At 25.4% G+C, this 122,237-nt stretch overlaps 3 protein-coding genes across 7 annotated transcripts; 2 read left to right on the forward strand and 1 right to left on the reverse strand.

Moving 5' to 3' along the window:
- Positions 1 to 25,528: 25,528 nt before the first annotated feature.
- On the reverse strand, positions 25,529 to 59,141 carry LOC145837767 (uncharacterized). Of its 2 annotated transcripts, XM_082945209.1 has the most exons (34): positions 59,039 to 59,141; positions 58,573 to 58,655; positions 55,260 to 55,368; positions 54,796 to 54,924; positions 54,511 to 54,594; positions 52,671 to 52,808; positions 50,176 to 50,336; positions 49,867 to 49,948; positions 49,626 to 49,804; positions 47,393 to 47,519; positions 47,154 to 47,286; positions 46,678 to 46,746; positions 44,410 to 44,546; positions 42,846 to 42,923; positions 39,684 to 39,764; positions 39,491 to 39,628; positions 39,265 to 39,390; positions 38,909 to 39,030; positions 37,566 to 37,674; positions 37,350 to 37,466; positions 36,980 to 37,099; positions 36,022 to 36,174; positions 35,360 to 35,559; positions 34,893 to 34,959; positions 33,783 to 33,914; positions 32,661 to 32,822; positions 32,163 to 32,420; positions 31,995 to 32,095; positions 31,528 to 31,660; positions 28,116 to 28,315; positions 27,812 to 27,918; positions 27,468 to 27,695; positions 27,296 to 27,384; positions 25,529 to 27,240 (listed from the first exon to the last, which is right to left on the reverse strand). In XM_082945209.1, exons 1-34 carry the CDS (start codon positions 59,075 to 59,077, stop codon positions 26,761 to 26,763), a joined length of 4,671 nt encoding a protein of 1,556 aa, XP_082801335.1. In that variant the 5' UTR covers positions 59,078 to 59,141; the 3' UTR covers positions 25,529 to 26,760. The 2 variants fall into 2 exon arrangements, with proteins under 2 accessions (XP_082801335.1, XP_082801336.1); XM_082945210.1 differs by lacking the exon at positions 46,678 to 46,746.
- Positions 59,142 to 75,201: 16,060 nt separating this feature from the next.
- On the forward strand, positions 75,202 to 75,618 carry LOC145838906 (protein FAM200A-like). The gene has a single exon (XM_082946526.1). The coding sequence runs from the start codon at positions 75,202 to 75,204 to the stop codon at positions 75,616 to 75,618; it is 417 nt and encodes a 138-aa protein (XP_082802652.1).
- Positions 75,619 to 86,991: 11,373 nt separating this feature from the next.
- Positions 86,992 to 117,134, forward strand: LOC145837797 (ras GTPase-activating-like protein IQGAP1). 4 transcript variants are annotated; one of them, XM_082945247.1, is made up of 41 exons: positions 86,992 to 87,080; positions 87,825 to 87,924; positions 88,132 to 88,366; positions 89,570 to 89,714; positions 89,920 to 90,033; positions 93,410 to 93,588; positions 97,608 to 97,704; positions 97,876 to 98,042; positions 98,418 to 98,517; positions 99,215 to 99,390; positions 99,553 to 99,717; positions 101,028 to 101,139; positions 102,418 to 102,547; positions 103,013 to 103,128; positions 103,771 to 103,938; positions 104,079 to 104,221; positions 104,340 to 104,486; positions 104,661 to 104,768; positions 104,888 to 104,959; positions 105,059 to 105,128; positions 105,279 to 105,365; positions 105,461 to 105,582; positions 106,057 to 106,209; positions 106,420 to 106,583; positions 106,894 to 106,917; positions 107,833 to 107,953; positions 108,756 to 108,856; positions 109,162 to 109,302; positions 109,469 to 109,553; positions 110,171 to 110,338; positions 110,468 to 110,535; positions 110,719 to 110,851; positions 110,973 to 111,075; positions 111,282 to 111,335; positions 112,253 to 112,379; positions 113,440 to 113,527; positions 114,252 to 114,482; positions 114,585 to 114,751; positions 115,520 to 115,627; positions 115,980 to 116,091; positions 116,325 to 117,134. In XM_082945247.1, the coding sequence occupies exons 1-41, from the start codon at positions 87,053 to 87,055 to the stop codon at positions 116,439 to 116,441; spliced, it is 5,046 nt and encodes a 1,681-aa protein (XP_082801373.1). In that variant the 5' UTR covers positions 86,992 to 87,052; the 3' UTR covers positions 116,442 to 117,134. The 4 variants fall into 4 exon arrangements, with proteins under 4 accessions (XP_082801373.1, XP_082801371.1, XP_082801374.1 ...); XM_082945245.1 differs by lacking the exon at positions 86,992 to 87,080 and adding an exon at positions 87,638 to 87,753; XM_082945248.1 differs by lacking the exons at positions 86,992 to 87,080; positions 111,282 to 111,335 and adding an exon at positions 87,638 to 87,753.
- Positions 117,135 to 122,237: the final 5,103 nt, after the last annotated feature.

Genomic DNA, 122,237 nt, shown 5'->3' on the forward strand with positions numbered 1-122,237 from the left:
ATTTATTATTAACTATAATGATTGTAAAAAGTGTTTTTTTTTTATACTTATATATAGTTTAAAATACTTCCAAAGAAACTAAATTAAAATAAGAAAAGTAAACAGACAAATATATTGGTATTAAAACCAGATAATTAAAAAAAATACCTTGAGTGTCTAACATGGGTACGCAGCAAATTTTTTTAATAGATCCATCAATAAGTCCAGAGAACGGTGTATGATTAGAATAAACAACGCGTAGTTGGTCACGTGAGACTAACTTTAATTGCTGCTCTACATCATAAGCTATGACAAAATTTCCATCAGGACTCCAGCAAGCAACTTGACAATTACAACTCAAGTCAACTACCTCACCTACAAAAAATATCTAGTATTCTTTTGGTAATATATTTAAAATTTAAAATTAAACTTTTAGTCATCAACTAAGCATAGAAAGTTTTTAATTTATAAAGACAAAAACAGACAAGCTTTTCAAGATTTTACTTAACCGCACTTTTATTACAATACATTCTATTGTCGAAAGGAATTTTATTGTATTTAAATACCATTTGCAACTTAATATAACAATATTTTTATTATATTAAATTCATATACTTTAAGATTTTCAATCGTATCTTCGACTCTTTGTCAAAAGTTAAGGAATTGTAAAACAGTTTTGAAGATTGTTTATTTTTTAAATTGAAATAAGTTAAGCCGTAATTATTTAACCAAATAGGATATTTACTTACAAGTAGCTCAAAATAGTTACAAACTTATTCCTAGGTTATGAATAAAACAAACTTTGAATAAATGCAATTAAATTTATTTTCAATAATAATTCTTAGTTCTGAAGAAAGAAACTATTAAGGGCATAGGGGGGGGTAAACACCCTTTTTTGGTTTTTGATCTTATTTTATATATTTTTTACTACAAGCTTTTATTTATTTTATTCAATATTTTTTCCTAAAGCTACAAGATGCTTTTTACAGATTTAAAATATTCAAAATAATTTTTGAGATATAGACGGTCAAAGTCGGAGCCAACAATAGGTTCCTTATGGGAGGCGCAAACTAAAACGGCAAAAATAGACTATTTTACTAAAAATCTATCTTCTCCTACGTTTTTTGAGCTAACTACCTCAAACTTTCAGGAAATGTTCCTTGATATATTTAGAAAATTCTGTCAGAAGGAATTTTGAAAAAAAAAAAAATAAAAATTTTATATAAAAAATAAACAAAAAAAAACAGTTTTTTTTTGTTTTTTTGTTATAAAATTTTTATTTTATAATTTTTTTAAATTCTGTTCCGACAGAATTTTCTAAATACTGCAAGGAACATTTCCTGAAAAATTGAGGTAGTTATCTCAAAAAACGTAGGAGGAGATAGATTTTTAGTTATTTGCCGTTTTAGTTTGGACCTCCCATAAGGAACCTATTGTTGGCTTTGACTTTGACCGTCTATATCTCAAAAAATATTTTGAATTTTTTAAATCTGTAAAAAGCATCTTGTAGCTTAGTAAAAACTATATAAAATAAGATCAAAAACAAAAAAAGGGTGTTTACCCCCCCCCCCCTATGCCCTTAAATCATGACACAAATAAAATCTGTAAAAATTATTAACAATCGTAAAGTTATATAAAATACTAACATCAACTCCGCTATGTAGACGTTTTCTTGATTCTCGAAACTAGTAAATAAACATCTTCAAGTAAATAAAACAACTAACTTTTTACCAATTAAGCGCGTATTTGAAATACAAACGCAAATACATACGCATTGAAATGAATATTAATTCCTAAGAATAAAAAAATGTTTGTTTTTTTATAAAAAACGGTTTATTTTTTTAATACTGGAAGTACGTTATGAAAACTGCGTAAAACAGTTTACAACTACCCCTTTAAATAAATTTATTGCTTGAATACTGCGACAATTATGCAAGTTGTAAGAAAAACAAGCTATTCAAACAAAAATTAATATGAGAAATAAGCTAATATATTGTTAATGGGGTTACCTTTCCATTTGAAAATACTTGCATGTTTAATTGTGGTTTTTCTTTATTCGATGAGAATTGATTTTAAACTTAACCCTCACCTCAAGCACACCTGTTAAGGACTTCAAAATTGTTATGAATAACAATGGATGTAGGAGCTATGATACTGTATGCAATGAAGCAAGTGATTAATAAATCAAAAAAAGGTCTTTGTGGAAAAGATGAACGCAGTTTTATTTTCGATCACTTGCATCATTGTATACAATATCAAAACTCCAATATCAATAACAACTTCAAAGTCCATAAAAGATGTGCTCGAGATGAGCTTTTTCAGAATCAATGCTCATTGAAAGAGAAAAAACAAAATTAACATGTAAGTGTCTGCAAATGGAAATATAGTCTATTAACAGTTTTATTTATCAACTCATTTACATAATCAAACTTAGTTTGAATATGTGCCACTCTCGTGGTAATTGTCTCTTATTTACTTTCTTTTTTTTCCTTTAAGCGCAGTATAAATTAAGAATATTGCGCGTAATTTGGACTTTTAGTTGTGCTGCGTAGCAGCAGCTTTAAGTCCGTGCAGCTTTTTGCTGCACTTAGTTGTGAATGGTTTCAATCTGGTTTAAGCAAATTTAGTTCGCTTCTTTATTGCTTTATGGATTTTAGTTTAAACGAACGTTTAGTTTTCAGCTTCTTTGATTCAGGATTTTCGTCTTTTTAAAGAATTGATAATTCGATTTATTAGTTTATGTTGTGCAGTATTTTGTCACCTTTTCGTTTTGCAATTTCATTGTAAATATAATCATTATCACAGATTCGAACTAAGTTTAAATTAGCATAAGTAACTGATTTATTTAAACCTTTAATAAATAGTAAGTAAGTCATATTAGTTTATTTAAGTCAACTATAATTTAAGCATTATCTTGGGGAATCTACTATACAAGTTAAAGCGCACGTTGCGTTATAAATCAGGCCCCTAAAGGGTATAAGTAGAACCTCGGTGATAGCGACAAATAGCCTGTTTTTATAGTCTTGTGTAAAAACACCATAATTTATTTAAATTCAAAACTTTAACAATCTTCAAAACAGTTTTACAATTTATTTAAGGCCGTAGGGGTACCCCACCTCTTTTTAAAAAACTAACACTAGCTCATATTTTGAAAGTTTAGACTTTAGAGTAATTACTGTAAGATACTTTTTATAGAATAAAAAAAATATTTAATTTTGAGATATAACCAGTTTTGTAAAAAAAGTCGATAGAACCGCATGAAATAAAAAAGTTTAAAAGCAAATATTATCTGAATTTTCATAAGTTCATAAAAACCTACCACATTCTTCAGTTTTAAAGCAATTTACTTCAACTTTATAGAAAATGTTCTTATTAGTATTTAGATCTTGTAGGGAAAGAATTTTTGATTGAAAAAAAATAAATAAATTTATGACCAACTTTGAATTAAAAAGATTTTTGTTTTATTCTTATAACAAAAAAACTAAGAAAAAAAAATAAAATAAGTTTCGAACAAGTTGTTCATAATTTGTTTAAGATTAGACTGAGAAAATTTTTAACAATTGCTCAAAAACTAAAGAAGGATATAGATTTTTGGTGAAATAGTCTATTTTCGCCTTTTTAGTTTGAGTCTCCCATAAAGAATCTTTTGAACTTTCTATATTTGATCGCTTATTTCTCATATACTATTTTGAAATTTTAAAAACAATAAAAAACAACTAGTAGCTTAGCTTTTTTTGTAAAAATAGGACTACATTTGAAAAAAAAAAAGTGATATAGCCCCGGTTATGGTCTTAACTTCTGACAAAGAATTTAAAACATAATTGGAAAAGCTTTAAATACATAAAATTATTAAAATTAAAAATATAGTTATATTAAGTAGGGGTAAGGGAGTACAGCAGATTTTTTTGGTCATATTGTAATATCATATGAGTACTAGTAATCAAATACTACTAGTAACAAGTTTCGTTTTACTTTAGTTTTTGATACAACATATCCTTCACCAAACTTTCCTATTAATATCTTTAACATTTGTTGTACACTAAAATCGAAAAAAAATGCAAGACTGTATTTCTGCATATTCAAAAGCCCTCAATTTACATTGGACCAAAGCATTCGGTGAAGGATATGTTGTATCAACAACCAAAGTAAAACGAAACTTGTTACTAGTAGTAATTGATTTACTTTAAAAAAGTGAATTTGGACCAATTCCGAGAGAAATCAAAAAAAAGGGGGTTCAAGAATCAATATGATACAATTTTAACGAAAAGATTAAATCACATCTACTTTCAACTCAGATTTCTTATAATATTTTTCTACTATGAATATACTCGAGGTTAATATTTTTTTATAAATTAACAATAAACTAAATAATAGTTAATATCAACTCAATACCTAGTAAAATGGAATTTTACTATGTGTATAAAGGTGCTCTTAGCAAGGTGTAAGCTTTTATTTATTATATAGCTAAAAGTTTGTACCTTGCTAAGTGCTCAGTCTTGTAAGACTATATAATTACTTATATATTTATATAAGTAAACACAATGGTAATAAACTGCTAGAGTTTAAAAATAAAAAGGATTTGATATATAGAGTTAACTTAGAGAATTAAAACATTTAAACAAACTAACAAGTTATTTTTTATAAATTTAAATGTATAATAGTTTATAAACTTAAACCAATAGAAATATGAAAACAATAACATACTTACAGCTAAAAAAAGGTAATACAGATAATTCTTGTTTAATTAAATAAAAACTCTGTATACTTAAACAACAAAATTACACTAACTTAAACAAATTTACATGCAGTTTCTATGATATATAGGTCTAGATTTTTTACTCTCATAAAGGTACTTTCAATAATCATAATTCATAATAACCGAAAATTATTTAAATTGTATTTTATATCTATATCAGCATGCAATTGAATTGACATTACATCAGTAATATCTTTCTGGCTAGCTGACTCCACACATTTTACATTCAAAAACAAAAAAATAATAAAAGTAAAAACAGCAGAAGAATTTGCTTTTTATATTTGAAAAAAAGTACAATTTTAAAGACAAAATTTGCATATGTTGTGTAATAATGACGTCATATTACATCAAAGGCAGTTGGAATGTCTATAAATGTATTCTTATAATTATAAGCTTTCATTTAAGATATAAATTTTAAGTCTAGAACAAGTATAAAAAAAGTTATTACTGTTTAAGTCAAAAAAGCGAAAAATATTTGACTTTTGGGGATTAATTTAGTTTTTTGGGCAGCATTTTTTTTGCAACCTTCTAAATGAAGCAAAAACACATCCGAATCATATGTACTCTTAAGTCCAGCAAACATCACCCAAGTACTCCTTACAACTATATTAAGTTGCAAATGGTATTTGAATATTACAATACAATTATGCTAACTGGTTAAAAACAATATAAAAAAGTATTTTTTAATTACTAATACTAAAGACACTAAAAACTAATATAAATTTTAACTGCATATTATAGTTAATAATATAAAGTTACATGAATAATACCAAAGTTATAATATAAAATCACACAAAAAAAGTTTACTAACACAAAAAAAAAACAAGCAAATAAATAACTACTAATATATCAACCTATAACTGCTGTATTTATGTCCCCTGAGTAACAAAGTACTAATTCAAAAGTTAATTACTAAGCAACTATGACCACTACAAAAACAAAATGATATTAGATTTACTGGTTTTGAAACTGCCTGTAATACTTAGAAAAGTTAAAGGTACCGCCACATCAATAGCTTTAAGTTTTGAAAAGAAAACATTTAAAAAAATCTGCTAAATGATTTTTTCTTTTACCAAGTTTTTTTTTCTATATATATTGACGGATTTTTCTAAATAATGCAAGAAACATTTCCTGAAAGTTTAAGAAATTTCTATAGAAAACATAGTAGTTGTTAGATTTTTAGCAATTTTTATTTATTTGCAGTTTAGTTTTCCCCTCCCAATAGAAACCTAATGTGCACTCTAACTTTAACAGGCTCAAAGATTTGAATATACTAAAAAGATGTAAAAATCAAATTATAGCTTAGTTAAAACTCTACAAATCAAGATCAAGTTGTAAAATAAGTAGTTTACCTCTTTGTAGCCTTAACGGGATTGCCACTTGTTGAAGTAATTAGCCAGCCTAAGTGACCAAAAACTATCCTGAAGCTTTATCAAGCTGGCCTGAGTTTATGACCAAATTTTAAAAGATAATTACTTTTATGAGCCCAAAAATTAAAAATATAATGTTAATCAAGTTCAAATACCTTAAACTACCAAAATAGTAACAACAAGACTTATTCAAAAAATACTAAAAACACATTTTGAAACAAAATATAAGTCAAAAAATTGCTTGAGAGTCACGAAATATATTTAAACTAGCCTGAAGGATATACGACTAACGAAATTCAGACAACTCAAAGTACAATAATTCACACTCGGACAATTCTAATTCCGGCAACTCAATCTTGCCAACTCACATCCGGACAACTCGAATTTCAACAATTCAAATTCAGAAAACTCAAATTTGGACAACTCAAATGCAACAATTCAAATTTTTAAATACAACAATTTAAATTCCAACAATATAACTATAACAATTCAAATTCCGACAACTTAAATTCCTACAACTTAAGTTTCAACAACTCGAATTTTGAATTCTGAAGATTCAAATTACAAAAATTCAAATTCTTTCAATTAATATTGAAAAAAATGACGTTAAAAAATCTCAAAATTTACATTTTTGTTGTAAAAAATTGGTTTTTAGATTTGTTATATTAAAATTTTGACAAAAAAAATTCAATTATTTTAAGAAAATAAATTATGCTTAGAAAGTAAAATTTATTTGTTAGAAGTAAAACCATGTTAAAAAAATAAATTATTATTAAGAAAATAAAAATAAGTTTTCTTAATATTTTTAAATAAAAAAAGAAGTTGTCATATCAGTTTATACTTATAGAAAGAATTTTAATATTAAAACTTTGAGGATTTTCCATAAAAAATCAAACTTATTTTAGCCTTGTTTTAAATTAAACATGTACATAAGATTTAAAGCGCAAAAAATTTTATGATTGTTTTTGTTGGTTAGTGTAAAAACTAAGGACTTTTTCTTAAACTAATTTAAAGACTATTTAGTTTTTGTAATAAGTATAGAAATTATCATTAGCATAAACTGTTATGAGAAATTATATATTTTTATGTGTATTCTTATTATCTCTTATTTATCATTGTAAACTTTTTTTTAAAAATAAACTTGTTTAGATCAACTTGAATAAAAAAGCAATTTATGATAAATATTTTGATCAAATTAAATTTATATTATTTTATTGAATATCATTAACGAACTACTTAAGAAACTACTTAAATGTAAACTTTTATCTATTACACACAGATTATATATATATATATATATAATTTATTTAAATGGCGATTTTAAAAATTCTGGAACATATGTTTCACAAAGCTTTAATTTTTCATAAAGCTTTGATCATCAGCCAGTTAAATTCAAAACAAAAAGCACTGTACCAAACAAAGATACAAAAGTTATGCAAAAAAACAAAAAACAGTATGACGTAATATTGTACATTACAAATATTCAGTACAAAAATCGATCTACCTTCTAACTAATCAAACAACTAAAATTAACGAAAACAACAGTTAATTGACTATAAAATGCTTCAAAATTTGTTGTGTTTTAAGAGAAGCTTTTTTATATGTCGTCAAGACGATATAAATTCGCTCCTCTTATTTAAACAACCTTCCTTTTTTAACGCATACATAACGGCTGTTGATTCTTTTAAGCACAGCCTACAAACAAGGAAACCTGTGGCAAAAGAAGAGAGCAAATAACACCAGCTCTCTTTTTGATGTAGCGCAGGGATCGTTCATGGGTGCAGAGTTATGTGAATTAGTAGGTCTTTTTTTGTTAGATGGGTTGAAGAATATCTTTGGTTTAGAAAGAGTTGGGTTGTACAGGGACGATGGTCTAGCTGTACTGCCCAATTCTTCTGGCTTTATAGTTGAAAGGCTAAAAAAGCAAACACACGCCTTCTTCAAGTCTATGGGGTTAAGAGTCACTATTGAATCACCAATGTTGACGACTGACTACCTGGATGTTAAGCTCAACTTGCATGATCTCTCCTATATGCCTTATAAAAAGCAGACGCAAAAATTATGTATATAAATAAATATTCTAGCCACCCAAAAAATATTATAAACCAAATACCAAAATAATTTTAACGTTTAAATAAAAGATCAAGCAACGAAGAAAACTTGTTAAAGACAAAACAAGATTACAAACTAATAATGAAAAAATGCGGTTACAATGATAAACTTAATTTTGAAACAACGGAGCAAAAAAACAAAACGACCAATAAAAGTAAAAGAAAACGAAATATAATTTGGTATAATCCCCCATTCTGTACTTCAGTTAAAACAAACATCGGCAGAGAATTTATAAATCTAGTAAAAAAACATTTCAACAAAAATAACCCATTATCAAAGATATTTAACAAACATAATATGCGAATCAGTTATTCATGTATGGCGAATTTGGAGAGATTAATCAAGTCACATAATCAAAGGATTTTAAACAAAAGTAATTCGATCAAAAATCAGTGTAATTGCGCCGGTGGCTGTAAATACAATTTGAAGGGGGGCAATTGCCGGTCAGAGAACATTATTTACAAGGCAACAGTTAACTCTGACCTTGAAAAGAAGTTCTACATCGGCTTATGCTCCACTCAATTCAGATTTCGGTATGCCAACCATAAAAAATCCTTTAAAGGTGGTGTATACGAAAATGAAACTGAGCTTTCAAAGTATGTTTGCGGCCTTAAGCGCAAAAACATTGATTTTAAATTAACTTGGGAGGTGATAAAAAGAGCACAGCCAATAGCAGATGGTAACAACCCTGTTTGTAGGCTGTGCTTAAAAGAATCAACAGCCGTTATGTATGCGTTAAAAAAGGAAGGTTGTTTAAATAAGAGGAGCGAATTTATATTGTCTTGTCGACATATAAAAAAGCTTCTTTTAAAACACAACAAATTTTGAAGCATTTTATAGTCAATTAACTGTTGTTTTCGTTAATTTTAGTTGTTTGATTAGTTAGAAGGTAGATCGATTTTTGTACTGAATATTTGTAATGTACAATATTAAGTCATACTGTTTTTTGTTTTTTTGCATAACTTTTGTATCTTTGTTTGGTACAGTGCTTTTTGTTTTGAATTTAACTGGCTGATGATCAAAGCTTTATGAAAAATTAAAGCTTTGTGAAACATATGTTCCAGAATTTTTAAAATCGCCATTTCAAAAAATTATTTAAAAGCCCTTCAAGTGGGCTCAGTTGAAAGTGTTTAAGTTTAAACATTAACCTTATTTTATATATATATATATATATATATATGTATTAAACTGATTACAATTAATGATTTGATAGTCTTATATACCCAATGTAGATACTACCAAGAAGTTAAGGACAGAGTCACGGTGATAGGACTAAGGCCTGAGCTCATAGTGCTTATATGTTATATTTTTGAATTCTCATTTAAGTTTAGTCTTATAAGGATTTTTTTATTAAGCCTAATTGAGCATTAACATTTTGTACTTTTTAGTAACATCAATAATAACTAACAACTGTATACTTCTATGGTTTAATTTATATCTCAAGTATTATAAATAATAAAAATTAAACTTTAACTCATTAGATTTCCAGCTTTTTGTATTTGATTTAGTTTTGTATACTTTTGTTTTACTTTTTTTCTCAAACTTTTAGGCTTAGACTCTATTTTTATTTTTATGATATTAGACAAGTTTTCGAGTACATTTAAATTACAACTTTCTAATTAAATATGTTTATTAGTTAATTATTTTCTTTTTTTTATTGTTTGAGGTTTTATTCTTTAGGTTTTAGAGATTAATTTTTATTAGCTTCTAATAGATTGCAAAAGTATGTGGTAAACAGCTAAATAATTGATAGTTTTTTTTTGTACTCCAGATCCTTTGACTAAACTTTTTGAGTGCTTTACTTTTATAATTCAAAAAACAATATATAATAATTTTGATTTACAATATCTTTCATTTATTAGCTTAAACTCTTTTTACCCATATATTTAACAACTAAAGATCTTTTTCAATTTACAATAGGAGTAAAACATATTGTTTTTAATAATATGCAAAACAACATATAAAAAGGTTTTAACTAAAAGACCAATAAGGTTTAGAGGATGCTAAAAACTTTTTTAGAGTATCTTTAAAGTATTTTTCTTAAACTCTATAAAGTGTACATCCCTACACTAAATTATGAAATTTTTTATCTGAGCATAACAAAAGTATCAGAATAGATACGTCTAAACCAGTTAAGCATGTTGTGTTTTAAAAATTGAACTAGTCCAAGCACACATTGCTGAAAAAACAACAAATATGAAGATGCCTTACAATAAAAATTAGTTATTATTATTCAACTATATATTAAACATCATTTTACTCCCAACAACTTTTGTATTTATTTTTGTGTCAAAACTTGTCCTTTGAGCCAATACTAATAGGAAAAAAATTAAGGCTGTCGAAACTTTGATAGAATCATCCAGGCAATACTTGTTTAAAAATTAATAATCTTGTACTTTTACTTCATATTGTTATATTTAATTTTCAGAATGTATATTTTCGCAGTTTGACTTGTTGGAATTTGAAATGTCCTAATATGAATTATCTTAAGTATTGAATTGTCAGAACTTGAATTGTCAGAAATTAAATTGTCAGAATTTAAATTGTTGGGTTTAAAATCAAATTGATAAGTCAATAACAAAAAATAAAGTTGACATGCTTCTACTAAAAACAGTTTTAAAAATTAATTTATTTTCAAAAGTTTTTCTTGTTTTAGAAAAGTAAAATATTTTATAACAAAGTATTAAAAAAATAATATTGTTTTTTTTTAGTTAAATAAACAACTACTTGTTAATCTTATATGTAAGAGATACAAAATACACTGGAAAATTGTCCTTCTTCATTTTTTGAGCTAGAGACCTCAAACTTTCAGGAAACATTCCTTTTATAGTTTTTAAAACTTTGAATATTAGAATTTTAAAAATATATAAAAATATAAATTTTAGATAAAAAAAAACAGGTGGTTTTTTTTTATTAAAAATTTTATTTTTTTCAAGTAAAAAAATTCCTGCATTCAATCTTTTTAAAATTTAATAATACTTTTTCTATGAAAAATATTATTTCTAAGAAGATTGCTAAAAAATGAAGAAGGAAATTTATTTTTAGTGAAATAGTCTTTTTTTGTGTTTTTAGTTTGCGCCTTCCATTAGGAATCTATTGAGGTCACCGACTTTGATCTCTCATATCTCAAAAAATACTTTGAATTTTTTCAAGCGGTTAAAATTGTCTGATAGCTCAGGTAAAACTGTATAAAATAAGATCAACTTGTAAAAATCAACTTAAAATGTTAAAACTATTAAAAATTCCAGGTTTTTCCAGGTTATTTTAGCCTAAATTGTCAAATTTCAGGTTTTTCCAGGTTTACAGGTAAAGTGGCAACCCTGTATATACTTGTTTTATTTTTTCACATTATGTTTTTTATATTGAGTTACGAAAAGTCATTTGATTCATCACACCAACACAATGAAAAAAACTCGAAATTTGTAGAAATCAAGACTAGTTATACAAAAACACTATTTTTACTTTTTATACTTAAAAATACAAATATTATTACTATTAGTTCTATTGACATTTTTTGATTTGGTTGCAGCCATGTTTAAAAAATATATAAACTAACCTTGTCTGCTATAATTGAGATTAGAAATATTTTATAAGTAGAAAAATAAAATGGACAATGTTTAGGTTTAACTTAACTAAAGCAAAAGTAGTTTGTAAGCTTTAAACTATACCTAGCTAATTTTTTGGAATATATAAATTAGGTAATAAAGAAGTGTATTCAACAACAAATGGCAACACATGTAAAATACTGGTTGTAATAATACAAAGATTGCTTTATACATTTCACTTTTTCAAACTTACCTGCGTTAAAATGTATTTCATATAATGCTATAAAACCAATGAGTAAATTTAACAATAGATTATGATTAGAAAAAAAAAGTTGTTCTAAAAATATAAATCCAATAAACAATTTTAATACCTTTTGAGTTTTCACGCGTGACAATGTAGAGTTTAGATCCATCTGTAATGGCAACATCACCCCCAACAGGTGAGTTATAATACTTTACCTGCTGTTCAGCCTAGAATTAATTTTTTTTTTTAATACAAAAAATTATATTTTGATTTGAAAATAAAACTCAAAAATTTACTTATTACATTTTGTCAATTACGCAAAAAAACTTTATTTTTTATATTATTTAAATCAATTTAAATAAATACATACAAACTTACAACTACAAAGTATACTTATAACTTTTTTAAACAATACAAAAATAAATACCTGGTAATTATCTCCAGAAGCATTTAATGATTTTGTACTTTCAAAACTAAGACTGCAAGCAGTCTTTAGTTCAAATTTGACTGACATGTTAAAGTATTATAATTCTGCAAGTTTATTATTGATTATAGTCCAATCGTCACACTAGTGTACTTTCCTTTAGAAAAGTTTTGAAAATATTTAGTCGAACTTTGAGGTCTTAAAAAATTATATTTCAAATACTTTATTTAAAAACAAACGCAATGTTCACTAACTACAAAGTCTAAGAAACGTATTGATATAAGTTTTAGTTAGTTTGATAAAGTTTATTTTGATTATAGTCTAATCGTCACACTAGTGTACTTTTGATTATAAAATTTATGAAAAACTTAAATCTAACTTTGAGGTCTTAAAAAAGTATGTTTAAATTGTTTTTTTTAACAAACGCAATGATCAGTTACTAAAAAGCATAAGAATCGTATTGGTAAATGTTTTAAGTAGTTTAAATAAAGTTTAATATCGATTATAGTCCCAATTGTCACATGCGTGTATTAGAATGTAGCTTGCAAATTATTAGGATATTTTAGTAGCATAAGTACTCATGCGAAACGTACCTAAGGCACCTAACCTTAAATTCAGGGTATACGTAACTAGACGGTTTTTACGGTTTTTTGTCTTCAAGTGTCAATTATGACGTCAGAAATGTTTTTTAAGGTTTGGTGCCCTAGGGTATACGTAACTAGACGGTTTTTACAGGTTTTTTGTCTTCAAGTGTTGATTATGACGTCAGAAATGTTTTTTTTTTTTTTAATTTCAAGTTAAGGTTTAGACGACTTACAAGAACACAAATATAAAGTATTAAAACTATACAACCTCAATTTAAGGTTTGGTGCCCTAGGGTATAGGTAACTAGACGGTTTTTACGGTTTTTTGTCTTCAAGTGTAGATTATGACGTCAGAAATGTTTTTTTTTTAATTTTAATTTCAAGTTAAGGTTTAGACAACTTACAAGAACACATATATGAAGTATTCAAACTATACAACCTCAATTTAAGGTTTGGTGCCCTAGGGTATAGGTAACTAGACGGTTTTTACGGGTTTTTTGTCTTCAAGTGTCAATTATGACGTCAGAAATGTTTTTTTTTTTTAATTTTAATTTCAAGTTAAGGTTTAGACGACTTACAAGAACACATATATGAAGTATTAAAACTATACAACCTCAATTTAAGGTTTGGTGCCCTAGGGTATACGTAACTAGACGGTTTTGACGGGTTTTTTGTCTTCAAGTGTTGATTATGACGTCAGAAATGCTTTTTTGAAAATTTTAATTAGTAGTTTAGGTTCAGACAACTTACAAGAACACATATATAAAGTATTAAAACTATACAACCTCAATTTAAGGTTTGGTGCCCTAGGATATAAATATGAATATAAGGATGCAAATATTCAGCTAACTATAGAAACATCATTTACAGCAATATTTTTCTTGTTGCCCTTTTTAATGATCAAAAACAAAAATGTAAAAAACAAATCATCATTAAATAAAAATAAAGAAGTGATAATGTCATTAAAAGAATTAAATTGTAAAAACAAAACTTATTTTTAAATAGTGTCAATATACATTTAGTATATGTGCTTTAAAGGAAGTAAAAATTCAAAACATAAAATTAAAAAGAATTTAATATTTTTTTAGAATTATTAATGGTATGTAAATAGTTCAGTTTTGATCTAAAAAAAATTCATACTTACATTTGTTAAAAACTTGTCTCAAGTACATAAAAATTTAAAGTGATCAATAAAGCTCACATATAAACAATTAAATAAATATGAAAGTCTATATAGTGTTCTAACACCTTTTTTCAGGGTCTTTATCTTCTGAAATTATATAATCTAGTAAAATAAAAAACTCAATACACCTAGTTATTAAAGTAGCAACCTAGTATCCTAAAAAATCTTTTTTAAATATATAAATACAGTTTTAAGCATAGTTGTGTTGTAAGCCTTTTTTGTTACATTATTATAAACTAGATATAAAACATTTTTAAGCCACATATGTCCTGGACATGACATTAAAAGGTATCCGTGGTGTGCAACTCAATAACCAAAATGTTCTTTGTGCACCAAGTCCTACGACCAAATACTTTGAGTGTTTTTTTTTGGTATTCAATAAACTATGGTAAATAAATTTCATATAAACTGAATAATGTTTGTGAAAAAAAGTTTTAAATTGAAAAGTGTGTTCACCTAAAAAACAAAAGGATCATCATAAAATTTGAAACAACTAATACCATTAATTTATAATAATTACTATAGATAATTAGCACATTTGACAAAAAGTATAACTATTACACCATTTTCAATAACTAAACATTCATTGAACTAAACAAATAAGTATTCAAATTTACTAACAATCTATATAATAAACAGCTACAACCCAGACTGCTAAAGAATGTTTATTTTTGAATTTAGTGTAGTGTATTTTGTAAAAGATTATCTATTTTAGCTCAACATGCATAGCTAGTTTTGGCTGATTGCATAATTTATATTCAATTATTTATTGTTCAACTTAAAAAATTTTCTTGCCAAAGAAGTTTGGTAGTATTTTGATCAAAAATTTCATACAAATGTTTCATACTTTTTTCTCATAGCTATTTAATTAGAATTTCAAATTAAGCTCTAAATATTTTTAACTATAATGTCTTTCTCTCTTTTTTAACAGTATCAACAAACGGATGCTCCAGGACTGATAAACGTATAATTAATAACAATACGTAACAATAAATAATTTCATTAAACAGTCTAATCTAAATTCAATTTGTGTAAATAAACGTACCAAACTCTATACATATTTTGTCAAAAAAAAAAAGCTAAGCTTAAATTACTAATAAAATATGAATTTGATAATAGGTTGACTTGTTTTATTATTGTTATGTTTTTTACTTTCAAATAAAATTATTTTACTATCAAAAGTGTTCTCTGTACTCGTTTACATTAATTTTTGGTTGTAGTTAAACTCTTAGATTTAGATACTTATGTAAATAAACTAAAAACATTGAACACAAATATCTTTAAACTATAAACATTGATAGTTTAAAAAAAGGATGCGTTAAAATGTGTTTTATTTTTATTTTTATTCTAATTTAAGCATTAATTTTTTTAAGGTTACAGCTTTATCTTGATTTTTATTTTAATTAACTAAGGGCTAGACTTTTTTTTTTTTGATACTATTGAATCAATAGTATTGGTAAATATAAAATTAAAAACATTTCAGACTAAAAGTGAACCTTTTAACATATAATTTAGTATATATTTTATGTGTTTTTAACTTCAGATACAATTTTTCCTCTGGATATTTTTTTTTAATTTGTAAATTTTTACATCCTTATTTTTCATAAATTTGTCCTTTTCACTTAAATTTTGACCATAAAGTTTCTTTCTTTTTTAGCTTATTATAATTTTGATTTAAGTTGGGTGCAGACTTGGTAAAAAACACTTTGTAAAGTGTTAAAAAATCCTTTGTAGTAGGACTTAATATAATTAAGTAATAATTTAAATCCTAAGTTTTTAACACTTAACACAGAGCTTAAACTTTTTTCTTACCAAGTCTGGTTGGGTAAGCGCTCAATGACCAAGAGGTCTTTCAGCACACCCAGCCCCCAGGTCTTTATACCAAAATGTTTTTTTGAATATCTTTATAAACTTACTTTTTGTACTATTAGCTATTTGGTTTAATGAGATTGTATTTTTACCCAACACTGCTAACAAAAACGAATGTCATAATTTTTTTTGCAAAAACTTATGCTGATGATTACACCTATTTTTCAATGCGTTTTGTTTTCAATCCATGATTGAAATAAAGTCCCAATTATGTAGAGTGTAGACGACAGCATGTCGTATTTAGTAGTTACTTGTATACATATAGCACATAATATTTGATTATGAAAGACTTTTTTGATCATAACTGCAAGTCGTAAGTTATGAGCTACCTCTACGTTCCTTGACAGCTAGTAACTTTTTTAATAATTAATGTTACTTTTAGTATTAAAGCTTTTAAACGCTCCAATTATACTAACTCATACGACCTGATGGAGTATGGGTCACAATAACAGCTTTCAAAACCTTCTGAGTATAATGTTACAGCATCGAGACCAATAGTAAACAAATTTACAAAAAAGCCTCTTTTGAATTTTTTTTTCCTTATCATTTACTAACATTAGAAAATATATATGTTTAAAAAAACCTAGAAAGTTTTTAATTTATTTTTTTGCCTGAAGATTTTTAAAGCTGTCCTTAGCAAGTAGTTAAAATGATAACTGTTAATAAAAAATTAATTAAATTGAAAACATAGTATGACGATTTCAAGTTGTTGAATTTTTACTTTAACGCTTTAATGTATTTTGAGATGTATAACTGAAATTTATGTAAAATATAAATTATACTATTAATATATAGTAGATAGATCATCAATAGCACAAAGCTTAAAAACACGGTTTACTATAATTTCTAACTTGCGATAATTTATACTTGATAATATTACACTCAACTATTTTAAACTTTTTATCGTTTTATTAACACGAACTTATAAAAAAGGTCAACAAATATATTAAAAATTTTATATTTTGTTTTTAAAGTGTATTTTAGTATAAAATTAGTACTCACAAACTCTTAACTAATTAGTTAAAGAACTAGTTTTATTTATTGTTATAAATTGTACGTGTAAATAAATCACAAGTATTTAAACAAAAAGTTTTATACTTCTTTTCAGGTTTTTGAGCATTAGGAGTGAAATAAGGGGTAGGTGTCAGAAAAGCACAGCGTCACTTTAGCACGGGGTGACACTTTAGCACGGCGTCACTTAAGCACGGGGTAACACTTTAGCACGGGGTGACACTTTAGCACGGGGTGACACTTTAGCACGGCGTCACTTTAGCACGGAGTGTCACTTTAGCACGGTGTCACTTTAGCACGGTGTGACACTTTAGCACGGAGTGTCACTTTAGCACGGAGTGTAACTTTATAACTGATTGATTCTTTTGCACAAAATGTTACTTAAGCACGGAGTGACACTTAAGCGCCATCGATAGTTTTAAGTAACTTAATCAAATACGTGTAAAGTTTGTATTTGATAAAACGTTTAAAATTAAATTTATATAACCAGCATGCTGTTAATTATGCGATTTAGGCACTTTAAAGTGTGATTTCAAGAAAGAGTGTGTCTTCCAAAATTATTTTTGATAAAAATATTATCTAAGTAAGGAGTAAATTGTAAGACAAAGTTTGGCAGTCTTTTCGAATTATACTTAGAAAAATCATTTGTAGGTAGCAAAACGTTAGAAAATATCTTTAGTGGCCTGTATTTTTTAAGAAAAACTATACTTAATAACAAAATAAGTACTGAAAAACAAGAAGTTGGTAAATGAAATTGTAACTAGTTTTAAAAATCTTAATTATAAAATTGTTCTTATACTGTATTCTTTTTACTTCTGTTAATAAAATAGTAATGCTTTACTTACATTTTTTTAAATTACTTTGCTTGGCTGACATGGTTAAAATAACTTTATTTATGTAAAATAATAATAAAAAATTTATGCATAGCATTAAATTTTATTATAAAAACGAACACAAACGAAATTTACAAATATATACGTTTAATCTATATCAAAATTGTATTGAATACCGCGTAGGTATTCAAGTATATTATTATTTTCATTAAAACTTGACACCAGATAAAACAGACGCTCATCTGCTTGCCTGAACCTTATTCTTTTGGGATCTGGTTTTATTTCTGCCAGAAGGTGTTCTAGTCCCATATCCCGAGTCGTTTTCAGAATATTTATAAAACTCCACAGATTGGGATGGTTTCCATTTAATACTGCGTACAAAGCTCGATGCGCTGCTTCCGCAATATTGTTCGTTCGATCACTTTTTGTAAACACTCGTTCGTACTGACTCCACAAAGGAATTGGAAACGATGGCTCACCTCTAGCACCTTTAAGTTTAATTTTTTTTAACCTAAAGTTTATGTACATTTCAAAATATAAACTCATAATTTAAATTCAAAAATTTACGCTTAAATTTTAAATAAATGTACCAATCAAACATTAACAAATAGAATATTCAATTTTAATATTTACAATTTTATTCTAACAAATTAAAAAACAAATTTAAATAGGCAATAAATTAAAGTGTACTAAACATTAACACAAACATTTAAATGTATTTAACCTTCAATATAGTAGTGTCGAAACCATTCCAGAACTGTCACTAGTTCTTAAGAAATGTTAATAATTAAAGCCTCTAAACCAGGGGTCGGCAGGCAGTTGGTGGTCGCGGGCCAAATTTCAAGTTTCCAAAGTCTTCGCGGGCAGCAGTTTTAGTTTTAGTGACATTTGAATAATATTTTGGTTTTAGTTTTAGTCACAATTAAAGAAAGGTTTTACTTTTTTTCACCTTATTATTTTAAATGACTTTTAGCTATACATGGAATGCCTATTTAAATTAATATCTATTAGAATAGAATTTACATTGGCTAATATACTTTAGTGTTAATTAACTATGTATTTTTATAAGCACTTAATAAGTTAAACTTAATACTTTTGTATTTTTACTTACAACCTAACTATCTATAAAAACCTAACTTTAAAGACAATTTATGGGTTACTTTTATACATTTGTTATATTATCAACCGTTTTTTCATATTTCTAAGAATATTTACTTAAAAAAAGTTTTTGCGTGTTAAATAATTTAAACTCATAAAAAAATTTATTAATTAGTTGACTTAATAAAATTAATACCTGTTTGTATTCCAGAAAGCTAAAACAAACTCTTTAATATAATTTATTCTCGAAAATTTTAATAAAATATCTTATTAGTAATTAGTATTTTACATGGTTGCCACTTAAAAAGCAAAAATGTCTGAGTTGTATCAAACCAGCCTAAGTTTATTAAAAGTTGAAAAAGCTAAAAAATAGTTGTTAATCAAGCTTAAGTACCTAGTTAAAATATCATCATTATCAAAAAGTACACAAAATTTAAGAAAACAAGAAAAAATTACAATTAGTAAACTACACTACAGTCATAAAAATTATTCTGAGAATTGAAAGATTTCTTTAAAGTGTTTGAAATAAAAGTTTCACACACACCTGAGTTTTCAACTTTTAAAATAGCCTGTTTGTGTAGCAACCAAGTTAAAATAAAGTTCACAACATAAAGAAATAACGAAGGTTATTAATAGTATATAAATTACATGCCAAAAATATAAAAGTCAGCTGGAATGGAAAATTAAGATTCTTAAACAAATTTAACAAAAGTATAAAATTCTATTGAGTCATTAGCGAAGTAGAAAAACTTATTTTTTATTAAGCATTTTAGCAATTCTTTATCTGAAATAAGAATATTGCATTTAAAAATAGTAATTGTAAAATATAAGACGAGCTACAAGAATAAAAAAACTTTGTTAGGAGTTATTGCGAGAAACGATAAGAAAAAAAACACCAAAGTCAGTTCTCCAACAAAGCACATGATTATCTTCAGTAAATACAGAATGATCAGAAAAATTGTAAAGGCAAGGTATAAAGTAGCAAAACTTATTACTTAAAATGAGATGCTGTTTATAATTAAAAACTTTTCTAAAGAACTTATGTTGGCGGTAACGAAAAGCTTTTGTTTATTTCTTCAATGACAACTAGAAGTCATGTTTAGGAAATGCGTTAAGGTTATAGCCGCATAAATCAAATTAGTACTTTAATCAATCTGTTAACATGAGACTACTTATAAAAAAAAACTATTGCTCATCTGAGAATTTTTATTAGAGATGTTTTTACTAACTTTGACATTTTAGAAGAGTTTCTTGGTTTAGTTTCAAAGCGATGCACAACAAACGGTAAAATTTTACAAGTAAAGGTGCAATGCCAAAACAAAGTTTTTGGAACTACAATTCCTTCTTTTATTTTTAGTATAAAGTTTAATTCAAGTTGAATAAAATGTCTTAACAAATATATCAATATTAGAAAATACTGTTAAGCTACTTTTATATATTTTATAATAAAAAGATATTTATTTGGTAAGTTTTTTGTGTCAAATCGAAATTTTATTTCTTTACATGTAAAAATTGTTTGAAATTCCAGGTTTTTCAAAAAATCTTAAATTAAAGTTTTTTTTCAGAATTATTAAGCACAAATTTTCAAATTCAAAACTTTTCCTGGATTCAAGTTTTTTGGCTGATTGTTCACACTTAAATGTACACAACAATATAAATATAATTTTGAATTTTATTAGCTGCAAGACTTAAAGTTTAATATACATTATAGCTCAAACTAACACTGTTGATTGAGCAAAACATACACCATAAGTTTAATCTGCACTTTTTCAAGCAAAGAAGCCAGCCTGAGTCAACAAAAACATTCCTGATATTTTTGTATACAAAAAGCAATTATAGCCAAAAACTTAAAAAGTGACTTAGTTGGCCTGAGATTTTAAGTCTTCAAATAGTGATAGTCTGAGTGTTTGGCAATTTTTAGTTGTTTATTTGCTTGAACTTGAACTATTTTGATTAACAATGTACAAACTTAATAAACTTACCATCCCTAAATCTAGTTTATGTTAAATAGGTAGCTTCAAAAAACAGCAGTTGTGTGTATTGATATGCAAGGCATAAAAATTAACTAAGTTTGACAAAAAAAAATGTTTGAAAAATTAAAATGTATACCTAACAAAAATATATATTGTTTTAAATGTGTGTGTACAATTTAGATATTACATGTACATTTAGATATTACATGTAGAAAATTACGCATAAACTAAACTTTAACTAACTAAAGTATTAAATAAAAAGTGGTTTAAAATATGAGCATCTTTTTAAGTTGGTGTGCATAGAAATTAATTTAAAGTGCAAAGAAAACTTTTAAAGAATTAAAGTGTGTCAAAACTAAAATCAAATAAACATTATTTCTTATTACTATGTTATGCTAAATGTTTCTACCTAAAATGTAACACTTACAAATAAAAAATCTATAAAAGAAATTTAGGTATAAAAAATATTGAAAAATAATATCTAAGCTATAAAGAAATGACACTTTAGTTAATTACTGTGCATTACTTTTGTACAAAATGGAAAACATTTGCATTTACTTTGTTTAATAATTAGGTATTATAATAGATATGTTCTTTTATACATGTATGTTTTTCTTCTTATACACGTTATTTTCATAAAAATATAAGTTTGTATTGATATAAAATACCTTTATTTTTTTCTCTATTTTATAGCTCAAAACAAATAAACTAAAGGTGTGCTACTCGATGACTGAAAGATCTTTCTATACTATGTCTATTAATCAATATTTTTCAGCTTCGATTTTTATTACTGTTTAATAAACTTATATTTGAGGATAAAACTTTTAAAGATTTACTTTTCTAGATTTTAAAACTTGATTATTTTCCTCTCAAGTAAATTGAATGTTGTTGTTTTAATATAATGAGTGTGTGTTTTTCAAAAAATTCTACGGACAATTTTTTTTACAGTGAATATAGCTACGATTTTAAATCTTAACCTAATGTTTAAATTTCACATTTTCATATTTATAGTTTAATTAAAGATAATTACATTTTAACTATAAACAAATTATTGACATTACTAATGTGCCGCTTTGATTTTTGTTTTCAACGTTGGGTTTTAAGTTTTATAAATACCTACTTAATGATTTTTTTTTGTTTTAGTTATAAATTAATTTTAAAAAGTTAACGATTTTAACATTGTAGTATTAAAGTGTTATTAAAAATAAAGCTAACTATACTTTTAATAAATTTGCAAATTAAATTCAAAAAATGAAATTTCACTCTAGTAATGTCGTGGTTGAGTAATTAAAATGACGTTGTTAGTTTTATGTGAACTATAAGAACAACAGCTTTTAAAATATTATGCTAAGCAGCGTACAGAAATCTACTTCAAAACACCACGATTTTCAAAAATTGTATATCGAAAACATAGGCAGGGTTGCCACTCTTTGAGCCAAAAATCTTCCCTGAGTGACCAAAAATTTCCCTGAGTAACCTTAAAATTCCCTGAGTTTCCCTGAGTATTTTTCAAATCTTAAAAAAAAATTTTTCTCTTCTAACACAAATTATTAATACCTCATTCTCATTTTTCTTCTTTAATAATAAAAGGAAGGTTGTATGTGTATGCTTCTGCATTAAATTTATGAAAAAAACTGTTTTCAAAAACTCAATCTTAAAAGGTTTAAACCAATTAAAAATTAAAAACTAAATTTTTGCACAACTTTGTGTAAACTTGTTAGTTAACTTTCTACATAAAAGAATAAAGTTTAATTTGTTTGACATTTTAATTGACAAAATTTAATTATACTATAATAATAATTTCACATGAAGAACTCACTTAAATGCATACATAATAACTTCATTATGACTTGTATGTCTTTCCTAGCAACTGTTCTGAATGCAGTAAATAAAACTTAAAAGCTTAACATTATTGTAAAAAACCTGCAAAAAGAAAGTTTAAAGAAATAGCTAAAGAAATATCTCATATCAAAGTACAACTTAATACCTAACAAGAGTTTCCTGACCAGTTTTCTTTGGTACACTTGAGAGCCCAATAAATTTCAGCAGCTGTTGAAGAAGTTGCAGCTGATATATTAGTTGAACTATTAGCCCCACCAAAATAAGAAGTAATTGCATTATTTTTACTCTTAGAGGCTTTCAATTTAAGATGTTTTTTCGACATACTGTGCGATTTCAATGCCCTTATACCCATGTTGGATAAGGCCATTGGTGTATCATCACCACACCACTTACATTTAAACTACTCTTTGTCTACATCCTCAAGTAACCAATCTTTGAAGTCTTCATGGTTAAGCCAACTTTTTTTAAACAAGGTTTTAAACTGTACTTTACTCATAATATTTAAAAAAGCTTTTAAATTAAATCTGCAAAAAAGTTGTAAAGTATATTAAAACATTCACACTAAAAAATTAATTACCATTACTGCTACTACTTTTGAAATAAATTATTTTTTATAAACAAAAATTTAACCTCTATTTTTTTAACAAAAGTAATACAACACTAATCTGTATTCATTTTAATTTTTTTTACTGAAAACAAGTAGTTGTAAACATATAACAAATAACTTTATTATTTAAAAAATAAGAACTAATAGTAAACATAGTGTTTTTTAAACTACATAAGTAACTAAAAATAAAAAGTTTATTAGAACTTTTCAATGAACAGTTAACAACAACTTTCATTTCTCTAAACTGTTTGATTTTACTTAAGTAAATATAAATTTAAAATTTAAAAAAACTACAATGTTAATACTAAGAATATTGAAGAACTAGCCGCAAGGCTAAAAAAATTCTAAATAACCACTTAAATAATAAAAATTACTACTTTTGAACAAAATATTAAACTGGATTAACTAAACCTCATTCTAGATCTAGAAAAAAATTTCCCTGAGATTTTCAAAAACTTCCCTGAAATTTAGAGAAAAAATCAAAACTTCCCTGAGTTTCCCTGAGTTAAAAGAAAAATGCCAAAATTCCCTGAGTTTCCCTGAGATTTTCTACAGTTTGAAAATTCCCTGAGTTCCCTGAGTGTGTGGCAACCCTGCATAGGGTTCCACTTCTTTACATTTTAGTTTTTGAAAAATGGTAAAAAGTACACACAAATCATTTAATAAAAAAAAAGCTTAAAAAGATGGAGTTTAAAATGATCGATTAAATTGTGATCGAGTTTAAAAGTAAAAAAGTTATCAAGTTTGAAATGATCGGTTTCCAGATAAACACAATATAACAAAGGTTTTAAAAAATTATTTTCTATTATCATTAAGGACACCCTCAAAAAATCATTCAAAACTAGACTTTTTAGAAAGTAAATAGATAAATAAACTGTTCTTAGCTGTTAGTTTCAGTAGTATAAGAACTATTTGTTTCATTTACTGTCTTTATAATACTGCCAAACCTTTTAAAGTAAAAATTGCTTATTTGTTTAAAAAAAATTACATTACTTTTTATAAGTAAATAATTTTCAGGCAACCAGCTCTTAAAATTTGTGATCCTCGTGCTTTAACTAATAGTACCCTTAGAGTTTATAATTTTCAGTCAAACAATCGTTAGCTATGAGTTTAAACTTATTATCCATAAATATATTATTTTATATTTAAATTAAAACCAGATGAGGAAAAAATATTACACTAAGATAATTAAAGTAGTGTTCTATTGCGTGAAACCTCGATAGATCACGATATAATGCTGACTATGAGTATATAGAATAAAAATGCAGCCCTTCAATAAATACATATTATAAGATTAGTTGTTCCATGATATCAATTTCACTTCAAATATTAATATTTTACTTTTTAAGATGCCTCTCTTTCAAAGTTTAAATTCTTAATTAAAATTTCCTTTATATCGTGCACAACACAAATATTTTTTAGTGTAATTTGTCGAGCAAAATTAGTTAACATTTAACTAAAATGACATAGTTTTTCTTTACAAATATCTACAAAAATATGTAACTTTTAAGCAAGGTATGTGACTAAATAGTAGACTACCAGCATTCTTTAGATACTAAATGACTCTGTAAAGCTTCAATGTTCTGCAAAAAGCCGCCAGTTTTATAAAGTATTTGCGTACAAAAACGGTCTTTTTTTTAAAGACTACTTAATTTGAAAATATTCTTAGAAGTTGATCAATTTCTTTTGTAAAAAATATGTTTAATTATTTAACGCTTACACCAACCTTGTTACTCTACTAGAGGTTTTTTTAAAATAAGTTAAATAAAAATTGTCTTTTAACTTTCCAGTAAAAAAAATACTAATAATTTTACATTGCTTTTGAATAACAGATCTAATAACTTTTATACTACAAATCAGTAACTAAAAAGTATGTTTTATAATTTTACACTATAACTTTCTGGTTTTTGAAATGAAATAGTTTTTTTGAAATCACTTATTTACTGAAATTGTAAGATAGAATTTTGAGTAAAGTAAACAAAATATTTAACTAATTCTGTGTTGATTATTAGTATATAGAAAAGACAACTTCTTTTTTGATAATATACCACAAGGATTTCAGTTATACAAATACATTTAATTAAATAAAACGCTCACAGGTCACAAAAGTATCACTTTTGTTTTAAGTTATACAAAGAAAAATAATAATAAAATAAAAATATACATAAATTCACTCAATTTTCAAACCAATCATTAGCACTAGCAAAGAAAAAATAAGGCAACAAAAAAGTCTAAATGGTAGGTAAAACTAATTAAATAATACACCATAACTGTAAAAATTACAGTTTTAAAACTTGATTTAAAAATTAACATTCTGTTAGTTTACTACGTTTAAAAAGGCTACTTTAATGCTTAACTAAGTATTATTTTCTAGCTTCAAAATTTCAGATATATTGCTACATATGTAGTAGTAACTGCAAATGAAAACTTAAGCGAAGTAACAGTGATTTTTTGAGCCTTTAATTTAGTAAAGTATTCCATTGAACATTTATGTATTTAATAAAAATTTAAACTTTTTTTTTTTCTTACACTGTTCTACTAACAATTGTAAAAATAAAATAAAGTAGAACATGTTTATTCAAAGAATTTATCTTAAAGTTTTCAACTTTAACAGATTTTATCACTTTTACTAATTTTTACAAAAAGGTTAATGCATTTCATAACTAAAAATTTTAGAAAATATTTAAAAGTTCAATTAACATTTTATATTACAAAAGTTTACCAAAATGCTAAACTGACAAAATAAATTTCAAACTTTTAGAAATGTTCATTTTTAAAAGTTTCAACAAATTTGACAATAAAGAAAAATTTGGCTCTATGACAAAAAACTTATTTAAAAAATAGAGGTACGAATAACATATGAGAATGTGTTGTTTAAAAAAGAAAATGTGCAACTACTAACGTTTAATAAATAAGCACTATAAAGTCAATGACAAATTGTAACTTAAAAAAATCCATAATGAAACACAATTAGCAACTTTAGCTCCATTCAGAAGCTGAATATATATTGATATTTATTTATGAAATGTTAAACAACAAATTTTAAGGAATGGATAATAACACCTTTAGATGTACTCTTTTAAAAAACATATGTTAAAAGTTAAAAAATTAACATATACGGTACAAGTAGAAAAAAATACAGTTCGTCAGTCGAATTAATTGTTACAAACCTTATAGTTGGGCTGTTTTTGGGAAAAATACAGAATACTGCAAACTGTAAAAATGACGAGTTTTTATTCTAACTGTCATAAAAAAACGTATTAATTTTCAAGGATACATATATACAATTTCACAGAAAAAGGTCTAACTGTTATGCTAAAAATAGTTTTTTCAAAGACATCCATATTCGTACCACAAATCATCTTCATCTTTTTGTTGCTGATGAGGATCATTATGAGACGTTAGTTGTTGCTGTTGCTTCAGTTTATTATCTGGAGGAATGTCCTTTCTAGCAACTGAGCTAACAACTGCGGAAGAGTGAGATGATGAAGTCATTGTGGAAGGTGGAGGAACGTCGTGGCGTTTCATGGCAATGTGACGGGCGTAAGGCGGGGGAATTTTAATTGAGTCATCACTGTTGGGAGGGACATCAATCCTGGCAACGTTATGCTGCACACCGAAGCTGGTTGCAATTGAAACGTCGTCGGGTGGTTTTTGAATAGGAGAAACTAGGTGACTAAAAAGATCGTGATTGATTGGTGTAAAGTTTTGAATATTTTGGGGACTAAAGGGTTGATTTTCAGGCATGGTGTTGTTGCGGTTGTTATTATTGCGACTCATCTGATTCAACCTCAGCAGATTATGGTTGTTCTGTATAATGTGCAAGTTTTAATTGCTAACCGACCAAATAAAGTTATCTATTTACCTGAGGTAAGTTATTTTCGTTGTTAATCGAGGAAAAATTTTGTTCAGCTTGATAATGATGATGAAGGCTAGTCAGTGGTGTGTTTCTTCCTGGAAATTAATATCAAGTTATAGAAAAAACTAAATATATTTTACAATACTACAATTGTGGTTGTTCAGTATTGTACACTTACCTGAAATACTCTCAAATTGTACGTCATGGTTGAATATCCAACCTTGTTGTGATCCTGAATCGTTGCTAATTGAATCTTTAGTCTCCAAAACAGCAGATTCATTCTGGCTTCTTGATAAGGAAGATGAGTTATTACTATGCAGTGACGAAGTCAGTTTCTTTTTGTCCCCATTTTTGTTTGAAGCTGATGCGAAGTTTGCAAAGGTTTTTTTAATTGTTGCTCCCAAACCTAAATTCAATAACTGTTTTACTTAAAAATATAGCAGTTTACATAAAAAAGAAAGGTTTAAAAATTAAAGTCAAACTTAATAGTATTTAGATTAAGCTTACTTAACAAAAAAATACCTTGTTTTCTTTTACTGTTGCTCGTATTGTTATTGGGACTTCTATATATATCCATAATTTTTTCTTCTAATTTTTCTTTCTGCTTTCTTACTTCTTGCATTCGTTCACTAAATTTATATGTATTGAAGTATCACCTACTGAATAATATCTACCAACATAACTTTAAGGCAATGTTAGTATTTAGATCCACATTTGAAAAAGACATAAACCAAACTTTGAAAGTTATGTATAAATATTAAATTCTACACTTACTAATCAATGTTAAAGATTTTGTTCGAAAATATTCATTGATTAAGTAACTAACGTATACTGCTTTTGTTCATTGTAAATTTGATCTTTGCTTTCTAACATTTGCAACAAAAGTTCTTCATTCTGCTGCATTAATCTGCTTACTTGCTCGACCAAGTGCTCGTTTTCGTCTTCTAAATTATGTTTGAGTTGTTCAAGAACTTGACATTTATTCTTCAATTTTGCTGAAGTTATGTCTAGCTGCTGATTGTGACCCTGAATAAAGTTGTAACAATAAGTGCTTAGTAAAGTATGAGTAAATTAAAAATATTGCTTGGTAAAATTTATAACTAAATACTGAAACCTGCCTTTTAGCTACGCACTTTAAACACAGCGCATAAGTGAGTACCCAACCGGCAGTGCGTACCTAGTAATTTTAGGTGCTTTATTACCTACATTTAGCCCAATACAAACATTTTAAAGGCCACTAAAGTTTACAAATGACAATTATAGTAAAATCCTCCAAAACAAAACGAAATTGTTAAAAGTAAATTAGAAATCTTGAGTATTTTTTATATAATTTTTTCATGTAAGTATTTATGTATGTATGTTTATTTTCAACCTAGAAAGTTGTTAAATCTATTTTGTTTTACCTTTTAACTTTTAAACTTACAAAGGAGTACTTATGATTAATTAATTATTTTAAATAAATAAAGATTTATGAAGGCACTGATCAGGCTTTTATTAAATTGTATTTATTCAAAAAACTAGTTTAGAGTTTTAAAATTTTACTCATGTTAACTTATTGTTTTGCTATATTTTGCAAATTAGTTGGTTGTCTACGTAGAAAACAGAAATTTAAAGGATAATATGGTGTGGGCCAAAATTTTTGTTAATATCACTTTTTATACGCTATTTACATTTATGTTGCAGTAATGGGGTATGTAAGTTGCACTGTTGATAATTTTTGTTTATATAAGTTTTATTTTAGATTATTATGCACTTTTACTTTTATGTTTCAATCATTGGGTATGTAGTTGTTAGTTGCACTGTTTTTTTATTTTCGTATATCTAAATTTTGTATAACTTTTTTAAATTATTTTTTTCATCAAGTAATTTTTGTTTTAATCATGGAGTATGCAAATTCAAATTAAACTGTTCGTTATTTTCGTTAAACAAATAAACTGTAACATGTTTGTTTTAAATATTAGATTTGATATACAACTTGTAACGTAATAACTTATTTTATAATTCCTTAAGTTTTACTTGATCTAAATTAAATAGAGTATAACTTGTTTTAAAATACATCAATTTTGTATAAATACTTTTAGGTTGTTGTTTTTTATTAAAAAAAAAAATTTTTAAAACAGTGTTTTCGACTAAAAAGTGCGTACCAAGGTGGCAGCTTACACAATATATTTAGGTCAAGTTGCAATGTTTTTGTGACAATTTTAGACAACTAAGTCTCTTTTAAAAAACTGTAATGAAACATGTACAGAAGGTATTTACTTTTAAACAATACTTGATCGGTTAAGTATAAAATAAGTACAACTTTAACAACAAAAAAATTACTTTTACTAAAAAATATTTTTAAATAACATTATTAAACTATATTGTAATAAATGCTTTAAATGAAGTAACGAGTTGTACAAAAAAAAAACGATTACGTTTTTTTTATAATTTAAAGTAATATTGTTAAAAGTTTATACAAAACAAACAGAACAATTTGCATAGCAAACTATTAATTTTAGATACTTTTCAATACACTACCTAGGTAGGAATAAAATTAAACTAAAATACATTATAAGCAAAACGTTTAGAAAATATAAGCATATAATATGACATACTATTAATGTGTAAAATTTGAATGTTTAATACTATTTTGTATATTTACAATTTAAAATCATACTAATACGAATTAATGAAAAGCAAAATACATTAGTAAAACTAACCTTTAAATTATATAAGAAAATTATTTTATATAACGATTTAATATAAATATTTGCAAAGTCTTGTCTGATAAAAAAAACTTTTTCTGCTGACATAAACTGGGTTATTAAAATGTATAATGATTCCATTAAAATGTATACAAAAAGCTTCAAAAATATATAACTGAAAAGATATTTCAGCTCGCACTAAAATGTAAAATTGCCTCCTTGATGTTGCTGGAACACTCATGATTGTCAATTAGGTGTTTGCAAATCACAAAAAAAGGCTTTTCCAATAGATTTTTAATCAAGCTTTTGAGAATTTTGTCACATGCTGACCAATTCTTAAGTGAAAGCGTTGAGACATTTTCCCACTTAATCACTGCCTCAAAAACAAATAAACTTATATATTATTTTACTTCCAATATTCGTTTACCTGAATAGCTAAAACTTAAAAAGTGTTTTTAAGTATTTTTAATTCGTCTTAAAGATAGCAGGGAGAACAAAGTATGGTCTTAAGAACGAAAAATTACAAAAGAAGAAGAAAGTAAATATTCATTAAACTTTCTGGATCTTTGTGTCTAGGGATCAGTTAATGGTGGACTTTTAATTAAAATTCATTGAAAATTAAATTCAAAGCATTACATGTTCCAGGAACATATTTTGGTCTAGTCAAACAGAAGTTAGGAGCTTTAAAAGTAAAGCGTTTCACCAGAATTTGTTCTTCCTGCTACCTAGAAGATGAGTTGAAAATAATTGAAAACACTTTTCTTTATGTTGGTTATCTAGGTAACTTAATATCGAAACTTATTATAAAAGCCGGAACTTCAACAGCGTTAAAAACGATTGGCCCGCAGAAGTGTCTAGTTTCCCTTAAAGATGTTCTATAAGTTTATGAATACAATCGTTAAACTACAGTTTGTCTAAACATAAAGAGTTTGTTAATTATATTAGAATTTTTAAATCTTTATACTTGGTAGTTTCATAGTAACCGTTTTCCTGCGTATTTTCCTAAATAATCTTTTAATTTGTAAGCTTTTATCGTTGGTTCGCACTAATATGACTTTAAATATAATAATTCTAACAGTAAACAGTAATATTGTTTTAGCACTAGCTCTTGTTTAATTTAAAATTCAAAATGTAGTTAATAATTTATAAAAAAGTTAAAACGTTTGTTTTTAATACCTTTTTATTTCAATTTATTCATACTAAGATATTGTAGTGAAAAGTCTTAGTTGAAAGATGTTTACATGAATCATTTATTATGAAATTCACAAAATACTTATGTTTCAATTGAAATATTTGTATAACAAAATTTGTTTTGATTACTAAGGAGAATAAAACAAAAATATTCAGTTCGAACAAGTAAGATTAATAAGAAGTAAATTTGAATTGAAAAAAATAATATAATAATGAAATAAAATATAATATGTAGTACAAGTATTACTGAAATTACTAGTGCTATTAGTTTTTAAATAACTGTAAAAATAAATTAAAAAACTATTAACCACATGTTTTAAAATAAGTGCTAAAAATTAAATTAAAACTTAGTGTAATAACTTTTATTTTTGAAGTTTCAGCAGATAGTTTGGCAAGTTGAATTTTTAGCTTGTTATTGACTGATTTAGTTTTAGAAATTTCCTCTTGCGTTTCGTTGTAATCAGAATTCAGCTTGTTGTACGACTTATTCAACCTTAAATTTAATTTTTCAAAATAAATAAGTCTAAAACTTTATTTACTATGGTAGTATTAAACCAATAGTCTTAACATTAGTAAAATCATAAACAATAAAAGTTAAGCAGACATACATATCATTATATAATTAATCTTAAGTTAAACAATAATATGAATTCCAATTTCTCATTATATGATATACAGCTGGAATATTGGATTTCAATAAACGCTTTTCATAAACTATTTTTATAGCTTAGTTTTTATTTAACATTATTAAAAAGTTGAATTTATATTTAATATTAATTACAATGATGTATGAGTCTATAAATGTACAATTTAAGAATTTTTCAAACTTTTCATGTGCACTAGTAATTGCTTGCAAATTTATGCTATCGTTATCTTCACTCAAACTTAAACTCATATTCTTTTCATTTTCTTTTAATATTTCGCTTATCTAAAATAAGATTATCATCTTAAAAATAAAATATAAGTATTTAAAAAAAATATAGAACTAAACTAACTTTATACTTAAAGTTTTTAACTTGATTTTTCAACTCCTTGTTTTTGTTTGAAACTTCCTCCAACTCAAACGTTTGTCTTTCATAACAAGTTTTCACTACATTGTAATCTTTAATGGATTCATCAAGATTTTTTCTAACACTTTCATTTTCGATTTTTAACTTTTCATTCTCAATTTGGACTTTGCTCAATTGTAGAGCATTCTCGTTTACTTTAGATTTCAAACTTGAACATTGTTCATTAAGACTGCTATTTTCAGCCTAGAATTTGTAAAATAATGTAAGAATATCAAATAATCATTTTTTTAAACTCAATTTGTTAACGCTAATCGAGTTATACAGTATAAAAACACATTTATTAAGTGTTAAGAAAAAAGGTTCTTGCTTAAAAAAACAAAACTTTTGATATAAATATTTTTTGGTATACTTAAATGTAAACTTATAGGTCTGCTTACTGATAATTAGAATAATTTTAATTTAGAATAGTAAAAAGGACCTAACTTGAGTTATAGACCACTGCTTTTGAATTGCTTGTATCTTATCGTTGTGAAGTGAGTTTTTCTTTTCTGATAAATCTAATTTGCTTTGAATTTCTTCATTATCTTGTATACAACTTCTATTTAATTCATTTAGGTTTTTCATTTCAATTTCTAAAGTAGCATTCTGCGTAAATATTCATATTTAAAAAAAGAGCAAAAAGTATATCAACTTGAAATTATATAACGGATATTAAGGCCATAGGGAGGTTAGGAAATTTGTTAACATTTTAATCTTATTTAATAATTTTTAACTTAGTTAACCAATTATTTCTATTGTTTTGTGAAATTCTAATAAGCTTTTGATATATGAGGGTACAAAGTCGGAGAGCTCAATAGGTTCTTTATGGAAGGACCAAATTAAAAAGGCAGTAAAAGACTATTTCATTAAAAAATGTATCTTCTTCAACAATTTTCAAGCAATCATTCTAAAACTTTCTCTGTTTAATTTTAAATAAATAATTAACTTTTTGTCGGGAGGGTTTTTTTTTTTGAATAAAAAAAAAAGTTTGTTGGTAATAGAGTTTTTAAATTTTATTTTTTTTGAAATTATTACTATAGGATTTTTTTCATTAATGCAAGGAGCTTTTCCTAAAAATAAGAGATTAACTGACCAAAAAATGAATGAGAAGGTATATTTTTAGTATATTTTTAAAACTCAATAATAATTTTTTCAGAATTCATAATAAACAACTCCGAAAAATATAAAATTAGTCAATACTTTAACTATCACTACTTTTATTAATTCATTGAACAAATTTTCTTAACGAAATACATACTTTATTCTTATAAAAATTATGATTTAAAATATATATATATTTATATATACTTTTTTTATACATTCGTAGAATTATAAAAAATCTACTTAATAAACTTTAAAATCAAAAGAAAAAATAGCAAACTTTATTTGCGACAAAAGAAATTGAAAAGTCTTTCCTACAAGTTGTTCATAAGTTTTTAAAGGTAAAACTAAGGAAGTTTTTTAACGAATACTTAAAAACTGTAAGAGAAATAAACTAATGATACATTATTGGAAATTAATAAACTTTTTAACACTTATTTCGTTTTTCAAAATAAAGTTTCTTACTTTTCTTTCGGTATTAACAAGTCTGTCCTGAAGTTTAATTATTTGTTTATTTCCTTCATTGATATTCTTATTTTCATTGTTAAGTAAATGCTGGTGTCTGTCGAGCAATTCCATATAGTCGTTCTTTATACTCTGTTTAATTGTACACTTAATTTCTGAACTGTTTTTATTCGAAGAAAAACTCAGCACTGAATAACTTAACTAACTTACTATACACTTAATAAGAACCAAATTTATATTTTAAAATACCTGTTCAAAAATATAGGTTTAATCGTTTGCTAACAAAAGATCCTAGTGAAGTAACTTCACTGGAATATAAATAAAAACAAATTGTACAGTAATCTTCCTTTATTGTACCAACATATGTTTCTGTGTGTTAATGAATCAACACACTTCAACTGGGTTGTTAATGGAAAGAAAAACTGAACAACAACCCATGATATTTTTTGTAAAAATAATTAATCGTTTTATGACCTTAAACTAAACTTTAAACCGTTAAACAACCTTTTTTTTTAATTCAAAGTTTTAATCTAAAGCAACCTAATAAATGCTTTAAATGTTTCTTTATGTTTAACAATACTTAAACACTTCTATAAAAATTTTGTTCAATACACCAGGATTACCTAAGGATTTTTGTAAATTTTTTCAGGTTTTTTGAATTCCTTCCAGGCTTTTAAAAGTACCTTTGTTTGTCAACTTTTAGTATAAATTTAAAATTATATTAAAAAAAACGTTCTAAATTGTAAAGAAATATTGAAAAGATATTGTAAAGCTTTATTAAATGTGTTTTATAATAAATCAAATTTAAATTTTACAAAGAAAAATATTATATATGTTAGATTTTTCCAGGACTTTTGTTCAAAATTCAAGGTTTTTTTTTCATAATTGTTCAAGTTTCAGGTTTTTCTAGGATTGTATTTTTTTGGCAATCCTGATACACTAAAGTTTTTAACAAGCTTTTAGAGAAGATGAGTCAAAGCAAAATATTCTCAATTAACGTTCCATATATCTTGAAGTATAAAAAAATTATAAAATTTTGTAAAAATTCCTATAAATGTTACTTTAAGCTTCTAGAATATTTTTCATTAATTTTAATAAAATTTTCCTCACGTTATAATCTCTTAAAAGCTTGACTTCATCAATCTTCTTTGGTGAGCTAGAAGACGAAAGCTGTTCTCTAATAAAAAAAGTAATATACAAAATTAATAGGAAGAAATTATATATGTATAACTTATTAGTTCTAGAAGAGTTATGGTTATAAATCTAAACTAAATTTTCCAAGACTCAAAATATATGTAGCAGTAAACTGTTGAAAACAGACTTCCAATAGTTTTATTAAAAATCTAGTTGATTAAATAATCCATCATACTAACGAAAACAAAGTTAACATTTATGAACTTATTCTCAGAAAAAATTATTGATATTTCTTTTGACATAAAAATGATAGCAAATGACTACGTATTAAACTTTTACTTCCTTTGTAGTGAGAAACATAAATTTTTCAATACATTTAGTATTGCATAACTACAAATATACTTATAAACTAACAAATCTAAACGTGAAATACTTAAACTAACTCAATTTGAATAGTTTCAGTTTTACGAGCAGTTAGAGAATTTTCAATTGACTTCATTTTTGAGTCGCTTGGATAGTTAACCTTAGTACTCAAATCTTGCCGACCAAGTGTATCTAAGTCGTACTCACCCATTAATTCTTTATTTAAGGATTTTAACTTTCCCATTTCTACTTTCGTTAGTTCCAATTTCTGCTCCATTAACTGCAGAAAAAGGCAAATTTTAAACCGAACATTAAATTACATTTCGATTCTTTTACTTTTTTATTATAAAAAACATTGTTACAAAAGTCATTGGTAACTGGCATTATATATACTATATTTTTTAATCCATGAGCAAAACTCAAAAAAGTTTGTGGTAGTTATACTTATTAATTTTAAAATCATATACATATGTGTACAATACTTACTTTGTTAACACTTATTTTTATCAGATATTAAATAATCTAAAACTTAAAATCACTAGTTTAATGTTAGCTCTTTAGTTATAGCTTTAAAATTAGTTATTAATTTTAACCTTTTAAATCATAATTATAACTAAAAGAAGTTTTTTATGATTGTCATAAAATAATAAATATTTAAAAAAAGACTTTGATTTTAAGAAGTCACGAGTATATTTATTATACTAATTTATATAAATCATTACTTATTTTATAAATTACACGCCTGCATTTGGTTTTTCTTTTGATGCAACTCCATTATAAGTTTTTTATTTGAAGACTTAATATTAACAATTTCTTTTTCTAGCTCTGAGTTCATTTCTTCAGAATTTTCTAGCTTGTTTATTTCAATTTTTGCTTGACTTAATTCCTTATTTAGCTACAATTGCAAAATTTTAAATTTATTAAATTGAAAATAATTTCTTAAAATAATATATTTTCGAAAAAATCATATACTTAAACAATCAAAGAAAATTTTAAAAATATTTTTATTTTTTTTTGGTATGTTTTAAACTTAAATTAAAACTGTATTCTTTAAAAAAACAGTTTTCTTCATTTATCTTTAACTATTACTTAGCTTTTATGCTATAACGAATAATTAAAAAAAAAAAATGATAAAAAAAATTTGAAGGTTTGTTTTTAAATCTTTTTACATTTTGAAAGAAATTTTATATTTGAATTAAACTTTATTTTTAATCTTTTGATTTAAATTTTATTTAAGTTCTAGTTAAACTTATGAAAACTAATAATATATTTTATAAACTCTATAAGTATGTTTTAATAAACGAAATATCTCTTTTCAAAGGGTATTTTTAGAATTGAGCCAGTTTTTTAATGGTTATAAATATAACTACAATATAACCATAAATATAACTACAATCAACTCACTTTAAAAATCCTTAACTAAAAGAGAGCAGAAAGGCAATCAATATTAGTTTATTTATTATTGATCAGATAGATTCAATTTTTTTTCAACTAATCTTTACAACTTTTTGCTAAAAATATTTATTCAAAGATTTTATAACACACGATGAGTTTAGCTTTAAAACCGTAAGTTTCAAATATCAACAAAGATTTAGTTTAATAAAATGCTTTATCAAAATATTGCTTAATATGGTTAATTTAAAACTAAAACTCAGTAAAAATTATTTTACTTATAAATTATGGTAGATGTTAAAACTAACGTCATTGTAACTATTTTCTAGTTCAAAATACTCGTTCTCTTTCTTATATAGTAAACTTTTGTTTTTATTTAAATTTGTTCTAACTCTTTCTATTTCTGTTTCTAACTCCATTTGAGTTATCTAGCACAAGTATTTTAGTAATAAAAAACATTTTATAACTAAGTTTTAATATTACTTTTATATTAATTAAAACTTGAATAAATTTTACTATATTATTACTCAAAAATAATGGTAATGTAATGAGCAATTAAAAAAAGTATTTTAAAAAATTAATCAACTAATAAATTACGATCTTGTTTATACATTCATCAACTAAGTAAAGTTTAGTTATACAGATTTATGTCACTGAAATTTTCAAGTAAAAACAAACTTGTAATTTTTCGTGGTATTTTAGTTTATTTGTAAGATTACTTATCCTTTTATCTTTATGTTTGTTTTGTTCTTCTAATTCTATAAATGATTGCAACTGTTCCTTTAGAGCTTCATTCTATTTCAAAAATTTTTGATTAAAAATAATAATTTTCAACTAACCAGTTATTAAACTATACATACAAATTTGATTGGTAACAAAAAACTTTGCAACTACCTGTCGTCTATACCTAGCTAATTGGTGTTCATTTGTGCTCTTATTATCTTCTAGTGTTTCTAATTGAGTGTTCAGTTGCTTCAGATTTTTGGTTTGTTCTTTTAACTGACTGCACATAAACAAAAAAAACTAAAAATCAAGAAAAAAAAGACTTTCATTCATACAAAAAAAAATATTTTTAATTTTTTTAAGTCCCTATAAAAACTTTTTGACTAAAAATTTCAATGGTGTAAGTCTTTATATCTTTGGCACATTACAATTATTTTTGATTAAAATCTTAATTAGAGCTGAAATTTATTTTCAGTAACATTATATTGTTTGTATTATTTTACAAACTAACTTTTTTAAAGTAAATGATTTGATAGAACTTTAAATTATTTATTCAATAACGTACAAATTTTAATCCTCAAAAGTTTACTACTATACAAAATTTCTTCCAATCGGGAGATCGTCAATTATGATATTTCTCATAAATAAAATAATAATAAAAGAGATATCTAGGCTTACCCTAATTTTCAGAATATATGGTGGGTTAACTGAAACAATATCAAAAAACTAAAAAACAACATCAAAAAACTTAAACATTAGTTTAAAAAACACTTCATCAACTATAAAAAGCACTATTTTCAATAACATAACATAAGTCTTTTCAGTTTAATTTAAACAATACGAAAATCAAACTCAATAGTTTATAATTTTATACTAAACAAAATTTATCTGCCTATTGTCAGGGTCTTTTTACAAAGTGACTATGTTCTAATTTAGAGTAAACTCTTACCTAGTATAAGATTTAAAAGTTGCTACATACTTTTAGTTTAAACATAGTAATGGTTTATATTTTTTTATATTTAGTAAATTGTTTTTTTTTCAATTCTTTGATGTAGTTTAATTTTCATATTATCACCTTATAAAAATCACCGCATATAATTCGTAAACTTAAGTAAAACTTTAAAATGCTTCTTTATGTTTATTTTATTTTTCAGAAGTAATTTAACTGACGATTTCCCGATAGAGCAAAACTTTGTATTGTAGTAAACTTTTAATCATATAACTTTTTTCTCCTTGGTGAAAAGCTTAAGCTGAGAACTTCAAAAGTATGAATTAACACTAGCAGGATTCAAACACTTCGAAATTTATTTAATAGTGTTGTTTATAAAAAATCAAATTAAAACGAAGCTTGCTAAAAACTTTGCAGAGATAGTTTTTTAAATAGTCATTAAGCTAATTAATTTAAGTATTATAATTATCAAGCGGATTAAATATAGCAGATAACTCAAAAAGTTTGAAGTATTCTTATACTTTTATAACTTATTTGTAATAACTTATTGTTTTTTATTACTAACCGGTTTTCAATTGTTAAATCTGTGTTTTTTTGCTCAATATCTTCAACATTTTGACAAACAACTTCAAGGTGTTTTATATTTTTTATAAGTTCTATGTTTTCTTTCTCCAACTTTTTGTTTTCCTTTAAAATAAATAAACTAATGCTATACAACTCGCTAGACGCTAACAAAAAAGAAACAATTGAAAATATTTTGGTTTAAGTATTACAACTCTAATATATATTGACTAGCCATGATTGATTAACACTTAAAGAATACTTATTTCATAAAAATTAAAACATCTACCAAAAAAATCAAAAATATTACTTAGTTTTTATTAAAAAATCAGATAATTAGTTTAAGAACACTATACTAACCTTGTGTATTTTATCAGCAGTAGATATTTTTATTTTTGATTCATTGTGTAAATTTGTAACTTGTTTTAGTTCTGAATTCATTTTTCGTAACTTGTTATTTAAGTCCTTATTTAACTCCAAGAACACCTTCATAATATTTTTATAATAATAAAGGTTTGTTAAATTAAACCTAAAAAAGTGATACTGTACTATGAGACAAGTAAAACATGTGAAGCACCACACAAACCTTATTTTGCTTTTGCAAGTTTTTCATATTTTCACCACCCTCAAACTTGTTACACATAAAAATTTTTAGTTGCTTGTCTACTTCGTTCTTTTCTTCTTCAAGTTCCTCAATTTTTCGAGCGTTATTGGATTTGTTAACCTGTTAAAAAATTTCCTATACCTACAAGTACATTTTAGATACAGAAAAAACTTACTTGAATTGCAGATTGCAGTTGAATGGTCTCCGCTTGTAAATTTTTAACAAGCTCTTCTTGCTTCACAGCTTGCATTTTTTGCTAAAATAATTTGTATCAATATATTTTTTATTAACAATTAAATTTATTTGAGTTTATTTAAGTACGAGAGATAAAAACAACACTATAAGAGATCGAAGCAGACGAAAAAATGAGAATCAAAATGATTTCTACTTTATTTATTTAATTTGTTTCATCACTGTGTTTATATTTGTTTTTTATGCTGTGTATTCCGTACATATTTAATATTTCAAGCACAACACGCATAACCAATTTTGGCTGTTGCAGGCCAAATATCATTATAATTATTTAAGTGAAAATTACTTGACCGTTATTTTAACAAGCACATTAATAAAACATTATTTTTAATAAAAAATATTTTTCATAAATAACTAAATAAGAAAGTTTTTTAAAATTTATTAAAAAATACATTAAGTAAAATCCTTTAAAGCAAATTTTACATACTTGACCGTTAAGGCCATAGGGGGGGGGTAAACCATGTTTTTTACAAGTTGATCTTATTTTATAGAGTTTTTTTTTTAAGCTTTAAGACGCTTTTTATTGTTTTAAAAAATTCAAATTATTTTTTGAGATATGACCAGTCACAGTCGGGCCGCATAATAGGTTCCCTATGGAGAGGGAAAACTAAAACAGCAAAAAAAGACTATTTCATTTAAAATCTATCTCCTCCTACATTTTTCAAGCAATCTTCTACAAACTTTTACAGTCTTATCTTTATATAATAACAAAAAAACTTTACTTTGGAATTAAAAAAAATTTTGTAAAAATATGTTTTTTTTGAAAAAAAAAACACTTTTCTTTTTAATTTTTGTGATAAAATTTTTATTTTTTTAAATTACTAAAATTTTAAAGTAAGTTTTTTCCTTTGTTGTAAGGAACGTATCCTGAAAATTTGAAGAAGATTGCTTGAAAAATGAAGGAGGAGATAGATTTTTAGTAACTTTTAAAATTTCCGAGAAAATTGACCCTGAAAAATTTGCGGTCCATAATTTGCGGAAAATTTTTACAAAAAATTAAATATCTCAAAAGTTAAATGATATTTTTGAATTCTATAAAAACTGGCTTACAGTTTGTACTTTAAGCTTTCATATAAAAGCCAAGGTTAATTTTAGTAAAAAAAAAAAAAATGTTGGACCCCCCTATGGCCTTAAATTATTGCCTATGTTTTCTGAGAATATATTACTAAATTGTTATATCGTTGATTAATCAAAAAATTAAGAAATAAAAGAAATAAACAAGAATCCAAGAAGTATTGATTTGGTGTGGCTCAGAGGAAAAAAGAAATTTGCCAGGGCCACTGCCTGAACAGAATGCTTCGTTAGGAAATCCAGTTTTTGTTTACCATACTGTTAAAGATGCTTCTATAAGTCTTTTGTGAGCTCTTTGTATTTTCCAGTAAGAAGTTTTGTCAGTCAAGTTTTGCCTTTTCTGTTTACTACCTCAAAGTAAAACTTTAAACCTCAGCTTTTTAGGATAGACAAATCTTCAACTATTTGTCTTGATCGTACGAAAACTGCTGTGTAGAATATATCTGGCGGCAAGTTGTACGTTTTCAGGGGTGTTTGGCGATAGAGTCAGTTATTTTATTTCTTAATATGATGCTGTGACCTGAAATCACTCAAGCGAGGTATCCTCTGAAGGTCTAGGTTGAATAACGTTTCTAAAAAACAACATTAGGATTGGGAGTACGCGAGACTCCTCATTTACTGAGCTCACTCTGTAAAAAGATTGGTTACGGCAGTTATATATTAGTTCCCATTAATAGTCACATGTTCGCTTTGGGGTGGAGAGAAACTTTAAAGAAATTTATGATACAGAAATTCTTGTTATTTTTGCATTAGCCATTTCCAAGCTTGTATAAATTATAAAAAAATAATTTATGTATGTTAAGGGAATAGGGGTGTCTATCTTGTTTTATACAAGCTGATCTTATTTTTTATAGTTTTATTTTAGCTATCAGAAATGTTTGCCAGCTTGAAAAAATTCAAAGTAACTTTTGTGATATAAGTGAGTGTGCTAAACAGGTTTCTAAAAGAAGGCGCAAACTAAGAACGCGGAAAAAGACTGTTTCACTAAAAATCTATCTTCTTTTTCATTTTTTAATCAATAATCTTCAAACTTTCACAGAATGTCCATTTTTAATACTTAAATCGATTTAATGGCAGGAATTCATTTAATTTTGAAAAATAAAAGTTTTTTTTGAAAAAAAACACCTTTTTTTTTGGTTTTTTTAATATAAATTTTTAATTATTGACATTTCTAAAATCGCAACATTCAAAGTCTTTTAAACTATAAAAAGAACTTTTCCTAAAAATTTGAGCTGTCTAGCTCAAATAATAAAGAAGAAGATAGACTTTTAGTTAATTTTTAATATTTTCTTGAAATTGACTATGAACAAATGGCGTTCCAAACATTTGTATAAGAATTTTTTTTAAAACATCTACATGTTAAAAACTAACAACGAATTTTATTTTCTATAAACACTCACTTATAGTTTATACTTTTAGCTTTAAAATAAGAACAAATTTTAAATTAAGTAAAAAAATAGTTTGACCCATATGCCCTTAATGTTTTCAGTAATTTTTTAAGACATTACAATTTTCGCTAAATGCATTTATGTAAACTGTAAAAAAAATTACCTAAAACACCAATCAAAACTACCACAACTTTATATAAATAAAAAGTGCTGTTATTTAAGAAATGTAACTTTATTAAAGGTAATAAGATTTTTAATACTTTATACAAAAAAAAAGTAATTGTCTTCTACTCTATAACTTATACTCAATTCAAACTATTGTAAAGAAGTTACATAACTTTTAAAAACTATAATTTTATTTTAAAAGTTTATTTAACCGAATGCACGACTATTCAAAATCTTTATTCGAAAGAAATGTAAATTTAATTAAAAACATCACGACTAATTTATTTTTTTCTCACGTAAAATTTTGAAAAGTCAACTAAAATTAAAGCTGTTTGGAGTTAATAAAAATTTGAAACATATTTTTTACCAAACAAATTTGACACAAATAGTAAAATACAAACATTTCTTTGTTGCTTCTTATAATAAAGTACTAGCGAATATAAATACAAAATACAACAAACTTTGGTTGAGTTTTCTTGATTTTTTTTCAATTTTTTTGCCAACCTTTCATTTTCTTTTTCAAGTTCTACCATGTTTGCCTAGAAATTTATTTTTAATGAATATGTAAAAAATAATAATTTAAGTTTATGTTTGTTAAAACATTTCTTCTTAAAAAGATTTAACAGTATAAAATATACTTACTATATATTTTTTGACTTTTTCGATTAACAATGGTCGTTTAAAATACTGTGTTTTATCAATTATATATTTTTTTTACTTTACATTAATAACACCTGCGTATTTGCAGTTATATTATTGTTTGCAGTTATTATTTTCAAAAAAGATCAACTAATTAAACAAAATTAAAATTAAGCATTAAAACATTTATTTTTGTTTTGAAGATAGACAAAAAATTGTAAAACAAGAATTGAGGACAGAAGAAGCACTTGTTGTATTAACTACTTTTGAAGCCATGGTAACTGAATTATTTCGGCTCAAATGCTATTATGACGTCAGTAAAAGAAGAGCTAATTTTTAGTAGCTTTTTAATTAGATACTGTGACATCAAAATTAACCTAAAAGTTAAGTTAAAGGAAAATACAACAAATTATACAATAAAATATGACGATATAACTTGAATTTACAAACCTATTTATGAATGTAATTCTAAACTCATTAAAAATGATTTAGTTCCTTTAAAACTACGCTATAATTAAACTTATAATGTATGTAGTTTTAAAACTCCAGCATACTTCAAATAAAACAATTAATGAAAATAATTATAAAAAATCGAAAAAACTTGTTTTTCAACATCGAAAGTTTACAATTATTATCAAATTATTATTTTATTCAGATAAGCCTTAAATAGTTTTAGTTGATTATTCGAGTGTTCAATTTTTCTATTTGAATTTCAACTATAAAATTAGGTAAAAACTACTTTTTCGATTTTCTTAAAAAAGAACATTTTGATTAAATAATTTTTGAAATAAAAGTTTTTAAACCACAAAACCAATTTACTATGTCGTGGACTAATTTTAGATGAACATTTGTAATATAAAAAATTGTCCAGTTTTCAAAATAAAATCAGTACCTCCGACTATCATAATATTATAAACTTTAAATTTAAGCAAAACTTTGTTTTTCCATTAGGTTTTATGATCCTACGCAATAATATAAATAAAAGCTTGAGAAACAATAAAACATATGAGACAAAAACATTTTTTTATACTCGATATATTCAAACATCGATAAGGTTACGCACCTTGAACACAAGCAAAGATGTGTACCTTACAGATTTGAGACAATCATTACCCTTTAGCAGTGAAAAAAAGTTAATACCTAATTATTTTATTACAAACATGGTCTTCACTAGTTTATTTTAGAGTTACTAGAATTTTTACAATAATAATTGGGTTAAGTTTGCAGTAATAATATAAAGATCAAGTGTTTATTTTAATTCATTTGTTTAACATAACATTATAAAACTTTTGATCCCACTTATTTTTAAGATGTAATGCATAAATTATCGATGTTCATACTGTTTTATTAAATTTTGAACTTAACACAATAAAGTATTTCAATTACTTGTGTCACTTCATTAGTTTTAAGTGATTGAAGGTAAGCTTTGTTTACTTCAGTTAATCTTCTATTTTCACCTTCTAATTTTAATATTTGTGCATGCAAATTTTCCGTTGATTCTTCTTGAATCGATGGTCTACTTGCTAATATATGAAAAACAAATATGAAGCTTTTTTATAAGAAAACATATTTTATATTTACATCAACAGCTGAAAATATAAAAACAAATCAACTAGTTTAATTACTATATTAAACTTTTTCAATTACAAAGGTTTTCCATATTTTTTTGTTAACTTTAAAATAAAACTAATTGATTTAAACTAATACAATATACTTAAAATTAAAATAATTAGTTAGAATTGCACTTTTTAACAAATTTGAAAAAAAAAACGAATTCGAAGTCAGTTTGATTTTAAAATTTTAAACAAGTTAACATAAATTTATTTTGTAAGTTAAATAGTGTTAATAAAAAACAACTCTTTACAATGATTAACAGATTTACAGTTACATAAATAACATAAGTAACCAACAAAAAGTTGTACAAACTAAATAAAAAATGGAAAAAAATATATAATACTGTTGTGCATATAAGATAAATACATCTAAAAAAGCATTATATGGATAAAAACGTTATGTCTAGATATAATCATAACAACACATTTTTTAAAGCTATATATTACTTATGCACAATAAGGTTACTTAAAAATACCAAATGGTTATAATATTTAGTAATTTTGTATTAGATATACTAAGTTCAGTATAGCCTTATGATCTTTTGATCAAAAGGACAGGTTTGCCACATTTTAAAATAAATTTTCAAGCTAAATAAACTACAATTTAGCCGAAGTTTAAGGTTAAGCTTAAAAATTATAAATGATAAACTACTTACGTACCTTTTACTATGATGTGAAAAATTAGTAGGTAGTTGAACACCAGTTTAAAAAAAAAACAATTAAATCTGAATATTACAACTGAATAGTATCAATAATATGAGTCACAGTTACATTAAAAATGGAACAGGACAAGCTTAATTTTTTCAAAAGACTTAAGCCAGTAGTTCAAAAACTAAGCGGCGATATTGCCCACTTTAAAAGAAACCATTAATTTAATAGTTGAAGTTAGGTTTATTTTAAGTAATATCACCCCTTTAACAAACTCTGGTTAAACTAACTAGAGTTAGCTTGAGCTTTTTTAAATAATATTTTAAGTTGGCTTGATTTTTTTAACTGGTCAGATTTAGTCTAATAGGTTGATTTTTGAAAATCACCCTAAAAACATGTTTCTAAAATCTATTTTACAAATGATTACTTTGTCAGAAATCAGAATTAAAATTAATTTGTCAGAAATTTATTATAAACACTTATTCTATTTAAACACGTTTTCATGCATACAGTCGGACTTGTTATTTCAAAAAAATAACGCTAACAAAATTAAGCTAAAGTTAAAAAAAAATGTCTAATATAAAATTTTATTTTTACAACTACTAGCCTCTAAATTTAATTTACTGTATAAAAATTATTTAATTGAGATATATTAAAAAGATTTTTGGATTAAAAAAAAAAAAATCTTTTAATTATTTATTTAATTTTAAACGATTGTCTATTGTACTATCAGTATTTCAAAAAACTTAATACAGGGAGATTACTAATATTATAAAAATTTCCAGGTTAATTTTCTTTTTTCCAGGTGTTTTAAATCCTATAAGTTTTTTTTTCCTTTTTGGTATAAAATTAAACTTAAGGTAGAAATAGCCTTTTAATCTTACAAAATTACTGAAAAAAAACTTGTTTATTATTGTTTATTATGTTGAAAAAAAACTGTAATGCTATTCTAAATGAGTTTTATTATAAACTTCAACTCTTAATAAAACAAAAATATATATAAAAGTGATTTATTTTTTATATAAATTTCATAGTTAATAACATAAAAAATTTTGAAACTCTAGGTTTTTTGATGAAACTTCTTCAAATATCCAAGATTTTTTCAAAAAAAAACAAATTCTAGATAAAAACTGCCAGGTGACACGGCCACTTTGTTAATAAACTAATATTTTATACAAAAAACAGGCATAGTTATAAAATATTTTTATCAAAATATAACAATTATATACTTTTATTGCAAAAATTCAATTCTATAAAACAGCTTTTGTTATTTATGTTGTACAATATATTAAAAATTTGTATTAAAATAGTACCGAGAATAAGATTTTAAAAGCAAAAAAACACCAATATAAAATATGAACACAACAAACTCTCTATGATTACATACACTTACACAAACCATATAGAGAAAATGGAGAACAAGTTATTGGGAAATCACATACATTTTCTACGGTTAACTGTTCTGTAGCCATTATTTAAAAATTATTTAAGGTATACTATCAATACCTAAAAAAATTGATGAACTACAAACAAAAAAAATTACATTTCTGAAATTGTGTGTACTAAATTGAAACCTACTAACAAAAACACAGTATATTTCTTAACTAAAACTTTTATCATTAATTATTTCAAAATTGAGTGCTTATTTTTTTAATACTTTACTTGTGAATTAAAAGTATAACAAACTTAATAACAAATTTAAAAGTTAAATACAGAACTGAGTTACATGTCAGGTATTTTTAGAACGTAATTTTAATCTACAATTATTTTATTGAAACTTTAACACTAATCAAAAACATGATGATAGTTTGCAAACAATACTTTTAACACCTAAGTTACTAATTTAAATTTATATTACTGCATATCTACCACTGTTGTTGAGAGCTCTTTCCAACTGTACAGCTAAATTACCACTTTCATTCAAACTTTGGGTTTTGTCTAACTGTAACTGAGAAATTATTTCTGTCAATTCTTCTATTTTGTTTTTGTCAATTTCTTCTTCCTATAAAAATAATACCTTTTTAGCAACTTTTACAGCTGTTTCATAAACCGAAAATAAAAATAATTTAAGTATCATGACCGTAATAAAACAAATGCTGCAAACTAACTTTTTTTGTATTATTTAACTCTTGTCGTAACTCAGCAATTTTAATGTCTTTTTCACCAACACTTTTCAATTGAGACGTGGTTAGTTGGAGATCTTCTTCAACTAAAGACTTCTGTTCTCTTAAAACTCTGAAATAGATTTTAAGAACTAATATAGAAAATAATAAACAATAAAAATATTTTTATTATCAATTTGAATGTAAAAAAAATAACCATTAGTGTTTTAGTAAATAAACTAAATATTGTGTACTTTTTACTTTAAAGATGACAATCAAAGTTCTCAACTTAAATATAAGGAGAATGATCAATTATAAATTTTATTAACAATACAATGTTTCACTCGCTTGAAACTAGTCAAACGAGATCATCAATTTTTACAGATTTTATTCAACTGATGATCTCGTTTGACTAGTTTCAAGCGAGTGAAACATTGTATTGTTAATAAAATTTAAAATTTATAATAAACTATATATTATACGTTTGGTTGTTTTGAATAAACAATAAGAGGTCTTTACTTATACTTTCGCATAAAAAAAAAAAAAAAATTCTGAAAATTTATCACGTAAACAATGTTTTGCATACAAATATAATTTATGAATACAATAAATTTTGTATTTATCTCTAGATTTTATCATTAATTTAATTAATTTGTTGAATAAAACATAAAGAAAGAAAGTTATTTATGATAAAATCTAATAATAAATATTCATCGAATTGAAGATGTCTAGTAGTAATTTCCTGGAAAGTTGCATATACTTTGTATGCAAGAGCTTTTGTAGCTGCTTCTTTGCTAATTACTCAAAACAATGTCCACTTTAAGGACATGGTGGTAAGGTACTTTCGTTACAAGCTGATCTTATTTCAAAAATTTTTTACTTAGCTAACATATGATTTTTACCGTTACTTATAATCAAAATTAGTTTTTAAGATATGAGGTGACAAAGTCGGAGAGTTCAGTAGGATCCTTATGGAAGGGCGAAATAAGATTACATATTTCATTAAAAATCTACCTTTCCTACATTTTTCAGCAATCTTTCTTAAAATTTTTTAGCAATCTTTTAATGCAAGGCACATTTCCTGAAAATTTAAGGTCATTAGCTTAAAAAACGAAGAAGATAGGTTTTAAGTGATTTTTTAAACTCCAAGTAGATTAAAAGTGAAAAAACTGTGGTCCATAAAATTAATGATTATATTTAAAGTAATTTTTTTATAAAAACTGACTTATAGTGCATACTTATAGCTTTAGTATAAAAGTCAATATTAATTTTTGAAAAAAAAAGCTTTTACTTCCTATGTCCCTAACTAAAGTTATTAAAAATCAAAGCTTCCAAAAGTGAACAGTCCTCGAATAGAGAGTAGGAAAATAAAGAAGTATGGAATAAATTTATGCGAGATTGACTATGTTAAAATACAGCATAGAGATGTCAGAATAAAAAAAAAGCTGTCAATTGTACTAGAAAAAATCGGGCTATGCTATCTTAAAAGGACATACATACATAATCAATTTAAAAGAGTAGGAGCTTTTATGAACCAAGCAGCTTGCAGTCGTTCTATTTTCGGTCGTTGTCCAACACTCAGACTTTCTCAGTACAGACAGGATTTGACTGAGAATAATTGACCATTTGCTTAGAAGGAAAAAGCATCAAATGCTCTAACACTATTGTAAAGATAGCTGCAAACAGATGATAAACTTGACAGACATTATTGTAAAACATATACTGGTAACTTGATTAGCAGATAATGACATTGTCAAAAAGTGTTACAGTTGAATTGTTACGATGATGAAAATATAAATGACACAATTTAGTTTTTATTAATTTGATATATTTTTAAGACTAAAGTTTTATTTAAGTTTACAACTCGTTTTTTAACAATTATTTGATAAGAGATATCAGAATAATAACAGAATTTCGTTTTATCTACTCATATATAAAATATAGTTGGAGACGTTTAAGTATTTTACTAGCTATCATAACAGTCTATCAACATAATAATTATTGTATTTATTTCCGAATGTAACATTCTTATAATTTGAATGATAAATAAAATTTACACAAAAAAGATAACTATTTTGCTTTGGCATGTTTGATAGTTTAGTAATAACACTTTAAATATTATTATTACAGGCTATTGTTTTTTAAACGTACGAATACGAAATAATTGAAGTAAAAAATTAAAAATTTTTGCCATAATTTATTCTCAACTAAAAGCAACAGTAAGTTAAAGTATCTTTACCTAATGTCTGTTCGTAAATCATCCACTCTTTTTTTATAGTATTGAAAATCTTTAAGTTTCTCTTTCCAATCATCAACTTCACTTTCAAGCTGCTGAAGTTTTAAAACTCGATTTTTTAGAATGTCGTTTTCATCACGGTAACTTCGTGCTGACTTTGCATCTACTAATAGTTGATCGTTCTAAAAAAATAAATCAATATTTTTCATGTTGCTCTAATATACATGAAAAAAAAGTACAATACCTCTTTTTTCATATTCTTATTTTCTTGGTGTATATGTTCTATTTTTTCTTTCTGTTCCATGTTAAAATCAACTTGTTCGTTTCTAAAAATATTAAATATAGCAATAAACTATCAATACTATTCTACTATAATACTAAACTTCTACAATATAAACAGCTTAAATAGATAGTTCCGGTAAAGTTCTAAAACTAACTTTTAAAATAATATTTTATACAGTTTTACCTTGAATAAACAAATACTTGTTAAACTAACTTCAGTTTTCAAACAAAAAGTAAAACATGTTTTAACATGTATATTTTTTCTACTAACAGTTGTAATTGTAGTGTCTTAATTTTGCTCTTTGCTTGACCAAGTTCGTTTACTGTTTCATAATATTTACTGCTAGACTCCCTTCTTGACAGTTTTGATGACGTAACAGAAATAACATCATCAGCATCATTAATGTTTATTAGAGACATGTCTGTACAAATCTGTAATGAATTTTGCACTGATCTTTTATACTATCATACCTTTTTAGTTATCTAAACAATTATTATTTCAGAGTTTAGTGTTATGTCTATATTTTGTACATATACAGTTATCTTTAGAAAAATATGTATACATCCTTTGAAAATCAGAAACCAAATAGAAAATTCAATTACACTTTAGATTACGGCGATTTTAGCTTTCATAGGGCAATAATTAGTAAGGGAAGGAAAATTTAAATGGTTAAGTTAGTAAACAGGATTTGAAAAAAAAACTTAGTGAGGCGCTTAATTTTAAAAAAAATTACAAAAAAAGTCGAAAATCTCTTAAAACACAAAATTCTAATAATGTTTCTTTTTAATAAGCATTAACTAAAAATCAAAACACAATTCAAAACATTTGTTATAAACAGCTTAACTTTATTTGTTTTACAAAATTTATTTTCAAGTAAAATTAGGTGGCGGCCTATAAATTCATGCTTGGTCGGCAAGATCTAGACCCGGTCGTACATTGCATTGCTCACTCCTACTTTACATACAAGTATTTGCTGAATACAAACAATGGAATTATTAGTAATTATAAATTGTAATATTTGAAAAGAAAGCACCCCAAAAAAAAATTATTAACTATTTTGTACAAATAAAAGCAAACAGTTTAAATTTTAAGCAACCTTTTAAGCTTTTAATAAAGAACCAAACACATAAACTTGTATAATAAAAAGTTTAACATTAAATGACAACCATTCGATTATTCTAAATAATGGTCTTCACGGTAAGCATCTGCGCACAATAGTGTACATTGAAATTTTTTGACGGTGTACAAAAAGTTTAAGTAAAAAGAAAAAAAAATTATGGCGTTTAATGTTGTCTTTTCTTAATAGTAAAGTCAATTTTACCATAAATTAATAGTTCTTTATTCGTTATTTATACATTAACACACTTATTACATAAAAAGTTAGTATTTTTTAATAACGTTTTTAGAGTGACCAGAATTTATTTTTCATTAATTTAGTGTGAACAGCTTTTGAAGAGTTTTAAAATTAATGTTCTTAAGAAGTTATTGATCTTCAATTGCTTTAAATATTGTTCACATTAAGTTATTTGAAAATAAATTTTGTGCACAGTATATAAAAACCTAGTATCAAAATAAACTATTTTTTTATGTTTTGAGTGTCATATTATAAAAATTACAGGTTAAAAATTGTTATTTTGGCTTTAATAAGGTTTTAATAATGGAAAGATTAAAAACAAACTGCATTTTAAAATAACTTTCACTTTACTAAATTGTCTTTGCACAGTAAAATACTTTATATGCTTAATAGTCTGCACAGATGCATACCGTTTAGAACAGGGGTCGGCAAACTGCGGCCCGAGAAAGGTAAATCTGCGGCCCGCGAGCACGTTTTTATTTGGAATGGAATGTGGCTCTCGAAAGAAAAATCTGTGGCCCGCTATTATATAAATGTGGCCCGCCAAACAAAACTTTTTTAAGTCGATTTTTGTTCAGTAAAATGGTATAATTGATTACTTTTTTTCTTTTAAGTCACTGGAAAACGTTTAAAACCCATTAAAAAATTTTAATGCTTAGGCTTTAAAAGTGAAAATGATAGATTGGCTTTCTTGAAGTTTTTTTTTCTCAGTTTAGATAACTTCCTTCTTTTAACAGCAACTGGTGAACTAAAAATAAGTTTCAAAAGTACTTGGATTCAGTAATTATTTATAAAATAAATGTTAAACAAATTAACTAAATGCGAAAGTTTTCTATTTCGTACAAAAGTAATGTACAATAATGAACTAAAATTAGATTTCTTTAAAACTTGAGTGTTTAGAATGTAATTTATACCCAAGTTTTCATCATATGTATTTTTAATATGTAATATAATCGAATGTAAACGGAACATTTAAAACATGATAATTAAATGACAAAAGGTAAAATTGTTTGTTTTTTGATTTTGAGTCGTTTTGATTTTTTACATAAGTTTACTGTGCACTTTAAATTAATTTTTATGCACACTAAGGTGCTTATAAATACGTCATTTATACTAACAAAGTGAATAAAAGTAAGACCTTGAATAAAACTAAAGTAATGTGTGACTAAAACTAAAACTGTGGCCCACGAAGATTTTGAAACTTGAAATTTGGCCCGCGAGCATCAATTACCTGCCGACCCCTGGTTCTGGTTTAGAACAATGTTCTGGATAAAGATAAACGTTTAATATTTTCCTAAACTAATATTTATCTAACATATTTTGGGAAAAAAATAGTAGAATTTATAATTTAAAATCTTCTATACTTATAAAAATATGTACTAACTAAACGATTACTCTACAAACAAATTACTTGATGTAAATTATCTCTTTGCTCTGTTAAATCAATTATATGTTGTAATAAGGATTGTAAAGCATCTGCATCTCCAAGGAAGTCCTCGTAATTGTTACTTAATACAGCATGTGAAGGATCTTTTGTATCATTGTGTACCTAAATATAACTATTTTATAACTTATCAGCTTCTTTTTAATTTCAACTTGTAATTTAACAAAAAATCATAAAACTAACTTATCTACTAATTAAAATCTGTTCAAATTAAGTGAAATATAACAATTAACAAAAACATATATTTATTTTGTATTCAAACTTGCTAAATTTATTTCGATATTTTTAAAACTAAGTTTTGAAATTTTTGTCAGAAATTTACCAAAAAAATCAGATGATTAACTTATTTTATTTTTCAAAAAGCTTTAACATAAAATATATTTACTTTAAAAAGGTAAACATAATTACTTGTCATTTCTTTTTAAGATATTTAATAATATTACCAATTATCACTGAAAACATGTACAAAATCATGAAAGTTTATAAATAAGTAAAAAAAAGCTAAAAACTACTTTTAAAAAAATTAACAGTAATAGGAAAACATTTAAAAAGTATATGTTTGTTGTAAATATTTCAAGATAATAATAATTAAAAAAAGTAAATTTTTCCTTCTGTGCTTTTTAATACAAATATTCCATATTTCTTTTTATTCTCCAAAATAAGTTGTCAAAGAATATTTGAAAAAACTGGCATTAGTTTTATATTGAAGTTTTACGACTATATCTAAAAACCTCTAATTATAGATTAAATTCATTTAATTTTTGTTATGCAATTTTGTAAAATGTTTGAAATACTAATCTACACACTCAATATTTCTACCGCTAATTTATCTCATAAAGTAAAATAAATACCTAAAGTCTATTTACTTTTTCTTTTCTAAAGAAAGAAACTTTAAAATGTTAGGAAATATTTCTATAACAGTTTTAAAACTTTTACACATTGGATTTTAAAAATTATTTTTAATAAACATTTAGTGACCAAAATACTAAAAACAAAATTACTCTTTTGTATAATTTTAATAATATTTACTCAAATTTACAAAAAAAATCTATATAAGTTTCAACCCATTTAGTAAAAAAAAGAAAAAAAATGGTTAAAATTTATTAGAAAAAGATAATTTTACAAGTCAAAATATTTCTTTGTGTTTTTAATTTGCTTTTATTATAACCTATTGTATACTTAATCTCTTATTACTCAAAAACTACTTTAAATTAGCAATAAAAAGTACATGGTAACTAACATAAAAATCTTAAAAGAGACCTTTTTTTTAAACAACTAACTAAGATCCCAAAAATTGCTTTATTATTTTTCAAACAATTGAAAAAGTTTAATATATCAAGTTCATAAAAAGTTAAATGCTTCAAAACAGTTTAAATTAAATAAAACTGACAATTAAAATACTTTACTAATCAGTTAACTTTTAAAAACCAAGCTTCTTTTTAAAATTAATTTAATTTATTTTCTCATTTTTAATAACAATGATCAAATCAGTTAAAACTACAGGAATTTAGGCTAAAAATATATACCTTTATGGTAAAGTTATTTTTTAATACATAATAATGTTTTATCGTTTAAATATAAGTAACAGTACTTTTACAAAAAAATGCCATCATTTCAAAATTAGATGTGTAAACTATTCATTATTCTTATTTAATTAACTAAGAATCCTTACATTTTTGGGTAAAAATTAAGATAAACATTTTTTAAATGAAAAATTCTATTTCAACAAAAAACCTAAAACTTAACAGCTTTTTAATTAAATTAAATATTATTTGAATTATGAGAATTTCAAACAAATGCAACAAACCATTTTAATATGTGTCATCATTGCTTCCATACCATTATAAGTTAGTTGTTTCATCGACTGAACAAAAACTTCTCGATTTTCACACTAAATTTGATATTGTTAAACAAAATTATTTACTTTGTATAAAAAATCTTATTAAGTATACTAAACTTTGTTTAAATTACAATCTCTACAATGTTATATTTTAATTTATATTCCATTGTATTTAAAATATAGTTTTTAAGATCAACAGAAACAAACTAATACAAAAAAAAAAGTTTAATGAATGTGTAGATCTAAATTAACCTGAACAGCACAGCCAAGAATTAAAACAATTAGCTTTTCAATTTCAATTATTGTTTCATCACATTGAGGTTCTTGTAATATTTTCATTACGTCAGGAAGTTTCATCACTATTACACTTTTTAGTTCATTCTTTTAAAAAGTTCATTATGATATTAAAAAAAGATAAACATACTTTTAATAAGCAAATAAAAACAAAGTAATTCATTTTTAGAGCAAATCAACATATCACTAGTTGTACAGGCGCTACTATTGAATTTCTTAAAAAGATAATATATTTATCTAGTTTCTACACCACATATTTTTTTTAAATTAACTATACTTTAACTTAAATATTCTGAACTTTAGAATTAATTAACTTTTATGATAATAATCTTAACTTCAGAAACTATTTCTAATTTTATAAACAAACTTTAAAAAAAACAGAGTAGATAGGTAGAATATAAATAAATCTACAAATTACTTACTTTATAGAAGTATTTAATTTGCTCAAGAATAATTTGTAAATTTTCTTTTTTCATAGTTACATCAAAGCCCGGATTTTTGTTAATAGGTCTACAAATGTAATCTGGACATCTGGTATAAATATATACTGTAACAATTAAAAAAAAATTTAATATTTTTTTAAATAAAGAGTGATTCTTAAACTCTTACTAGAAAGCTCAAAAACATTACTGTACACTAGTTCAGGGGTTGGCAGCCTTTGATAAATAGTGGAAAAAACCTTTCAAGAAAAAGCTTCAATTATATAGAAAAACTAGAAAAACTCACAGGCCAAATTATATAGAAAAAGTCTTCTGTGGGCCATAACTATTTAAAACAAATATAATATGAAAACATAAAAAAAAAATATATATATAAAGCGGTAAAATATTAACAAAATAGCTAATAAAGTAAATTCAAAACAAAGCATCAGAACTAAATTTAAATTTAATGTTGAACTTATAATTTAAATAAACAAATAAAATAAACTTTATCTCTTTTAGACATCTTAAAAATTTTGTGCACCCATAAATCAGTTTTGTGCACCCTAAAGTTTTCGTGTACCAAAAAAAAATTTTGTGTGCACCAGTGTACACCTTGACGACCACTGATTTAGTGTATTGTATCAAAATTTATTATCTATCACTGTTATTACAGACTAATCATAATTTAAATATATATAAACTTAACAAATTCAAAAGAAGGGTGGCCAAAGGTTTTTTGAGAATTTTATCCAGGTTTTCTGAATTTTTTTTTGTCATTTTTAGTATAAAGTTTAATTTAAGGTAAAAAACTATCTTAATTAGTATAAAATTGTTGAAAAGATAGAGTAACACTACTTGAAAGTGTTTTATATTAAAAAAAAACTATGATACCAAAAAACTATTGGAAATGATAGATTTTCGTATCTTATTTAAAATTTAGCCCACCTTGCCCATCTTACACAAGTGAATTATGTACCTTATTGACTTCCCTATGTAGTCATTAAACTAAGATATATAAAAACAAAAACAAAAGTTTTACTGAGTTAATTACTTTACAATTGTTTCATGTCTGCAAGATGATGACATGTAATTAAACTAATAAGTAACAATGGATATTTACTATATATATAGTATACTTAGTAGTTATGCAATAGAGTAGTTTCAAGTAAAATAAAAAAATTAATTTAGCAATCAAGTTTAAATTAAATAGTATTTGAAATTCTCAAATCAACCTTAGGTATGGCGATTATTTTTTGTGATTTTATTGTCTTTATCTTAATACTATATATAAAAACAATTATAAGATGTAACGTTAAAAGGCGTTAAATCCGGGAGATCCTGATAAGCTAAGCTTATCAGAATATATACCACAGATGTTCTTGTGCTAAAACTTTATTTCAACTAACGGCATTTCACTGCTCTCAAATAAATTTAAGAACAGATCTACGGAGTCTCAAAAAGATACTACGGAGTCTATTCTTAGAGCTTTTTGAGACTCCGTAGATCTGTTCTTAAATTTATTTGAGAGCAGTGAAACGCCGTTAGTTGAAATAAAGTTTTAGCACAAGAACATCTGTGGTATAAAAACAATTATATTTCAAAAAAATTGACAAAGTTTTAATTATATACTCATATTGTTTGAAGTACTTTCAGATTTTGAAATTTGCAAACAATATGAGTATAAGATTAGAACTTAGGTGATTTATTAAAATATAATCATTTTTATATATAGTATTTCAATTTAAAAAAAAAAGATTAACATCAACATATAAAACAATAACAAAATAAAGTACATTAAAGTAAAAGTATAAAACAAATTATAAAATTATGTATAAAAACATAGTTAATAAATCAAAGATAGAGCTAGACAATTAAGATTTCAAATAATGTTTTGCAAAGTGTCTGTGTTTTTTAACTAAATCAGATATCAAATTTAATAGCTTATTGTTGCCTTCAAATTTTATTTTTTAGTCTCTCTAGATTGTAAAATGTACATATTTTTACTGGTTTATCTTCATTTGTGGGGTGGATAACCTCCCATCAGATTTTTTTCAATCAATATTGTCATCTTAATTTTGTAGATAAATTTGCTTGGCTTTGTACTTTTTATTTCTTTGTTTTATTCTTAAAGGATTGCATGAGTTTGTAGCATATTTTTTAACTGTCCCCAAATAAACCCAATATAAATCATATCCTTTTTTTTGTAATTTACTATAGTTGCTTTATACATCACCCCTTTGGTGAGAAATTTCCTGTTAACAGAACCTTTTGATCTGCAATTGCAATACTTTTTATCATCATTTGGTGTTTAGTTATAGTTTTGAAGAGTTTTTTAGTTTTGTTTTATGATTTTTTTTTCAGATTGAACATACAAAAATGACAAATTTCTAATGTGTTTCTATTGAATATAGATCCTTAAAAACTTGTTTTTGGGAAGTTTTTATTTACCAATTTTATGAACTTTTTTCCTTGATTGTTTTATAAAGTCACTGTATACCTTAATTTTTGCCTTCTACTAGTTATTAAACTAAGGCATAGGGAGGGGGGATAAATAACTTTTTTCATAATTTGATCTCATTTTGTAGAACTTTAATTAAGCTACAAGTAGCTTTAAATCCAAAATAATTTTAGAGATATACCCAGCCAAGTCGGAGAGTACAATAAGTATCTTATAGGAGCAGGAAACTGAAACAACAAATAAATTTAAATCACTAAAAATCTGAAGAAAAAACTCAAAAACTTAAAACTTGATTAAAAAAATTTAAAAGAAAATGTTTTTTATACATTTATTTCTTTTATAGAATTTTTATTATTTAATTTTTAAAAACTTAGTTTTTAAAGATTTTTTTAGATATTGCAAGGAGCTTTTTTTTTTAATTTGAGGTATTTATCTTGAAAAACGTAGGAGAAGATATACTTTTAGTGATTTTGATTTATTTGCTGTTTTAGCTTTCTCCTTTTATAAGGAAACTACTGTACTCTCTAACTTTGACCGGCTATATCTCAAAAACTATTTTGAATTAAAAAATCTTTAAAAAGCAAATAGTATCTTATTTAAAACTCTACAAAACGAGATCAAGTTGTGGAAAACCCCTTAAGAGCCTAACTAGTCTGAACTTTTCACCACAAAAACATTTTTTATTGTTTAAAGGAAGTATATTTTAGTTAAAGAGTACAACATGAGCCATAGATGGTTGCTTTGCAGCCACATTTACCAACCCTTGCACTAGTTTTTAGAAAACTAAACCATAAACTTTAAGTCAAAGTAAATAACTTAAGTTGAAGCTGTAGAAAACAAGTTAACTAAACTTACATATTTTGCATCAACTGATTTAATAAAACACCATCAGTCAAATCATCTATTTTAAGATCATCGTTTTTTGTCACAATCTTCAGCTAAGACATTATTAGTTTAGTTTGAAAATCTAATAACTATTTTAAAATTTAAGATAAAAAACTTGTAAATTAAGATACCGTTAAAAACATTTTAACCATCAGTTTTAGTTGTAGCTAAATTGAATATTTCACTTTATAAATTTAAAAGAATGCAAATAAAGTAGTGATCTAGAACATTCTTAAATATTCAAAAACAAACAAGATGTTATTATTCTATCAAGTTCTTTATAATATGAGTGAATAAAGATTAGAATAAATTTTTACTACTAGGACAACAAACTCATCAGTTAAAATGACTAATAACACTACTACAATATTGGTTAAGAAAACTAAAATCAAGAACTGACAAGTACTGATGCTATATTTAACTTTTAAAAAATTACCCATTGAATAATATGTGATTTCATAAACGAGGCATCCATTTCTGCTTTTTTTTCAGTAGATAAATATCATTTAAGTTTCCTATATAATTGTTACTAGTATCTGCAACAAATATACTTTTTTACAAACGAAAGAAAGAAAGAAAAATGTGAACGCACACAACTATGACTAATAGATTGGTATGGAGAAAGAATTTTTGGTTATCAAGCCTCACACCATGTATTTTGTAAATAAGCTTTAATTAGAACATTAATAAAAATAATTTAAAGATCAATAAAAATGAATGTTTTTTTATTTTTACATAAATAATTTGAATAAATTAATTAATATTAAAAGAAAAAAATGGTATGCACTCTTTTTTAAACCCATTACTGCCAGTAAATGAAAACCATAGTCTACCATAGGCACCACATCCTCTCCTTCCAAGGATTTTGATTTTTATGATCATGTATGTTCACATTTTTCTTGTTGCCCTTTCTACAAGAGCAACTCTAAAAAAGAAATAAAAATTTGTTCAAAAATAAAACTAAAAGGGAGAAATAGTAAAATAATTAATAATAACATATTTCTTTATATAGATATAAGATAAAAACAAACATGAGTATAAGCAAAAACTGTAGAGCATTATGCTCCGCATAACATATTTTACAAAAACCCATAGATCTATGTGCTTATAAGTATAAAAAAGTAAAACTATTTAAATTTTCTTATATATTTTAAATGAGTAGATTACTCAGTTACTCAGACTAATAATTTCCAGATACATGTAAGAGAAAAAATAAAACAAAAAAAAATAGTTACCTGAAAAAATCACACCTACAAATTTACAACTAAATATTTTCTAAAATAAAAAAAATAAAAAACTTACTTTTCAAGTTAGTAATAAATAAATTAGATAAATCTCACTTATAATTAAAAACTAATAAAATAAATTTCAACTATACACTTTCAAAAACTTTTATTACTTATAAAAGAAACTTAATCATTACTAAGAAAAAATAATAATTGTACTAAATTACAAAACTCACAATAAAAAATAATAAACAAAAACTGTGCATGTTCAAAAACTATAACCAATACCAAACTACTTCCGCTCACACCCAGTTAACATAATTACCATTGATTAGTCTTTAAAAAATAGAGACTTAAAACATCATTAACCAAAAAATCATTCATTTTGGTATTATATGAAAAAAACTAAATAAATTTGACTTTTATTTGATTGATTTATAGGTAATACATTTCTAGCCGAGATTTGAATGCTATAAAATAGTTTTGTTCTTTTAAGCTTTTTGGAATTTCCACTCACACTTAGCATCTAAGATAGGATAAGGATATAGAACCATTAGGCCTATTTACTCTAGGAAAATAGTAACTTATCTTAAAAAATCTTCTTGAAGGATTATTAACTTTGTTTATACTTAAAGGCTCAAAAGTTGGAAGAAAAACTATATTAACAACCATAACAAAAGAACATTAAAAGATTACAGAAAATTTTAGTCCTTGGCAGGCCAGAGCATTTCAATTTCATTTAGTTCATTAAATTTATAAATAATCCAATTCAATTTGACAAACTACTAGTTATATATGACTTTTGTTTATACAAATATCTAATGTAGTTTAAAATCTCCTGTAAACTGTACCTAAAACCTTTTTTGTTTTTTTTATTTCAAATCATCTCGGAAAATTTAGGATAAGTTTTAAGATCTAGCTTAGTAAACCAGATTTACATGCTTGTTTTTTGCAAGCCATGCTGCACTTTTAAACTTTTAAAACATTGATGAGCTACTTATTTTCACTAAAAAAGCCTTAAGTTGCCCACCCCTATTAAGCACAACTTATTTTTCAAAAAAACAAGTATAGGTTCAAACTATAATACATGAATCATATTTGAAAATGAAGGTACACAATTTTTTCCAAAAATAAGCTGTGATAAATCAAACCTAAGAAACTTTTTAAAATCTTATTTTTTTGTTTTAAGTACTACAATGTAGTTCTTTAAGGGCATAGGGGGGGGGGGGGGGGGTAAACACCCTTTTTTGGTTTTTGATCTTATTTTATATAGTTTTTACAAAGCTACAAGATGCTTTTTACAGATTTTAAAAATTTAAAATATTTTTTTAGATATAGCCGGTCAAAGTCGGAGGCTACAATAGGATCCTTATGGGAGGCGCAAACTAAAACGGCAAATAACTAGAAATCACTAAAAATCTATCTCCTCCTACATTTTTTGAGATAACTACCTCAAATTTTAGGAAATGTTCCTTGCAATATTTAAAAAATTCTGTCGGAACAGAATTTAAAAAAATTAAAAAATAAAAATTTTATAATAAAAAAACTAAAAAAAAACCTCCCATAAGAAACCTATTGTTGCCTCCGACTTTGACCGGTTATATCTCAAAAATTATTTTGAATTCTTTAAATCTGTAAAAAGCATCTTGTAACTTAGTAAAAACTATATAAAATAAGATCAAAAACCAAAAAAGGGTGTTTACCCCCCCCTATGCCCTTAATGTGCTTATTCACTAGTAGATTACAAATTAAGTATTTTACACAAGTCTAGTAGGAAGTTTAAAATTTTATTTTTTAACAAATATATAAACATTTGATTATAAAAAACAACTGATTCAAAAGATGAACATTAGAAGCTGGTTTTAATTTGAAAAAACTTTCAAAATATTAATGAAGCAATCTGCTGGTGAATTTTCTAACTAAACGATTTTTAAAATATTGCATGTCTAACCATCCTCCAATAAGAAAATGTTTGTTCTTGAATCTTATACACCTTCAAAAATTCTGCTTATATATATTTAAAACATTATAGACATAATTTTAGATGCAAATTAACTATAGAAGTGAGCTTGATGTATTGATACAATGTTTTTGAAAAGTAACAGTGATTTAAAATTATATTTTTTATTTCAAAAAACTGTGATTACTCAAGCTAAATGGTTAATGACTAGTTGTACTTTAGCCAACACAGATTTATATAAAGTAAAATTCTATCCTGAAACTGTAAAATTTAGTTCTGGTCTTTTAAGTCAAAAAGTTGTTTATTTCATAAATAAGTACTTTAATAAGCCTAGAGATTTAATACTTTATTCACTATTTAACTTTAGTATGACTATGGTAAATCAAATTGAAAAGTTTAGCCTTGATAATGTTTAAAAAAACTTATGAGTAAAATATAAATTACAAGCGAAACAGGAAAGTAAAATACCACCACTACAATTTAAATTAGTAATATATAAGCTATTGAAAGTCATTGGCAAAATTTAATGAACATTTAAGATTCAAAATTTCTATTATTAAACTTTTTTAAACTCAAAATTTAAATAAACCAATGAAATTTACTTACACTACATTCAAAAATACTTCGCTTTTGTTAATTTTTTCTTTGAACTAATATAAAAATTTTAAAGAAAGTTGAAAAACTTGTGCTGAATCAATAATATTTTATCAATTAGGATTTTGGGCAAATTCACCACAGTTAGGAAAGTTTCAGAATTTTACAAAATCTGTTTTTCATTAATCAGTTTGTTTTTTAAAATTCCCAAAGCTAAAACAAGTTTCTATAGAAATATTCAAAAGAGATTTTTATACAAAAACTTTAAAATTAAAAAAATTAAGTCGAAAATGACAAAGATTAAATAAATAAAAGATAAATTTTCTCTAATATTTAATTTTTAATTTTTAATTATAATGAAAACTTTACTTATGAATGTTTTTGAAATTTGTTTTTATCAAAAAATCACTTATATTTTATTTGTTAAATAACTGTTTTGTTATGTAAAAAGTTATCCAACCTAATCATCTGGTCTAGTCTGGTTGTAGGTTTAGCCAGTTTCTTAACGTTTTTATTTATAGTTTGAGATAGAATGCATTTAAATGTTTTAAAATAAATTAAAAACAATGTTTACAATAAAACCCCTGTTAGTTTAAAGATTTTTTAATGAATGTATATATAAAGTTTATGTACTATTACACAACAACTTCAGAAGAAAACTTTAGTTTTAAGAATTTGTGAAAGTAAATTGCTAATTAATTTAAAATTTTAGTCAACTTAAAAGTATACAGGTTGCGATGAGGGAAATATACTAAAAGAAAAAAATAAGTACAAGTAAGTTGCATGGGGTTTCCATTTTCATTTGTATTAGAAAAACACTAATAGTTTTTTAATAAATAAAGATAGTCTTTACTCCTTAGTCCTTACCTTACCGAGTATGCTGACAGTATTGGTTCTTAAGACATTAATTTAGTATAAAGTAGAGCAACTACTCTTATATTTTTATTCATACTGTTTTTATGTATCTAAGGCTATTAGCTTACATTAATTTTTTAACCTAGTTGCTGAGCTTTTATCAAATAAGCTTTCTGGTTGTTTTGAATAATAATTATCTAACAATAAACATTGTATTTATTACTAACAAAGACTTCTTTTCTGACTATGTCGACTTCATCGGTGGATGAAGCTGCGTTAGAAGATAATAGGCTGGTAGCTTCGTATGTTATAATTTGCGGCAAAGTTTTTTTTGATGGTTTTTGTATTAATGATTTTGCTAAGAAATACTCTGTTTTATTTTCTCTAGTGCAATTATACTTAGTTTAGCCCTGGTAAAAAATCATTAAACACATATAAAACTTTACTATACTCTTTAGAACTTTTAGCCTATTCAGGTGTTAACGAATAGAATTAATTTAAAACACTTTTATCCAATATTTATTTTAACAGTTTATTACAAACAAAACAATGTTTCACTCCTATACTTGCATATAGGAGATCCTCAGTTGTTGTAAATATGTATGAAAAGAATTTTTGAACAAAATAAATGGAAGTAAAACAAAAAATAAAAACTAATGGTTTAAAAGCAAAAATAAATCTTAAATATACTAAACTTAAGTAAAAAATTTTTTTAGTTTATGTTACGCTTTAAAGAATTTTGTTGGTAAGATAGACTAAAAAAAAAAACTATAGTGCTATATACGTTAAAATAGTAAAACATGACTCACATTGAAGTTAGTTGCCAGAAAAAACAAATAGAATACTAAACACAATCTTTTTTTTTTCTAGTCTATCTTAATTATCTCAACAATATCTCAAAAAACTGTTTAGATTTTAAGAAAATAAAAAAAAATCTTGTATAGGAATAGTTAATAACGTTATTGCTAAAAAACACTTTGTTTTTTATTACTTATTGAAAAAAGTAGGATTAACTTAGAATTATTAGAATATGAACTATGGGAATTCGAACTTTCAGAATTTGACCTTGTCCTTATCCTGGTTTTATTGAAAAGATTTTGATCAAAAAAAAAAAAAGATTTTGTTACATTTTTACCCAAGTTTTCATTCTCATAGTTAATTAAAACTTAAGAATGTCTACTTATATAATCTTTTATCAGTGGGCCCGCAACAGGAAAAAGCAAAAAAAAAAGAACTTTTATTGAAAATTATACGGTTGAAAGACAAGGTTCTAGCGTATTTAGTGCTTCAAACTAAACGAAAAATTCCATCTATTCCTAAAGTTATGTCACTTGGTGCGAGGCAATTTGAAGGGTTTTTGATTGGTTCAATTTTGATGTCTTTAAAGATAGAAAATCAACGCTTAAACAATAAACTAATAAAAAACTACTTTAAAATCAAATTATTTTATTAACTTTTTCACAATTTAAAAAAGATACATTAAAGAATCGTTAAACTGAAATCATTTAGATTTAAAAAAAAAAGTCTTTTCTTATTTATTTTTCTCGACATTCTAGTAAACTTTTTTAAATAACAAAAAATTCGGGTAGGTGGATTAATATATGTCGATATTTTTAAGATTCTCAGATTTAATAGATAAAAAAAACACTAACAGAACATCATACACCAATTCAGAATTTTTAGAACAAGAAAAAAATAGCCAACAATTTTTCTAAAAGCATCCTATAGAATCTATTTTAAACATTTTTATTATAAAAAATTTAGTTTAAGATTTTTTTTATAATAAAGCTTTAAATTTAGTATCTATTAAACATCTACAACCTGTTGAAAGCAAAATTTATTAAAATAAAGGTTTAGTTTGCCTTATATTTTATTTTTAAAACAAATATATTTTTACTTATAAAAATTCATAGAGCAAAATCATTTTATAAGAGCTACTACTTAAAGTCCAATAATTTTAACTCTATTAGAACTTTTTTTAATTAGTTTTGAAAACTTAACAGATACAACCTTAGATTACAGTAAAATTAATTATTTGCAAAATTTTACAAATGTTGATTTTTAAAAGAAATCTCTTTCCCCGTTTCTAGTTAAATACGATTGGGGCCCACTGTGCATTTGTGTTGAAATTATTTGTTTCTTTAAACTTAGAATTTTAACTTATTTTTTATGTTAATACCTTAAGTTAATAAAACTACTTAGTTTTAAATTCAGGTGTTAATTTATTACAAAAAAGAATATTGTCATCATTGTAAAATTTTATGGTTTTTGCAATATTAGTAATAAAATAATATGTTTAAAAAAAAAACTTGAGTTAGATGCCAAGTTTAGATAAGACGTGTAAACGTCTTTTTTTTTTGTTGTGGTCCAATATTTGGAACAACAAATTATTAAAATAAAAACAAAATGCGTGCGGGAAACTGCTATAACGTAACTTTGTTTACAAATTCTCAATTTTTGAAATAAATTAAATGTTGCTGTACATAAGTAATCTTACAAAAAAGGGTATAACTAAACATTAGTTACTTGCAATTGAAAATTTTAAAATGAAGTTGCAGTATCTAGTAACTAGTTTAAAAGTCGGACTTCATCTAAACTTATTTAGATAATTAGTATTTTAAAATAAAACTTTTTGTAAACTATGCAGCGTTTTATTTAAAAAGTAGTTTCTAATAAATTATAAGTTTAATATTTTATTATAATAAACTAATAATTTTTATTTAACAAATACTGCTTTTAAGGCTTTCTCACAATTTTGCACCATTTTTTATCAAATATTTATGTTGTTAAATTCACTATACAATATTTAGAAACTAAATAAATAACAAGCAAATCTATTAAGAGGTAGCTGTCTAATTTGCACGAGCGTAAAAAATTACACGAAAGGACAAAATTGAACGAAGGCACAAAATTGCACGAAGATACTTTTGCACGAAGACACTTTTGCACGAGGGGATAAATTAGCACGGAGACACTTTTGCACGAAGACACTTTTGCACGAGCAGACAATTTTGCACGGAGACATATTTGCACGGGTTGTTTTTATCATTTTTTATTTTTTTGTAATTTTTTTTTAATTATTATTTTTTTTTTACTATCACTGTAACCCCTAACCTTTACCCTCGGTCGGTAACTTAATTTTTTTTTTTTCATTTTTACTTTTTTTCTTTACTATCACTGTTACCCCTAACCCTTACCCTCAGTCAGTAGCTTTTTTTTTAAATTGTTTATTTTCTTATCCATTTCTTTTTTTTTAATATTTTTTTTAGTTATTATTTATTTTCTTATTTTACTATCACTGTTACTCCTAACCCTTACCCTCGGTCAGTAACTTTTTTTAATTTTGTTTTTTTTACTCTCGTGTATAATTGTAACTCGTGCAAAACTGACCTTAAGTGTAAATTTGTCTTCGTGCAATTTATATTTTCGTGCAATTTATATTTTCGTGCAATTTTGTATTTGTGCAATTTAGTACCCTCGTGCAATTTAGTAACCTCGTGCAGTTTTGTCTTCGTGCAATTTAGACCCGTTCCCTCTATTAAGATATGCAGTTTTTCTGATTCAAAAGCCTTATTTCAGTTAATAATCTGAACTTCTTTTTTTCTTTTTTTGTTGTTATATAGGCTCCAGGAAACAAGTCTAGAGCTGCCTCTGTAAAAACATTGGTTTTAGAACATTGATTGAGGAACATTTGTTCAATAACTTTTGTTTCAGAACATTAGTTAAAAATATTGGTTCTAGAAATTAGTACAGAAACATTGGTTTTAGAACACTTGTTCAGGAATTTTGGTTCTAGAACATCAGTTCGAAACGTTAGTTCTAGAAAACTGGTTCAGTAACATTCGGCCAATAACATTGGTTCAAAAACATTTGGTTTGAGACTAATAGTTAGAGAACATTGGTTCTAGAACATTAGTTGAAGAACATTGATTCTAGAACATTAGTTCTAGAAAATTAGTTCAGTTACATTGGTTCTAGAACAATGGTTCTTAACCTTTTCATGAAGTAACAATTTTCTTTAATAATACAAACATCAGTATAGTGTAATTTAATCGAAATATAAAAAAATACTCAGATGCTATTGTTAAACGTTTTAATATATATTCACCGTATATTTTAAGAAACGTAACTGCAGAGTGCAGACTAACTAGGTTTTAAAAACAGTTTTACACTAAAAACAACAAAAGAATACCATAATGCTAATTAGTCATTAAGATATTCTTTTGTTGAAAAGCAGTGTTTATTTTGCAGTAACGTTTCTGAAGATATGCAATGAAAAAATTTTATAAGTAAGTTGTTTAACAATAGCGTCTGAGTATTTCATATATATTTCGATGAAATAATAATTACCAAACTTACTCTTACTATCTAAGGTTTTAATTAGTTCTGATATAAAAACTTTTTTTTTAACCTTAAGCTCATTTAATATAATCAATTGCAAACATTTAAAGAGTTTATTAAAAAAAAAACTACAGTTGAAAACCAAGTTATAAATGAAAAAAAAAAATAATGAGCATTAATTTACATTATTTATAATCTAGAAAATTAACCCCTTAAAACAAGTGATTCATCCTAAAGGGTTGAATATATCTCAGGTTAAGAATTAAGAAGATTGGTTCAGGAACATTAGTTCAAGAACATTAGTTTAAGAACATTGGTTCTAGAACATTTGTTTAGGAATATTGGTTCAAGAATATTAGGTCAGGAATATTAGTTAAGGAATATTAGTACGAAAAGAATAGTTCTCGAACATTAGTTCTATAAAATTGCTTCTAGAACTTTGGTCTAAGAACATTGATTCAGTAACATTGGTTCAGAAACATTGGTTCAAGAACATTGATTCAATAACATTGGTTCTAAAACACTAGTTCAATAACATTAATTGGTTCTAAATTTTGATCAGTAACATTTGCTTTAGAACATTTGTCGAGGAACATTTGTTCTAGAACTTTAGTTCAAAAACATTATAGTTAAATACTAATTTTGAAATAAAAAAGACAATTACTGTACATTAATTTACATCACTTTTAACCAAGAAAATTTATCCCCTTAAACTAGTGAATTAACCCTCAGGGATGAATTTACCCCTGGTTAAGATTCACTGTTCTAGAACATTGGTTAAAGAATATTTCTTCATGAACTAAATTTAAGAACATTAGTTCAAGAACATTGAGTCAAATACACTAGTTTAAGAACTTTGGACGAAGAACGTTTGTGCTAGAACTTTCGTTCAGGAACATTAGCTCTAAAACATTAGTTCTAAAACATTAGTTCAGAAACTTTGGTTTTAGAACAGCGGTTTTAACCTTTTTTGTTGTTCTACCCTTTTATGAAAGCTAATTACAATTATTGATGTACCGGACTCACTATCCGGGTCCGGGTCCGGCCGGATATTGCCATTTTGTCTGATATCCGGTTCCGGCCGGATTCTAAATTGAAAAAAAAGTCCGGATCCGGTTCCGGCCGGATTCTAATTTGAAAAAAAAGTCTGGGTCCGGTTCCGGCCGGATTCTAATTTGAAAAAAAAGTCCGGATCCGGTTCCGGCCGGACCCTAACAGAGATTCGGCCGGACCCGGATCTAGTTAGTAAAAAGAGCATACTGAAAAGTATTTTTTCATAAACAAACCCTGTGTAAATTAATAAGAGTCATTTTCGTCAGTTAAAATTAAACACTTACCGTGATTGGCTCATTTTGTACACGTGACTAATTTACATTTGTTTACATTTAAACTATAAAATAAACATTTCATGAAATGCAACTCTTTACATATGTTGTAAAATTGAAAACTTTGGAATGAATACTTGCATTATTTATTGTTTAAAGTTGAGCTCAGAGAATATTTAGAGTTAATACGGTTGAATGTACGAGCCAATGAGAATCATATGACGAAATTTTTCAAACTAAATACTGATGTAACAAAACATCAGAACATGACAGGCAGTTTATATGTAAGCAGTTAGTTAGTTTGGTGTGTAGCTTGAAGCAACAAAATATCTTTAACGTTTTTGTAATGCTTATTGTAAGTAGTGTTTCGTTTTAAAAGTGAATATTTCAACAGGTGTTTAATTATTTAAATATTTGAGCCAGGTTTATAGTTTAATAGTTTAATAAAAATTTTACAGTTTCTTGTTTACTAAAAGTTTTATTTAATTTTTAGTTTTTTGTTTTAAGTCTTTTGATATAGATTTAAAAATGCTTCCAGTTTTTAAAGTGTTACCAAAGTAATTAATAATTTTGTATATGCTAGTATTTCTTGTTGTGTTTTATATAAAAGATTCATCACTCAAAACTGTCGTGTCTGAGTATAGAAAGTAGTCTCAGTTAGGAGTTAGTATTTGTTAGATATTAATCAAATAAGGTAGGATTTAATTATGATGGCTAGTACTAACAAGTTAAGTGTACCACAATCAGTCCACAACTTTACTACCAAATTGTCAACCTTTGCTAGCTGTTCTACTGATTATTAAATTAAAGTAATTTTTTCAGTTTTTAAAAACCTCATTCTGACTCAGGCTTGTTTATACTCACTCTAGCTAGTTTTATTGACTTGAACAGTGGCAACCCTGCTAGTTTGAAAATTTTTGGGAATTTTAGTAAATCTTGGACTGCCTCAGGCTAGTTTAGATTTTTATAAAAACTCAGGCTAGTTTTCTTTTAGATTTTGAATGAGTTTGAGCTGATCCAGTTTTCAATATTCTGTAATTTTCTAGTGTATTTTGTTCAAGAACTTGATTTCAGATTTTTGATTTTAAATAACACCTAAATTTGTAAACCTTGAGGCTAGCTGTTCTACTTATTATTAAATTAAAATTTTATTTTTTTTAGTTTCTAAAAAACCTCATTCTGACTCAGGCTAGTTTATTCTAGTGATGTACTGGACTCACTATCCGGGTCCGGCCGGATATTGCCATTTTTGTCTGATATCCGGATCCGGCCGGATTCTAATTTGAAAAAAAAGTCCGGATCCGGTTCCGGCCGGACTCTAATTTGAAAAAAAAGTCCGGATCCGGTTCCGGCCGGATTCTAATTTGAAAAAAAAAGTCCGGATCCGGTTCCGGCCGGATTCTAATTTGAAAAAAAAGTCCGGGTCCGGTACATCACTAATTACAATATTAACCCTCGCTATCCAGTATTTCAATAAGTTTTGAGAAAAAAAAACCTTAAGCCATTAAACATGATTGACTGAAAATATTTAAAGAGTTAATTATAAGAAAAAAACTACAGTTAAAAACTAAGTTATAAATAAAAAAGATAGTTATTGAACATTGAAAATACCTTACAATCAAAAAAAATTAGCCCCAGAGGTGTATTTACCCATGGTTAAGAATCGCTGGACTGTAAGTAATTATTTAAACTAAATAAAGTAATCTAAATTAGAAAAAACTACGGAGTACTAGTACTAAGAATATTTATTTATCTACGTCAAACCTTTAAATGTTAAAGAATTAAACATTACCAGCAACCAATTTTTAGTTTACAATTAACAAATGTAACGATTAAAAAAAAAACTCAGGCTTCGTGCAGGTCAGAGCTAGTTGGTTGTTTTAATAGAGGTTTTTTAACTAGTTGTATTTAAATTGCTTTCGTTTCTCGGCAATAGAACTAAAAACAGTTCAATCGGTGTTTTAAGCGTATCAAACAACTTAAGACCGCTTTGGTTAAACTACAGCAGTGCTTCTGAAATGGGGTTCCGCGAAGCCTTTCGAAATTTAAAAAAAAAAATTCCAAAAATAAAAAAAAAATAAATCATAAAACTTCAAAAAAAATGTAACACATAAAATGGAAAACATATATAATTATAGCATTCATTGATCTGCTTAGTGTGTATCTAGCGGTAGGAATTTTAATGGGTATTTATTATTAATAGGTGTCCTGGTTGCGCAAATTTTTGCAAATTTTTTGAATTTCTAATTTTAATGAAGTCATTAAAATACTGGTATTATCACTAAAGCAAACAATGTAGGAGCAATCAAAACAAATTCTGAATGTTTACACCAGGGTTTCCCAAAGTGGGCGATATCGCCCCCCTGGGGGCGATTTTAGTATTTTGGGGGGCGATAATTAGTAAGGGGGCGAAAGGGGGGGCGATAACTAGTAAGGGGGCGAAAAGGGGGCGATTTTAAAATTTTGGATTGTCATTAGATTTTTTCTTTTTTTCTCGCTATTTTACTATTTTTAGCTTACTATTAATTATTTTACCCTGAGGTAAAACTTAAACAAAAAAGTTTATTTTATTTATGAAAAAAAAGAAAAAAATCTAGTGCTTATGACTCCTACTTTTAAGTAAATACTATGTTTTCATTTATATATTTCCATATTTAACAATTACATATATCATAGACGATTGGAATCCCTCTGACTATTTTATAACCTGACATATATGTTATTTGGGGTTATAAATGGTTTGTAAAAATCTAAGTTTTTTATTACTAACTATCACCTCATGATATTTCCAGTTGCATTTTGAAAAGTCACTAAGTTAGACTAAGAAATAAAACTATACAGGGTTGCCAATTTACCTAGAAACCTGTAAAAACCTAGAATTTGACAATTTAAGCAAAAAAAAAAACCTGGAAAAAATCTGGAATTTTTAAAAATTTTAACATATTAAGTAGTAAAATTTAGATTTGACACAAAAAAGCTATCATATAGATAAAATTATGGATCCCTTCGAGGCAAATACTTTTGAAGTAAACGACTTACAGAAAACCTTCTCAGACTTACAAACTGACCTTGAACTTAAAGTAATTTCTTCCAAAGAACAATATGAAAGCTTTTGGACTCAACAAAAACTAAGGCAAAAGTATCCAATCATTTTAGAGGAATTTAGATTGTTGTTTATAGCTTTTCCTTCTAGCTATGTTGTTGAGAAAGTTTTCAGTTCAGTTATCAACATCTTGAGCAAAAGGTCTAATCTAGATATTTATAAAGGAGGTGACTTAAGGCTCTAATTTACTAATTAAGAATCAGATAAGAAAAACTTGCAAGCAGTCATATTCCTCATCCTTCACATTATATTAGACTTCAGTAGCAGACATTATTTTTTAAAGTTTTTTAATTTTATTTGATATTTTGAAGTATTTCTTATTTAACCTGGTTTGTATTGTATTTAAGTAGTCTTTTTTTAATAACAACTTTATTAAGTTATTTATTCTACAACAGGTTTGCATAATGCCTAAAAAATATTATTCACGGTAGACTTCCTCTTGAGTTCGCACTTTTTACCCAAAAAAAAGTGCAAATTTATATTTTCTTAAATTTAACTAAAGTAAAGTCTATTACTAACTAAATATTGATAAAACAAAATATATATAATATTTAATAGCTTATATAGATCTTTTTTTTTATGAAAGTTTGTTTTTTATTTTAGTGGATTTCATGTTTATTCATAACTTCATTGCATATAACATCATGAAATTTGTCCTTTTGTAAAAAAAATATGGTAATAATTTTTTGGGTTTGCACTTTTTGATTTTTTTCAAAGTACGAACTCAAGCGGAAGTCTACTATATTTATTAAATGGTTTATGTTTTAAAGATTTTAATAATTTTATTTTGACCTGGTTAATTTTGTAGTTGATATTCGTTGTTTTACATTACACTAAAAGTTTTTATAGCATAGTGATTAAAATATTTGTTTGAAAGACCTTTATTTGACAGGTTTTTGTTATAACTAGTTTAATCTGTATACAACTTATATCACTATAAAACTATTATCTGATTGTAATATTTTGACAACCATTAAAGTTTTTATTTCTAAAAAGATTTTTTTGGTTTTAAAAGAGTATAAATTTGAGGTCTCTATTTGAAATGACTTCTACTTTTTCATTTAAAAGTTTCTTAAACACATTTTTTTTTTCTTACTTGATTTATTATTGTTCAAAAGTTTATTATAATATAAGGAGTTTTAAACTATTAATACAACTGTTTTTTTGTTTTATCTGAATTCAATATATTTTAGCAATTAGAACATACTTAGTTTATTTTAATACTTCAACACTAGCTTTTAGTTTTTCACTATTTTCCTCTGTTAAATTATTGTAGGCTAAAGTTTTAAACCTAGTTAAAAGTTTTTTTTTTAATTGATTACTTTCTGTTCACAGAATTAACTGTAAAACATTGGATTTTTTTGAATTTAAATAAAGAAAAAAAAAATTTTTAGAATTAAGGTTTAGTTCCCTAAAGATTATTCCAAGTCAAATGCTATTTCATGGTATTCTACTACGAAACAAATAGTTTAAAAAAACAACTAACTTGCTTACAATATATCTTAGCATTGAAATTAGTAAATTTACTGCATCAACTGAAGCTGTTGATGAAACCACTTTTCATGTGAGATAATCAACCAGTCGGTCAAACTTTCTTTAACTAGATCAGAAATAATGTTTTAATATTTTTTTCATTATGGGTAAAATAAACTGTTAATTCTTTTATAGTTTTTTTAATCTCTGGTATAGATATTTTAAAAAAGCTTATTTATAAAGTAATTTAAGTATTTTTTGCGGCTTAAATAAGTTACATAGTATTAACTTCTAAATGTCCGAAACTTGGTATATGAGATATTATTAAAATGTCAGGTTTAAGTTAAATTTTCAGGTGGGTAACGTACGGCTCAGATCCAGTCGCAGATCCAGTCGAATTTCGACCCGCTAAGTAAATTGAAAACTACTTGTGCAAAATAAATAAAATTTAGTTTTTTGATAGTTAATATTTTGATATAACGCTTTCATTTCGTTTTCAATTCACAAAAGTATTTCCTAGATAACAATAATACTAAATCATTTTATTACAATTTTGCTCGAGTTTTTTAATTTTCCTATTTGTAATTTTTCTAAATCATGCAGCCCGCAATTACATTTTCTGACGAGTTGAAAATAGAAAATATTTATTAGTAAATATGAATTGCTGACTACAAAAGTTGTCCACCACTGACCTAAAAGTTTCAATAGTTTCAAAACAGATCATATTTAAACAGGATTGATTACAGATTACTCAAGGCTTTTTAATAATTAAGTATTTTAATACACTTTACTGGGCTTCTAAGAAAATAACTGTAAACTATTTTCTCAAGCCCTGTAAACTACTTTGAACACAAAAGTGCGTGCATAAGAAGTACAAGACTAAATTACATTTCGAACACAATTTTTTTTAGCTCAAAAGTTTGTACTCAAAAGAAAAACTACTTTGTAAAATCGTGGGGGGCGATTTTTTTTCAAGTTACTGAAAAGGGGGCGATTTAGTAAATGAGTTTGGGAAAGCCTGGTTTACACAATAAAACTAAATAAAAAATCGCTATCAGAAACTTATTTTTGGTATATTATATTGTTACAAATGCTGTAAAAACGTTTAAAAAGATGTCTATTAGCTTTATTAAAAATTTAATATGTATAAAAGCTTATTTTTTACTTAAAAAATGCTACTATAATTAAAATAAAATCTGGCGAGGCAGAGAAAATTTTAATTGAATTTGAAATATTTTTTTTAGACTTACATGATGAAAAATGATACTTTAATTTTCAAAAGTTGTGGCCAGGTCTTTAAAATTTAAACAGAATTTGAGTTTGAAATAATTTTTAAATTTACATAATAAAAATGTTTAAATGTCTATATGCTAACCAAGTTTTAAAGTTTGTTATTAAAGTATTAAATGCTTTTTCTGTTTAATTATTATAAGTCAATGATATTTTTTTTGATATTCATTTATAAAAAAAACACGTAGCCTTGTTACTCGTTTTTGTTATATATTGTGGGCAGAAAGGATTTAACAAAGATATATTATTTTGTGGAAAGTTACCCACAAAAACAACTTTTGTTGAAGTAATGAAATGTGTCAAAAATTATTTCATCAGCAAGGGTTTAGAGTGGAATAAGTGTGTCGGCATTTGTACTGACGGTGCAGCGTCTATGACTGGGTCCAAAAATGGTGTAGTGAGGAAAATGAAGGATAAAGCAGTTGAAGCTAAATGGATACATTGTTTTTACATAGAGAAAATTTTGCAACAAAACATCTTCCTTCTTGTTTACAAGAAGTTCTCTCAGCGTCGATTAAAACTGTTAATTTTATAAAGAAAAGTGACACAAAGACCAGATGTTTCAAAGACCTATGTGAAAGTTTAGATGCTGACCATCTGCGACTTCTTTATTGCAACGAAGTTCGCTGGCTGTCGAAGGGGCGGACACTGGTTCGTCTCGTTGAATTAAGGAAGCAGGTGTTCACCATTCTTAAAGATGAAGGCTCAGAATTAGTGAAGTTCTTTGAAGATGATGATTTTTTGGCCAGGCTAGCTTATCTCATCGATATTTTCGAAGAATTGAACGCTTTGAACTTAAGCATGCAAGGAAAGCAAAATTCCATTTTCGTCATGACAGACAAGATTTAGGCTTTTAAAAAAAGAATTAACTTTTGGAAGAAAAAGGTTAGCAATGGTAATTTATCGATGTTTCACCGGTTTGATGAGGCTCATGAAACATGCATAGAATTCAAATTCTCTGACGAAGTATACAACCACCTTGATCTTTTGTCTATAAAGTTTCAAAATTATTTTTCTGAAGATGTTCGCATCGGAAATTTATGGATTTTGAATCCTTTTATAAGTGATATTGCTTCAGAAGAAGTGAATCTTCCTACAGATACAGAAAACGAATTGCTGCAACTATATGAAGTTAGCAATTTAAAATTGAGTTTCAAAGGGAAGGAGCTTTTAGATTTTTGGATATGTGCAATTTCAGAGTACCCCGTCTTAGCAAAGCGTGCAGTAAAATTTCTTTTACCATTCACCACCACTTATTTTTGCGAGTCCGGCTATTCGCATGTAACAAACATTAAAACGAAGCGAAGAAACTGTATGCTGACTCCAACCTTATCTGCCTGTCTCCGTCTATCCAAAATCCAGCCGCGCATTGACATGCTTGTTGCTAAGAGACAAGTTCAAGTTTCGCACTAAATGTTTTTTATTTATTTTTAGTTAGGCATCTTACCCGTTTATTACACTAATCTGTGAATTTGATTAGGTTCATGTTCATTTCGTTATTGTTTGTAGCTCTGGTTTTGTTTTTATTATGCAAGGAAAGATTTTCATGACGCGGCGATTAATCATGTTTGCTTTCGTTTATTTATTATGAATAATAAAATACCTATTGCCTCTGGCGCACTTTTTGTTTAACTCGACTTTATACTATTACAATTAGTATGATTTCTAACAATGATATAGTTTTGCTTAAAAATTCGTTTTTCACTGAAATTCTTTTGCTTTTTGCAGGAAATATTATATTAAACTTTTTATGTAAAATTAAGTTAGGGGTTTTGCGGAAAGTTTGAACTTTGGAAAAGGGTTCCGCCACTAGAAAAAACGTTCAGAAGCACTGAACTACAGTACATGTTTAGTATATGAGAAAAGATTGTTATGGTATTTTTACACTGAGCTAAACATGATAATATTTGTTTTATTGTTTATGAAAAAAAAACTTTTAGTAAAACTAAAATTAAGATTTAAAAAAAAAATTCTAATTTAAATGCAAAGTTGCCATTGCTAATATATTGAATTCACAAGAAATACTTGATCATTATAATAAAAATTAGAAAAAAAGCCACCTTTATTACGTATTCAGTTTTCAGAGATCAATATTTCTTTGAAACTTGTTTAAGAGTATAAGTAAGTTATTAACAATTTTTTTATAACATAACTAATCAAATTAATCTTTTTTAAAAGGTTTAAAATAAATTAATACTTTTATGTTAAGTTTGATAATTAAATTCGTTTAAATTGAGTTAAAATCTTTTAAATTGAATTAGTTTCAATTACAAAAGTTTTTTAGTATTTAGTTTAAAATTTAGAACAACTTAAATACTTACTTAAGTACCTTAAATTTTGTTTTGATGTCCATACCGATGACAAAGCATTTAACTTTAATTGTAGATAATAAGTCTACCTAAGAAAGTAAAATTCTAATTTTATTTAGTATTCAAAGTATTAGTAGAATACAAAATTAACAATTTTATACAGTTAATTTTGATATTTTTGTTTAGCTTATACTTTTATCTACTTATGTATTCAATTCGTTTAAATAGCATAGTTTTATGCTAAAAACGACCAAAAATTTTGAATTGTATTTAGTTTTTTTTATATTTTTAGTTTAGTCAGGTTAACAATTTTCCCTAGAGTTTATTTTTTAGTTCAAATATGGATTATTTATTTAAGTCCGCGTTTTGCTCACACCAATTTCTTTAAGTTTAAATCCACCAATGGCTACCAAATGCTAAAGTTAATTATTATTTATGATATAGATAAAATATATTTAATAAATGCATTGCTTCTCAATTTGTGCATTATAATGAAACACATTTTCAACTATAAATAACTATGAATGTTAATTCAGGATTCTCATTACACTGTATTTTCTGGCCAGTTGCAATATTATAATAAGTATTAAATTGAAAAGTTTTAAAAAACATTGATTTTTTCTATAGTTTACTTATTTTACATAGTGCTGGACAAACTAAACTTATGTATTCATTTTATTAAATGTGTAATGAAATATACTAACAAAAAGACTATAAGTTTAAAATTATAGTTTATCATTGTAGAGGGGAGAGTTAGTCTGATGTTTTTCTACCATAAAAAAGTTTTGAACTATATTAAATTAAAGGAGATAGTATACTTACAAATTTTGTTTTTAGAATTCAGTACAATACCAAATTTCACTATTGGGCTCATCATTAGAAAAAAATATATTTAAATAGTGTTAAAGCTAACTTTAAACATAACCAATCAGTCTTTTAAAGCATTGTCTAATTTTTTATATTTTTTTAAAGTTAAAAAAACATCAGTCTCAAACTTTTTTTACAAGTAATATTTTTTAAAATAACATGTGAAAAAGAATAAAGTTTTACCAGTAGTTCTCCTTAGTGTCTCTTTAGGCTTCAGTTTTCCATGTTTGATTACCTGAAAGTGTACATAAGTTAAGACTTAAATAAAATAGTGTCATTAAGGGTAAACCTTGATCACCATGCCTGTAAATTTTTAGTTGACTATAATAATTGCTCAGAAGAGAAGTTAAACGGTATTTTATGAAAAAATCACAGTGTATGTGAATGTTAGTAAAATTCACTCAGTTGTTGAAAATACACAACTTACCAACCAAAATAAATTAATATTGATAACAAGATACAAGATTAAACATATTTCTGCAAATTTTTATTTATTTAAAAATAGATATTTGTATTAGCTTTAAAAATTGTAGCAAAGAAAGATGAAGCCCAAAGAGACACTGAAGTAGTTCTCTAACTCTTTTTATAATCTGTGCACAACTAAAAAAAAGGGTAATTACCTAGGATGATGTCGCACCAATATCAACTAAAATTATATTGTGTTTAAGGGCATAGCGGGGGAGTAAACACCCTTTTTTTGTTTTTGATCTTATTTTATATAGTTTTTACTAAGCTACAAGATTCTTTTTACAGATTTAAAAAATTCAAAACAATTTTTGAGATATAGACGGTCAAAGTCGGAGCCAACAATAGGTTCCTTATGGGAGGCGCAAACTAAAACGGCAAAAATAGACTATTTTACTAAAAATCTATCTCCTCCTACGTTTTTTGAGTTAACTACCTCAAACTTTCAGGAAATGTTCCTTGATATATTTAGAAAATTCTGTCGGAAGAAATTTTGAAAAAAATAAAAAATAAAAATTTTATATAAAAATTAAACAAAAAAAACTCTAATTTGAATTATTATACCCCCCCCCTATGCCCTTAATATCTTTTTGAACCACAATTTTAGGCTTAAAATATTGATTTTATAATTATATGATTGATCTAAAATTATTCTTTGTTATAAACAAGCTATATAAATACATAGTTAGAATTAAATTCATTTGTTATAAACTAAAATAGTTAATTGATTTCTTTTTTACACTATAGGAATGTATATAAGTTATTGTATCATTTGCTTTATTTTAAAAATAAAAGAAATTAAATGTATAAGTTTTATTAGTTTATGATAAGTAAGTTTTACTTATGTATTTATAAATTATAATTTTTAAGCCTATAATTATGGTAAAAAACAAAATTGAATTTAATATAATTTCAGCTCGATAATGGTGCGACATCATCCTAGTTAAGTACCAAAAAAAGTTCTGTGCACACCAATTTGTTTAGTAAATACATTTTTTATATAAATTAATTTTAATTTGTTTATTTGTAACTGTTACTAAACTGAATTTTAATTCCATAAAAGTTATCAGCATAAAATGATTTATGAAAAATTTGGCCACCTAGTATAAAAATATTGATTAAGAGTTTTTTTTGGTTGGTTTTATGTTGTCAACACTGGATCGTATTTTTTAATTTCAGTGAAAACCCACTGAATTGTATAGCTGTGTTACAGTTTAATATTTTTTAGTGAAACTTAATTTTAAGATATTTCAAGTAAAAACAGTTACTTACATTTCTAAGTTATAAAAAGAAATTTATACATACTTTTAAAAGCTGGTTGTTGATTTTTTTATATAATATTAAAATTTAATGTTTTAGCTTTTGTTGTTATTTTACTAATGACATGGTAATTGTTTAAAGTATAGTTTACATAGTACTAATATATATATTTAAATTTTTATTGATAACATTGTTATTGCATATCTGACAATTGTATTTAGTTTTTTGTTATAGTTAATATAAATTATTATAAAGTTAAGCCTTGAATAGTTATTATGTTATTTAAAAGTTACTATATTTTAAAGAATTTTTGCTGCAAGCCACTTATTACAGCTTAACAGAATTTAAGGTAGTTATTGAGATACAAGGTATTAAAAATTTCAAGTTCATATTGTTTAAACTAAGTAGATGAAAAAAAAACCATAGACTATTTACAAATCTTTAAATCTATTGTGTGCTCTGAAGCTTTAACTATGAAAAAAAAATAAAAAAAACAAAAAGTATATAATTTTGACAATAAAAATTAAATGTAATCAATTATGAATGAAAATTCCTTGAAAATCAAAAAATATATACAGGCTGCTATACATTTGAATAAATTACATTAAGGGCATAGGGTGAGGGGGTAACACCTTTTTTTGGTTTTTGATCTTATAAAATATAGTTTTTACTAAGCTACAAGATGCTTTTTACAGATTTAAAAAATTCAAAATAATTTTTGAGATATAGCCGGTCAAAGTTGGAGGCAACAATAGGATCCTTATGGGAGGCGCAAACTAAAACGGAAAATAACTAGAAATCACTAAAAATCTATCTCCTCCTACGTTTTTTGAGATAACTAACTCAAATTTTCAGGAAATGTTCCTTGGTATATTTAGAAAATTCTGTCAGAACAGACTTTAAAAAAATTAAAAAATAAAAGTTTTATAATAAAAAAACTGAAAAAAAAACTGTTTTTATTTGTTTATCTTTTATATATATTTATGCAAATTATAAATTTTATTGGCGACCGGTCTTGGTGGCAAGAGATTGCAACCTTTTCAAGCAAAAAATAAAATATTAAACTGCATATAACTATGTTAGTTATTTATATTGTATTTAAAAACTTATTCATGCGTAAAGAATATAAACAAAAACTAAAATGTTGCATGTTTGAAAATTCAAGCATATCAGAGTATAATTAGGTAAAATTGGTACTAGTTAAAAAAAAAAAGTTTAATTAATATTAATCTAAATATAAAAGTAGTTTATTTTATATATAAAATTTTTATTTTCTAATAAAAAAAAATTCTTTCTAACAGAATTTTCTAAATATATCAAGGAACATTTCCTGAAAATTTGAGGTAGTTTTCTCAAAAAACTTAGGAGAAGATAGATTTTTGGTGAAATAGTCTATTTTTTCCATTTTAGTTTGCACCTCCAATAAGGAACCTATTGTTGCCTCCGACTTTGACCGGCTTTATCTCAAAAATTATTTTGAATTTTTTAGATCTGTAAAAAGCATTTTGTAGCAAAGTAAAAACTATATAAAATGAGATCAAAAACTAAAAAAGAGTGTTTACCCCTCCTATGCCCTTAAATAATGTATTTTTCATTATACTTTAAAGACTATGTCTCAAGTTAATTAAAACTTTTAATGTATAGGAAATTTTGTTATAGTTAATACTTATAACTTTAATATAAGAATTCATGTTAAATTTGTTAAAAAAGATTCTTGACCTACACTATGGCTTTAACAAATAAACTTGTAAACATAAATAAATACTATTTCAACTTCTAATGTGTTCTAAAATTTCAAACTTGTTTTGTTATTTTAACACATCATATTTTTACATAAGCTATGTGTTAGTATGATTTAACGGCTTATGGGGTGAAACATTTTTTTTCTTTTTTATACAAAAAATATCATTGGCTCTTATTTCAAAGCTTAGGTACTATAAGATAGTTTTTACAGAACAAAAAAATGTCAATTAACTTTTGAGATATTAGAAGTTTTGTAAAAAAATCCGATACAACCCTATGATTGAAAATTTTCAAGAGCAATTTTCTCAAAATTAAAAATAATCACTAAAAATATATTTCCTCCTTCATTTTTAAAACAATTTAATTCAAATTTTTAAGATATGTACTTTTCAATATTACAAACAACTTGTAGGAAGCAAGTTTTTGAAAAAAAGTCATAAAAAAAATTATGACCAAAATTAAAAAAAAATCTATTTTTTTGATTATTAAAAAAATATTGTTTTTTTTATAAAACATAAAACATCAGTTTCCTACAAGTTGTTTAAAATTTATTAAAAATTACTCTGAAAAAGTTTTAAAACAATTTCTCAAAAATTTAGGGAGGAGATTGATTTTAGTGAAATAGTCTATTTTTGCCCTGTTAGTTTGTGCCTCCCATTCATAAGGAACCTGTTGAATGCTATAACTTTGATCGCTTATATCTCAAAAGTTACTTTGAATTTTAACAAGTGGTAACAGGTAACTTATCTAATTATGTAAAAAATAAAAATAAATTTGAAAAAAAGTGTTTGTGACTACTTCAGCAACAAAAGTAAAAGCTTGGAAATATTTGACACAAACAATATCTATAAATACACTTGCTCTGCAGATCAGAGTATCTCCTATATTGGAGAAACACCTTGACAAGTGTTCCAACAAATTACAGACCACTGCAGAACAGATAAGAAGCGCAATATTTGAACATCTTTTTAATTGCACACACTGTTAAAACTCTGACATAGTTCAAAAGTTTTGAAACCATGTAAACAAAGCAAACTCTACAGCCTGGAATAAATATTAATTGCGGAAGAACAACCTAAGTTAAATATGTAAATAGCATTAAATGGAAAAGCACAACTATTAACAAACTTATTTATTAACATGTCTTTACTAAAGTTTCACTTGCTATACTCTAAAGTTTGTACTTATTTGAATTTATTCATACTTCATAGTTTTAACTTATTTTTAATTTTTTAATGTTTTACTAACCAAAATTTTTTCATATTCATTTAAAGTTTACCACTTGAGAATAAAACTAATATAGTTTTGAAAACAGTTGTGTAATAAAATAAAAAGTAAAATGAGTAACCTCTACATACTTAGTTGCAAATGGTATATAAATATCACAAATTAACAAAGTTTAATATTTTGTAAGTTAAAGTAATGCAGTTTGTAATCATAATATAAAGCTGCTTTTGTAATATCAGTGATTGAAAAAACTCAGAATGCTCAAGTTAAGGGCATAGAGGGGTAACACCTTTTTTTGGTTTTTGATCTTATTTTATATAGTTTTTACTAAGCTAAAAAATGCTTTTTACAGATTAAAAAATTTCAAAGTAGTTTTTGAGATATAGCTGGTCAAAGTCGGAGCCAACAATAGGTTCCTTATGGGAGGCGCAAACTAAAATGGCAAAAATAGGCTACTTCACTAAAAATCTATCTTCTCCTACGTTTTTTGAGATAACTACCTCAAACTTTCAGGAAATGTTCCTTGATATATGTCGGAACAGAATTTTCCAAATACTGCATTTCCTGAAAATTTGAGGTAGTTATCTCAAAAAACCTAGGAGGAGATAGATTTTTAGTAATTTCTAGTTATTTGCTGTTTTAGTTTGCACCTCCCATAAGGATCCTATTGTTGCCTCCAACTTTGACCGGCTATATCTCAAAAATTATTTTGAATTTTTTAAATCTGTAAAAAGCATCTTGTAGCTTAGTAAAAACTGTATTTTATAAGATCAAAAACCAAAAAAGGGTGTTTACCCCCCCCTATGCCCTTAATTTACTATTTGTAAAGTCTCTAGCTGATTTAGGTTTGTTTGTATTTTTGCAAAAGTTAGGATAGCTTGGATTTTCATTCAATATTAGGCTAGTTTTTATAGCTTAAAGTTTTTTTCTTTCAAAACATGTTTTTTTATTTATATGGTTTTTTAAATTATTCAAGCTTCTTTTACTGTAAGTTTGTTCAGTTTTGGATTAGAAGTATATATTTTTTCAATTATTTTACAAACTCAGGCTAGTTTGATGTAACTAAGACTGGATTTTTTGCTTCTAAGAGTGGCAAACTTCTTGTATACTAATTGATTAAAGAATGTTTATCAAAAAAGATTTTGTAAAAAGCTTTTTGTAAAGATTAATGATCATTAAATAAACAAAACAGATGCTTCTAAACTAACTTTCTGTTTAAAACACTAGAAAATCTGAATGACTGATAATTTACAAAAAAATAGATTTAAGAATTACTAAAACTCAGAATCTTATTTTTTGCATAGTGCTGAACTGGTTTTTGATTATATATCTGTGATGAAATATGTGATATTAGTTATAATATTTTAAGAAAAATACTCAAAGTTCTTAACAAAAATAAACTTATTGAGATAGTGTACAAGACTGTTGATTTTATTTTATTTTTTACTATAAAGTTTTAATAAAACAGCTCATTATTTAGTTTAGTTTACAACAAGTAGAACTTTAAAAGGTTTTTTTTTCAAAATTAACTAATATTTATTTTAAACTTAATGTATGTTTGGTTTTTTGATGAGTTTTAGTTTTTATATTAGAATATATTAAGAAAAAAGTGTTTAAGATGTTATAATAGATACAGGGTTGCCACAAGGTCAGGAAAAGTCAGGAAATTTGACAAAATATGAAAAAAGTCTTATTTTGTTAGTTCAAATTTACAAAACTCCTTATTTTCCCAAGCCTTCAAATGGTTAATATTTAATAAAAAACCTATTAAAGTCAGACTAAAATTGCAAAGTTTTCCTTAAAGTTTACAAAATTACTTAATTTTAAATGCCTTTACTGGTAAAAATTAATAAAATGAGTGCAAAAAGAAAAGAAATGGAGTCTACAATCTGTGGCTAGATTTAGAGAAAAGATTATCTTTGACAAGTGTAGGAGCAGCAGATGAGAACGATTTAAGTAAAACGACAAATAGTTTTAACTGCTAAGAAAATTAAGTGGGATGCAGACCAGATAAAGGAAACTATATATTCATTAGATGAAGAGGTTGAAGTGCTATTAAAAAAACAGAGAAAATAAATTTTAGTACATTTAGTAAAAAAACTGTGTTTGATTATGTTCTTTATTATTTTAAGGTTTCAACTGTAAAAGTTTGTTATTGTTTTAAGGTTTTAGTTGTAAAAGTCCGTTATTGTTTTAAGGTTTTAATTGTAAAAGTTACTTATATGTCTTTTCGTTTATTTAGATATATTTATGTTGGGAAATGCAAAAATATTGTTTCTTTTTTCAACAAAGTTGTGTTTATAAGTTAGAAAATAAAAGTATTTTGCTGATAGAGCTGTTTATTACAAATACACCAATCATACATAGATGGTTCAAGTGATGTAATGGAAGTAAGATGATTGAATTCAGCAAAAAAACTCATCTATTAACCTGTATAAAAATAAGATTGAAAGCTTTATATAGTTTTAAGTGTTTGATTATGTATTTTACAATAAGTTTAAATAAAGAGCTTGAAATAAAAAAGTCAGGAAATTTTTTTCAGCTAGATTTGTGGCAACCCTGTAGATACCTTTTTACTTTGTAAATTAATCAATATCTTACAGCAATAATTGAACATTGTTATTGAATAAAAGTTAACAGCATGCTTCTAATTTTTTTTTTGAAGTTGTACAAAATTAAAAAAAGGAACTATGTATATTACTTTTATTTTGAATACTCCTTTTTTTCGAATTACTAGAGTTTCAAAAATAGTTGATATTATATATCTTAAGTTTTTTGAGTGCATTCTAGCAGACTAAAATTATTCAAGAAAAAAGTCCACTGTATATAATTTTTTGGTAGTGAGTAGGAGCCCTGTTTAAATTTAATCTTGATCAAAAGAGTATTTGTGTTATATCAGTATTAAGGTATTAATTTTTAATTATAAATCATAAAAACTTGTAACAATTTGATATTATAATTATACATACAGGTTGCAATAATAATAAATATATATAAAGTTACTTTTCTCTCTTTTAAGTAATTTTAAATTATCAAACAGTTTTTTTTATATCTTGAATTAGAATTTACATTAAAATAAAACCTTTACTTTAAAATTAATGGACTAATATCAGAAAATTTGAAAAAGTGTTCTAAAAAGCTTTTACTGGTTATTATTTATTATAAATTGTTTATGAACGCTGTAAAAAGCAAATTTACTCTATAATAATTAACTTACAATTTATGATAAAGAAACTACAACAATATTAACTAATAAACTGTTAACAAAAGGTAATTAAAGAAGATGAACAATAGCTAAGTCAGTTGTTCTTTGACTCTTAAAAATCTGTGAACAGTAAAAAACTTAAGTAGTATTCTTGTTCACACCAGAATATTAAGTAATTAAATTTATTACAAAATTATATTTCATCGATGATTTGTGTGCATTTATATATATATATAAATTTTGATATCCAGAAAAAATGATTAAAATAAATTCACATAAAAATATGCCTTCAAAAGCAAAACCTTTTAGAAGAAAAAGTTTAATTTATAAAATTTATACTTTATTTATGTTTGGCAACAATGGATTTTGTTATGAAATTTAGTGGAATCTTGTGTTAAACAACTTTGAAATAAATTTTACTGATAGAAAAAATTTATTGGTCATTGAAATTGAAGATTGTTAAAATTTATACCCAATAATTGAAAAACATTGTTTGTAGCATAATTATTTTTGAATTTTGATATATTATTTTGAAAAAAAAAGTTTAAATACTATTATGGAACTTGTTTTAATCCTCTGCTTCAAACTATTAATAAACAATACAAATAAAAATCATTAACCTCATTTTGGTGAAAAATTTTGTTAATTAAAACTTATGTTGTTTTATTAGATTTTAGTTAAAGTTTAGTGAAAATTTAATTGATTAAAATTATAATGAATTATAGTAAAAGTTTATTAATTCAATATTTAAAGCTTTTTTTTTTGTTGTTTACTAACAGTTGAAATCCACACAAAGCATTTTTTATGTAATTAAGTATACATGATTATATGTAAGTAGTATTCAACATAACAATTGACGCAGTTAGTGTTATTAGTGTTCAGATTGTTTTTTTTTTTAATTGCAAGCTTAATAAAAATCTATACACTGATCAGTGTATAATTAGATATTATGCTTTAAATAGTTATTTTTTTTATAAGCAGAAAAAGATTGATCTTACAAAATACATTTTTAATTTTTGAAAAATGAAGTCATGTACTGAACAATACATAAGATTTGTTTTTTGTTTTAATGTAACTTAAATATGTTTTATTGCATTAAAAATAGTAGTTGTTTGAATGATGCTTATGTCATTTTTTTTTTGTGACAGTAATTTGTTCACTACAATTTGTAAACGTTAATTGAGAGTTGATAAAAAGTTTTTATACAATGGAGGGTCAAAGAGCTGATTTTGGAAGTAAGTTCTGCATATTTTTTAAATTTATGTTTCTTTTCAAAAAGTAAGACTATTACTTTTTTGCTAGTATGTTAAATTAGAAATAACGTATTGCAAGCTTTGATTATGACCTTTTATTTTGTTACTCGATTAAAAAATTTTAAACTAAACCAATTTTTCATTTTATAATAGAAGCTAAATAAATGTAGTATACGGTTGTATAAATTCAAAAAAAAAAGATAAGTTTCCGCTTTGTTAACTTAGTTTATAATTTTTTTTTAAAGATTTATTTTTGCTAATAAATTGAATAAAAACAGTATTATAAAGCTTACAATTGCTGCATAATTTTCAAAAAGTGAAAAATAGATATTGTATACAAAATAAACAAGAAAAAATAAATTATAAGATGTTATACACTTTTATCAAATTACAAACAATATATTAGAAGTTCATTTGAGATATTTTTTCTCTGTTTTGATTGTATACTTTAGAAACAATTTCTTCTCTCTTTTCTTAAAAAAGCAACCTCTTCAAATGTGAACTAAGTAACTTAAACTCAAATCTCATTTGTTTTGTGCTTTTATTGGGTAAATCAAGCTTAGAAAAAGAAACTAGTTGTAAAACATGAGCTTTAAATGTTTTAAAACTGTTGGTAATATAGGGACAATGCAAAGTCGAGTTAAGCTTAATTTCCGTCAGTTATGTGTTTAGTTGAAACCATATGTACTTTAATTAATTTTAAATTAAGCTTTTTAAATTTAACAGAAATCACGGAAGATGAGCGTCTTACAGCTGATGAGATGGACAGTAAAAGAAGTCAGGCTATGGCTTATGAATATTTATGCCATTTAGAAGAAGCAAAACAGTTGGTTCAAAATGTTTTGTAGTATTAACTTTCGTATTTTTCTAATATTTTTATTTTTTGCTTTACTTAATTGCATTTATCTGAAGCTCTTTAAAGTTTTTTAAATTGAGCATATTTTTATAAGCTTATATTTAAGTAATTGATTATCAATACTTGATTACTTAACAGTTAAAAAATACAAAAACTTTAATGGTTTATATTTCAAAGATGGATGGAATACTGTATATCTGAAGAAATACCTCCTAGTACTGAATTAGAAGAAAGTCTAAGACATGGGGTTACTCTAGCAAAGTTAGCGCATTATTTTGCTCCTGATAAAGTTCCTGCTAGAAAAATTTACGACAAAGACTTAAAGAGATTTGAACAAAAAGGACTACATTTCAAACACACTGACAATATTAATGCTTGGTTCAGGGCTATGGAACATGTTGGCTTACCAAAGGTAAGATAATTTTCTAAAATGTATCGTAATAAATATGTTTTATAGCTTTAAATTAAGTACATGTGAAAAATATCTGTAAAGTAATACTGTTCAACTAAACTGCCCTGCCCATATCAGTACATATTTAAAAATAGTTTGCTTATTTTACTTCAAGAAAATAGTATTTTCATTGTTATCTCTTAGTTTACCTAGACTCAATTAGTGTAATGTTTATTTATTAAGTATTATGTTATATAAATGCTTTTTTTTACAGAACTTGGACGATTTTTTAAGGTATAAATATCATTTGGTTGTTTTTGTTGTATTATATGTCAGTGCCAAAATCCTTATATACTAAAAAGGTTAAAAAAAAGTTTAAGTGTATATTTTAGAAGCACGTTACTACTACAATATCTTTGTATAAAATTTTTTGTAATTAGTGGTTCTATTAAGATATTTACAGTTTACTTCAAAGTTTCTTTAATTTTTATAAATACTGGTTAACTTTTGTTATTGTGATCTTAAGAAACAGTTAGAATATTTTCTTAAATCTATAAAGGTACTATAATGTGTGTATTAAGATTATAACAGCTATGTCAATTGTTAAGTTATTATTTTATACTAAAAAAATATCTTAAACTAGTTCGTTAATATTTACTTTTTGTTTTGTATTTTCTATATTTAAAAAGAAATTTAAAGAATATAACATTTTAACTAAAAGAAATTTTTTGTCTTTTACCCATATAACCTGTTTTTATAATTTTGCTAAGTGTTTTCTTCATCAGTTTATATGTCTGTCCATTTTTTTTTATAATCAAAAATATATTTAAATTCATATAAGCTATGTAATAATTTTCACATTAAAGTTCACTTCATTTCACTTATTGTTTGTGTATGTTTCATAAAGTTTATTGTTAACATTAAAAAAATACTTTTTCCAAATATTTTGTTTGTTTATAAAGATACAATTCTAAATACATTCTGTAAACAACTGTTTTTGTCTGTGATACTGTATTTAGTTATAATCATTGAACTTGGTTAGTTTTCTATTTTTAGCAGGTATTACTAAAAATTTTTTGGTTAATTTTCAAAACTCGGTAGAATATATCTGAAATAAAATATTTATCATTCTAGTGATAAAATGTTAAATGCTAAACAAATATATTGATTTATATTTAAGTTAGTATGAGTGTTGTAAAAAATGTTTATATAAATTCGCAACAGATATTTTACCCAGAAACTACAGATATATATGATAGAAAGAATATGCCTCGCACTATATACTGTCTTCATGCTTTAAGTTTGTATCTGTTTAAGCTAGGTAAAGCACCTCAAATGAAAGATTTGTATGGAATAGCTGAGTTTACAGGTGATTGAGTGAAAAATACTTCGAATAAATGCATTATTAGTTTTTTTATCAACATATTTTGTTAATTATTTTTATATATGTTGCAATACTTTAATATGTCTTAGCGTTCTTTGATAGCAATAATTTTGTTAATCATTGTAAACATTAATTTAAAGTTAATAAAACTGTTAGTGTAAAACATATATTCTATATTTATTTAAAACAGAGGAACAATTGACTATCATGCAAACTGAACTAGAAAAATATGGAATTCATATGCCCCAGTTTAACAAGATTGGCGGTATATTAGCTAATGAAATGTCAGTTGACGAGGCTGCTTGTAAGTTTTTGTTATATAAAGAGTATACTGTTAAGATTATGGGGGGTAATTAGTTATAAAATTATTAGTGTTATAATTTGCATTACATACTAAACTATCAGCTGTTTTTACCGTTTTTTAACTAATAGTAACTTTTAAGATACAAATCGTCAAAGTTTATTGGGTACATAATACATATTTAAGTTACATTTGGTTTCTTATGAAAGGCGACAATTTAAAAGGTAAAAATATACTTTCACTAAAATACTTATTTTCTTCTACGATTTTTGAGCAATAGTTTAAAATTTTAAAAATATTTTTTTTTTTAATTTTGTATTAAATAATTTCCTGTGTAACACGAATATCAACAACAGTATCCGAGATAACCTACGACTACATTTAATAAATTATGAAAAACTTGTAAGAAACGTATTTTAGGTTTCTAACAAATTTTTTGTTTCAAAAAATAATCAAAAATTTTTTTTTAAATGTTGTTTTATTTTTTTAAAATATTTTTATTTTTTCATGATATGCTTCCTACAAGTTGTTTCCAGTATCAGAAAAAAAAAATATAAAACTTTTAAGTAAATTTCTTAAAAATGCAGGAAATATATTTCTAATATACTCTTTAAAATTTCCTGAAAATTTCTAATTTAAATATTCTTTTTTTTTATAATTATAAAATTCAATTCAAAAGTGATAGTATCTTAAAATTTAATTAATTCTTTTGTTTAATAAAAACTATCTTGTAACATGTACTTGAAGCTTTCAAATAACGGAATATATCTTAACTAATAGTAATAAGTTTTAATTGATTGTTAATTTTTCAGCAAAAAACATGTTGTACCCTTAATTTTGTACTTGAAAAACTTTTTCGTGTATTTATACTTATTATCAGTAAAAACTTTTTATTACTTTGCTGTCGTTTAGGTCATTTTAAATATTGAAGATGTAAATATATTTTTTTTTAATTGTAAGCTTTGAATTTAAAGGTTAAATACATTAAACTTGTCGTAATTTTTTATTGAGTCTATGTGTAATTTATCTAGCTATCTGTCTAAATTTTTCTCATACAAATCTCAGTATAGATCTTATGTATGTTTAGAGTTACTGTTAAAATAGATTACTTTTAATTTTTTAAGTCTAATGTATTTTATTTGACACCTCAGTGAATTGTTTTTCAAATATTTTTAGTCACGGTATTCAACAGGTGACTTCTTTTATCTCTTTGTACATGTGATCTTTAATTATTAATATTTCTAAACTGCTAAGCAAACTTTTGAACATTTTAAAAGACTCATAAATAAATCAGTGCTATATTTAAAGAAAAAAAAGACTTGTTTTCCAAAAGTATAGTTTTTCCAAACAATTTAGACTAGTATGTGTCTAGTTTGCAATGGAAGTAAATTGGATTAAGTATATTGAAAAAAGCCCAGTTAAGGTTTATAAGGTTTTTGATGTTGGCGTTCAAGGTTAACTAGTTTTAGATTATAAAGTTTCCTAGTTGTATAAAAGTGAATTTATTTGTAGCCTGAATATTAAAAAAGTCACAAGTTTAAATAGATATATTCTTTATAACTTAGTATAACAATCTAATTCTATTGAAAATTAGTTTGTAATTTAAAACAGATTTAGTCTATTATACTATTTGTTTATCAGCTGTACAAACAACTTAAAATTATGATTTAAGTTTGTTACTACCATGAAAACACAAAAATTCGTTTTATTTGTTTGTTTAAATTTTTTTTTGCTTCTTTGTAGAATTAAAAAGATTTAGCATATATGCTAGTAAGTAATTAAGTTTACAACAACCTATACAAACCCTAAGTGTCTGTTATTAAAAAAGTACATTAAACTAAAGCACCTTACTAAAAAGATTATGTTGTAATTAAATACGGAAGTTGTTTATAATAAACTTTTAGGTTAATAGTTGCAAATCATAAGGTAAAATAATGTCTAAATAATAATATCTAAATATAGTCTTTCTAATGATGTTTTTAGGGCTTTATTTATTCACAGACCTATTTGTTTGTTATTTTGATAAAGTATGTAGTGATTAATTTAATTTATTACGTATAAAATCTACAAATGTATTTTATTTTTATTAAAAAAAACATATGTTTTATCTAATTTATATAATATTTATGGTAGATACATAGTTTTTATTTTTATTAAAGATAAAGTATTTTATATAAGTTAAAAAAAAGTAGATTTATCATTAAGAAAGTTCTCTAATTTATATTATGGTTATAATACAGTAAGTGTGTTATTTTTGAAGACTACTAGTATTATTCACTCTTTTCGCCCAAAGTAAATTTTCTACTTAAATCAAAAATTTTTGAGCAAAAGCAAGTTTTTAAAAGAGCAATAATCAGCAAAAGTGCTATGTAAGCTTGTAAGCGGTTTTACACTGAATAAATAGTTGATGAAGAGAACACAACTTGCAAGTTGGTAATTTGCAAGGAAGTGACGTTGCGCTTACTTCATGTTGTAACTTTTCTTCGTGTTTTATTTCATGGAAAAGCAACATGTATCCTAATCGTCGATTATTTATTACATTCAAAACTAGCTGAATTTCAATATGCATTTCTGTTTTACCCTGATACAACACATCAATCACGCAAATACCTTGCATAAAAAACACTAAAAAATAAATTTACGAATACTTTTGATCTATTTGAATCATATAATTTTGAATATCCTTTTAGAAATTACAGTATGAAAAGAACTCATGTAAGAGTAAGAAAAAACTTAAGAATAGTTGTTTTAGATATGTAAATCCGTAATTTTACCTATATAAAAAACAACATTTAAAAAATGAGTATAGTGAATACAAGAGAATGGAAGTTTATTTATAAAACATGTTACAATAAATATTTAATAATTTTAAAGAAAAAGTATGTTTCAAATATACAAGTTTAAAGAGTCCATTAAATAAAGTTTACTAAAAGTCGTTTTATACGGTATTTTGAAACAAGATAAATAAAGATAAAGGAAATAATTGTAACTTAACTAAAAATAAAAATGAAGAACATAGAAAACAGAAGTTTTTCTGTTTAAATAAAAATTTTCTTTTATATGTTTTTAATTTGAAGTATTATCGTACATCCTTCTATAACGTCTTTTGAATTATTTTTAGTTGTTGTAAAAAAAAGTATTTGTTTTTGCTTGTATAGAAACCTTTGTAAACCATAAAAGATTTGTAAGTTATTTACGATTACTAAAAAGTCTATTGCACTTAGTTAGAACTAAAAATGTGTTTTTTACCAAGTCTGTTTAGATTAATTTTACACAACCAATATCAAATTAAGGTGTTTTGTAGTTTGTATTTTATTTTTAGTCCACAAAAACTTTAAGTAACTAAAAAAATTATATCTAATCTCTTAAATTGAAACAGTGCATGCAGCAGTAATTGCCATCAATGAGGCGTTAGAATCAGGAGATGTTGAGGAAACTTGTAGCAAACTTCTGAACCCACAAGCTATGCTAGAACATGTTAATAGAAAGAATGCACAACAATACCAGAAATGTTTATTTGCTCATAAGCGCTCTAAACAGGACGCTGCACGAGCCAAGGTTTGATTGTGTTGTATATCACTATGTTAAACAACTTTATTTTTAGTTAAACTAAAAGATTTTTTTTGCCACATACACTGAAGTTTTACTGGTTTTTTAATATTTTATTTTTTTGTAACTTTTTTAAATATTGGGATCAATTTAGCCTACTGAGTTAAAAAACCTAGATCTAATGTTTTTTTATTTTGTTAGGTTAAGTTTTTATATAGTGTTTGGTTTTTAATAATTTTAATTTGCTAATTATTTATTAGCTAAATAATTTTGATTATTTTATTGTTGAAAAAATACTCTTTGGATTTTGATAACTACAGAAGGAACTACTTCAAAATTGTGAAATTACATCTGAAGTAATAAAATATCCGGTTAGATAAATGATAATCAGTAGATTTATATGGTGCTTTAACTTGAAAATCTTTAAAAAAAGTTTTGTAGTACATCACTTACTTATGCAATAAAAACTTAACTTTGTCTACTTATTAATGAGTTTAATCACTAATTATGTTGTAATAATATGTTTTGCTTAGTTATATTTCATAGATTAAAGTACTACTTGATTACTTTTTTTGGTGTTTGATTCGAATGTTGGTGTTTATTGTTTTTTAAGGCTACCGAGTGATGGTTGTTTTTTTTTTAGGTATTACTATTAGTACTAAATCTTATATAAAAGCTTATCTTATATGAAAGCTTTAAGTATTAACTGTAAGTAAGTTTATAATTGTTTTTTTACTCTTGAAAAAAGTTTTTTACAGACGTATAAATCACAATTTTATCGTGGTTAATTTTCTCGAAAATTTTAAAATCGACTAAAGTTAATTTATTTTTGTTTTGCTTGGGACTTTAAATTTTAAAGAATATATTAAGTACACAGTTTGAAGAATTAACATTTCTAAAGATTTCATTCATTAAGGTATACTAAGACTACTAAAAAAATTCCTTATTTTTGAGAAAATCAAAGATGTTTTTAAATCTACAAAAATTCTATGCGTATTTAAAAAAAGTAAGCAAAGAATTATATGTAAAAATTTGTAATATAAATATTTAAATATATGTAAAATATAGGTAAAAATTTTAGGTGAAGAAAACTTTTTAATGAAATAGTCATTTTCACTCTTTAATACTACATTTTTTATAAGGTACTTACTAGGGGTAGCTGTAAAATTTGCAGGAGCGTACAAAATTGCACGAGAGCACAAAATTGCACGAAGATACTTTTGCACGAGCAGACAATTTTGCACGGAGGCATTTTTGCACGGGTTGAATTTTTTTTTTTTTTTGTTTTTATTTTATTTACTTTGTTTTTATGGTTATTTTTTTTACTATCACTGTTACCCCTTACCCTCATTCGGTAACTTATTTTTTCTATTTAATTAATTAATTTCTATTTAGTCATTTTTATAGTTTTTTTTAATAATAATTTTATTAGTTATTTTTTATTTTTACTATCACTGTTACCCCTAACCCTTACCCTCGGTCAGTAACTTTTTTTTCTTTTTGTTTTTTTAATAATTTATATTTTAGTTATTTTTTAACTCTCGTGCAAAATTGACCCTTGGTGCATAATTGTCTCCGTGCAATTTTGTCCCCTCGTGCAAATTTGTCTTCGTGCAAAAGTATCTTTGTGTCCTAGTGCAATTTGTCTTTGTGCAATTTTGACCCGTTCCCACTTATTAGGGGTGCATGATAATTCAAATTCTGACAAATGAAATTCTGACATTTAAGTTTCTGAAGTTTCTTGTTACAAACTTTTTATTTTGTAAACTAAGTCTCGTTTTAAGAGAAAGAGCTCATCAGCGCAACAAATAAATGAGTCTTATTCAAAATGAATTCTGAGTCTGAGAATAATTTCTTTTAGTAAAAACATAACCATCATAGTTTTATTGATTTGACCTTACGTAATACTTTACAATTTATTCAAGCTCTAATTATTTTTATTAAAAAAATCATTAAAGTATGGTTATGTTAATAACTTTAAATTTCTTTCTTAGAAGCTGAAAAAATATACCTTAGAATATTATTAACTAGACACTCTGGTAAATTTTTCTTTTGAATTTTAAGTTATCTTTTTGAGATTCGACCCCATAAAATTTTTATTAGATTTGTTGTCAGAATTTCAATTGCGCGAAACTCGAGTTTTTAGCTATGAGCAATTTTACATGTGAGTAGTATAACAAAAACACCTCGTGTAAAACCAAACATTCAAAAAACTTTCGTGAATGCTTAGAGTTTTTCTGAAAAAAAAAATCTTTAATTGACCAAAAAAATACACTTTTTTTTGTACGTTTTAACACAAAATATCACTAAAAAGCAAATAAACTCTATACTTATTAGTTACCTTAGAAAGTTAAATTTTAAAGAGTATTTTGAGTACATACTTATGCATTTTTCACAAGTATAGTTTATGAAAGTAGAAAATGCCAAAATTAAAACTATATATATAAGTGTCTTAATTCTATTTGTTAGTCACTTTAGTTAATTTATCGTTGTAATGTTAGAGTTAACTATGAAAAAAGTTGTATGTGTCAAAATAAAATTACAATTAGCTAAGCCTTGAAAAGCAACTGAATGTATTTATTTTAGGCAAAGTTTAAACGGTTCTAATTAAAAAAACGTTTTAACTAAAACATGATAAGTTATACTATTTTTACATTTAAAACCTTTTGGCTAAGTTTCAGTAATTTGTAAAAACTGTTAGTTTTAGAATTAAGTTACAAATAGCTACATAATAAAAAAGCTACTACGTAAATTTACTTTTGATAAAGCATAAAAGGTTGTATTTAGAAAAAAAACATCCAGTTATATTTAAAAAAACATAAACTTCTTCTATGTAACGTTTAAAAAATGTTTGAAAATTTAAAGTTTTTGTAAAAAAAGGCTCTGTTTCTGAACTAAATTAGGAATAGCATAAACATTTTAAAAGCATTTGTTTTAATCTATTTGTGGTAAAGTTAAAACAGTTGTAACTTTAGAAATATTCAATTTTTTTATTACAAGCTTTAAAAAAAACTTAAATTCAGCTTTAAAAAATGTTAGCTTTATGTATACTTTTAAATGATTTAATGATTGATTCTCTTGATATGACGTCATAATTAGTTCAAAATATAGTAAAAAATTAACCAAACGATTTGTTCACCTTTAACTTTTCCAAAATGCTGCTAAACATGAATCTGCCTGTAAATAAAAAATAGTTAGTGAGGTTTTTCAAGTTAATTTGTGTTAAAACTTACAGCAAAGAAGTAATTTTTTGGTGATCTAAGTTTTTTTTTTAATCCTTAATAATATACGCTTTATCAAACTTCTTTAAATTACTTAGAATTTTACACAAGATGTTTTTTTTGATAGTTCCTTATGTAAAATTTCTCAGAGCTGAAAACTTTAAGTCGCATTTTCATAAGAGCCCTAGTAGCTATTGAATTTGCAATTTTGTTCTCTTATCTTCTTAAAAGTTTTCTTAAACTTTTAAAATTATCTGATAACAGAGATAAAAATAGACGAAATAAGAACAACTTTAAAATACAAGTAAGACTCATCTATGCCTTTAAATTATATGCTTGTTCTATAAATCATGTTGCCCGTTTTCTTTGACTTGACATCTTTTAGACAGATGATAAACTAAAATAGTTGATAATAGTTTTATGGTATTATAAATTTAATTATTAATGACACTTGTGGTGGCTCTTTTATGTTTTTAAGTTTTGTTTTACTTCAAAGTTCTAAAAATTTTAAGTAATATAGTTTTTTATGTAACAACTTGTAGTAATATTCTACTCTTTTGTTTTTATTATATAAATTTTCTTTGAATTTCTTTTTATTTAGAAAAAAATGTCAGTCAAAGTTACAAGCTAAGTTTGATATATATAGCAACTTTTTGGTTAAGCTTTTAAAAAATATGTTGTTGTCAAATGTATTTATAGTATGAACGTTATTAGTTTTAGTCTAAATAAGGTGTAGAGTTCTATAAATTGACATTAACTTAGTTTTCATTTTATTGTATTCTTATTTAGCTTTTTATTAATTTAAAGGCTAAAGATAAAGAAGATGTTAAAGATGCAGATAGAGATATGTATGAAGAACTACTTACGCATGCAGAATTACAGGGTAACCTCAATAACGTTAACTGTAAGTATTTTTCTTAAATGAAACATTGAGAAAAAATATAAAAAGTTCATTATTAAAGTTGAAATTAACAAGTTTTAACATTTGAATTTAAATTTCTTGTTCTTCGGTTTTTAGTAAATTATATAATTAAAAACAGCAAAAAGTATTTATTAATTGATTCATTTTCTTCAGTGGACATTCAATTGACATGTTTGGATAAAGTATTGCAAAATGAAGATTGTGATACTACAATACTTCAATTACTGAAAGACATGAACATAAAAAATGTTGAAGATCAGAACGAAACTTGGTATAAGCACCAGCTCATACAGCACCTTGATGCTAAAAAGTCTAATCAAGTTTGTTAATTTTTACTTGTACAAAAATAAGACATTGCATTAAGTTGGTTTTATTTCTTTTTGTTATATTACTGAAGGTATAACTGTTATAATAAAAACTGTCATCTACAGCTAATATCATCAGTTCCTTTTGTTTATTTACAACAGTACTTAATTAACTAAGTGCCTGGTGAAGTGTTTTGCTAACGTTATAGTAAAAGTTTGACATAGTAAATAAGTTGAACGTTTTAACTAACCATGCTCAAGTGCTATTACCTTTATTTTTAATTGTGAAGTTAGATTTTTTCACTGAGTAATAAAAAATAGTTTATTTAAGTGTAGGTTTATCAAAAAAAAAAAACCTTCTGCCATTTGTTATTATTTTTAAATATATAGCAAAATGAAGATACTAAAGAAAAATCAAAAATGTTGGATAAAGAGGAAGTTCAAAATTCGGTTGTTGTTGCAAATGAAATTGCTTATAAACACAGATATCGTGAGTATAAAAAATGTTTATTTTGATATTATTTGCATTTATATATGGAGGTCAATAAACTTGTGTTGTCTTTTACGACTTTTTTCTGTAATTTATCGTTAACAAGCTAAAACCAGTTTTTTAGGTAAATAAATTACATTATAAGAAATTAAAAGTTAATAACTATAAGTCTGCATACTTGCACATATATTTCAGTCTATCAATTAAATATTTCAAATATAATATAAGGAATTAAAACAACTTTAAAATTTAAAAAAAGTATACATTGCACACAAACTTATGACGTTTAAAATGCGATTAAAGCAATAATTTTGTTTTATGAATTCTCAAATTATTTTAGGTGAATTAGGTTGAATGATGTGTAAAATATTTAAAATCCTTTTTTTTTGATATAAGTTTTAACACAAGTTAACTTGAATAACCTCATTAACTGTTTTTTACTTGCAGACAGATTCATGTTTAACAGCATTATCTCTATTAATAATCTATTAATAATTATCTCTGAAAATGATCTCTATTAATAAAACGTTACAAATAAACCATATTTTTTTACATGAATAGTATATGTTTTTGAAAATTTAATAAATGATATTTTAAAATGTTACTATTTAGATTTTCGTTTGATTAAAATGGTTAAGCTATTTATTTTTATCAGTTGTTATTACTAGTAAACATAGACAAATATTCAAAATTTTAGGAAAGTCAGCTGTCGCCAGTATTAACAAACTGCTTGGAGGAGATAACGCTGATGAAAGTGGCGAAAAATTGATGAAACATTTGCAAGATTCTACCGCAGGCTTCGGAACAGTTTATAGCAAGTTACCGAAAATTCATTATGAAGAACTTAACAAACTGAAAGAAAATAAAGTAAAGGTAGTGCTTAGAATTTACCTGTTTTAATGTCAAAAGGATATTTATATTTTATTAAGGCCAAAATAAACTAGGTTTTTAGTATTAGTAAAGTGTAAGCAGTTTTTATTTTTGACCCAATTTTTATAAAAATCAATGTAAAATACATTTGTGTTAACTGTGTAGGAATTAACACATGAAGAAATATCGAAGCAATTACCTCAATTGAACAAGTTAGCCGAGTTAAACGAATTGCTGCAACTTGAAGATAAAGACAGTTTGTGGAAAGCCCTGAAACACCCAGATGTTGGTCTTAATAATTTAGATGAAAGAAACTGTGGCAGAATTTGTGTAAGTTTTGTGGTTATTGAAATTTTTTCAACTTCTTTCAATGTGTTTTAATAACAATAAACATTTAGGTAAAAAAAGTGTTTTTAAAGTGTTGTATTAAATTAGAGTTTAAATTACATAAAAGTAGTTTAATTTAAAGTTCTAACCTTAATTGCATTAAAAAAAGTTTGTTAAGTACAGTAACATGCTTTGTAACTTAGCATTTAGAAAAGCATCTGGGTTTTAGCATTTAATATATTAAAAAAAAAATTATCTTAAATTGACTAAAGTTTTTAAAAAAGAGTTTATGGTATTTTAACTTAGTCTTGAAAAATTTTATGCTGTTCTGTTCTTTGTGTGAACGTTTTTTAGTTTTATATTTTTTAAAAACAAAACTTATGCTATAATAAGGTTGCTACATACTTAAGCTACTCAATCTAGTTTGAAGTTCGAAAAATTCGTGCTAGTTTAATTCTTTATTAAGAATCTTAGGCTAGTATAAATATTATTTGAGAAACTCAGGTTAGCTTTCTATTAAACGTTGAAAAAGATTAAGTTGCATTCATTTTTTTTTTTTTAATTTTGCATTGTTGATTTAAATTTAAGGTAATTTTCTCCTTCTTGCTGCTAATACAATAAAATGTCAATATATTAACTTAAATATTAATAATCAAATAATATTCATGCCCTTACTTAAATAAAAAAATATATGTAAGCCTAAGGTGAAAACAAATTGCTGCGAGAGCGCAAATTTTTTTGAAGCTTTTAACAAGCTCAGGCTTGATTTTAGTTACTCAGTATAATTTTTTGTCACTCAGGCTAGTTTTTTACCTCAAACATTGGCAACCCTGTTATAACATATTAAATTTTTTTTTTCAAAACTATTAATTTTTGTTGTAAGTTTGTACCAATTAAAGCTGACAGTAGATACGATTAAACAAAGATACTCAGTTCAATATCAGTTTAAAGGCTAAGTTTAAACCTGCCACAGATTTTTTCATCTGTTGATTACCTCTGCACTTGTGACACTGGGGTCAACATGCAAATATACGTGGCAAGTTACCGCATTGCATTTCGTAATATTTTAGTTATCTAATTTAAACAATGAACTTTACCGCACGATCAACAACAACAGCATCCGAGACAATCTGGATTGTCCGAGATTGTCTCGGATGCTGTTGTTGTTGATCGTGCGGTAAAGTTCATTGTTTAAATTCGATGGCATAAAACATCTCAACTTGTTGACGATGGCCGAAATAAATACTGGCTAAAAGTTATCTAATTTAAAATGTTCAAACTAACTGTAGTACTAATTCCCAAAATTTTATTAGGAATCGTTAATAGAAACAAAAAAGCAGCAAGAAAAAAATAAATACCTGACAAAGGATTACTTACAGAATAAAATCGACCAAGTTAACTTTGAAATAGCAGAAGAAGTTGCAAGTAATTACAGTTAACATATTAATATTGAGTTTAGATATTTGTTTTAGTGTTGCTTTTTTTAAACTGACTTTTATACAACTTAAATGTTGCAGATTTAAATAATTTTTAAATAAAATGTATACATACGTTACAAAGCTTATGCCATCTAAATTTAAAAATTGTTGAGTTAAACCTAATAAATAAAGCACTTGTTATTGGTTTGAATGAAATTTATTTAGTTTTTGAGTTTAAATATTGTTTCAATTTTAAAGTTGCCATTAATAATTTATTAGTTATTTTTTTGTAATCATAGTATTAGCCTCAGTCATAGTTTTATATATTGAACTTTTTTATGTGATTTTATTTTGTTGTAAGTTGATAGTATATGATATACTATACTGTGAACTTTATTTCTAATTCCCAATACAATTTTTTAGTTTTCATAGTAAGCATATTAATTGATTAACTTAAAATCGTTTCCAAAAATGAATTGTCTTGATTGAGTTCGGGAAAGCGAACAATTGTATTTAAATAGTAAAACAAAACTGTATGAATGTTGTTATATTTTTTAAGTATGATTTTTATTAATTAAAATAATAAAAATCATTAAATTATTATATTATTAAAACTATTAACGTATAAATAAGAATAAGTCATTGAAAAATTTTAAGCATATTAAAATTAAAACTATGCGCACTCTAAGCCAGTATTTTGACTATTTTAATTTAGTCCTTTTTTTAAAATTTATTTAAACTATATCTTAAAATTTCTCACAAACTTTTTATTACAATTTTTAATGGTGGTAAATAAATGGTTACGTCATTAAAACGTGCGACATGTTGCATCCTTATAAGTTTCGATTTAAATTCTAAGTTAGAAGAAAAACGCTTGCAAGTTTTGTTTACATTACTTTTTGCATTTATTTTGTGTACTGTAATTACTGATCTTTAATTTTCTAACAACTGTCTTGCTTTAACAGAATGTTTCATTTATTACCCATTATAAAACAATTTACTCCTATTGTACGTACTGACTTGACATTAAAAATATCACAGACAAAAATTTTATAAGTTAATATTCATCTGCTAAAATAAACTTTTCTTATACAGTATTTAATTATTTTTTTGTTTAATAAATTTTGATAACTATTCGTATTAATGATGGGTTGAAATTTATTTGTATTAGATATTATATAAAAAACATAACTGAAAATTAAATATTTATCGACTTATGATTAAAACTTATAAAAACCTCTTATTTGAGAATTTTACTTGAATTTCTTTATTCTGAAATTTTCAGGGTTGGAAGCAGTTAACAGTGTAAACAGCGCTTTAGAAACTGATGATATTGCAAAGCTGTTAGAAGCCTTGCAAAACCCTGCTCTTAAGTTGCAAAATGTTGATGCAGACAATATAACTCATTATTCTAGGTATTTCAATTTTGTTGTTGCTTAAAACTTAATTAATATAATTTTTGTATTATGAAGTAAAAAATACATTCTCCTTAAAAAATTAGAAAATAAAATCGTTAGCATTATAACCAAAGGTGTTACTATATTGTAAAGATTGTAGGATATAGAACTATAAAACTCTTAAAAACATCATATCAAACTTTTATTTGGTTATAGTTAAGTTGAAGTTGAAATACAACTTTTACAAAAAGTATAACTACTTTGTAGATTATGAAGAAGTGTTGTACTATTTAATTACACCTGTTATTAAACGTAAGTAATTTCTTTCCGTGAACATTTTTTAAAACTGGACCTTTTATAACTCCAAACAAATTAAACAAAGACTTTTTATAAGGGCATTATTCAAATAAAACAATATTTAAATCGTATTTTTGACTTATAAACACTTTATGTTTTGTTTTTATTAATTTTATTTTCTGACAGACTGCTTCACAAGAATAAATCAGCAAAAAGCGATGACGGTAAAGCCAGTTTGTGGATTGATGATATTCAAAGTTGCGTAAATGTCGGTAACCAACAAACCAGAGCTGCTCTCAAACGTACGTTGTAGTGAGCTTACATAACTAAAATTTTATACACGGCTAATTTAATTTCATAAAATAAGAGTAATGTTAAAATATAGCTTGTTATTATTTTAAATTTTGTTTTTTCTTTTTTTTTTAAATAAACATCTTTAATTTATTGAGTAAATTATAATTTACGAAGCTATACACTTAAACGAAGCTAATTAACTAGAATAAGTTGATAAAACTAAGTTTGATTAGTAAAACACTAATTATATTAATTTTTAAGTCATAAAACTTTTTATAGTTAAAAATAAATTTTTTAAGTAGTAAGTTAATTAGTAGTAATTGTAACTAAATGCATTTCCAGCTGATTGTAATTAATTTAACATAATTTTACGAACTAAATTACTAGTAATTGATGTATTTAAAATAGTTAATTACTTTAATGCAAATATTTAAGCACAATTTTGTTATTCAAAAAGCTTACAAAGTAGTGCTTGCTTCAATAAACATGCAAACAACCTCAAAATATTTTTTTATCATTTAAATATTTGTTATAAATTTTGGTTCAAATTAAAAATGATCAATTTGTGTCACTCTTTTTTTCATTAAAAAAATTGTTATATGTAACTCTAATTAAAAGTTTTAAGTATTTATTTTCTTGTACTTATATAGAAGCGGCAGCTGTGTACGCAGTCAACACGGCCATTGATAGTGATGATTGGGAAACCTGCTACGAAATGCTTAAACACGCAGATCTCGCAATTACTGGCCTCACTATTGAGTGTGCCAGCACTTACCACGAGGGATTGCAAATGGAAAAACAAAACAAAATTGAAGAAGGTTTTTTTAATGTAGTTATTTAAAGTTTTGTTTATGTTAAAAATAAATAAATGTTGAATTCATTTAAGTTTTTAAATATTTCTGATTTTAAAGTACTGAATACTTAGTTAAAGATTGTGATTAATTTTACTTAACTGTAGGTGGAATTGAGACAACATGGGTTTCACACAAGACAAAAGAAGGTGACGCTTACTACTTTAATGTTGATACTTTAGATGGTAATTGGAACATGCCTGAAAATTTTAGCCCAAATAGTTGCATGTTGAGCAAAGAAAATATTCAAGTAAGTTTACATTGAAAAAGTACTGACTTTCTTACGAATAAACTTTAAAAAATATGTATAACTTAACTCTTGATTATTTTTAATTTTAGTAGACATTGTTATTATGTTTTAAATACAGGAACAAATAAAATTTGTGTCAGCAGCGTATGATAGATGTCAGTTTTTCACTGATAACGAATATCATATTGTAAAATTGCAATCGTTTGCACGAATGATAATAGCTAAAAGAAAGTACAAGGAACGCAAAAATTTTATGGATAACCAGGTTTAAATTAATTGTTTTTATTTACACAGTTTTAAGTTTTATGATTGCAATTGTTTATCATAGTTTATTTGTTAACAATAGTATAGTCAACAAGTTGTAATAAACTTCTTCATTCAAAAGCTTTTACAGTATTTAAAAAAGGTAATTCAAGTTATTTGATTTTTTTGTTTACAGCTCCCAGCTATTATTTGTATACAATCGGCTTTTAGAGGATATGTCCAGCGAAAGAAGTACCAGAAGCGTCTTGATTACTTAAGATCAAATGTGAACGCCATCATTATGGTATTAATTGTTATCTATTACATATATAAATATTTATTTATTAGTTTTGAAACATAATAGCATAATTAATTGAAGATTTGGTTTATCTTAGTTGTGAACAAATTATTTTTTTATTCTAGATACAGAAATATGTTAGAATGTGGAAATTACGCAAGGCTTTCCAAGACCGAATGAGTTACTTGCAAAAACAGGTTATTTATAATAATTATAGTTAAAAACATTTAAAAAATAGTACTATTACAGAAAATATTTTAGCATTTACGTTCTTAAAAGGATATTATTTGTTACAGAATAAATATATTGTGAAGCTGCAAGCATGGTTTCGTTCTAACAAAGCCAGACACGATTACAAAACTTTAAGTAAGTTATAAAGAACATTTCGTTTTATAGGTTTTAACTCCCCAAGGCACTATTTTTTTTGCATATACTTTTATTTGCAAAATTATTAAAGTAAAGTTTTTAATTACTTTATTTACATGTTTTATTTTAAGTTTATATAAAACTAAATAGTTGGAGTTGGAAATCCACCACTGCCTGTTGTGCAACGTTTCATTCACTTACTAGACCAAAGAGCTAGAGACTTCGCAGAAGAACTTGGTGTGTTTTATAAATTTATAGTTTGCTTAGTTAAAAGTTTTTTAAGTAAACTGAAGTAGATGGTATTATACGGTGTTTATTATAATTGCTTTTAGAGTTGCAAGAGCTGAAGAAATCAGTAATTCAAAGAATTAAGTCAAATAATGAACACGAAAAAGCCCTTAATACAATGGATATCAAAATTGGACTGCTTGTTAAAAACAGAATTTCACTTCAAGTTATCATTTTTTTATTGCTATGCTACTGTAGTCAAATTAGTTCCTTATTTAAGGAAATAGTTTTTTTCTCGAGAATTAAAAAAAAGTTACTTAACAAATTAATAAAATAATGAAAAATAAAGTTATGATTGTAGAATCATTGTTTAAGTAATATTTAAAAAGTTTAGTAAAATAGTAATAAATTTAACTAGTCCTCTTTCTTTATTATAGTAACACATATTTCTGTGTGTTAATGTAATAAAGAAAGAGTAATGTTTAAATTTGTTATTATAACTAATATATATTCTAGTGAACTTGTTTCGCTAGGATCTTTATTAGCAAACGCTTAAATTTATATTTTGAAAAGTTATAAATCAAATTCAAATTATTTTTTTCACACAAAAGTTACAATTAGGTTAAGAACATGAAAACTACTACTTACAGCAATGAGCAAATGCATATTACATCACCATTAATCGTTAAATTTTTTTCAGGATGTTATTAATCACAGCGCAAGTCTAAGGAAACGAACAGCAAAGGACATGGCTGCCGGAGATAGTGGGATGGCTGCTACCGGCCTCAAGGCTCTCAACAGAGCCAATAGAGCTAGATTAGAAGCTTACCAGCATTTGTTTTATATGCTTCAGGTGCTAAGTTTAAAAATGTTTTTAAGATTATAAAACTTAAGTTTTAAACAAACTACAAACGTTTAAAAATAATCAACTCTTCATTAATAAAAAACTTCTCGAAATTCATCAGGTTTTTGATAAAAACCACGTATTAATAAAAACATAGTTTTCAATATAATTTGTCCATTTATCATTTGTCCATTTATATACAATCAATAAAATTTTTAGACAAATCCAACTTATTTGGGGAAGTTAATTTTCAAAATAGAAAGTAACAGAGGAACAAACTTTATCCAGCAAGTTATTTTCGGTATATACAATTACGCATCTAATCACCGCGAAGAATATTTGCTACTAAAATTGTTTAGAACTGCCCTGCAAGAAGAAATCGAGTTTGTTGCTTATTATTAACGTCATAAGTACTTTTAAAATATAAATTAAGTAATTTTTAAAACTTTTAGTTTTATTTATTGTTTTTTAATTTGGTTGTTGTTAAGTTTTCTAATGATATTTTTTTATGTTTAGGATATTGAAAGGTGTTTTAAAATCAAATCTAGTTTTATAAAATCATATTTTAATTAGTTATGCTACTGAGGTGAAGTTAAATAATTAGTTTTTAGGAGTATAACAAAAATAGTATATTTTTTTAAGTCTTATATAAGTCTATGTGGGTTTAAATTAATGTTAACAATTTTTTGATAGCTTTATAGCTGGAAGTGCTTCTGGGTTAGTAAACTTCTAAATTTAATTCATGCGCAATTCTACATGTGTCTGTTTGATATAGATTTATTCTTTTTTTATTGGTTTTGTTAAGGAACTTTTTGTTATTAGTAAGTTATTTGATATCAAATAATTTCTCAAGTTTACGATAAACTTACAAAAAAATTATATTGCAATGAAATAAAACCGATTCGTTTTCTAATGTTATAGTTTAGTTATTTGTGTTTAAATGCAGTGCATGTACCTACATATATATTCTTTTGAAATATTACACAGATGTTGTTTTATCGAAATTTTTGCTCTCACTTATTTTTACCACTTAGTTTTTGTGGTGATTGGTACGTACTTTAATTTTGTGAAAAGTAATTTAGTGATGTTTAGAGCACAAATTATATGTCATTATTGTTATATCATAATTTAAGCATTGGACGCAGTTTAGTTTTATAATTCGAAGTTGAACTAAGGTTAGTTATTAAGTGTTGCTTAGCAAATTTCATGTACACTGTTTAGTGTTTTTCCGGGTATTTCAATCAAAAGTATCCATATTGAAATTTTAACTGTTTTTGAAAAAAATGATTGAGGTTTGAATATTTTTTTAATTTGCAAATGTGATAATAACTTATTTACATGCTTAAGATTTCTTTTGTAGTACCCTCAATTTTTTTTTGTTAATCTAACAATGCAATTATGCGGTTTTTAAATATTTTATTGTTGAAATTTTATGAATCATTATTTGCTTACAAAACAAAGTTAATTTATGTTTGGATTTACTTTTTTCTTTATTTTATAAGGCTAGGTAGAATTTTAGTGATTATTAAATTGGTAGTAATATAGTAGTATTTTGATACATGAAAAAAATGTATAAGATAATACGATTTTGCATTAAAAGACAAAAATTTATAACATAATTTTTTAAAACAGATCAAAAGTAGATCAAGTGAAAGAAATAGCTACTGGTAATCCTCTTGTTATAAAGATGGTCGTATCATTTAATAGAGGTGCTAAAGGAAACAGTTGCCTTCGCCAAATACTTGCTCCACAGGTATGGATTTCTTACTTTTACAAGCAACATCAATCAATTGCAATTTTTATTTCATCTAATTGTGCCTAAGTTTTCTTAAAAGCTTGAAGTTTTGACTCAAGTAAAAAAACACGTTTAAAAGTTTAGATTTTCGTATTACAAATAGGATTACGATCTATTAAAAAAGCTTAAGTTTTATGTTATATTTTTACTTTACATAAAGTTGATAAAATTTTAAGTATATTTTTGTTAAAAATCATCTGAAATTATAGAAAGATATTAGCTTTACTTTGAAACAAATTCAAAATATTATTTCCTATTACTATTTAGAACTATTACTTCTAAAATTGTAAAATTTATTGATCTATATTGAAAAATGAAAATATTTACTATATAATGTAAAAAAAAGTTCAAAAAACTATTTTAACTAACAGTATTAGTATAGTTTTTATAAAGTAACAATTAAGTATTTAATTTTTACTACAATGTATGTAGTCTTTTTTTTTGTCAAATGCAAATAGCTAATATTTTTATAATGTTTAGCTAAAAAACTTAAGCTAAATAAAACTAAACGCGAATACTAATTGCAAAGTTAATTTTATCAAGTAAACGACGTTGAAACAAAAAAAAAACATTATTTAAAATGAAATCTTTTTGTACACCAGCATTTAAAAAGTAAAAGTAAATATTTTATCATAAGACAAAACTCCAATTTATGACGTTTTTAATGAATTAGTGACGCAGTATATATAAATTTGCCGTTGGCCATATTTCATGTGCTCATAAAATATTCAGTGGCACACGATTCTAAAAATTTTTTCAGGTTTTGGAAATATTGAAGCAGAAGACTCCGATTATTCCCCACCCAGGGGAAATTTACAAAGCCTGGATTAGCCAGACAGAAACTGAAACTGGTGAACCTTCGTAAGTTTAATTTTTCCGAGTTTTTGTAACAAATAAATTGTTTTAATATTTAGTTTTGTTTAATTGTTACTACTTATTTAATGTAATTTCGTATGCTTTTTTTGTATTTATTAAAAAAAACAACTTTTTTTTATTTATTAAATAATTTTTTTTTACTTGCTTAAGACATTAAATTCTAATAAACTTCTGTTATAATTTTTGAAGCCTTAAAGTTGATAACCTCTAAAAATTTGTAGATATTGATGAAAATTGTTTATGTATTTATCTAAGAGAAAGGTAAAAAGTTTATCAAACTTCGTTTTTAGAACACTACCATATGAAGCGACTATTCAGGAGGCATTGAAGCATGAGGAAGTGAGAATAAGAATGGATGCTGGTGTAAAACAGTTGCAACATTTTAGTGAGGGTTTGATGAACTCTATACTTTCAAGCGCTGATAAAATACCGTTAGTCTTCGACTTAATTGTTTATTATTTACATTATAATATCATAGTAAAACTCATAATCAATATTTTTTTTTCTTTTTGTTGAAACAATTAAATGTGTTGTTTTTTTCTTTTTTTTTATATAAAACAGTATTAATTATATACCAAATTTTTAACTTGAATTTAGTTATGGGCTTCGCTACATTGCCAAGTGTTTAAGAAATTTGCTGAGCAAAAAATTTCCAGATACAGAAGAGGATGAAGTGCAAAAGGTTCATAAACTTAATTCTTTGTATCTTAAAATTTACTGTAAAACAGTATTTGGATGTATAAATAAAAATAAGAAAATATGTAATAAACTTTATTTTTCTATTTAGAAAAAAGCTGCGTTTGAAAAGTATAAAATACTGAATAAAAGTGATTTTTCATGGACGTTTAAACTTTTTTGTTGACGTACTTCAGTAATTGTTTAAAATTTACAATCTATGTCTTTTTCATTAAAATGTTGTAAAAACTATTTATATAACCTAATTCATTAATTCTGCTCGTGTTTTTAACTAATTAACTTTTTTAAAGTTTTTAACTAACTAAAATAGTAGCCGCTTCTACTGTTCATTTTTAAAGAATAAGCTAATTGATTACAAGCTTTATGGCTTAAAGTATTAATTTTGTAAAAAAAAAACTTTAAAAATATAGTATTAATAAAACAAAACAGTTTAATAATAATAGTTCTAAACACAAGAAGACATTTTTCGAGATTTTGTTTAATCAGATTTCAATAACAAACAAGACAATGTTTCGCCCAATTTAAGAAATATTAATTATTAAAAGTATATGAATTTCTAAAAAAATACATATTCTAAAACTTTAAACAAAAAAAAATCAACAGATGGTTGGAAACTTAATTTACTACCGATTTATAAATCCTGCTATCACTGCACCGGACGCCTTCGATATCATTGATGTTGGTGCCGGTGGCAGCTCACTGAATAACGATCAGCGAAAGTATTTGGCATTTATCTCAAAAGTTGTCAATTTTTCGGCGTCAGGAAAAACTGTTAGATTAAAAAAAAAAATATTGCTTCAAAATGTTTAGTTTTATACAAGAATCTGAAACTTGATTAAAATAATGTTTGATGTTTTGGTTGAACATTTATATATTTATAACAAAAATTAATTTAAACAGTTCCAAGGAGAAATGGATTATATGAATGATTTGAATGATTATATGACAAAAGCTTATAAACGTTTCAAGTTTGTTGCTTTATTACGTTTACAAGTTGTAAACATAGGTTCATAAAATCTTAAAGTTTTGTTTATAATAAGAATTTTTTATAATTTCTCCAATATAAATTACATTTATTTTCAAAAGTTTTAACATACTTTGACTAATATTTAATTATCATTAAAATTAACTTTACAACTTATTATCAACAGGCAGTTTTTCAAGAGTGTTTGTGATGTACCGGAACCTGAAGAAAAGTTTAATATGGATGAGTTTAGCGATGCCGTTTTGTTGAGCAAGCCTGTTATATTCATCAGCTTAAAAGAAGTCATCGACACTCATCGTGTTTGTTGCTATTCTAGTGTTTTTAAGAAAAAAGTATTTCTAGCTAAGTCTAGGATTTATTTAAAATTGAACTAAACAGTTTATTAATTAGTAATATTAATATTTGTTTGCATATGTACAGTTGTTATTGGAACACGAGGATGAAATTGCACCTGAGGCAGGCGACCCCCTTCATGACATGCTCGCTGAATTGGGTGACGTCCCAGATCAATCCACCTTGCTAGGTAACCTGCAACTAAACTAATTGTAAAAATAAATAGTTTGTGTTAAAACCTCATTTTGCTCAACTTTATTTCTTTTTTTTCTCACAATCATTTTTTTTTACATTTATTTTATGAAAACCTTACGTTTAATCATCGTGTTTATGTTTAACAATAACTTTATATCGACCATTTTTTTAAAGTAATTGAATTTGTACTGGAATGTTTAGGTACAGACAGCAGATCTTTTAGCAGAGAATCAAGAAGAGACAAAAATTCAAATGGTAAATTAATATGCGTAGTAGTGTGTGTGTGCTACTTTGCTTTTCTTTTAAAGCCTAGTAATTTGTAGTTTGTGCTTTTTCCGTACTATAAAATATTTTATAGTGTATGCGTTTCTTATATTTAATAGTTTTACATTTTGAACAAATACTATTAAATTTCAAAGAAAAAAAAAATAATACTTGTTTGTATAACTAGTTGTCAAATTTAGCATTAAAGGTTTTTAAAAGACTTTATTAAATCTAGTGGTTGACACAAATATTATAGCTTCAAAACTATATGCTATTTTAGAACTTCGCTTTACGTGTATGTATGTCAGCTTGGTTTATAAACATAATGTAGAATTGTTTAATTTTTTAGCTTGTCTTCAGCATGTTAGCTTTTATAATTTTTTTGTAGTTTTTATTTAAAGTTATATAAATGTATATATATATATATATAACTTTACAATAAATATGTGCCAATAATGTTTTAAATGTTTCTTTATAACTTTCATTGAAATATAAACTCTCATTTGTAAACTAAAATTAAAAAGCTGTAACTTAATACAAATTTTAGCATGTATTTTTAAATATATTCAAAACAATGATCTTATTTCAGTTAATCATTTTATGAATATTTAACAAAAAACGCTTTTACAATACAACAAAGCATGTACTTTTAACAATAAAAGCAGTTACTATTGTTTGTACCTTTTCAACTTGTGACTAATGTAAGTTTTTGTTTATATATTTCAATATGTTAGAAAATAGTTAAAACTTATTTATTTTCAAATTAATTAAACTTTTTAGTACTTAAACCAAAAATTTAATGTTTTACACTTATTTTAAGTTTTGTTTAAATGCATAACTTCTTAATTGCTGATAATTTGTTAGTTGTCCAACTAACTTTACAAAATAATAGTTTGAATATTAAACAGCGTCATCTGAAGGAAGCGATCAACAAGATGAGGAGGCGTTGAAAGCTGAAATATCTCTAACATTGTCTTCCAGAATTCAAGTTGAAGAAAATGATAACGAACAAGACATTAAAAATCTACTACTCAGGTCAGTGTTATGTAGAAATATTTTAATTAAGTAAAAATTGGTTGAAAATCGTTGCTAATAAGTTTTTACAAGTAAATACTAGTAAATTATTTACTTTAATTATTTTGAAAGTAAATTTTAATGTTGATTTTACCAGCTCATGTATATATACTAATTTAAAATTGAGCAACTTTTTTATTCGGCGGGCCAGATATATCAGAAAAAAAATATTTGTGGGCCGCGTAAGTAATACTAGAAATTTAAATTTGCGATGAAATATTTATGTGTTAAGTACTACTGTGCACAAAAAATCTAATTAAGAGCACAATATATTCGTATTAAGAAGCTCGAATTAATTTTATTTGCACAATAATTTTTTAAGCTACAAAATACATCTAGGGCCAGATATCTCTGTTGGTGGGACAGATCTGGTCCGCGGGCCGTACTTTGCGCACCCCTATAATAGTATATTTATTTAGCAAAATTATTGTTAATGTTTTGATAATATTAATTAGTTTGAATTATAAGTTTACTTATATCGACTTATAAACTATGTTAATTTTCTATTCTATTGCCTTGCACATTTATTGTTAAAATAAAGTTTTTCAAATCTCTATTTTGTTAAACTATTTGTTCAGTTGTTAGCAACTAATAACTTGATTATTTTAGAACCTATTAAACAATACTATTCCATACATTTCAAAAAAAAATCTTTTGATGATCAGGACTTATCTTTTGCTGTAAAAACTCTTAGAATATATACTGAAATAGTAATTTACAATCATGTTTAATTTTTTGGAAACTCAAGTGCATAAGTTATAATCACCGATATCTTAATGTGTTTCATAAAACATGAAATTTTTTATTAAAGTTCTAGATTTAACTATTTTAAACGTTAATTACTTTTTTCCAGCATTACTAGATAGTTTAAAATAGTTATTTACTTATGTTTAGTTGAGCTATATATATCTTTGTTTGCATTTAACTTTAAAAGCAAATATTTATTAATCAAAAGTAAAAAAAAAGTCTAGACAATTTGTTTGATCAAAATGTTTAATTAGTAAATAAATAAATTTTGCAGAACGAAGCGAATGGTTATCGATATAATAAGAACTCAAGGCGATGAAAATTTAGAACTGGTTTTAAACACACCTGCTACTGACGAACAAGTTAGTTTCATTTCATGTTTAAAGTAGTATTAGTCTTAACTTAAGGTGAAAAACGAATGCCTTGTAAACTTAAATACTAGTAAGAAAATACTTTAAAGCATGATTTTCTATGCTTCTGATTTTTCTAATAAAGTTTAATAAAAATACTGTTGCCATTTTATTAGAATAATTTAAAGTTTTGTGTATATTTCTTTAAACTTTAGGTTCTTTCTTTTTTTGAATTAATTTTTACGTTAAACTCCCACAGTACTTTTTTAATTTCATTACGTCAATCTTAGTTTTTCAAATTATTTTAAATACATATTTCATCTAAATAACATTAAGGTTTGTATTTTCTTTGAAAGTTTGTCACAAACTATCGATGCCACACTTATTTTACACTGTACAGTAAATTTTAAAAGTTTCAAATATTTTTTTTATAATTAATATTAAAGACCGTAATATACAATTTTTTCTCGCCTTTTCTTTATAAACAGTCAGTTTGTAGTAGCACAAGTCAGATATTCTCTTTATTGATTGCAAAGCTGTTGGATACGGAAGCAAAGTAAATTTCTAATTTAGTTTAAAGGATTGGCTTAGTCACAATTTAAATACCTTAAACAACTAAACTCGTATTAGCTCCTTGTAAACATGTGAAGTGTATAACTTTTTGTATTTATATTATTGGCTTAGGCTGTTCTACGTATTTTTTAAAGAATTATCAAAATAAAAATTAACAATTTAGGAAGATCAGCACATAGCAAACATTAACAAGATGCAGGAAAATCAGAAATGTTCAGGAGGTGGAGACGCAACAGATGAGGGTCTTCTAAAGACAAGATCGTTACTTAATGAGAATAAGTTGCCATTAGAAGACATGAAAAAGCGTGTTGCTAGAAACTTAGAAAAACTCGTAGCTGCTAAGATAGTTAGCAAGGAAGACAATTATCAAGCTATTGTCAACATGATAGCCCGGGTTTGCTTTACATACATATTTTACTTTTACAACATTTCAAAAAAAAAACATAAGTATATTATTTCACCTGTTTTGTTGTTTTATGAAAGCTTATTCACTTAGGATATAAGAAACCAGCGCAGGTATAGACAAAGAAGAAAACAGGAGTTGACAAAGTTGAAGCAGAACGAGGAAAGGTTAAAACAAAAGTCCAAATCTCTAGAAGAACAGTCTGAATATTTCAATCAGTATATTAAAAGTTGTCTTGCTAGTCTTACAGCCAAGAGCAAGTATGTTTTTTTTTAATGTATTTGTACACTTTTTATATATCTTAGTTTCAAAAAAAAAATTAGTAAAATTTATAACTAATAAGAAAAATTAACACTATTAAAATAAATGTTTTTATGTGTAAAATTAGGGTTCCCACTGCCCTATAAATTCGCTATATTCTGAAAAATCCCTATAAATTACGTTTTTTTGCTTGGTGATTGAAATTTGAAAGCCAAAACAGCGACACCGCGTAGTGTAAAAGCACGTAAAAAATTCAACTTTTTATAAAAATTAGAATCTTTGCAATCTTAGTACGAAACTGTGACACTATGGCGCCACTTAGGGGATAAAATTTTTATGTTTTTATATTTAATACAATTTATCTAAAGTTTGCTTATTTAACTAGAATTAGAGCTCTAAAACCCTCGATCTTTCGTAAATTTCTTATTAAGACTGTGCTAATAAACGGTTAATGACATATTTAACTTTATGTACCTTAAAAATATGTTCGTAACGTTTAAATTCTTTTTGTTTTTTTGAAATTCTAGTGGAACCCTGTAAAATGTATTTATCCTAATTTTCATAGTTTTTAAGCATTCTTGAAGCATTTAAAATGATTATTTTTAATATGCAATAGTTACTGTTTTAATAATTTTTGTTTGTATAAGTTTCTCTATAGATTTTTATTTTAAATGTGCTTTTTTTAGATTAAATATTTTTTAAACATTGAGCTTTAAAGCTTTGCAATAAACAATATATAAATAGTTTGTAAATGTAATTTTTAATAGACAACAAAAAAAGAAAAAGAAAAAGAAGGCTCAAGTTTGCAAATATACTGCAGCTGAACTTAATCGAAAAAAAATTTTGCTTGAAGTTGAAGGCTTAGAAATTAGCAAGTTTATAATTATATTATTTAAATTTAAAAATGTTTCTTTAGTAACATATTCTCCTAAGTATAGTAAAATTACTAGTTTGTTGATTAAGTTATAATCAAAATTTATAAAACTTATTTTTTTAACAATTAGAACTAGGTTTTTTATTTTTCTCCATGAGTATTATTTTTATTTTTTTTAAATTAAATTATTGAGTCAATAAGCTAGATATAAAAAATATTTTGAACTGAACTACTTATATTCTTATTTAATATATGCGATTTTCTTTTAACTTTTTTGTAAATATATTTTGTAAAAATTCGCCAGAAGCTAAATTATCAAAACTAAGAAAATTAATAACAAAGTTATCATTTAGATTTAGAGAAGTTTTGTTTGAAATAGCACAAAGCGATGAAGACCATGGCAAGTTTTTTGTTGCTGCTAAGTTTTTTGGTGTTAGCATGGAAAAAGTTACTCTTGTATTTCAAGTAAGTTTTTTTCGAAGCTTTAGTTTTATAACCTACTGTTATAATAGTTAAATTATTTTTTAAATTATTATAAAAAATAACACAAAATGTTCTAATAGTTTATTTCTTTGGCAGAAAATGATAAGCTTAAATTCACTAAGAACTCTTTTTTTCCCCTTTTACTTATAAACCGAAAATGCAAAGCACTGTTTTAATAAACAGTATTAATTACAAGTTTTTAATTTGTTTTACAGGATTTATTGCAGCTTCAGTATGAAGGAGTAAATCACATGAAAATGTTTGACGGACGGGCCAAGATTAACGTCAACCTTTTGATTTTCCTTCTCAACAAAAAGTTTTATGGCAAATGATTACATCAGCTAGTTTTGTCATATCACAATACAAGTGTTAATGGATTGATTTGAGCTTTTAAAGTCTAATCTTAAAACCTAGTATTTTTCTATCGCACAGCTGCTACTATTTAGTTATAATATAATTACAGTCAGATTTTAAAAGCTCAATTATTACCAAGTATATGTGTGTTTTTAGCACTTATGAAAAAATTGACAGTATTTAAACTGGACTATTTGTGATGTATTTTCTAAACTAATCGTCAATGTAAGACCAATTAACTTTTTTAAGCATTTCACTATGAAGCTTACGTTTAATTAGGCGAAAGTTTAAGAAATTTTGAACCAAGTCACTTACATTTCGCTCAGTTTGTATTTATTGTAAATCATCGTGTGTTTAAAGTTTAGCTCTACGAATTGCTTTGCGTATTCAGCTTGCCTTTTTTGAGACTAGCTTAAGTGATAATACAAATTGGTTTTTATGTTTTGTTTATAGCACCTGAGCCTTTGAAATTTCATTCAAGTAACTATAATGTTCCAGTATTTAAATTCCGTACTTTTTTGGAACCATTCCACTTTCCTTATAAAATGCATCTAGTGTTAAAACATCTTAAATCAGTTCTTTTAAGCTTCTTTTTTTATCAGCCATTTTACTTACAAGCTGATTAATTATTAAAGGTTTTATAAATCTAAGTTATTTTAGTCTTTCTTGTATTCTCAATAAATTTTGATGTTTTTGACAGACTATAAATTTTATTTGCCTATATTTTCAGTAGGCATGGTATTTTAATAAATTAAATAGTCTTTTTAAGGACTGAAAACCTGAATTTGTTTTATAAAATGTATTTTCTTCAGAATAGTAAGTGAAAAACTTAATAGAGATCTAGTTTTATTATCTTTAAATAAAAATAAGCAGGTTAACTTTTTTAACTGATGTACTAGGAGTGTCTGAATGTTTTTCGAAATATTTCATTTTAATAACCTTTTTTGAGCATTTTATTTTATCATGGTTAAAAAAAAGTTTAAGATATTCTAGTCAAAACAAATTAATTTAGTCTAGTGATGTACCGGACCCACAATTTCGGGTCCGGCTGGAACCGGATCCGGACTTTTTTTTCAAATTAGAATCCGGCCGGAACCGGCTTTGACCCCTTGTATCTCGGAAACTACTTTGAATTTTATTAAGCTGTAAAAAGTATCTAGTAGCTAAGATTAAAATTTTTAAAATAAGATAAACTTGTAAAAATCAAAGTGGACCCCCCTATAGCCTTACCAATCTAATATCAATTAAAATCAAGTTCTTGAACAAAATTAACTAGAAAATCACAAAATATTGAAAACTGGATCATCTCAAACATATTCAAAATCTAAAAGAAAACTAGCCTGAGTTTTTCAAAAAATCTTTAAACTAGCCTGAGTTTTTGGAAAAACTAAACTAGCCTGAGGCAGCCTTAGATTTTCAAAAATTTTCAAACTAGCAGGGTTGCCACTGTTTAAGTCAAAAAAAACTAGCTAGAGTGAGTATAAACTGGCCTGAGTCTAAAATTACTTTAATCTAATAATCAGTAGAACAGCTAGCCATAAGGTTGACAATTTGGTAGTAAAGTTTTTAATTTTACAACATAGGTAAAGAGTTGCATTTCTGAAATGTTTGTTTCATAGTTTAAATGTAAACAAATGTAAATTAGTCACATACACAAAATGAGCCATTCACAGTAGGTGTTTAACTTTCGAACGTATTTTCTGACGAAAATGACTCTTTTTAATTTACACAGGGTTTGTTTTTGAAAAATACTTTTCTGTATGCTCTTTTTTACTAACTAGATCCGAATCGGCCGGATCCGGATTTTTTTTTCATATCAAGACCCGCCCGGATCCGGATATCAAACAAAAATGGCAATATCCGGCCGGACCTGGATAGTGAGTCCGGTGCATCACTAATTTAGTCAGATGAAGTTTTTCATCTAACCTGTTTGTAGGTCATTTCAATATTATATATGAAGTACTTTATAATTTAAATTAGTTTTGTTTGTTATGTTTATAGCTTTTTACCCTGGAGTTAAACACCCGTAAATGTGTCATTTAAAGTATAATCATTAATCAAAATCTGTAATAGTTTAGCTTTTGAAACTCATCAAAAAGCCAAAATAAAAATTTAAAAGAGTCATTACAACACATAAGCTTTCTATATTCAAACAATAGAGTACATAAAACAACTAAATACAAAAATCACATTAAGTTGTAACAAAAAGTTAATTTTAGTTATACTCCTCTGCTGTTACAGTTATGTCTGATAACACATTGTGTTAGTCAGGAACTGCATCAAGCTCGGGATTACCTTTATGAGATTGCCTACTAGTACCTGATGTCTTCTCGACCGGTTGGGCACGCGTTGCGTGCTTAGAAACTAGCTTTGTAAGGCTATTGGTTGAGAGCGCCTTGGGCTTTTTACTGGTAGTACTCTTAGCTTACTATAAAAAGTATATCTTATTTGTGGCTAACTAGACCGTATCTACGTTTAACTAATTGTCTTAAAATATTTTTAATGAAACGATTAATACAATTTTTAATATGAACTATTGTACTTATTTAACTTAGTTTACAAAGATTCTAATATTTACTAAACGTATAATCTTAATATAAACTAGAAAGTAAATCTTTGATTTAATCTTAGTGATTTCAACGTATACTTCACTACATAATTTTAGTAGAGGACAAAATACGATACTCTAATTAGATTAATATACCATTACTTTACTGATTTGTTAATACAGTAACCTCTCGGATCTTTACGCACTCGTGACGTTACGCACTCTCGTTTAGTTACGCATTTTAGAATTCTAAACAACTCGAAAATTCGAAATTTTAATTTTTATCAATACTGCACAATTTAGGTTTATTGTTTGTATTTAGCTTAAAATATGTTTTTAAATGCGAACTTACATCTCTATATCTTTAGACTTTGTAAACTTATGTTCCTTGACTGATTGATAAACATTTCGTTTAACCTCAGTATATCAAAAATTTTGTTAACAATAAAACATTAGATTAAAATTCTAAAAGAAATATGATTGTGTTAAAAAATGAAAGTATATCCTTATGTGGGCAAAATTTAAATTTAAAAAATTGACAACGTAACATAAACAATTTTTATTAAACATTTTTTATATATATTTGTTCTAAATAAGAAATTCATTTCAGCACCAAATGAATATTTTTGTAAAAGGCTATAGAAACAAATTTTAATATAGACACCACACCATTTCTTAATTGTAAACAAATGCACAATTATAAATTGAATTTGCTAAGTAAAACAAAATATAAAAGTAAAGTATCAAATAAGACACATATAAATAATGATTGTCAACATAAAATCTATTTATTATTAGAATTACTAAAACTTTTCTACAAGTATTATTATTTTATATAAAATTCAATTCTTTTTTTAACAAATGTGTAGTTTTATTTTTTGTTTTCATGTTTTTAAATAAAGTAAACAATTTTTTAAAAGTGGGAAAGTTCCCAGTCTTCTTTTAATTAGCTAGCAATATCAAATAAACAGCTATTATAGTAAGTAAGTATATTTGGTAGCTCTCGTATCTTTACGATCTCTCATATCTTTACGCACTTTTTCTGTGGACATAATGTGTGTAAATAAGCGAGAGGTTACTGTACTAAAAGTATAGGTTCGGTACTCTAAGTTTATTTTACAATGTTTAACAACAAGCGTTAAAAAGTAAAACTTACACACATGCAAATCAGAGCTCGATAGTTTGTTTGCAAGGCAATTTTATTAAATGTATTTGCGTTTGTTTACAGTCCTCAGCTATTCTTACTGAAGTCAGAGCCAAGCTAGGACTTGAAACGTCTAAAAGTCCGCTTTGGTTGAACTACAATATAAGTTTCTACTTGAGAAACGGTTGTTAAAAAAACAACGAAAGCTGAAAATTAATACCGGTCAAATATACACTTGCTTCCGTTTTTTTTTTGGCGATTCTTACAGGAAAATAATTTACTGTAGAAGTGTAGAGCTCAAAAAACGGTTGTAGCGAACTACGTAAACTGGAAAGTATAATAAATTACGTTTGCTTAAGTTTTTCGGCAACTCTTACAGAAAAATATTTCACTAAAGAAGTGAAAACGGTTGAAGCGATCAACGAAAGTCGGAAAGTCCAATGAATTACACTTGCTTTCGTTTCTCAGCGTTGTTTATTGAAGTCAGAGGACTACAAAATAAGTGCAATGCTGAGCAAACAGTCACTAAAATACAACGAAAGCTGAACGTATGTGTTCGCTAAAATACAACATAAGTGACGTTCACAACTAGACCGAAACACGTTTTGGTAAACGTTTTTCGAGGTTCAGTTTGTTACTAAGTCAAACAATTAATAATTCTAACAAAAAATAGTGAAGTCTGGTTTACAAAGAATCTAAAAAATGCCTGCTAAAACAATAGGGCGTTTGCTTTAATTGTAACTATTCTTACCAACAATGATAGCTAGCCGAAACGAAAGGCGCACTCGCTTTTAACAAAAAGTTGCGACACTCAACTACGACGGGAGTTTCAACATTCTACTCAAAAATATTTGAAAACAGCAAAAACTCCCCTTTTAAGGAGCGATCGGCTTTATATAGTGTTAAGCTTGAGTAAAAATACTCTTTTCTTTTTTCAAGTCTCTCGGAACAAGCAGATAATGCCTACGTAGTAATCATCTAGCATAAAAAATCTATAGTATTACATATTTTACAAACTTGTATGTATATTGTAGGTTAATAATAATTTATAACTACTTTTTCGTTGCTACAGGGATTATAAAAAAATTCAATGAAAGCTCAAACGTAAATTTACAATTTAGTGGCATATGTTTATAGTAGTTTGTTTTCTACTTTTCATCATACACCAATATTATTTTCGTGCTGTTTTAAATTTGTATGACTTTTTTATTCCTAAATCAACTAGTTGTTGACTTTTGAGTAAACTATTATAAGGTTGGTCAGTTTTTCTAGTCGGTTAGAAAGACATGATGGCTTTTTTTTACATATAAGGCCCCGATTTGTTTACCGTAGACTTTCGTAAACTGCTTAATCTTTGTAAAATTATATAAAAAAGGTTCTTTGCGCCAAATTTTAGCCATTAAACAAGAACCACAATTTAATAAAAATTTATGTTATACTTGAACATTTTTGTTCTATCTTTTTTTACAATTTTAACTATCTTTTTTTTTAATCTAAAAGTCTAAAAAAAATCCTTATATTTATACTCGAATTGCTCAGAAAATACTAAGTTTCCTTTAGTGTCGACAAGAAAAGTGAAAAATACTTAGGTATAGTTTTTTTTCTAAAAAGAAAATATTACTGTACTAATAAAATTGTTTAAAGGTAGATTTTAGATGCTTATTTCAAACTATAAAATACTATCCAGTTAGATTAGATTTTTAAGTTTTTTTTTCCTTTGAGCGTTAATTATTTGTTAGTCAAAACTTGATTTAAAGAAAACCCTGCAAATCGTCTTACGCCAGTAGGCATAACTTTTTTTAGACGAATTTTAAAATCTTTATTTGAAGCAAAGGGGTTGGCAGTCTGCGGCCCGAAAGACTTTTTTTTCATTGATATGCGGCGGCCAATGAAAACTATATATAACCTGCCGGCCGTGAGCATGCAAATTTGTTCGCAAAATAATTTTTTTTAATCTACACTAGATATTCTGAGGTTTGAATTTAAGAACAAAAAAAATCAAATTCAACACTTACACTAAAATTATGGAAGAGTAAAAACTGAAACTACAACTCCAGTCTACAAAAATTTTAGTTATTTTAA

Source organism: Thalia democratica, chromosome 6 (assembly GCF_965202585.1).
Source record: "Thalia democratica chromosome 6, ktThaDemo2.hap1.1, whole genome shotgun sequence".
NCBI classification, from domain to species: Eukaryota; Metazoa; Chordata; class Thaliacea; order Salpida; family Salpidae; genus Thalia; species Thalia democratica.

Bases quoted from the DNA above. Each gene is read 5' to 3' on its own strand.
- LOC145837767 (XM_082945209.1), bottom strand. From the start codon at position 59,077: ATGGATGCCTCGTTTATGAAATCACATATTATTCAATGG. The intron at 50,337-52,670 runs GTAATTTGTTTG...AATTCATTACAG, and splicing joins AAAGAGATAATTTACATCAA to ATTTGTACAGACATGTCTCT. The intron at 33,915-34,892 runs GTGAGGAAAATT...ACAATTAAACAG, and splicing joins AGCTTTTAAGAGATTATAAC to AGTATAAAGAACGACTATAT.
- LOC145838906 (XM_082946526.1), top strand. From the start codon at position 75,202: ATGGATACATTGTTTTTACATAGAGAAAATTTTGCAACAAAACATCTT.
- LOC145837797 (XM_082945245.1), top strand. From the start codon at position 87,684: ATGAGCTTTAAATGTTTTAAAACTGTTGGTAATATAGGGACAATGCAA. The intron at 87,754-87,824 runs GTCAGTTATGTG...TAAATTTAACAG, and splicing joins TCGAGTTAAGCTTAATTTCC to AAATCACGGAAGATGAGCGT. The intron at 88,367-89,569 runs GTAAGATAATTT...AATTCGCAACAG, and splicing joins AACATGTTGGCTTACCAAAG to ATATTTTACCCAGAAACTAC.